At 36.2% G+C, this 144,179-nt stretch overlaps 3 protein-coding genes across 10 annotated transcripts; 2 read left to right on the top strand and 1 right to left on the bottom strand.

Moving 5' to 3' along the window:
• Positions 1–11,613: 11,613 nt before the first annotated feature.
• Positions 11,614–60,709, top strand: OPTN (optineurin). 8 transcript variants are annotated; one of them, XM_074268629.1, is made up of 14 exons: positions 11,614–11,796; positions 23,747–23,917; positions 24,535–24,737; positions 27,726–27,905; positions 31,159–31,232; positions 33,160–33,294; positions 34,269–34,371; positions 35,503–35,618; positions 36,699–36,848; positions 37,233–37,326; positions 38,226–38,384; positions 56,636–56,766; positions 57,522–57,604; positions 59,725–60,709. In XM_074268629.1, the coding sequence occupies exons 2-14, from the start codon at positions 23,752–23,754 to the stop codon at positions 59,853–59,855; spliced, it is 1,725 nt and encodes a 574-aa protein (XP_074124730.1). In that variant the 5' UTR covers positions 11,614–11,796; positions 23,747–23,751; the 3' UTR covers positions 59,856–60,709. The 8 variants fall into 8 exon arrangements, 7 of the variants coding, with proteins under 7 accessions (XP_074124730.1, XP_074124728.1, XP_074124732.1 ...); XM_074268627.1 differs by having other exon boundaries at positions 57,519–57,604; XM_074268633.1 differs by having other exon boundaries at positions 11,615–11,796; positions 23,744–23,917; positions 57,519–57,604.
• Positions 60,710–75,119: 14,410 nt separating this feature from the next.
• MCM10 (minichromosome maintenance 10 replication initiation factor) lies at positions 75,120–121,095 on the top strand. The gene is made up of 20 exons (XM_074268625.1): positions 75,120–75,247; positions 78,375–78,444; positions 80,189–80,530; positions 82,027–82,131; positions 82,306–82,443; positions 83,664–83,838; positions 88,654–88,819; positions 95,151–95,318; positions 96,150–96,266; positions 98,043–98,242; positions 101,639–101,739; positions 102,446–102,556; positions 103,903–104,020; positions 105,087–105,315; positions 112,208–112,349; positions 113,967–114,085; positions 115,371–115,484; positions 117,457–117,602; positions 120,737–120,779; positions 120,894–121,095. Exons 2-20 carry the CDS (start codon positions 78,438–78,440, stop codon positions 120,975–120,977), a joined length of 2,625 nt encoding a protein of 874 aa, XP_074124726.1. The 5' UTR covers positions 75,120–75,247; positions 78,375–78,437; the 3' UTR covers positions 120,978–121,095.
• A 7,095-nt stretch (positions 121,096–128,190) lies between these two features.
• Positions 128,191–140,532, bottom strand: UCMA (upper zone of growth plate and cartilage matrix associated). Its single transcript, XM_074266965.1, is given in 8 exon segments — positions 128,191–128,617; positions 136,387–136,402; positions 136,405–136,440; positions 136,442–136,459; positions 136,461–136,489; positions 138,494–138,589; positions 138,702–138,767; positions 139,124–140,532. Coding segments are annotated over 8 exon segments (417 nt in total). The 5' UTR covers positions 139,182–140,532; the 3' UTR covers positions 128,191–128,519.
• Positions 140,533–144,179: the final 3,647 nt, after the last annotated feature.

Here is a 144,179-nt window from a genome sequence, read left to right as displayed (position 1 = left end):
TTATAGAATGACAGACCTGGAAAGAAAATTAAAGATCAGTTTCTCACCCCCTCATTTCACACATGAGAAAATTGAGAGGCATAACTAAGTGAAGGGAAGAGGAGAAATTCTAGACATAAGGGGAAACCCAAGACTAAGCCCAAACTTAAGCTTTCAACAATTAGTCTCCCTTCACCAAGATGAGAATTTAATGAGTCAAAGAGTGTGAGGAAATGTAGCCTACCTTTTCATCAGTGCAGCTCTCCACCAGGACTGACCCTAGAACAAACTACATTTGTAGGCTGAAAGTAGAGGGTCCCTTGGTGGAACAGGAGTGACAGAATAGTCCTGTCCCCTGGATCAAGAAGCATTTTTGTAGCCAGAAGGCAACATGGGAAGTAGAAGGAGTGAAGAAGAATTAGGGTAAACAGGGGTGCAAAGTCTGAAGGGACTATTACTTCCACTCTCAAGACCTAGTCACACTGTTAAGTCTTTTTCCTTGCACTCCCAAGCTCCTCACTTAGGCTATTTTATTTTATGTCTTGACCTTTCCTTTGTGTGAGACAGAATGGGTCAAAATTAAGAATCTCAATTAATTTTCATGTGCTATTGTTATTTCAGCTGTCTGGTTCTTCATTTTCTTGGCAAAGATATCAAATTTGCTATCTTCTCTAGCTCATTTTACAGTGGAGGAAACTGAGGCAAATAAGACTAAATGACTTGTTCAGGATCACATAGCTAGTAAGTGTCTGAGGTCACATTTGAGCTCAGGAAAATGAGCCTTCTTGATTTCAGGCCTGGAGCTCTATGCACTGCACTATCTAGCTGCCCTCTTCATGCACTCCTGGTCTGTCAAATTCTTTTTGAAATCACACTCTACCCCTAAGTCTCATAACTGCTATTAAGACGTGGGATAGGTCTGGAAAAAATGAAAACATCTTTTATTCTTCTCAAATTTTTAATCCTCACATTTGATCACTTGCCAAATCTCACCAATCTATCCATTCTTTAGCTGAGTTCTCTCCCTCATCCATCCCACTTGCAATTTGCCATAGACACTGCACTTAGGCAATGTCTTCTTTATCTCTCACCTGGGACATAAATAAATAAATATATATATATATATATATATATATATATATATATATATATATATATATATATATATATGTATGTATGCATATATTAATTTCAACCATTTTGCTATTGTTTTAAAGATTTTTGGAGGAAACTTTAACATGAGTATGTGAGTTACATAATAAAAATCAGTCATATTACCTTACACTTGAGTAAACAGTGAAAAAAGAAACCTTGTCATCTGACTTGATACCAGTATATCAGAAGTGTTCCTTTAACACTTCAATTTTCTTTCATATTCATCCTATTCATCAACATAATGCAATAGAATCTCAGTAGAACACTGATGTTAGGAGGACAAGGACTTCTGTAAGACAATGAAAGAGAAGTAATACACATCACTATAATTTGAACTGAAGGACAACTGAATCTACATAATCTGCTGAGTTGCTTTATAATAAAGCTTAATTTTTTTTCTTTTTAATAAATAATCAACAAATGCTTCAATTCACAAAGAACAAGAAAGGATTGCCTAAGAAAATGAACTTCTATTTGTTTTTTAAAGAAATATAATTTCTTTAATTATTTAAATAATTTAATAATTATGTTATTTTAATAATTAAAATAATTAATTAATAATAAATTAATTTAATTAGATTAAAATAGTTTAAAATTTAAATGAATTTCTTTTAAAAAATATACACCCCTAGCTGTGTGACCCTGAGGAAAGTTTTTCAGGGGTTAAGGTGGAGAAATATATATCACCATTACATTGTAAGCTCCTATGGTCCTGGAATATAGCAGATATTTTAAAAAATGTTGGCTGATTTATCTCTACATTAAACTTAACAATATATAAAAGTATTCTATTTGTTCCCTTCAAATGAGATTTTAAAAAATATTTTATTTTTACTTTTAAAATTATACATGTACATTCATTTTTTACATATTTCCATATTAAAAAAAAGAAGAAGAAAAAGGTGAAAATAATACTCATTGGTCCACATTCAGTCCCCAGTTATCTCTTGAATGTGGATGGCATTTTCCATCCAAAGTTTATTGATCACACACAATCTTGTTGCTGTGTACAATGTTTTCTGGGTTTTGCTTGCTTCACTCAGCATCAGTTCATGTAAATTTTTCCAGGCTTTTCTAAAATCACCTCGTTCTCATTTTTATTAAACAGAACAATAATATTCCATTACTTTCATATGCCATAACTTATTCAGCCATTCCCCAATTGATAGGCATGAGAGATTTTTTAAGTGTTTAGCACAATATTTAGAACATATTATGCTGAGTGAAACGAGCAGAACCAGAAGATCATTATACACTTCAACAATGATACTGTACGAGGATGTATGCTGATGGAAGTGGATTTCTTCAACATAGAGAAGAGCTAATCCAATTCCAATTGATTAATGATGGAAAGAACCAGCTACATCCAGAAAAGGAGAAAATGAATGTAAACTGTTATTTTTACCTTCTGAATCCAATTCTTCCTGTGCAACAAAAAATTCGGTTCTACACACATATATTGTATCTAAATTATACTGTAATATATTTAACATATATAAGACTGCTTGCCATCTGGGGGAGGGGTTTGGGGGAGGAAGGGAAAAAATCTGAATAGAAGTAAGTGCAAGGGATAATGTTGTAAAAAATTACCCATGCATATATACTGTCAAAAAATGTTATAATTATAAAATAAAATAAAAATTAAAAAAAAAAAAAAAAAAAAAAAAAAAAAAAAGAACATATAGACACTCTTATTCCCTACTTTCTCACCTTCTACTCACTTCTTGAGCCCCTTACAATCTGACTCAAATGAATAGGTTTTTTCCAAAGTCACCAATAATTTCATTTTTGCCTGATTTTATGTTGTTAGAGAGCATTCTCTTAGTTCCAATTCAATGTCAGGATAAAGTGGAACGCTCACAAGTTGTTGAACAATTAATAAAAAGAGGTTTACTTTGCCCTAACAAAATAAGAATATGCAATGAGGGTACAGTGGCACTTAGTTTCTCTGGACACAGCCCTTGCTATTTTCCATATGGAAACATCTGGCCAGCAAGGTAGAGTAGCAAGATAAAATGATAACTTTCTTGGTCTTCAGAAATCCTCCAAGTCAGAGAAGCCCTAAATGCATGAAGTGTGACATTTTATATACCTAAGTAACCAGAGAGCTGAGATCCTTACCCATTTTGTCTCCTTTTAGAGAAATGAATATCTGGAGTAGGAGGGAAGGAGGAAATATGGGCCTATTCTATATAGGGAAATGCTAATAGATTTTAGCCCTATAATAAATAGCCTTTTGTAGTCCTCATCGTTCTTGATCTCGTTAGCTTCTGACAATAAACCACCCCCTCCTTTAAAATACTTTCTTCTTTCTGGGTTTTTGTTATGCTGCTGCATCATAATTCTGTTTCTACCTCTTGAACCAGTTCCTTTGGGTTTCTTTGAAGATTCATCACTATGACTCTTTCCTCAAACTGGGCTCTCACCTTTCTTCCCTATAAAGTGACCTTAACAATTCCTACAAATTTAACTATACTTTCTACACCCATAGCTCCTATATGTACCTATCCAGTCCCTTTCTCTCTCTTAAGTTTCAGTCTCATATATCCAACTGCCTGCTAGACACCTCCCCCTGGATATTCCAAAGACATTTCAAACTCAGCATGTCTTCCCCCCATTCTCCAATTCATTAATGTTCTCCCTAAACCCACTTGTTCAGAGAACTCCCCTATTTCTATTGAGAATACTACCCCTTGAACTGAGAACACAACATAACATTCTCACTCTTTTTGTTGTTCACTTGAATTTGTTTTCTTATTCATTTTCTTTCCTTTTTGATATGATTTTTCTTGTGTAGCAAGATAATGTATAAATGTTTACATATATTGGATTTTACATATTTTAACATGTGTAACATATTGGATTACCTGCCATCTAGGGGAAAGGGGGAAGGTGGGGAAATTTGGAGCACAAGGCTTGGCAAAGATTGATGCTGAAAAATTATCTGTATATATGTTTTGAAAATAAAAAGAGAGAGATTGATTCTTCTCCCTCTTCAAACCACATTAACTCTTATCATCTCCTCTTACCTTGAATATTATGAAAAGTCTCCTGATTAGTTTCCCAGTATTCTTTCTTTCTCTCTTTACAATTCATCTTCTACATGGTTACCAAAATAAATCAATCAATTGATTAATCAATAAATATTAATCACCAACTATGTACCGGACACAAGTCAAACCATGTCACTCTCCTGCTAAAAAAATCTTTAGTGATTCACCATTACTTTTAGGATAAAATACAAATTCATCAGTTTGGCATTTAAATATCTTCACATGATGGCTTCAACTATCTTTTCAGAATCATTACATATGAATTCTCAAATCTTGGATGCTTTAGGCCAAGCCTTCTTAAACTTTCCTACCTGTAACCCCTTTTTACCTGAGAAATTTTTACATGACTCCCCAGGTATATAGGTATATAAGAAGGCACAAATGAAACATTTACTGATAAAAAATCATAATTTTGTTATCCCCATATTCACTTATAAGATCCCACGGGGGATTGTGAACCACCTTTTAAGGAGCTAGGCTATAGACAACTTGGTCTATTGGTATTTCCTGTATAGGCTACTTGCCACACCTGCATTCCTTTTCCTCATTACTTTTGGAATCCTTGGCTGGCTCCATACTAGGATCAACTCAAGGGCCAATTCCAAGAGGCCTTTCCTGATAACTCCCACTTGTTAGTGCTTTCAATAAAGGCCCTTTCAGCTTCTATTTGAAATTTTTTTTCATCATGAATTCAATCAACAAACATTTCAATATGTAAAGAATAAGAAAGGATTGTATAAGAAACTGAACTTACATTATATTAGTTTTGGGGCAGCTAAATGGCTCAATGGAGAAAGCACCAGCCTTGAATTCAGGAGGACCTGAGTTCAAATCTGATCTCAGACACTTAACACTTCCCAGCTGTGTGACCCTGGGCAAGTCACTTAACCCCAGCCTCAGGAAAAAAAAAAAAAAAAGAAGAAAAAAACCATTATATTAGTTTTTAAAATATATATCACCATTTTAAATTTAATATGTAAAAAAAAAGTGTTCTATTTATCCCTTTCAAAGGAAATATTTTCATAGCACAGTACTTGGAACATATTAGGTTCTTAATATTTGTTTGTTTCACTTCCTCCCCATCCTTCTATATATACTTTCACTTTCACTACTATATCATGAGTTTGCTACCTTTCCTGATGTTGTCATCTGAGATCGCATAGTTAGTTAGAAGTGATAAAAACGAAAATCCCAATATCCAGCCCAGTATTCTAGAACAATCCAGTGTTACCTCTTAATGTTTAACTTTTATGCAATATGTTCAACTGATGGAACAAGATCATTACAGCCATAAATTAGAAGTTTTAAGTAATAAACTTTTTGAGTAAAGATATTGCAATTTCTTTTAAAAATTACATATAATATTGGATTACTTGCCATCTAGAGGAAAGGATGAGGGAAGGGGTTTTACAAGGATTAATCTTGAAAAATTATCCATGCATATGTTTTAAAAATAAAAACTTTAATAAAAAATAAAAATTATATATAAATTAATGCTAATATATAAGCATATATATGTATATAATGTGTGTGTGTGTGTGTGTGTGTGTGTGTGTGTGTGTGTAAGAAGCAAGAGGATATAATGATTAGCAAGCTTACTTCATTTAGGAAGTAAAAATCCTGCTTCTGATCTTGTGATCCTAAAAAATCAATTGATTTCTCAATGTACCCAGGCAATTCTCTAAGACTATAAATTTCAGAGCAAGGGCTGATCTGCATTAAAAGAGGAAGCTTCTTCATAGGTCTAGTGCAAAAAAAAATGCATGTCTCAGCATATCTCCCACTAGAATATAATCATATTTCATTTCATTCTCATCTGCTAGCTACCTACCTAGTTCCCTAGATATCATAGGCATTTAGTAAATATGTGATTAAAATAGAGGTTGAAAAATATACACCAGTCATCAAACATTTATTAAGTATTTATATTGGGCACAATGATAACTGCTGGGGATATAAATATAAAAGTGATACAATCTACTTCAAGGAGATGGCTGAATGAAAAAATAGTGTGTGTAAAAATTAATGAGAAGAGAATATCAAGAAGAAGAGGGTGATCAGTAGTATGAAAGGCTGCAGAGAGGTCAAGAAGGATGAGGATTGAGAAAAAAACATTGCATTTGGTAACTAAGAGATGACTTTGGAGAGAGAAGGTTCATTTAATCAATGAAGTTTGAAGCCAATCTGAGAGTTAAGATGAAAGAAAAAGAAAAGGAAATCAAAGCACTGATGATAGCCTACTCCAAATAGTATGTCTGAGACAGGACCTGAAAGATCAGGTGATATATTGATTAGAGAGTCAACATGAATCAGGAATTTTATACCAATTCACAAGCAACCAATTGCTCCTCATGGAGTCATAGATTTAGACCTAGAAAAAAAACTTCAAAAGACCTCCACACCCTCATTTTATAGATGAGGAAATTGAGGCTTTGAACTTGAGGACTTGTTCGAGGTCTCCAAAAGTAAGTTTGAAAATCTATAATTAAACATCAGTTTCTCTAATTACAAATCTCTCTGTCTCTTACTTTCTGAATTTTTTTATCTTTAATATACTGCATTTCATACAACTATTTTGTTGAGCAACTAAAAGCATTTTACAAAAAAAAAATTCATTTAATCTTAAGATCTTAGACTATATCTGCTCAAAAATTATATAGAGAATTGGCGGTAACCAACTTGGTCATTCAGATTAAAATGCAGATCCAACTCTACTACATAGGAGCCAAGATGGTGAAGTAGAGAAGCTTTCAACCAAACTCTTCCAAAATGCCCTCTAAACAACTCTAAAATAATGCCTCAAGTCAAATGCTGGAACAGCAGAACCAACAAAAGCTTGGGAAGCTCAAGGAAATTTAAAGGTCAGCAGGAAAGGTCTATTATCCAGCGGTAGTCAAGCCTGAACTCCAGCAAGACCTCACAGTACAAACCTGGTGGTGGGGCCAGCAGTGGACCTTGGAGAGGGTTGCATCGGTGGTGGCAGCAGCTTTCAGAGCTCCCAGCTCCCAGATTGGGTTTTGTGGTGGGGGATGTGGAGGGGATACACACACATACAAACTAGCACCAAGGAAATTGCAAGGTATCCTTTGCTGCATTCCCAGTGACAGTCTTAAAACCAAAAGGACCCATAGCACTTGCAGCAGCAGGGGATCATAGGCCCTAAACATGTTCCAGAGGGGAGAAGAGTACTTATGGTAGGTAGCTCATGAAATAATAGGGATTCTGATTCCAATTCCAACTCAAAGGGGGAGCACTAGCAGTTGTGGCTATCAGAGAGTAGGGCACCTGGTGACAGGCCCAGGGCCAGGAGTGCTACTGCTGCTGGCTATGGGGGAAAGGCTCTTTCCTGAGTAAAGACCAGAGTACAAGCCAGGAGAGCAATGACCAAACTTCCCCGTAGATCATACTGCCTTGGAAGCCCCCAAAACCTACAGACCCCCAGGACTAGCTCTGAAAACAACAGTAAGAAAGGCCTGGGCCCCTCCATCTTGGGAAGGGAGTCCACGTGTGACACAATATGAGTCAATAATTGGGTTGGAAAATGAGCAAACCACCAAAACAAAAATAATATGGTCACACTGAAGATCAAGATTAAAAACCCAGAAAACAATGTCAAAACAGCTACAAGCAAAATTTAAAAAAAAAAAAAAAAAAGTGAATTGGATACAAGCTTAACATGAGCTCATGGAAGAGCTCAAAAAAGATTTTAAAAATCAAATAAAAGAAATGAGGAAGGAATGGGGAAAGAAATGAGAGTAATAGGAGAAAATCAGAAGAGACTCAACAACTTGGTAAAAGAGGCATAGAAAATAACTCCTTAAAAAACAGAATTGGCCAAGTAGTAAAAGAGGCACAGAAATAGAGTGAAGAGAAATCCTTAAAAAGTAGAGTTTCAAATATAAAACTCAAGAAAATCATAAAATAATAAATACAAAAGAGAAATTATACAGGATTCAATAAGGTTAAACTGTTTACATTCCTCCATAAGAAAAGAATACCTAGAACTAAGTATTTTGTCAATATCAGGGCAGTTAGAAGTAAAAATAGAGGGCACTGATATGAGTTAAATTTGATGAGACGGTGTATTAAAAAATAAAATTAAGGAGTGAGAAAGAGGAATGTACTGGCAGAAGGGGAAGGAAGAGATAGACAGAAATAAATTATCTCACATAAAAGAGGCATAGAGAGGAAGATAGAGGAGATAAAGAGAAGTGATTGAACTTGACTCTCATTGGAAATAGCTCAAAGAAGGAATAACATACATCCTCAGTTGGGTGTGGAAATATGTCTTAACCTATAGGAAAGTAAGAAAAAAGGGGATAAGAGAAGGCAGAGGGGGTCATAGATGATTGGGAGGGATAGTAGTAAGAGCAAAACCTTTTTGAACAGAGAGGGTAAAATGAGGAAGAGAATAGGATAAATGAGGGAAAATAGGATGGGAGGAAATATATAGTGAATCATAATTTTGAAAAAAAATTACAACTTTCTCTAAAAAAGATCTCATTTTTCAAATATGTAGAGAACTAATGAAAAATATAAACATAAAAGACATTCCACAATTGATAAATGGTCAAAGGATATGACTAGGCCATTTTGAGAAGAAAGGAAAGCTATGAAGAATCATATAAAAATTAAATTACTATTGATTAGAAACATACAAATTAAAACAATTCTGAGGTACTATTCCACACCTATCAGATTGGAAAATATAATTAAAATCTGGTCAAATGTGGGAAAACTGAGACACTAATGCCCTGTTGGTAGAGTTGTGAATTGATTCAACTATTAAAGGAATAATGTCTAAAGGGCTATAGAACTAAGAGCTATATAATCAATACCACTACACTAGGTCCATATTCCGAAGAGATAAACAAAAAGGTAAAGGACCTATATGTTCAAAAATATTTATAACAGTTCTTTTAGTTGTACCAAAAAAAATTGGAAATTGAGGGGATCACCATCAACTGGGGAATAATTGAAGAAATTGTTGTGTATGAACGTGATGGAATATTATTGAATTATGAGAAATGATGAACAGAATGCTGTCAGAAAAACCTGGGGACATGTATATGAAATGATGCCAAGTGAAATGAGCAGAATCAGAACACTGAACCTAGTAATAACCATATTGTACAATGATCAACTGTGAAGAACTTAGCTAATCTTATCAATTTAATGATCCAAAGTATTTAACAGTGAAAAATTCTATCAATTTCCAGAGAAAGACATGATGGAGTCTAAAGACAGACTGAAACACATTTAGAAAAATATATTTTAAATTTTATTTAGTATTTTATTTTTCCCAGTTACATGTAAAAACAATTTTTAACATTCACTTAAAATTTTTTGATTTCTAAATTCTCACCTTCTTTCTTCCCTATCCATTCCCCTCCATTTAAAAGGCAAGCAATTCAATGAATCATACTTAAAAAAAACCCAAAAGAACTTTTTTTGTTATTCTTGTTTTTTTTCAGTCTTTTTCTTTTGCAACATGGCTAATTTGCAAATGTTTTGCATGCATATGCATGCAAACTCTTTTCTAGGAGAGGATAAAGAGAGAAGGGGCCATTTTGAGAAGAAAGGAAAGCTATGAAGAATCATATAAAAATTAAATTACTATTGGTTTCCAAAATTTAAAAAAAACAAATGTTAAATTTTATTTACTTGTGATTGAGAAAAAATGAAATAAATATTAAAGTACGGTATACCAGACTCTAGTCCTGTTATGACAGTTGGGATTGAGGAGTCAAGTCCACAGATATTTATTAAGCCCCCATTATATACTAGGCACTGCGCCAAACTGAGGACAGGAGAGAGGCAAAAAAATGATCCTGTTCTGAAGGAACTCACAGGCTAATAGTGAAGACAAGTTGCAGACAAGTATGTACAAACCAGAGATATGGAGGATAAATTGGAAATGGCCTCAGAGAAAAGGCCCTAAGGTTAAAGTGACCTGCATAAGAATTCTCGAAGAAGGTGAGACCGGTCTGAGACCTGAAGGAAGCCTTAGAGGCCGGGAGATGAGAGGGGAGAGGATTCCAGGCGTGGCTGTGTTCCATTCTCCGTCTGTCTGTCTCTGCATATATTTAACCCATACTATCACCAAGTCAGAGCTGATGTCCTCGCCACCTTACACACGCACCCTTAGGCTCCGTATTTTGAGAATGTTCTCCCCTCTAATGGCTTACCATCCCCAAAAAGCTTCCATGTTCAGCCACGTTTCATTCACCTAATAGCATCTGTAAAACAAAAATTGAGGCAGATGGCAGAGTACACAGCTTGGCGTCCTCCTAACTCTAGGACACCAGGAAACGGCCTTTCATGGGGGAGATTTTGACGTCTTAGCGAGTTTTCCAGAGGACCCCCCCCCCCTTACACACTTGGGGTGGAGCTGTAATTGAAAGTCCAACCAACCAAGGTTCACTTCTGGCGGAGAGGACGCCCTCCCAGACCTTCGCTGCAGCCTCGGGGAGCGTTACACTCCTAACTGCTTCGGCATTTCCCAGGCTTTCCCTGCCACCTCCCACTTTCATTCTTAGGACTTCTTCTGGACTCTGGAATGTTGAATGGTTCTTTAGCCCAGGACCCCAGAGCCAGTATGCCCGAGCTTTTCGCGGCCTCACGGATGGTTTTTCAGTCAGTAACGCTATTGTTGATCACGCCCTGGGACACGACCAGCATGGGGTTTGGGGTTTTGTTACTAACTCTGGTTTTGCTGAGAAGGGGAGATTGAGGATGGGCGTGGGAATTGAGGGGGACCATGCAGTGGGAAAGAGGAAAAAAATAAACATAAAAAACAAAATATCAAAATACTGTGCGCAAAATTCAATAGAGGACTGTTTTAAGCTTCTTGTACACTGTCATTACAGAATGGATTACTAATGATGAGGTCAGAAATTTATTCAAACAGGCTCCCGGACCAGGAGTCACGTATGTACATACGCACGCATGCATGCACGTGGACAAGGTCAGATTTGCAGGGGACTCCTCCTTGGGGAAAGGTGCTCTAGAAGGATCTCTAGTTCTTGCTTCCCTGTGACTTATATACGCTGGAGGAGCTGGATCTTTTTCCAGCATAGAGCGACTCCCTCTGGACCGCAGGGACCCTCACTCAGGCTGGGGGAGACCCGAGGAATCCCGGAGCCGCGTCAGGAAACCGAGAATGAATCGGCTGTCAGGGGAGGAAGGAGGGAAATGACGCACCGAAGAGGGGCGTGACACCCCGGAGCGGGCGGAGAGGGCGGGGCCTCTAGGCTGCACTTCGCGGGCGCCTCGGCTCAGCGCGGCTGCAGGGAAGGCAATGGGAGCCGAAGGGCCAGAGCTCGAGAGGAGGGTGGAAGAAGAGGGGGCGGAGGCGGTAGTGGGAAGAGCCGGGGAAATTCCCCAGGCGGGCGGGGGCGGGCTCCGGCCGGTCAGCTGAGCGGCTCGGGGCGGGGCCAGGAGGTTCACAACAGACGCTACTCCAGAAGCTCCCGGGTCCTCCCCCGCTGCCTGGCCAGCCGCGGGCCCGTGAGCGCTGTTTTTGGCCGGCTCCTAGCCCCGGGCGTCCTGGAATGGAGCCGAGGAATCTGTGACCGGCCTATCTGCCCGACTGATTGCCGCAGCGCCGGTAAGCCGAGAGAGGGGCAGGGCCGCCGGTACCCGCCCAAAAGGAGGACCTGGTTGGGGCTGTGCGCATCTGGGCGCTGCGAGTGCAGAGGGCCGCGGGGGGGAGCCGCGGGGTGGCGGGAGAGCGTGGAACTCTGTCCAAGGTCTAGGGTTCAAATCCCTTGCCCGCCGCTTCCTACGTCGTGATCTTGGCCTTGTCATTTCATGTGCCACGCTCAGGGTCCTCTCCTGTCCTGGGAGGGATGACCTTAGGTGACCTGTACGTTCAGACAGCCTAAAATTTCTGGAAAACGAAAGCCGAGGGGCGGGGCAGGCTCCGATGGAGGCCTCTCCCGGAGCGTGGAGCTCGCGGCCCTGCCCCTGCCCCTGCGCCCGCTCTCGGTGGCCACTCGGTGCCTGGAACCTCTCCGGGCGGGCCAGGAGGTGGGCGGGGACAAGGCCCCGCCCGCGGCCATGCTGGGGGCCGTCGGGCAGCCCTACGAGGCTGGACGCACGCCCTGGGACGCTTTGGCCGAACCCTAGAAACTGCTCCGGGATGGAAGCCCCTGCGAGTAAATACGTGCGCCCGGGAGAGGGAGCTCCCCCGGCAAATGGGATGTGCCTTTTCCGAAAGGGAGAGGGAAAGTAAAGCCCCGACCTGAGGGAAGGGGACGTAGAGGACTGTCCTGGAAGATCGGGAAGGGAGAGGCAGTGGGAGGGGCACTCACTCCGCCCCAAGTGTAGAGCCCGCTTCTGGGGACCTCGCTCCCTGTGGTTGTAAGGTCAAGTGCCTAAAGCCTGCCGCTTTAAAAGTGTCATCAGCATCCGAGTACTAAGCTGCGGAAAGCTAACGTGCTGCTGCGGCTTTGGGTGAACAGAGACCCTGGGGTGGAGTGAGGAGGAAAGCTAAAACTACGGGCCCGTCTGCAAGTCACCGCCGCGTTTGGGTTGTACTAGAAAGTTCTGACGGGGATGGTCAGGACCAGACTGCTGTCATGAGCCTGAATAAACAAAAGAATTAAAAAAAATTTTTTTTTGCGGCTCAGAAAACAATGATGGTATTCAGTTTGTCCTATGAAGATTCTTTGGTGTTTTCCTTGTAGAGGCTACTTTTGGTAAAAATCAAAAGAATTTCCCTTTCAGGCCACAAGTTAAAGAATTTATCACCAATTAAGTGAATCCACTTAAATAGAGAAATGAACGATTCAGGCATTTATAATTGTGCCAGACACTGTGTTGTGTGCTGGGAATACCAAGATCAAAAACTGAAACAAGAGCTGACATTCTGTACCAGAACAATAAGATGCACAGGCATGTGTGTGTGGTACTTTATCAAACAACCACAAAAAAGTGCTCCTCCGGAACCCTTCCTTAGAGAATATAGAAATACCTCGTGTCACTCACTTAGAGACTAGCTTTCTCTCTCTAGAGTGCAGATAGATCACTCCCACATATACATCTGCATATGTATACACATATACACACAAAATTTTCCCAAAATCAAGCTTTTGGAACCCCTGATATATTTTTTGCATATATTTTGAAATATATATATATATATGTATGTATGTATGTATATAAAAATAAGAGTGTGAGGAAGATCTATTGCCTGTCATAGAACTTTGATGAAATTAGAAGCACATGGTGAGATGGAAAGACAGTTTAATTTGGAGTCAGGGAACCCTCATGGGAATCCTGGCTGCTTTCTGATCTTTGGCAAGTTCCTTAACTTCTTTAGACCTGTTTTCTCATTTCTAAAATGAGAGAGTTAGACTAAATAGAATCTGAGGTCCCTTCTAGTTCTAAATCTAGGATCACTGTGGCTGGCAGCTGAGATTTGAAAGAAATGATTCTGAGGCAGAGGTGAAGGATTAGTACACTTCAAGGATGGATGGAGGTCAACTTGTATGAAAGTCTTAAAGCAGGAGATGGAAAGTCCTGAGTTAAGAAGATCAAGAAAGCCAGTTTGGCTGGACCATAGAATTTGTAGAGGGAAAATATGTCTCTATGTACATGTACACACACACACACACACATATATATATATATATATATATATATATATATATATATATATATATATATATATATATATATATATATATATATATATATACATATGTGTGTATATATATATTATATGTGTGTATGTATACACACACATACATACATACATACATACATACATAAACATATACCTGGAAAGTTAGGGGAAGTCCAAAAAATATATTTATTTCTAGCGGTGTTAGTGAATCATTGAAGTTTCTTGAGCAAATAACATTTTTCCCTACTAACTAGAGGAGGGACATTGTGTTCTAGGCTGGGTCTGACACAAGCCAATTTCTTGATAATTTGTTTAGGTTCAATTTTGGAACAAAATGAATACTTGTAGGTGATTCAATAGTTAACACTAGATTTATCGAGCATTGCTTCTTTGTCTAAGTTGCCCTTTGTGGTCAGCCAAGCATTAGAGAGCCCCTTGAGCTCTTCCTGAATGCTTGGTACTCACAAGATCAGGAGTGACTTCATCTCTACTCAGCCAGATATCCAAGATGGTCTCAGTAACTTTTAAGGAAAAATGAATACTGGAGGCAGAGATTAATGTGAAAGTTGAGAAGTAAAGGGAAAAAAGGAGAAACTCAAGGCAGGGAGGAAAATGAGACATTTTCAGTTGTCCAGAGTAAAGTAGAGTAAAGACCACCTGAGTGGAGAAGAGCCTTGATATAAGAGAGCCATGGTGGTAGAATAGACAAGACTTGGCAGCTGATTTATTGGATATGTTCAAGGTACTTGCTAGATGTTGTGAACAAAAGGAAAAACAAGTTTGTTTTTGCCCTCAAGGGCTTTTTATTGGAAATATTATCTCTACAGGCAACTTATTACCAAGTAAATTTTTGTTTGTTAAGGCAGTTGGGGTTAAGTCACTTGCTCTGGATCACACAGCTAGGAAGTGTTGTATCTGAGGTCACATTTGCACTCAGGCCCTCCTGACTTCAGGGCTGGTCCTATCCAGGGGCTGCCCTCTAATTTTTTCTTTTTAAGAGAAAAGCAATAACTTGATTTCTTGGAAGATGTTTGTTTCTATGTCATAGCCTGTACAATCCCTCCCTCCTTTCAAGAAGGTCTTTCTACTAATGGATACTAGCTATCTCTCCCCTTTCCTTCCCTCCCCAAACCCACCCCCCAATTTCAGATTTGTGGCCTTAAGCACCCAGTGGGTTTTTTGAAATTAATAAAGTAATAGTATGAATTTCTTCTTATATCCCAGTGGAAATAAGAATACATTTATTTGATTTTTTAAAAAATTCTGGCAGTGTTTACCATTTAACCAGAAAATATATTAAATATAACAAACATTTATTTTAAATATAAACATAAATAAATATTAAATATAATACATTATTATAATAAATGATCATCGTGATTTCTGTTTACTCCCCCTTAACTGTGGTCCCTAGCTCCTGCTTTCCCCATTCCAACTCATCTTTACCCAAGTGATATTAAAACCCAGGTATGACTGGAAAGCTTCTCTGTCTGCTTAGAGATCTCACTGGCTTGGAATGAATTACAACCTATTTTTTCACAATCAGGATCCAGCTTGCCTTTTTTTTACTTGCTCTGAATTACTTTGGAAGAACTGCATCCCAGTCAAACTGAGTTGCTTGCTTTTACACATGATATTCTATCTTCCACCTCCATCCTTTGTTACTATATGCCCAACATACCCTATCTCACCTCACTGTCTTACAATCTTTGACTCTCTTCAATTCTCAATTCCAGATTTATTATCCTATTCCTTCCAAAAATTTGTTTTTACTTGGTATAGATTTATATTTAGCTGTATCTCACTTTTCCTCCTCTTTAACTTGATTCCTTGAGTAGGACTGTTTCACTGTTTTCTTTGTATATTGTCAGAAACATTGCTGACATAATTGAAGATGCTTAATAAATTCTTTGAAGAATCTCAAAGTAATTGACAAAATGATAATTAAGCTTCTTCATGGATACCAAAGAGATAAGCTGGAACATTGGCTGGAAAACTTGCCCTAGAGCCAGGAAGATATTAGTTAAAATCAACCTCTCAGTTCTATGGATTTTAGTCTGCAGAACTCCCAATTAAAATATAATTGGAAAATGTTTTCAATAATAAATAAAAATACCAGAGAAAATAGATAATGCTAATTTGTGTGACCTCAGACCATATTTCCAGTAGAGTCTGAAGCTATTGGTCCAATCAACTAAACCCTGTCTCGGTCTTGATGCTTCAGTATATGGTTAAGTCATTCATTGTATACACGCACCATAGAGAAAATAAGAAATCAGATCAAAATGGATTAGAGGACTGGCCTTAGAGTCAAGTAGACCTGGTTTCAAGTACTGCCTCAGGCTTGCTATTCGACCTTAGGCAACTAAGTCACTTCAACCTTGAGGCAGCTGACTGTTTAGTTAGAAAGATTTGCATCAGGAGGAGTCGTCCTGTCTGGGGTTCTCAAACTATGGCCCTCGGGCCAGATGCGGCCCGTTGAGGATGTTTATGTGTCCCACTGGGTTATGGCAAATGGCAGAGGGGCAGAGACAAGAGTGTGAGCTTTTGTTTTTACTATAGTCCAGCCCTCCAACTGACTCCCTATTTAAAAAGTTTGAAGACCGACATATTAGAGTTCTCTACTGAGATGAATTCACAGATTTACACCAAAATAATATTAAATTAAAATTAAATGGTCCTTTTCCTAAATGAATTTTTAGTCAGTTTGACCTCCACTTGCCTTGAATATTTTTCTAAGAGTGGTGATAGATTCAGTTAATTGAACAAATGCATTCTGTTCTATTGTATTTTTATTTTGTTAAATATTTCCCAAGTACAGTTTTATCTAATTCCACAGGCACTGAAGGAATGTTGTGGTTCTGTGCACCTCTAGGAGTTTGTCACTTGTGTTTTATAGAAGGAAAATAGGAATAATATGTAGAAATCACAAAAAATTAGATTTCATCTCAAAATGAAGATTCTGCTGATGGATGGAACTATCCAGGAGTAGAAACAGTATCTGCTTTAAGAGGTAAAGAACTCATTATTTCTAGAAATAAACACAGTCTGTATGACACTTTGTCAGGATACTATAGAAGGTAGTTTTGGGATAGGTTGGAAGTTGGACTCTGAATTTCAAAAAAATTTATATTTTAAATTTAAAAATATTTAAATATTTTGCTTCAGTACTTCCAGAAGTTTTAATTAACTCTATATCAATGAAATCTTTGAATTATATACTTAAATAAATTAACTTTTAAGCCATTTTTGCTGAAAAAAGAAAGAAAGAAAGTTGAATTAGTTAACAAAATTAGGCCGCTATCCTATTGTAGTGGACAAAGTATTAGTGGAAATCCATGAACTTGTTTAAATATTTTAATAGATGTATCACATGGTTTTCTTTGTAATCCTTTGTATTTTGTTTTAGGCATTTTAAAAACATTATTCTGAGAAATAAGCTGCATTAGAGGCCCAAGGAGCCCAAGACACCAAAAGCTTGAGTCCCTGGGGTGGTGATTTTTAAGGTTCTTTTCAGTTCTAAATCCTACCAACTGTGGATTAACCCTCCATTAACTATAATATCAGAATTAGGAGCACCAAAGATCAGCACCTGTCTCCTTCCTTCATCCCAGGAAATTCCTTTAACCTCTGTGGTCCTGTTTCCTCTTTGGTAAGATAATAATAGCACTTGCTTCAAAAATATCTAATGAGATAATGTATGTGAAATATTTTGCAAACATTAAAGCACAATAAACATTACTTATCTTAGGAATGCCCATCATAGAACTTTAATGTTAAAATAAACATCTGTCCAGTCCAACCCCTTCGTTTTATTGCAGTTGAGGCCCCAGATTACTTTACACAGCTATAAGAAATTAGCCAGGGTAGATTTAAGACCCAAAATTGGTTCCCCATATTTCTAATTTGCCAATCACTATACTTTTTGTTAGGCTATGTTGTATCCCTAAGTACAAATACTGTGGCTTTTTTTTTTTGAATTAGATTAAATGTGAGCAGCCTGAATAGGCAACAGCATGGACTTTTTTTTTTTTTTTAATAGCTTTTTATTTGTAAGATATATGCATGGGTAATTTTTCAACACTGATCCTTGCAAAACCTGCTGTTTCAATTTTTCCCCTCCTTCCCCCCACCCCCTCCCTTAGATGGCAAGTAGTCAAAATACATGTTAAAAATGTTATATTAAAAAAATTTTTTTAAAATGTTATATTTAACATTTATTGGACTACTTGCCATCTAGGGGAGGGGGTGGGGGAAGGAGGGGAAAAGTTGGAACAGAAGGTTTTGTTACTGTCAATGCTGAAATGCCCATGCCCATGCATATATCTTGTAAATAAAAAGCTATAATAAAAAAGTATTTGTTAAATACAATATATGTGTACATATTTATAGTTATCTTGCTGCACAAGAAAAATCAAATCTAGAAAGAAGATACAAAAACCTGAGAAGGAAAACAAAAATGCAAGCAAATAATTACAGAAAGAGTGGCAATGCTATGTTGTAGTCCATACTTGTTTCCCATAGTTCTCTTTCTGGGTGTAGCTAATTCTCTTCATTACTGAACAATTGGAACTGGTTTGAATCATCTCATTATTGAAGAGAGCCACATCTGTCAGAATTGATCATCGTATAATCCCATTGTTATGGTATATAATGATCTCCTGGTTCTGCTCATTTCACTTAGTATCAGTTCATGTAAGTCTCTCCAACCTTCCTGAAATCATCCTGTTGGTCATTTCTTACAGAACAGTAATATTCCATAACATTTATATACCACAATTTATTAAGCCATTCTCCAATTTATGGGCATCCACTCAGTTTCTAATTTTTTGCCACTACAAAAAAGGCTGCCAAAAACATTTTTGCACATGTTGATCCCTTTCCCATCTTTAATATCTTTTTGGCATATAAGCCCAGTAGAAATACTGCTGGGTCAAAGAGTTTTCACAGTTTGACTTTTTGACTTGTTGAGCATAGTTCCAAATTGCTCTCCGAATGGCTGGGTTCATTCACAATTCCACCAACAATGTATCAGTGTCCCAGTTTTCCCACATCCCCTCCAACATCTTTTCCTGTCACCTTAGCCAATCTGAAAGGTAAACGGCAAAGGCTTTAAAGAGAAATTAATGGAATGGAGAAGGAGGTAATAGAGGGGCATGCAGATTGATGAGAATGGCATAGAGAGAACAACACACACATACATACACACACAGATGAAAGATTATAAAAGTCTTTTAAATTCAGATAGAATTAGGAGGGCAAGGGGAAAGGGTGGGGAGAATGGACAAAAGAGGGATTTTTAGGTGGGAATAGGTTAATAGGGATAGGTAGGGGTAGAAATAAAGCAGAGTAGTCAGGACGGCTAAAAAATGAGGTACATAACAAATATAAAATAAAGATCAGCAGTGCAATTTACTGTGTAAAAAAGAAAGGGTAGTAATCATGATCTCAGAGAAAGTTAAAGCTAAAATAGATTAAACAGAAGAGAAATTGGTATATTACTGTGTGTCAACCATATTTTATCAATGTTTTTAGGTTCTTTAGACAATATGAAGTTGGAATATTGCTATGATAGAAATGATAGAAAAATATGGAAAAACTTGTATTTATAAAAGATGTTATCCACTTTCTAAGAAACAAAGGAAAAACAAGCATTATATGGTCTTACATAGATCTATATGAACATGTGATTAGAGATACCTATATGTAAATTCTTGTATGTCTGTGTGTGTGTTTATATATCTGGACTTAATTGTAATCCTAGGGAGGAGAAAAAAAGGAGAAAAAAGAATAAAGTAAAAAGTGCACAGCAGAGAATAAATAAACCTACTAAGAAGCAAAGAAAAGATGGACAGCTCTGAACGTAATATGTAGGATTTATTATATAGAGTTTCCTCAAATGGAAATTTATTGCTTTACATTTTGACTCCTCTTATGTTCTGTTGTGCACATAGCACATGAAAATTCATTTTTCTTTTTCCTTTTTGTATTCAAGTTTAAGCTTAAAAAAAACTGAAAAACTTAGAAAAAAGTTAACTTAAAAATGTTAAATCTAAAATAAATTTAAATGATTAATATGGAAATGTTTTACATAATTGCACATACATAATAACCAATTGATTACTTTGAGGGGAGGGGAGAGGAAGAGAGGAAGGAAAGGATAGAATTTGGAACTCAAAACTTTTAATAAAAATGTTTTTGAAAATTGGAGAGAAAAAAGAATTTAAGCTTTAACATAGTTTTACCTAGAAGAAATATGTTCAAAGGTATAGGTGGGAAGATTGAACAAATACAGGAATGAGGGGAAGGTGTTTTCCTAAAAAAATTTTCATATTTTTTCCTGGAATACGAGTGGGGATTGAAAACTCTTAAAGGGATAGGAGGATTGATCTTTCACATGTAGAGTTTTAATCAGTAAGCCAACCTTCAAGGGAGAAGAATCTTAGAAAATGCTACCTCTGTTGGTTCCTCCAGTCTCAAAAGATTTCCATTTGTTTTTACTGTATCATCCCAGTACTTTTCCTACGTTTTGGCTTTAGAGGTTGTTTGCCCAGCTTTCATGAATATTAAAACTTTCTCACTAGCCTTTTCCTGAACATCTTGAATCCATTCTAACCTTTTGACATCGAAGGAGGAAGGATATAGAAATAGTTTAGATGCAATGGAAAACGTAAATGGGCAGTTTCTCAGAAAGGAGGTGAGTGGCAAGGGGCAATAGTGTTTACATTTAAATGTTTGCAGTAAAGCAGTAGATTTAAACATCCACATATTACCAAATGCTAAAGTTCTTGATCATTTTCCACTTAATCATTTGTCTGCTTCATTAATAGTCACTCAATCTTACTCCCTCAAATAAACTCAAAATAGTTTATTTTTTAAAGAGAGAAACTTAAAGACTGAGCAAATTGTAGAAAGGCAGGGAATGTTTTGTGGAGTAAATTTCATCTGAGATGGCCCTTAGTTTCAGAAACAACTTTAATGAAAAGAGATGTTTGTTATTTCTAGTCTAATATGCCGAAACTGAGTTACAGACAGTTTAAATTATTTGCTCCACAATTTACTATTTAGACTTGTAGATTTTTGCTTTTTTTGTTTTTATCTCAGGGAATAGGTACCAATAAAGAAAGCCAAGGAAAACTCCAGCATATTCACCCATCCACTTTGATAAATTTATAAAATATATAAACAATCCATCTATAAAACTTTGAAGTTAAGGAAATTCCATTGATACTTCCATATCTGAGAAGTTTCTCTCTATATCTTGAGAAACTTTTTCATTTTTTAAATCTGTTTTTCTATTTTGTAACTTGTTGAAGGCTTAGGCATGCAATACTGTCTTTACAGAAGTAAAATAGAACTTAAACCAAAGAAGTTAAAATATCACAAGTAAATATAAAATGGGGGCACATCAGTTTAGGAATCTGAATGGTAAAATTTGGTTTGGTAATGTTTACTAAGATCCAGATGTGAACAATTATTATTGTGTGCTGTACGGCTATACCAAATCAGTAGTTTTCTCATATTTGCTACTTCTTGTTTCCTAATGCTATTTCTAACTTACTGGTGTGTGTTTGTTTGTTTTCTCTGCCCCACTGTGTATACAGTGTTTGGAACTTCATTTAATTTACTTATTAAAAGGAAGATTAACATTTTTTATTTTTAAGACCATTTAGGATGTAAAGATGGCTTTCCCTCTGATCTCAGAAATGAAAATACCATGGAAAAAGGAAAGTTTTGGAAGAAAAAATAATTGCCTTTTAAAAAATTTTATGTTAAGGAGTAAATATTGAAATTTTTCTGTATTTATGGGAATTTTATAATCTAGTGCTTGAATGTGGGAAGAACTTGTTTTCAGTTTTTTTTTTTTTAATAAATATAAATAAGGCCTTTAATTTCTTAGTGCAAAACTGTTTTTTATTCATGACATGTATTTAGAAAAGTTAAAAGGTGAATAGAGAACTTAATGCTTTGCTAAATACCAACATAAAAATATGCTATTATAATCTAGTCAGTTTCAAAGTAATTCTGCAAAGAAACTGCAAAGGAATCTCCAATTACAAGTAAACATGGTTTTCAACACTCATTTTTCTAAGATTTTGAGTTCCGATTTTTTTTTTTCCTCTCTCTCCCTCTCTTACCTTCCCCCTCCCCAAGACAGCAAGCAAACTAATATAGGGTTATATATGGAGAATCAATTTTTAACATTTCCAAATGACTCATGTTGGGAAAGAAAATCAGAACAAAAGAGAAAAACCACAAAAACAACAATAATAACAAAAACAAGAACTTTTTTTTTCTTAAACGGTAAAGATAGTTATGCTTCAGTCCACATTCAGTCTCCATAGTTCTTTCTCTGGATACAAATGGTATTTTCTATCCCAAGTTTATTGGAATTGTCTTGGATCACTGTATTGCTGAAAAGAGCTAAGTCTATCGTAATTGATCATCTTAGTCTTACTGCTACTGTGTATATCGTGTATTCCTAATTCTGCTCACTTCACTCAGCATCAATCAGTTCATGTAAGTCTTTCCAAGATTTTCTGAAATCACCCTGCTTATCATTTCTTATAGAACAATCTTATTTCATTACATTCACATACCATAACTTATTCATTCATTCCTCAATAGATGGGCATCCTTATAATTTTCTGTAATGTTCGGGCTAGCTTTCTGGAGGTCCTCCAGAAAAGGGCCTTGGTCTCAGCAGGATAGTCACCATGAGGATGGACAAGAATAGAGTCCCGTCTTTATTGTCTTCTTCACAGTCTGTGTGTCATAGTCTGACCTAATCTCAGTCGGACTCAGTCTCCTCCAGCAGTCTGGCAGTCTCAACCAGTCTCAATCTGAGTCTGACTTTGTCTCCAGTTCTCTCAGCCCTTAAAAACCCTATTACAATTACATCATTACAGTATACTGAGTATAAGCCAATCTAGAGTGGTTATATCATATCAAACTAAAGTGATTATATCGTTATATCATACTAGATATATGTGAACTAGAGAACTATTATCTCATCAATTCCACTGAGTTACCACTTTGTTTCATGTATACTTCTAAAGAATTCTGGCCCTCTACAATTTTCAGTTCCTTCAGGTTTTTGGCCACTACAAAAAGTTTCTATAAACTTTTTTGCGCATATTGCCCTCTTTTTTAGCTCTCTTTGGAATACAGACCTTGTAGTGGCACTGGATCAAAAGATATGCATGGTTTGATAGCCCTTTGGGCACTGTTCTACAGAATGGCTGGATCAAGAACCTTATTCACTAATATGTGGTTCATTTTTATGTAAGGTGCCATGCACTACTGAAAAAAAAGTATATTCTTTTCTATCCCATTCAATTTTCTCCAAAGGTCTTATCACACCTAACTTTTCTAAAATGCTATTCACTTCCTTAACTTCTTGTTTATTTTGTGGTTAAATTTATCTAATTTTGATAGAGGGAAGTTAAGATCCCTCATTAGAATAGTTTTGCTGTCTATTTTTTCTTGCAACTCATAACTTCTCCTAGGAATTTGGGTGCTATACCACTTTGCAGATATGTTTGGTATTCATGTTATTTTATTATTTATGGTACCCTTCAGCAAGATGTAGTTTCTTTTCTTATCTCTTTTAATTAGATCTATTTTTGTTTTTGCTTGATCTGAGATTAAGCTACCCTTGCTTTTTTTTTTTTTACTTCAGCTGAAGCATAATAAATTCTGCTCTAGCTTTTTAACTTTACTCTGTATGTATCTCACTTCTTCAAATATATTTCTTATAAACAATATATTGTAGAATTCTGGTTTTAATTCATTTTTCTATCCACTTCTGTTTTATGGGAAAAAGAATCTGGATTTTTTTTCCCCTTGAGGCAATTGGGGTTAAGTGACTTGGCCAGGGTCACACAAAGAATCTGTATTTTTTATTGTGGTTGTCTTGTAAAAGCAGCTACAATGTCCCACCAATCACTGAGTGACTCAGCTGAAAATGAGGATTGCTCTAAGGAAAGTACAGGAAATGGACCACAGAATTTGGCTCATCCAGACCTGGATACATTCACTCCAGAGGAGATGCTGAAACAGATGAAGGAGCTCCTTATTGAGAACCATCAGTTAAAAGGTAAAAATGATAACTGGCCTCCAAATTTATTTTTATTTCTCATGTTTCCCTGTATAGTTTGTGAACTATTATAAAGCCCTAGGAATTGGATATTTTTATAGTCTGCTTTCTCTGTTTCCCTGGAGATAAATGTGTGTTAGCATTTGGCTTTTGACAGGGTTAGACTTCTCTATTGTTTAATATTAGGTCAGAATCAAGAATATTAATATATAGCACATTTACAAAAAAATTTTAAACAAGATATTTAAAGGAGGGTACTTCTAAATAAATTCTTTCTTTTAAAGAAGGAAAACCTTGTATTATCTCTTTTCTAGAAAGGTCTAGGGATCTAATCTAGGATTCCTGAACCAATTCTTTATCTACTATATATATCTCATATTCATATTGGGGTCCCATAATTTAGTGTTCCTGAAGCTTTAAAAACTGAGATGCCTATTCTATCTTTTTACCCAGTCATTAAGATTTTTTTCTTGATATCCATTGAACCTAAGTTGATTTTTTTATATCCAGGTAACAAAGTTATCTATGGAGAAATTTAATTGGGTGCTTTTACTCTTCAAATCACTATATTAGTTTACTTCTTGTCAACTGATACCTGCATTATGAATTGTATACAGAGGCCATGAAGCTAAATAACCAAACTATGAAGGGACGATTTGAAGAGCTCTCAGCCTGGACGGAAAAACAAAAGGAAGAGCGTCAGTGTTTTGAGCTGAAGTTCAAAGAAGTCAAAGAGAGCTTGTTATCTTTGAGTAATGAAAATGAAAATCTGAAAGCAGAAATTGAAAACCTTAAAGTGAAAAAAGAAAGATCTTTTAAGGTAAGCAAAATATATTCATTTCTAAAATTTTATATATTTTTTAAAAAAACTTTTACTGTAACAGAATCTGATCTGTATTCTAATGGTAATTAGAATTTTTGGTAATTCTGGTTGTGCTGGGATTAACTTTTGTATTGTTTATGCAGAAAAGTTTTCTGGAGAAAATTTGTGGTGTAAACAAAATAATGGGGAGCATATTTAATCTCTTTTAGGGAATGTTTTTAAACACTTGTATACAAGTGAGTATCATCTCTCAATAACAAGTAAGGCTTAATGACCAGACGCCTAGACCTCTGGATCTTGTAGCTTCTCTAGGAAGCTAGTCTACTGTTTGAGATCTAGAGTTCTGAGCTGCAGTAAGGCTAAAGTAAATCTCAAATGGGATCTTCACATGACCAAGGAAGGGTGAGATAGTCCAGGTGAGAAAAGGAGCCAGTCAGAGTTTCCTGCAGATCAGCAGTTGGGGTTGAGCCTAGGAGTGCCATTATACATACAAAACAGAAGAACTTGGGAATAGCTGTATCTTGAAAATAGACAAACAAAAAAACTTTTTTCTGTTCCATCTAGGACATGAAAGAATTTTTAAAATTAGGTTTTCTTAAATATGATTATTGTGTGATTATTCTCTTTTCTGAGATTTTTTTCCCCAAAATCTAAAAGATAAATTAATTTTTAAGAAGTCTGCAAGCATTAAAAAAAAGATAACTTTTTCAGTATAACTAGTTTCCTTGTTAATCCTGTATATTTTATTTTATGCATTTTAAAACATTATTCTGAGGAGTCCATAGAATTCACACTGCCAAAGGAGTCCATGACACAAAACAGAATATTTCTCCCAATAGAGATTAAAGTACTAAGTTGGGATAAACTTCAATTAAATGGGGCAAGTGAGTTCATGTTTATATTTATACCTTTACTATAAATTTGATCAGCTACTATTATGGAAGGAGCATCGAATGAATGAGAGAGAATTAAGAAAAGGGAATGTTGAGAGAACAGAAGAAGGGATGGAAGCTTAAGTATTACACGTGATAACAAGGATCATACACTTAGTACTGGAAGGGACTTTAGAAGTCACTTATGGAGGAGAGAAACAAGGCCCAGAGAGGTCACCTGACATGCTCAGAGATCCCACAGGCAGGAAGAGGCAGAGCTGGCATCTTGTGGAAAAGCTGATGGATAAATGGCCTGTCCCCAGACAAAGACCAAGTAAGTCCCTCTGTAGTGTCTCCGAAGCACACCTGATGGTGACTCAGCAGAAAGCGCGTTTAGGCACCTGATAATTTAGCCCTTTGGTTTGTTACTACTCCCTTGGAGTTTGTCAGAAGCTACATCTGTGGAAGGTAAAGAGGAAATGGCACGTTCACCCGGAGAATATGAACGACACAGGAATATATTGTTTTAGAAGATAAATTTTATCTTTCTCTTTTAGCCTTAAGGGAGCTGACAGTTGGCTTTAGCTTGCTGTGAGCCAATCACATTGTAGTCTGAGAGGGAAGATTCCAGAAACAGTTAGTCTGTTTGGGCAGTTGCCCACAAGTTTCAAGGGAGTCCTTGAATTGAGGGATATTGAGATCAGAAGCTAGGGCCTGCATGGCTTCTTCCAAAACAGGAAGCTAACTGAAATGAGCTACAAGGAGGACTCAGTAGTGAGGTGCTAGTTTCCTTGGGAGAGTAACTGCTCATATCATCTTTGTTTCTACTCTGTCATCTTTTTCTTCCTCCAAACCTTGCTTTCCAGCTCCATTTTCTCCATCCTTTGGCCTAAATTTCTCTTTCATAAAGTACTTCCCTTAAGTATTAATTAGTAAGGCAATCCTCTCCATCTTGCTGTTCTTTGCTTCAACCTTTTGACCTCAATTAAAGCTTTCAGGCCCTTAATAGCTTGAGGTTTTGATTGCCCCATGAAGTTTCACTGGATAACATTAAAATTATCAGAAAGCATTTACATCCCTAAATGCATACTCCTTAGCCTAGCTTAGAGAATTAGGCAGTTATATAAAATTGTTCCTACCTTATAATTAGACTTCCATAGTCTTTTAAGGATTTTAAAAAGGATTTGTTTTTAAGAATTTAAATTCCAAGATCAAAATATACATAAGACATAAATATACAAAAGAAATATTAAAACAACACATGATGGATCAGACAACTACAACATTTTGAAACAACATGTATATATCCTTAGTTGTTACTTCGTGCAGGACTTTGGCATGCAAAGATTTGTTTTGGTTAAGTTTAGATAGTTGTTTTTTGTTTTTTTGTTTTTAACTGTCAAATAATCTTACACTTTACCTTAATAGGAATATCAATGATTGAATTTGGGGGTAGGGAGAGAACTGGCATAGTAAACTATGGTCTTTTTAATTGGATGTGATGAGTTAGTGCCTACATATGATGACAGCTTCTGCTTTTCTGGAACTAGATTAGATTATAATTTTTTTGAAGGCAAAATTTATTTTTCATTTTTCATCATATGAACAATAAAAAGATATTTGGTTTAGAATTAAAATTTGAATTGAAAATTGGGAATATTTCCATAAGTTCCGTTTTCCAGCATAACTTCTATCCAATTAATTTCCAAAGTCATAGATTGTAAAGTTAAGAGGAATCTTAGGATTATTTGCTTTACAAATAAGAAAACTGAGGCCCAACTAGGTTAAATGAATTGCCCATGGCTACAAATATAGTAAGTGGCAGAGCTAGGATTTGAACCCAGCTTTCCCTGATTCTAGATATATTGTTCTTTCTTTTATGTCACTCTGGACTGTCAGCCTTTTTTTATTCTGAGCATAAAATGGTTTCCATCTTCCTATATTTGAAAAATAATAAAGTACTATAGTACTTTTTCAAATTGCCAAATGAAAGTCAAGATTTCTAATTAGAGGGATGGTCTGCAAAATGCTTTAATGCTTGAAATGCATCAAATTTGATGTTTTGTTTTTTGTTCTGTTTGCTAATTTGCATAGTGTAACTTGCCATTTTCAGGATATCACTGGAGAGTCCAGAATTCCCAGGACAGTAACAGACCAAGAAATGGAGCAACTTAAAACACAAGTGACTCGTCTACAAGCTGAAAAGGCAGATTTACTTGGCATTGTATCAGAATTACAGCTCAAGTTGAACACAGGATCTTCTGAAGATTCATTTGTTGAAATTAGAATGGCTGTAAGTTATAAAATCCTGCCAGTTACAAATAAATTATCTTGTAACTTTTTCTTTCTGATAATGGGAAGATAAATGATGTCTCTTTCAGGTGGTATAAGATATTTTAAGTACTGCCTGCTTGAAGTGAGGAATTCCTTTAAAAAAAATCTAAAAAACTTGAGATATTGGTTGCTTTTCAAAACAAAAATTAGTTTGTTTTTAAATTATGAGCAAAGAAACATTCTATAATTGAATTAAAATGAATACATTACATTAAAAATTATTCTGATTTGCATTATTGACTACAAAATAGATAATTTTGATTATATTAAGTTAAAATTTTTGTACAAACAAAACTAATGCAGATAAGATTAGAAGGAAAGCAATAAATTGGGGAAACATTTTTACATCCAAAGGTTCTGATAAAGGCCTCATTTCTAAAATGTATAGAGAATTGATTCAAATTTATAAGAATTCAAGCCATTCTCCAATTGATAAATGGTCAAAGAATATGAACAGACAATTTTCAGATGAAGAAATTGAAACTATTTCTAGTCATATGAAAAGGTGCTCCAAATCACTATTGATCAGAGAAATGCAAATTAAGACAGCTCTGAGATACCACTACATACCTCTCAGATTGGTGAAGATGACAGGAAAAGATAATGACGAATGTTGGATGGGATGTGGGAAAACTGGGACACTGATACATTCTTGGTGGAACTGTGAACAGATCCAACAATTCTGGAGAGCAATTTGAAACTGTGCTCAAAAAGTTATCAAACTTTGACCCAGCAGTGTTTCTACTGGGATTATAACCCAAAGAGATCTTAAAGGAAGGAAAGGGACCCACATGTGCAAAAATGTTTGTAACAACCCTTTCTGTAAAGGCAAGAAACTGGAAACTGAATGGATGCCCATCAATTGGAGAATGGCTGAATAAAAACTATAGTATAAATGGAATATTACTGTTTTGTAAGAAACGACCAGCAGAATGATTTCAGAGAGGCCTGGAGAGACTTACATGAACTGAGGCTAAGTGAAATGAATAAAACCAGGAGATCATTATATACTTCAACAACAATACTATATGAGGATCAATTCTGATGTACATGGCTCTCTTCAACAATGAGATGATTCAAACCAGTTCCCATTGTTCAGTGATTAAGAAAGCCATCTACACCCAGAGAGAGGACTTGTAGGAATTGAGTATGGTTCACAACGTAGCATTTTCACTCCTTTTGTTGTTTGCTTGCATCTCATTTTGCTTCTCTCTTTTTTTTCTTGTGCATACGATAATTGTATAAATATGTACACATATATTGGATTTAACATATATTTCTACCATGTTTAATATATATTGGACTACTTGCCATCTAAGGGAGAATATGTAGAAAGGGGAGGAAAATTGGAACAAAGGGTTTTGCAAGGGCTAATGTTGAAAAATTGTGCATGCATAATTTTAATAGCTTTTTATTGACAAAATATATGCATGCGTAATTTTTCAGTATTGGCCCTTGCAAAATCTTCTGTTCCAACTTTTCCCCTCCTTCCTTTCACCCCCTCCCCTAGGTGGCAGGTAGTCCTATACATATTAAATATGTTAAAGTACATGTTAAATACAATATATGTATACATATTTATACAGTTGTCTTGCTATACAAGAAAAATCAGATTTAGAAAGAAGGTAAAAATAACCTGTGAAGAAAAACAAAAATTATGTTTTTATTTTGAAAAATAAAAAGGTTTTAATTAAAAAAAAAAAAAAAAAGAATTATTCTGATTTGATCCTAAGTCTGGGCAGCAGAATGGTATTGGATGTTTATTTAATAGATGATCTTTAGCTAGTCTCATCAAACTGGGATTTATGTGGTGTCCCAAAATTAAATATTAAATATACTATCAGATATTGCATATCTGACACATTTTTCCCTCTAAATTTTTTTGGGGAACAGCAAAATAGGAAGAATAAACTTTGTGTGAGCTTCTGCTTTATATGGCTATGTGAGACTGAATGATGGATCTAAAAGATCCTCAAGAGAATAGATTCATTATCTTAACTATCTTTTCTAAGACAATGTTAATATATTTTATTTTTATTTTTTATAATTGCTTTTTATTTTTCCAAATGAATATAAAGATAGTTTCCAACATTCACCTTTGCAATACCTTGTGTTTGAAAATTTTCCTCCCTTCTTCCCCCCCTTCCTCCACCCTTAGACAGCAAGCAATCCACTATAGGTTGAACATGTTAATGTCTTTTAAAGGAAAAAAGAAAATATTTTTCTAACTCTTTAGAAGTAAAGTATGTGGGTAAATGTAAAAAGAAAAAAAATGAAGGGAAAAAGAAAACCATCTGTGATCCAAAGAACCAGTAATTTTGATTGCAACCCAAAACCCATTATAATGCCTGACAATTTTTTTTCCTTTGGTTAGATTAATTTAAAAGTAAACTAAGCAGGCAGCAAATAAAGTGTAGTAAGTACTCTTTGAAAATGACTTAACGGTAATTAATACATCGAAGCCATCCTAATTCAAATGATTTATAGCCATAAAATTAAAGAGATTTTATAACTCTCCACTTGAAAACAAAGTTAAAACCTTGTCTATTCCCTTTTTACAAGTTACTAAAAGTTCTTAAAAGCTAATGGGTTTTTCTGAAGAGCTCTGTTTGCTGCAAAAATTTGACAAATTCAAAAAACCCATCTACTACATCAGAAGTTCTCAAATGAAATTCCTTCTTTTGAAGCTCTTGATTAGTAAGATACCTTTCTCACAAGTGAATAATTTAGTAATATAGTCACTCATAGCTAAAATAAAAAAAAATTTTTCTTGTTTCACTGAATTGGAAATAAGCTTAATAATCTAAAAGACCTCATGCAATAAAATTAACTTATAGCCATCTTAATCTTTTTTGGAAGATTTTTTTTTCCATTGGGCACATTATAATGTAAATGTATTTTAATATCAGTGTATATTCTTAGTATTCACTGGGCCCTAAAGATCATATAGCTCATAATACATATCTAACTAGAACCATCTTGGCAAATATATATTATATTCTGTTAACATTACCTGGTAAAAAGTCTTTGTCCTCCACTTTGGCTACAGTAATTTCCATCCATCCATCCAATTGAATATCTTTAAAATTCTTGCTTTATTTGTTTAACATTTCTTTTTGATAGCTGTTAATTATTTATCTGTTCAGCATATCTCATTGATATGTTAATTATTAAGACTGTCTACCTTTTTATTTTATTTTTTAATTTCCCAGGAAGGAGATGAGACAGGAGCCCTAAAAGAAATCAAGAATGGTCCTGGGTTAATAACACCTGATCCTATTGACAAGTAAGTAGAATAAAGACTAGTTACTTTAAAATATACCCCCCAAAAAATTATATTGAGAAACCTTTTAATTATCTTGACTTTATCCTCTGGTGGGCTGCAATGTAACTTTTCACAGACTTAAACTACTGATTCTTGAAAAATGTTGTGTTTCAATGTAATAACTATAATAGCAAAAATGAATTAAAACCATAATGGTACTTAGTATTTTCTCAAAGACCAATTAATGTATGTAAAAGAGAGAGGAGTAGGTATTTTATGTTCCTCAGACTAGAAGAAAAAGTATAAAAGGTGAATCAACTCACTTTCAATCAATAAGTCTTTGTAAAAATTGGAGTAGAATCTGTGTCTCCTGATATCTAGACCAATGAATTCTTCAATATCTGAAAAGACTGCCTTTTTAATATAATCTTAAGATTTGCCTCTTCCTATCCTTCACTTATTCTGCTCACATGGTAGGATGACTAAGGACTTTATAATCTTGTGCCTGAATGAGTTGCCTGCATAAGCTTGAGAAGCACCTAAGTTAGTGGAAGGAATGATGGATTCAGAGATAAGACACCTTGAGTTTGAATCCTGGTTATAACATTTAATAGCTGTTGACCATGGGGAAGTCACTTTACCTAAATGTCCTTGTCTATAAAATAGAAATAATAATATTTACCCTTATAAGATTGTTCTGACAGAAGTATTTTTAAACATTGAAATGACACATAAATACAAGTTGGGACTAGATTATATATGGGGGATATGGGAACATTTTGGGCAGCTAGGTGGTGCAGTTGATAAGGGTGCTGGTCCTAGAGTCAGGAAAACTCATCTTTCTGAGTTCAAATTTAGCCTCAGACATTTACCAGCTGTGTGACTCCGGACAAGTCATTTAATCCTGTTTGCTTTAGTTTCTTCATCTGTAAAATGAGCTGGAGAAGGTAAGGCAAACCACTCTAGTATCTTTGCCAAGAAAATGCCAAATGGTATCATTAAAAGTTGTATATGACTAAACACAACTGAAGAGGACAGAAATGTGAGAGTATGAGCTTAGTTAAAAGAGAATAAAATGGAAACATTTTTCTCAAAATGTTTTGAGTAGTGATATAGTAAATTACTAGACATCTTATTATCAAAATGAAGTTAAACTACTGTGCATAATTCTTAATACTACATCCCTCTACTAAATAAAGGGTATCAAAAAAGCTTGGTATTTTATTTTTATGTGCATATTGAATTATTTTAATTTTTTCTGTAAAGGATCAATCCCTAGAGCCTTACTGATCTCAGACAGCTTTTTAAACTGTCACAGCTTCCTAAATTTTTACCTATCCCTTAAAACATATACTGAATTGTTAAACCTACACAGAAACTTTGAATCCTGACTTTAAGTTTATTAGCCAGTTATATAATCCCTAACATTTGCCTCTTCCTATCCTTTACTTATCCTACTCACACGGTAGGATGACTAAGAACTTTATAATCTTGTGCCTGAATGAATTGCCTGCATAAGCTTGAGAAGCACCTAAGTTAGTGAAAGGAGCGATGGATTCAGAGAGGGGACACCTTGAGTTTTATTCATCCTAGAACTTCATGTAGTAGGAGATGACATTAACAAAGAGTTAGACTACAATATGGAACAACCTGAGTGCTACGAGAAAAGAAGACATAGCACAGTCCCTTTGGCTGAGCCCAACTTGGGTATTATAAGAGGGCTGTTTTGTACTCACTTTGTGGTTTCTTTTAAAAGCAGCAGAAGAGCTTGATATGGGATTTAAACTATCACTGAATAAGAGCTGATGAATGCTCAGTAGCAGTATTCTCTTTAAAACAGACCATAATGAAATAATCTTATTTTAAATTATAACACTTTTACTTCCTATTCTAAATGTTAACCTTTTGGTCTTCAATTTTACTAAAAAGAAACACTATCTCTACATAGGAATCAATCTGTGGATGGGGCCAAGAATTATTTGGAATCTGAGGAATTAACTGTTAGTCAGCTTCTACTGTGCCTCAGGGAAGGAAATCAGAAGGTGGAAAATCTTGAAACTGCACTGCAGGCAGCTAAAGCCAGGTATAATATATATCCATTATAGTCAGAACACTTTCAAGACTTCTTAATTTTTATAAAAGAATTTTAATGCATGAAGTACACAAGGCTATTTTTATAGAATAAGAATTGTTTTCCTTGTTTGATGGCATTATTGTGAGATTCCATTGAGCTAATGTATTTTAAAATTATATAAAGTTATACAAATATGTGGTGATGATGATATGCAAGTTTAATCAAAATAATGTTAAATGGAAGAGATTTAAATTAGCTCTTTCTACTTTAATCTGCTAATGACAATCAGGGTTAGACTATGTCAGGGCTTTTTGACATTTTCCCTGTAGTTTGCCTATTAACTGGCATCTTTATAATATAAACAGGGACACTCTGGTGACAAGCTGCTAAATTTTATCAATGTCCCATGCTCAAATAGCATGACACTTTGCTTGACTCCAGTAGAACAGAAGTAGGAACTTGTTAGAAGCTGTGGAAAGGAATATTTATTCTCCATGTAATTAAATTTGTGGTTGTTACATCGTCTTTAACTAGTTGATTGAATCAATGAACATATTAGAACTTTAAATGTCAAATAAAGGACTTTATAAAAAGAAAATAATGTGGTCAGACTTAGGAAAATTCCTTTGGCAACAGCTGTTTGGGAGCAGAATTGGATTAAATAGAGTTAGGAAAACCAATTAGAAGACTATTGTAATAGTCCAGGTAAAAGTTAGAAGGGTTCTGTCCTAGGCCTTGGCAAATTAATTCCTGAATATTGAAGTTGTCTGAGGACAGACAAAGCATATCTCCTGAATTAGTTTAGGACCATCCTTATTCTTCGTATTAGCATGTTATATCTTGAATCTTTGCCAGCCAACTTTGTTCTGAAAAAGCGAGTCCATAGTTAATCTGTTAAGCATACTAATAACTGTTCCAGTTAGCACTTTTGCAATTGTCATTCCTCTTCAGAACTCAATGAAAGTAACATTGGAATTTCTCAGACTCACAGATTTAGAAAAGAAGGCACGAGATCATTCTGAGAATGGCACCCAGACTGAAGAAAACCCTGGAGAAGAAAAAGAAAAGAAACAAAGCATAGAGACTGTGGGTAACAGAATTCAAAGACTGTTTCTCTAACATATTTCATAGATACACTATAAAATGATTATTGACTTATGTTATTGCTTATATCCCTATGCATTGTCATATATTTTGGGAACACAGACTTTCTGTTGATTCTAAATTTTTATCATCACTCTCAAATTCTCTTTTTTTGATTTGAATTTCATTCTGTATAAAATTAAGCCAGGTCTTAATCCTTGTAAATGCAGGAAATCTGGACCCAGAGATATTACTGGTATTAGGCTGATAGTGTAGCTTTCCTCTGAATTTCTAAGGGACAAGGAAAATTATAAAAGCAGATCTTGTGAAAATGGATGTTTTTCTTGAGAATTTATATGCAACAATATATGGATGAGTTGAGAGCGAGGCACAATTGAAAAGCAAAAAATTAGAGATAGTCCAGAAAGTTGTTGAAATTGTCTCCTTGTTGATTGCTATAAGGTATAAGATTTAGGTAAGGTGAATATTGCATGTTTTATAAAGATTTTTAAGTCTGCTCAGAAAATCCCACAAACCAAAACAAGGAAGTTTTGGTAGCTACAAAAGTTTCTGTGGGATATAATAAAATACAATTTTTAAACAAAATCTTCATTTCTGCTTAGCCATCTAAACTTGGAAAAGGACACATAAATGGGGAGCTAAAACCCAAAAGCTTATTATCACAGAAGCTTCGGGTTCTGCTAATTCAACAATTAGTTCATAGTAAAAAGAGACTGACTCCTCTTAGACTTCATCAAAAAACATTACTCCCCTGCATGGAGAAGATCCAGATAAATAAGGATTGATTAAACAGAGTTGTATTCTGAAAACTTAAGGCTGAATCACAGTCATGATTAAATTTGTGATGTAGTCATTTATTCTGACAGAAGTTGAGAAAGTGAAGGAAAGGAGAGCAATTTCCTAAATCTACCTTTAATAAGTTAATTTAAAAGTACATTAACAAATATTTATAAGCTACTGACATTGAAAAAAGTTTTGTGACTATCAATAGTTTTATTTTTAAATATACAAAAAACTGGTAACAGAGTAATCAAGCTAATTAGTTTTGTTTTTCTAAGAAAAAAACTAATCTGGAGTAATCATCTTTGTGTGTTTGAATTTTCTGTTGGATAGGTTGGAAGTGAAGTGGAAACACTTAACCTCCAGGTAACAGCATTGTTTAAAGAACTTCAAGAAGCTCACACTAAGCTCAATGAAGCTGAGCTGATGAAGAAGAGGCTTCAAGAAAAGTAAGAGTAAAGGGCAGAATTGATACATATTTGGAAAATAAAAGGAAACATATGCAGTTAATATATTGCTAATATTAGAAAAGTAAAAGCTGTTCTTAATTTTTTAAGTCAGAAAATCCTAATGTCATTAGTTTCAGGTATATATGTGAAAAGATGTTAATGACTTTTGAGGGGGGTATGTGTGTGTGTGTAAAAGTGCCTCCATGTGAGACATTTTACAGAGTGAGCAATAATACTCGAGTAAAAGAGAAAAGAGGAAGAAGTTGTAACTTTTTAATTGGAAAAAATAGTAGTGGAGAGTAGTGGAGAGAAATTAATGATTTTTAAAATTGCTTTTTTTCAAAAAAAAAAAAAAAAAGGTTGCGTAGAATACTAGCTAGTGTTAAAACTGATTATATTTAAGTATTTTTGTGTTTTATTCTCGGACTAGAGAAGTTTACATGTGTCTTAACAATGCTGTTGGGCTTGTTAAATTAATTTTCCAAACAAACAGTAGTGTTCAAATAATAGCTTCCTAATACTTATATTCTCAGGCTTACAAGTATATATTTAGAGAATCAACATGTTTTTTTCATTTTTTCCTACATTTGCAAATAGCTTTATAGTTGTCTCTTGAAAGAAATTTATTTAGTCATAGTCATAACCTTTTTGAATAATATAGGTACATGACTTAAAAGAACAGGAACATATTATCAAGTATAAATCACTTTAGGAGGAACATCTTCTTACTGATAGCTACTATGGTTTTTAAAAATAGTTTTAAAATAAGATGCCCTATCTCCTGAAAATGACTGAAAGTTTCAAGGGGGTTAGTATTTCATGTAATACTGACTGTAAGCTTTTGGTAATGGCAGAGTGAATTAGTAAATAAACCTTTGATTAGTAAGAAGCTAAATGGGAACTATTACTATTATTTACTAAATAAATCCCTGTACATTACATATATGACATGCTTTACATTTTCTACATAAGCTTAGACTTTTAAATATGTTGAAGTTACACATTTGGGTTCCATTCTGATCTAGATGGCTTAGAAATGAAAGAACTATTCCAATTGAATCTTTGCCCTGCCCTTTTCAGGTGTCAGGCCCTTGAAAGGAAAAATTCTGCAACCCCATCAGAGTTGGATGAAAAACAAGAATTAGTATATATCAACAAAAAGTTAGAACTACAAGTGGAGAGTATGCGCTCAGAAATCAAAATGGAACAAGCTAAAACAGATGATGAAAAGTGAGTTTGACATAGAAAGCCATGGTAAAAATGAATGATAAATAAACTCCTTTGTAATAGAATAGAATTTGGGGAATGATGAGTTTGTACAAGTTCCTCTTTTGATTACTATACTTGAGCAACAGGAAACTTCTGATGCTTAACATTTTTCATTAGGAAAGAACCATAAGGATAAAGTGGAGGAAGAATACCTTAATTTTTTGAGTGGAGAAATTTTTCCTGGTGGGTAGGAAGTTGAGGTAGAAAGGAAGAGAAAAATACTAATGTATATTTATATCATTGTTAAGGGAGGCATTTTACCTTTTTGGGGGGAGGAAAAAAAAAAGCAATAAAATTACTCATTTTTTCCAGTCTTCCAATTAATTTTTTTATTTGTTGAAATAGGTCCAAATTTGCCATTTTACAGACAACACATAACAAGCTTCTTCTTGAACATAGTAATGTACTGAAAACAATTGAAGAACTAAAAAGAAAAGAGGTATTTAAAGGAAAAAGACAATTTATTTACAGAGAGTAAAGAGGAATATGAGTCTTTATGTGTGTTGATTGTGCATGTGAAATAGGTCAATTTATTATAACCTCAGCAAAGACATACAAATTTTGCTTCAAAATTATTTTTAAATTATAACTTTTAGTGATTTCTGTTTCATATGTATATAAATATTGTGTGTGCAAAAATGACACTTCTGATCTACTTTTAATGATATTTTAATATTTCTCACATTTATGATAAATGTGTAGTCCATCCCTATAGACTCCTTGTGATCAGTGTCATGCATAGTGAGAACATTAGCTGGGATTAGTGCTTATGATATCTGTAGAAACTGACCTGCTGTTGATTGGCCAAATTAATATAGTACTTTGAGTAAGCAAATTCCTGTCATAGTATTCTGGTTTAGAATATAACTGCTTTATTTTGAGGAAGATTTTTTTTTTTTTTGGTCAATCTTACCAATTTATAATTTTAGTGATTTTCATTAGCTCACTAGAGTTGTAGTACCTTAACTTGTTAGGCCCCTTTTAACATTAAAATGTATTCCTTTTTTTCCTACTGATTACACAAAGAAATTGCATTGTAAAATTATATGAATCAGTTACATCCTCAGTCAGCTTAAAAGGATCTAACCATTATGGTTTGGTTTGGTTATATTTTCTAGCTTGAGATGAAATGTTAAATCCTACTAGAAGCCAAGAGTCCTAAGTTGGTATTCACTGATATTTCTAAGAAATTGGGAAAGAAAAGTTGGTAGCCTTATTAGTAAGAGGCTGAATAACTAGAAACCAGTAATTTTTTTTCACATATATTTTGTCTCCTATTTTGACTAAAAGGCATTTTATGGTTTCAATATTTTCTCTTCAATTAATTTTTTATAACAGGCAGAGAAAGTTGACAGGTCAGTGATGAAGGAATTAAATGAAAAGCTTGAATTAGCAGAAAGAGCCCTGGCTTCCAAGCAGTTGCAAATGGATGAGATGAAGCAGATTATTGCTAAGCAAGAAGAAGACTTGGAGACCATGGCTGTCCTCCGGGCTCAGGTACAGATATATTTTATACTTGTTTAAATTTAGGCATCACTTAAACAAATATGTATTTCATTGTAAAATAATGTAATTATTAATATATGGTACTTCCATATGTCTGTCGTCATTGTATTTTAAAATCAAATAACTATATTGTCAATCTTTAAAACTTAACCAGACTAATTTCTCTCCTATTATAAGGAGAGGCAAAGAGCATGTACTTCTATGGGGGCATACTATTCCTCCCTTTTTTTTTCCATTCCCCTTAGCACATACTAATATTGGAAAAGTCCCTAACTTTTTCAGTAATAGAATACAGAATACTCTTCTTTATGATTCCTGTTCTCAATATTCCCCAATTCAACTATCCCTTCAAATTCCCATTCTTTGCCATCTCAAAGCATATTTAAGTTGTTCAGGTTTTTTTGTTTGAGGGGTTTTTTTGCTTAGAATTAATCTCTTCCATATCCTAGATGTGTCATATCTAAATTATGTTATCTAATATCAATTATATCTAAATATCTAAAAAGAAAAAGCATATCTAATCAGGAGTATGCAATTATACATTTAACCTGGGGATCCCCAGAAGATCAAGTGTATTACCAGAATTAGACCTTCTTTTTGTAATTTGTTGGAATAGCCTGCTGAAGCTAAAGATCTTCACTAGATCTCTTTGATATCATTAGCAAGAGCATGTTATAGAAAGGCAATTGTACCAAAAGTTTAAGAAGTGTTTTTAGCATGATTTAAATTTCCAAGTCTAGCTTCAGCTTTGGAAATCAGAACATCATAGTTAATTAAAACTCTGTGACAGGTAACAGTTGCCTAAGAGACCACCCCATTGGAATATGAGTAACAAAAAGTTGCAAAGTCTCTTCAAGGACATTTTTCACATTATTGACTTCAGTTTACTGTCGTCTTATGTTTAGGCTAGTAGACTTTTTTATTTTATTATTTTAGAATTTTTAAAAATATTACATTAGGGGGAAAGTTAATAGCTTTCATTATTATCTTTTAATAATTATAAAGCTATTCTATAATAATTCTATCATTCTATATTAAAATAATAATAGAATATAAATATGCTATTATTCTATAATAATTCTATAGGAAACAGATTTTTAAAAAGTAAAGACTATTTGAAAATACAAAGAGATTGGAATTGAAAATCTTAAGTGGAACTTTACATAATTTACTTTTTGTATTTTGTATTTCATGTCCTTTCATATAATTTTTAGAACTTAAAGAGCTTTCTCTTATTGTCATTATTTTAGACATATAGCCTTATTTCTTAGATTTTCTTTTCTTTTTCTCCTCCCTTTTTAAATATTTTTTTTTACTCAGCCAAAATCTCCCATTCTACCCCTTTCCCCAATTGAGAACACAAGAAAAAGATAACCTATTACAAACATATATAGTCAATTGAAACAAATTTTCACAATTGCCATGCATCCTCTTCCCCCAAAAAAAGCTTGCCTCATTCTGTATTGAGTCCTTTACCTTCTATATTATGAGGTGGATTGCATGTTTCATAATTAGTATTCTGGAATTGTTATTGGTCATGATGCTGATAAAAAATAATAAAAAATTATCCCATCACATACTGTAACTTATTCCCCAATTCAACTATCCCTTCAAATTCCCATTCTTTGCCATTTCAAAGCATAATTAAGTTGTTCAGGTTTTTTTGTTTGAGAGTTTTTTTTTTTTTTTTTTTGCTTAGAATTAATCTTTTCCATAGCCTAGCTGTGTCATATCTAAAACTATTATAAAGCAGCAGTTATCAATATCATTTGATATTGGCTAAGAAATGGAATATGAATCAGTGAAAAAAATTAGGTACACAATACATAATAGTCAGTGACTGTAGTAAAAATCTACTATTTGATAAGGTCAAAGATAAGAACTCACTATTTGACAAAAATTACTGGGAAAATTGGAAAATGCTATGGGAGAAACTAGGCATAGATCAACATCTTACACTCTATACCAAGATAAGGTTGAAATGGGTTCATGATTTAAACATAAAGGGTGATGATATAAGCAAATTAGGAGAGCAAGGGATGAAGTCCATTTGTCAGATCTTTGGAGAAGGGAGGAATTTTTGGCCAAAGAAGAGCTGAAGAGCATTATGAAATAGTGAAATGGAAAATTTTGATAACATTAAAATAAAATTTTTTTGCAAAAAAAACAACATCATTAACTAATGTATCCATGATTAGAAGGAAAGCAAAAACTTGGGAAACAATTTTTATAGCTAGTGTTTCTCATAAAGGCCAAATAAGGGACCCAGCCACCCTGCTGTCTTGGAATCAGGAAGATCTGTGTTCATAGCTTGTAACAGACAAGTCATTTAGCTTCTCTGAGATTGTTTTCTTCTGTAAAATGAACACAAATATCTATAGTACTAATAGTACTTCACAGGGTTGTTTTGAAATTGGTAGTTCACAATTGGATTTTTGTCATTCAAAAAAAGATAATGTGTGTAAAATGTTTTGAAATTTTAAAATGTGATACAAATGTATTGTTTTTGTGACTGGCTTTTAAAAAGTCAGCACCAAAGTTGTATTGTTATTCCTCATTGTGTCATGAAAATCATGTTCCGTTCTCAGAAGTTGGACTAAGAGAATGTAAATTCAGGCAAGACCTACTAAATTGGAAGAGCTTCGACTTTGAAAGCAAGACTAAATATGTATCATAGAAGGAATTTAGTAGGGATCCTTTTTATGTCTTTACATAACATTATAAATAATTAATATTATAATATTCGGTAGAATTCACATAAATCCATTTTTTTTCTTTTATTATTTCTTTTTTCTAGGTTTTTTTTTAAAATCCTCCTTTCTGAGCCTGTTAATCTGGATATTGTATAACTATTCACCCATTTTATATAAATTATCATTACTATTAGCAAATAATTGGATAATGAAAAAAAAACATTTATTTTTAACATTTTTTTAAATTTTGAGTTCCAAATTCATTCCCTCTCATCTATCCCCCACTCACTGAAAAGACAAACAATATCACTCACATGTTTAGTTGTGCAAAACTATTTCCATATTAGCCATATTGAAGGAAAAAAAAAAAGCAACAAAAAACAAAGAAAGCCAGAAACTTATACTTCAGTTTAAACTCAGAGTTTATCACTTCTCTCCCTAGAGGTGAACAACAATCTTTGAAATTGTCTTGGAACATGGAATCATAATAGCTATATCTTTCATAGTAGTTCATCATTACAGCATTACTGTTACTGTGCCCAATGATTTTCTGATTCTTCTCATTTCCTTTTATAATAGTTCATACAGATCTTCCTATGTTTTTTCCTGAAACCACATTTCTTACAGTCCAATAAGTACTCCATCACAAACATTATGCTACAACTTGTTTAGCCATCACTGATGATGAACAATTCTATCATCATATAAAAAGAAGTGCTATAAGTATTTTTGTACAAATATTTATTTTTCCTTTGGTCTCTTTAGGGTACACACCTAGTAGTGGTGCTAAATCAAAGGATATGCACAATTTCATGGCAATTTGGGCACAGAGTCAATTTTTGCTTTACATACACAAATTTGAATCCGAGGCTGATGACAGGATCCTATGTCAGCCTGGGCAACGGCTCACTGAAACCCCTTATTTTGGTATTGTGTATTTGTCTCTGTTTATAAGAGAGACACTTCAAACAACATAGTTTTGGATTCTGGCTTCTAATTCATTCTGCTGTCTGTATCTTTTTTATGGGTGAGCTCATCCTATTCACATTTAGTTATGACTCAGAATTACATATTTCTCCCAATTTGCTTTTCTTTTGTTGATCTTTCTCTCTTTTTTCCCTGTCCTTCCACAGAAGTTTGTTTCTGATCATTGATTCTTTTAATCCATCCTTCCTTTTATCATGCCCCACGCCCCAAATAGCTTCTTCTCTTATTTCCCTATTGGATCACATGGATTTTTATACCTTGTGTGTGTGTGTGTGTGTGTGTGTGTGTGTGTGTGTGTGTTACTTCTCCATAAAGGAACAAACAGTTTTAATTTTATTACATCCCTTATAATTCTCTTTCATGTTTACCTTTTTATCATTCTTTTGTTTCTTGTTTTTGCATGTCATTTTCTGTTCAGTTCTGTTTTTTTGTTTTTTTTTTTTTAATCAGAAATGTTTGAAAGTCCTCTATTTAATTAAGTATCCATTTTTTTCCTCTGAAGGATTATTCTCAGTTTAGCTAAGTAAGTTGTTTATAATTTTTCATGTCTTTTGTCTACCAGAATATCATAATCTAAGCCTTCTGCTTTTTTATTGTCTTCTAAATCTTAATGTGATGTTGGTTATGGTTCCATGATATTTTTTCTTTTTCTGTGCTGCTTGCAACAGTTTTTTCCTTCACCTCAGAATTCTGGTACTTGGCTATAATATTCCTGAGAATTTTAGGACCTTTTCCATGTATTGATTGGTAGATTCTTTCCATTTCTAATGTCTCCTATATATATATAAGATATCACGGCACTTTTCCTTGATAATTTCTTGAAATACAATGTCTAGGCTTCTTTTTTGACCTTGGCTTTCAGGTAGTCTGTTATCCAAGTCTATCAATAAGATATTTGTCATTACTTCAGTCAGAAGTACTAGTGCTTGCTTTGAACTAGGATCAGCCTCTACTGTTTTTTGACTGACCGTAAGTGTTCCTCTCTATCCTGGTACTGTGACCCAGAACACTTATGAGCAGTAGTTACCAATCAGTGCCTCAATTTTCTCTGGCAAAATGAGCAGTAGAAAGAAACAGCAAATCATTTTAGTGTCTTTGCCGAGATGACTAAAACAACTAAACAACAGCTTTTGAGCTGTTCTTTAAACATCTGTCATCTGTTGTCCTCCCTGTTCTGCTCCAGTTTTATTTGCTAATGTGTTTATGATCACTTGGAAATGTGCTGAATTGTTTGTTTTTCCCCCAGGTAAAATCCGTATGTAGTTTGGGGGTAGGGGTCAGAAGGAAACAACTCAACTACCATTACTTATCATACCTGCAATAAGAAAAATGTAAAAAAGACCTCATTGGGGTCCTCTCTGCTAATTTTTCTATTAGATATGTTTTTAACATCTGATGTGTCTCTGTTACTCATCCCCTATTCTTTGTTTGCTCTGACACACATTCCCCTTCAGTGTACCTGCTCCCACCTTTTTTTTATTGGATTATATGAACTGCAAATTACCCTTAACAATAGTTTCTTAATTTAACATTTGGGATAAGGAAGGGATTAATGCATGATATCTTTTTTCCCTCCTTTTCTGTTTGTCTCTTCCCTCCCTTATGCTTCACCTTACTTCCAAGGAGATTGAAATCTACTCTATTCTAACCCTCTATTATTTATTCATCTTCCACGTAAGGGTCACCATGGTGGGGCAAGCAACTTGGGATAAGGCTTTGGCTATTTGGGGAGCGGTTTTATTTTGTTTTGTGCTGTTTTCTTAAACTGGGCAGCAGATCAAGTTGTGAAGAAAAATACAGATCAGTTTTTTTCTAACAAAATAATAACTAGTTGGGGAGGGGAATATAATATATACATATATTTGGGACTATTCATGTTAGATATATACATTTTCCTCCTTGGAAACCTAAAAGGGGGACTGCAACCTCAATTTTAGTACATCTTGTTAGTTTTCTTTGAAATTTTCTATTTTATCCAAAAATGCTTTAGAAATGATGTGTTAGTTAGATTAGTTTTAATCATTTCTTCAAATATAATTTCATGGCATTTGTGGTTTATAAAAGATTAAGATGTGTTTGCATTTACACATGAGGTTTGTAAATATCTTAATACATGGTTATTTTTTTTTAATAATGATATTTTTTTATTATAGCTTTTTATTAACAACATATGCATGGATAATTTTTTCAACATTGTCCCTTGCACTCACTTCTGTTCCAGCTTTTCCCTTTCCTCCCTCTACTCCTTCCCCTAGATGGCAAACAGTCTCATACACGTTAAGCATGTTAAAATATATCTTAGATACAATATATGTGTGCAGATCCATACAGTTTTCTTGTTGCGCAAGAAAAATTGGATTCAGAAGATAAAAATAACCTGGAAATAAAAACAAAAATGCAAAAACAAAAAATGTAGTCCACATTCACTTTCCAGTGTTCCTTCTCTGGGTGTAGCTGATTCTGTCCATCATTGATCAATTGGAACTGAATTAGATCTTCTGTATGTTGAAGATATCCACTTCCATTAGAATACATTCTCGTACAGTATTGTTGTTGAAGTGTATAATGATCTCCTGGTTCTGCTCATTTCACTCAGCATCAGTTCATGTAGTCTCTCCAGGCCTCTCTCAAATCATCCTGCTGGTCTTACAGAACAATAATATTCCATTTTATTCAGCCATTCTCCAATTAATGGGCATCCATTTAATTTCCAGTTTCTGGCCACTACAAAAAGGGCTGCTACAAACATTTTGGCACATACAGGTCCCTTTCCCTTCTTTAAGATCTCTTTGGTATATAAGCCCAGTAGTAATACTGCTGGATCAAAGGATATGCACAATTTGATAACTTTTTGAGCATAATTTCCAAAATGCTCTCCAGAATGGCTGGATCCATTCACAACTCCACCAACAATGCATCAGTGTTCCAATTTTCCTGCATCCCCTCCAACATTTGTCATTATCTTTTCCTATCATCTTAGCCAATATGAGAGCTGTGTAGTAGTAACTCAAGAGTTGCCTTAATTTGCATTTCTCTGATCAATAGTGATTTGGAAACACCCTTTCATATGAGAAGATATAGTTTCAATTTCATCATCTGAAAATTGTTCATATTCTTTGACCATTTATCAATTGGAGAATGGCTTGATTTCTTATAAATTTAGTCAGTTCTCTATATATTTTGGAAATGAGACCTTTATCAGAACCTTTAACTATAAAAATGCTTTCCCAGTTTATTGCTTCCCTTCTAATATTGTTTGCATTAATTTTGTTTGTACAAAAGCTTTTTAATTTGATATAGTCAAAATTTTCTATTTTGTGATCAATAATGATCTCTAGTTCTCCTTTGGACACAAATTCTTTCCTCCTCCACAAGTCTGAGAGGTTAACTATCTTATGTTCTTCTAAGTTTTATAATCTCATTCTTTATGCCTAAATCATGAACTCATTTTAATCTTATCTTGGTGTATGGTATTAAGTGTGGGTCCATGCCTAGTTTCTGCCGTACTAATTTCCAGTTTTCCCAGTAGTTTTTGTCAAATAGTGAATTCTTATCCCAAAATTTGGGATCTTTGGTTTTGTCAAATACTAGATTGCCATAATTACAGATTATTTTGTCCTGTGAACTTAACTTATTCCACTGATCAACTAATCTATTTCTTAGCCAATACCAAATGGTTTTGGTGACCGCTGCTTTATAATATAGTTTTAGATCAGGTACAGCTAGGCCACCTTCATTTGATTTTTTTTTTCATTAATTCACTTGAAATTCTTGACCTTTTGTTCTTCCAGATGAATTTTGTTGTTATTTTTTTCTAGGTCATTAAAATAGTTTCTTGGGAATCTGATTGGTATAGCACTAAATAAATAGATTAGTTTATGTGTTGTCATCTTTATTATATTCACTCAGCCTATCCAAGAGCATTTAATATTTTTCCAATTGTTTAAATCTGACTTTATTTGTGTGGAAAGTGTTTTGTAGTTCTGCTCATGTAATTCCTGACTTTCCCATGGCAGATAGATTCTCAAATATTTTATGCTATCGACAGTTATTATGAATGGAATTTCTCTTTGCATCTCTTACTGCTGGATTTTGTTGGTGATGTGTAAAAATGCTGATGATTTATGTGTCTTTATTTTGTATCCTGCAACTTTGATAAAGTTGTGGATTATTTCTAATAGCTTTTTAGTAGATTATCTAGGGTTCTCTAAGTATACCATCATATCTGCGAAGAGTGATAATTTGGTTTCCTCATTATCTACTCTAATTCCTTTAATCTCTTTCTCAACTCTTATTGCCGAAACTAGCATTTCTAATACAATATTAAATAATAATGGTGATAGTGGGCAGCCTTGTATCACTCCTGATCTTATTGGGAATGGTTCCAGTTTATCCCCATTGCATATGATGCTTACTGATGGTTTTAAATAGATGCTCCTGACTATTTTAAGGAAAAATCAATTTATTCCTATACTCTCAAATGTTTTTATTAGTAATGGATGTTGGATTTTATCAAATGATTTTTTTACATCTATTGAGATGATCATATAGTTTTTGTTAATTGGTTTATTGATATAGTCAATTATGCTAATAGTTTTCCTAATATTGAACCAGTCCTGAATTCCTGGTATAAATCCTACTTGGTCATGGTATATTATCCTGGGGATGATTTTCTGTAATCTCTTTGCATTAGCAAAATATTTTATTTAAAATTTTTGCATCAATATTCATTAGGGAGATTGGTCTATAATTTTCTTTCTCTGTTTTCAGCCTACCTGGTTTAGGTATCAGTACCATGTCTGTGTCATAAAAGGGATTTGGTAGGACTCCCTATTTTTTCAAATAGTTTATAAAGCATTGGAGTTAATTGTTCTTTAAATGTTTGGTAGAATTCACAATATACATGGCTTCCTGTTTCCCTCACCCCTTCCTCTATGTTTATATAATCTTCTCACACAGCAAAAATGTGATGAGTAATTCTATCTCTGCCTTCCTCCTTTCTTCCTTAATGTATTCCTATTTTCATCCTTTTTTTTTCCTTTTCTAACTTAATAAAAACATTGCAAAACATCTCCCACATTTACTTATTAATTTCTTTAAGACTTTTGAAGACCTTAGATTTATGAGAAGGGTATATTTCTTCTCTTTCTACACCATCATTTAGTTCAAATCTATTTTCCTTTCTCTGTTTCTCTTGACTCTTATATTTGTAATTCATATTGTGTTCCTGATCTCTTCACCAGGAGTATTCTGAAGTTCTTTATTTCATTAAAGGCCAATTCCTCAACCCCAGTTCTCTATGATTACAAATATTCAGCTTTGTTAGGGTATTTTTGATTTATATATATGTATGTATATGTATATATGTATGTTTTTGTTTTTTTTGCTTTTGGCATCTGGAATATTGTATTTCCTGCTCTTCTCTTCATTATAGTGAAAGCTGCCAAAGGTCCTTCACTATTTATTTTAAGATGTATCTCTCTGTAATTTAATTAATGTTTAATTTAGATGCTTTGCCACTTGTCTTCTTGATACTTCAATTCTTTTTCTGGAAGTTTTTCTTTTTCTTCAAAGTTCTAGATTTTTAGTTCTAACATTCTGGGGAATGTTAATTTTGGGGTTTCTGAGAAGATAACCAATGGATTCTTTCTGTTTTCACTTTGCCTTTTGGTTTTAAAAAGTCTGAGCAGTTTTAGTCCATTATTTCTTGAAGTAGTAGGTTTTTTCTTAAAGATTTTTCAGGTAGTCTGATCCTTCTAGATTTTCTCCTTTACTTATCTTTTGATTTTGTTCCATATGTTGTATTTGAAGTCACTGATTTCCAATTTAGGGGTTTTTTTGGTTGTTGTTGTTTTATTTGTTTTTTTAGCTGAGAAAATTGAGGTTAAGTGACTTGCCCAGGGTCACACAGCTAGGAAGTGTTAAGTGGCTGAGAACAAATTTGAATTCAGGTCCTCCTGACGTCAGGGCCAGTGCTCTATCCTCTGTACCACTTGGCTGCCCTCCAATTTAATTTTAAAGGCAGCTTACTTTAGATTTTAGACAACTTGTAACTAAGCTATTTACAAGTTCGGTCCCTAATTGGTGCTGTTAATGAATCTCCTGAAAAAGTCTCAAGTATATGAATTCACACTATTCAGAGCTATAATTATGTAAAATATAATAACTTTTTCTAACTCAATGGAAATATGCAGTGTAAATTCAAATAATGCAGCCACTTCAGGGGATACATTACTTCCATTACTTAGGATCTAGTTGTATTCTCTTTTCTTGTTCTTTCCTCTAAAATTCTCGTGTGTGTGTGTGTGTGTATTTGGTACTGGAGCATCACTGGCTCCACAGTATTTATCATCAATATTTTCATGCATTCGTTCATTTTACTTGTCTTAATTCCTCAACTGGGATTTTGTTGTTGTTAAACCCAGGCTTTCTTTCTTGTACTTCTGCAAGGAGGCTTTCTTTGATACCATCTGTGTAATTTGAAGTTTAGGTAATGAGTGCCATATTTTTCTTTTTTTTTTTTTTTTTTTTTTTTTTTTTTTTTTTAATTTTTTTTTTATTTTATATATATATATATATATTTTATAATATTATCCCTTGTATTCATTTTTCCAAATTACCCCCCCTCCCTTATTCCCTCCCCCCGACGACAGGCAATACCATACATTTTACATGTGTTACAATATAGTCTAAGTACAATACATGTGTGTGAATATCATTTTCTTGTTGCACAATAAACATTAGAATCCGAAGGTACATGCAACCTGGGCAGACAGATATTAGTGCTAACAATTTACATTCCCCTCCCAGTGTTTCTTCTCTGGGTGTATCTACCTCTGTCCATCATTGATCAACTGGAAGTGAGTTGGATTTTCTTTATGTTGAAGATTTCCACTTCCATCAGAATACATCCTCATACAGTATCGTTGTTGAAGTATACAGTGATCTTCTGGTTCTGCTCATTTCACTCAGCATCAGTTGATTTAAGTCTCTCCAACCCTCTCTGTATTCCTCCTGCTGGTCATTTCTTACTGAGCAATAATATTCCATAACTTTCATATACCACAATTTACCCAACCATTCTCCAACTGATGGACATCCATTCATCTTCCAGTTTCTAGCTACAACAAAAAGAGCTGCCACAAACATTTTGGCACATATATGTCTCTTTCCGCTCTTTAGTATTTCTTTGGGATATAATCCCAGTAGTAGCGCTGCTGGGTCAAAGGGTATGCACAGTTTGATAACTTTTTGGGCATAATTCCAGATTGCTCTCCAGAATGGCTGGATTCTTTCACAACTCCACCAGCAATGTATTAGTGTCCCAATTTCCCCACATCCCCTCCAACATTTGTCATTATTTGTTCCTGTCATCTTAGCCAATCTGACAGGTGTGTAGTGGTATCTCAGAGTGGTCTTAATTTGCATTTCTCTGATCAGTAGTGATTTGGAACACTCTTTCATGTGAGTGGATATAGTTTCAATTTCTTCCTCTGAGAATTGTCTGTTCATATCCTTTGACCATTTATCAATTGGAGAATGGTTTGGTTTCTTATAAATTATGGTCAGTTCTCTATATATTTTGGAAATGAGACCTTTGTCAGAACCTTTGTTTTTAAAAATATTTTCCCAATTTGTTACTTCCCTTCTAATCTTGTTTGCATTAGTATTATTTGTACAGAAACTTTTTAGTTTGATGTAATCAAAATCTTCTATTTTGTGATCAATAATGATCTCTAGTTCTCCTCTGGTCATAAATTCCTTCCTCCTCCACAAGTCTGAGAGGTAGATTATCCTCTGTTCCTCTAATCTATTTATTATCTCCCTCTTTATGCCTAAATCATGGACCCATTTTGATCTTATCTTGGTATATGGTGTTAAGTGTGGATCCATATCTAATTTCTGCCATACTAATTTCCAGTTTTCCCAACAGTTTTTTCCGAATAATGAATTTTTATCCCTAATGTTGGAATCTTTGGGTTTGTCAAAGATTAGATTGCTATAGATGTACCCTTTTTTGTCCTTTGTATCTAATCTGTTCCACTGATCTACCGGTCTATTTCTTAGCCAATACCAAATGGTTTTGGTGACTGCTGCTATATAATATAGCTTTAGATCAGGTACACTTAGACCACCTTCCTCTGAGTTTTTTTTCATTAGTTCCCTTGCAATTCTTGACCTTTTATTCTTCCATATGAATTTTGTTGTTATTTTTTCTAGGTCATTAAAATAGTTTCTTGGGAGTCTGATTGGTATAGCACTAAATAAATAGATTAGTTTGGGGAGTATTGTCATCTTTATTATATTCGCTCGGCCTATCCAAGAGCACTGAATATCTTTCCAATTATTTAAATCTGATTTTATTTTTGTGGCAAGTGTTTTGTAATTTTTCTCATATAATTCCTGACTTTTCTTTGGTAGATGGATTCCCAAATATTTTATACTATCAACATTTGTTTGGAATGGAATTTCTCTTTGTATCTCTTGCTGTTGCATTTTGTTAGTGATATATAAAAATGCCGAGGATTTATGTGGATTTATTTTGTATCCTGCCACTTTGCTGAAATTTTGAATTATTTCTAGTAGCTTTTTAGCAGAGTCTTTGGGGTTCTCTAAGTATACCATCATGTCATCTGCAAAAAGTGATAGTTTAATTTCCTCATTTCCTACTCTAATTCCTTGAATCTCTTTCTCGGCTCTTATTGCCGAGGCTAGCGTTTCTAGTACTATATTGAATAGTAATGGTGATAGTGGGCAACCTTGTTTCACTCCTGATCTTACTGGGAAAGGTTGCAGTTTATTTCTATTGCATATTATGCTTACTGACGGTCTTAAATATATACTCCTGATTATTCTAAGGAATAATCCATTTATTCCTATACTCTCAAGAGTTTTTAGTAGGAATGGATGTTGGATTTTGTCAAATGCTTTTTCTGCATCTATTGAGATGATCATATGGTTCTTATTAATTTGATTATTAATATGGTCAATTATATTAATAGTTTTCCTAATATTAAACCAGCCCTGCATTCCTGGAATAAATCCTACTTGATCATAGTGTATTATCTTGGAGATGATTTTCTGAAGTCTTTTTGCTAATATCTTATTTAAGATTTTAGCATCAATATTCATTAAGGAGATTGGTCTATAATTTTCTTTCTCAGTTTTCGATCTACCAGGTTTAGGTATCAGTACCATGTCTGTGTCATAAAAGGAATTTGGTAGGACTCCTTCATCCCCTATTTTTTCAAATAATTTATATAACATTGGGGCTAATTGTTCTTTAAATGTTTGGTAGAATTCACATGTGAATCCATCTGGCCCTGGGGATTTTTTCCTGGGGAGTTGATTAATAGCTTGTTCTATTTCTTTTTCTGAAATGGGACTATTTAAGCAATTTATCTCCTCCTCTGTTAATCTAGGGAGCCTATATTTTTGGAGGAAGTCATCCATTTCACTTAAGTTATCAAATTTATTGGCATAAAGTTGGGCAAAGTAACTCCTTATTATTTCTCTAATTTCCTCTTCATTGGTGGAAAGATCCCCCTTTTCATTTGTAAGACTATCAATTTGATTTTCCTCTTTCTTTTTTTTGATCAAATTTACCAAAGGTTTATCTATTTTATTGGCTTTTTCATAAAACCAACTCTTGGTTTTATTTATTAATTCAATAGTTTTTTTACTTTCAATTTTATTGATTTCTCCTTTTAATTTTTGTATTTCGAGTTTAATTTTTGGTTGGGGGTTTATAATTTGGTCTTTTTCTAGCCTTTTAAGTTGTAAGCCCAATTCGTTAATCTTCTCTTTCTCAATTTTCTTCAAATAAGCCTCTAAAGATATAAAATTTCCCCTTATTACCGCTTTAGCTGCATCCCAAAGATTTTGATATGATGTCTCATCATTATCATTATCTTGGGTGAAATTGTTAATTGTTTCTATAATTTGCTCTTTCACCCAGTCATTCTTTAAGATGAGATTATTCAGTTTCCAATTACTTTTTGGTCTATTTACCCCTAACTTTTTACTGAATGTAGCTTTTATTGCATTGTGATCTGAGAAGAAGGCATTTATTATTTCTGCCTTCCTACATTTAATTTTGAGATCTTTATGTCCTAGTATATGGTCAATTTTTGTATAGGATCCATGAACTGCTGAGAAGAAAGTATATTCCTTCCTATTGCCATTCAGTTTTCTCCAAAGGTCTATCATACCTAGTTTTTCTAATGTTCTATTTACTTTTTTAATTTCTTTCTTGTTTGTTTTGTGGTTTGATTTGTCTAAATCTGAGAGTGCAAGGTTGAGATCTCCCACTATTATAGTTTTATTGTCTATTTCTTCTTGCAGTTCTCTTAACTTTTCCTTTAGAAAGTTAGATGCTATACCACTTGGTGCATATATGTTTAGTATTGATATGGCTTCATTATTTATGCTACCTTTCAGCAGGATATAGTTTCCTTCCTTATCTTTTTTAACGAGATCTACTTCTGCTTTTGCTTGATCTGAGATAAGGATAGCTACCCCTGCTTTTTTGGCTTTACCTGAAGCATAATAGGCTCTGTTCCAACCTTTTACCTTTACTCTGTATGTATCTCCCTGCTTTAAGTGTGTTTCCTGTAGGCAACATATTGTAGGGTTCTGCTTTTTGATCCAATCTACTATCCGTCTCCGTTTGATGGGATCGTTCATCCCATTTACATTTACAGTTAAAATTACTAATTCTGTATTTCCTGCCATCGTATTATCCCCAGATTATGCTTTTTTCCCTTGACCCCCCTGATCCCCCTCCCCGATATTTAATTTACAGACCCCCCTTGTGACGCGCAACCCTCCCTCTTTTTTTTTTTTTTTTTTTTTTTAGGATCCCTCCCCCCTCCCTCCAAGTCCCTTCACTTATTCCCCTTTTCCTTTTCCCTTTTCCTCTCCCCCCTTTTAATGAGGTGAGAGAAAATTCTCTGAAAAACAAATATGTTAATTATTTACTCTTTGAGCCTCTTCTGATGAGAGTAAGATTCACACAATGATTCTCCCCCTCACTAAGTTCCCTCAGATATGGTGTATTTTCTATGTCTCTTCCTGGGATGTAGTTTCCCTCTTTTTATCACTCCTTCCCCTTTTTCTGAACCGACCTCCTTCCCTTTACTACACCCCCCTTTTTTTCTTTTATATCAGTAAAATCAAATTATCCTTGAGTATTTTTTATATACCCACAACAGAGTTACAGTTCTCAAGGGTTCTGTGTACCTTTTTCTGTTTCTCTTCAGTCTTGTGGATGTAGATCAAATTTTTTGTTTAAGTCTGGTTTTTTTCTTAGAAACATATAGAATTCCTCTGTTTCATTGAATGACCATCTTCTTCCGTGGAAAAAGATGCTAAACTTAGCTGGGTAGTTCATTCTTGGTTGCAGTCCTTGATCTTTTGCCTTACGGAATATCAGGTTCCAGGCCCTTCTATCTTTTAATGTGGAGGCAGCCAGATCTTGGGTGACCCTTATTGTGGCACCTTGGTATTTAAATTGTTTTTTTCTAGCTGCTTGCAGGATTTTCTCCTTTGTGTGGTAATTCTGCAGCTTAGCCACAATATTCCGTGGTGTTCTTTTTTTAGGGTCTATTTCAGAAGGAGTTCGATGAATTCTTTCCACATCTACTTTCCCTTCTGTTTCTATTATCTCTGGACAGTTCTCTTTGATAATTTCCTGTAAAATAGAATCTAGGCTCTTTTTTTGGTCATAGTTTTCTGGAAGTCCAATAATCCGCAGATTATCTCTTCTAGATCTATTTTCCAGGTCTATAGATTTTCCCAGTAAGTATTTGACGTTGTTCTCCAGCTTCTCATTTTTTTTGTTTTGTTTGACTGATTCTTGGGTTCTCTGTGAATCATTCATTTCTATTTGTTCCATCCTGACTTTTAAGGAGTTATTTTCTTCTTTCACAGTTTTTAGTTCTTTTTGTAAATGCCCAATTTCATTTTTAAATGAATTATTTTGCTCTATTGAATTTTTTTCCATTTCCCTAATTTTTTTTTTTTGAGAATTATTTTCTTTTTCCAATTCAGAAATTCTATTTTCTTGAGACTTTTTTATCTTTTCCAATTCAGAAATCCTACTTTCCTGTGTTTTTTTAACCTTTTCTAATTCACTAATTTTGTTTCCCTGCATCTCCTGTGAATTCTTTATTTTTTCCAACTCCAATTTCAGGACGTTGTTATTCTCTATCATAACTTCCCTTTCCTTGCCCCATTTTTCTTCGATCTCCCTCAATTTCTTAAGAGCTTCTTCTAGGAGAGAGTTATGTGATGGGGGGCAGGAATCGTTCCCCTTTAGGTTGTTATCTTCTGAATCTTTGCTGTTAACTTCCTCGGGGTTGGGTACCCGCTCTTTCTCTGTATAGAAGGAATCTATAGTTTTTCTAGCTTTTTTGCTCATACTTAAAAAATGTTTTGGGGTCTGTCCCTGGGGTAGGAAATTATTTACTTCTTTACCAGCTTCCTCCCAGACCGGATGGATGCAGTGGCCCCTGCGCCCGCGCTAAGAGAGAGCTCTGGGAGAGAGTTCCCCACCCCCTCCCTGGAAGCGCCTCAGAGGTGATTAGCACTGCTGTGCTTTGAGGGCATAGAATAGTGAAGACAGCAAGAAGCTCAGCCTATGTGTCCGGGTGGGGAGTGGATGTCTGCAGCAGGTGACGTGAGAAGCCCCTGCGCTCAAACTGGAAGTGTCTGCCAGAAACCGCGGTCCCTAGTTCAAAGGTTCCGCTTCTCTGGGACTTCCTGGAGCTGAGTTCCACTCCCTCCAGCTAAGCTAGGCAGTGTGTGTTGCCTTGGGCCGTATCCACCCACTTGTCAGTCTCTTAACTATTCTCAGGAGGTAGCTGAGGCCACACCCCCTGGTGCCGAGTCTGCCCCAGGGTGGGGGGGGGGGGGGGGGAATCTAATCTGAGTTTTAAAATATTTTGGCTTTCTCTTCTGAACTGCTAAATAATTAGCAGAGAAGAGCTAACAGCCTGTGCCAGATTCCTTTACCTCAGTGGCTTCTCTGATCCCAGAGCCCCTCCCAGCGCAATGGGCGCAGTGTGCCCCTACCCCACCGTCTGTGCTGGTCTTTCTTATTCCTCCCCTGAGAACTGACCTTTCCTGTTGAAACTCCAGATTCTCTTCAGCTGGTAAGTCGTGCTTCCAGTCCTTGTGGTATCTATCAGTCCTGAGCTAATTTTGAGACTTAATTTATCTAATTGGTTGTGAGGGAGTGAGGACGTTCACTGAGTAGTGTGTTTCTTCTCCGCCATCTTGGCTCCGCCCCAATGAGTGCCATATTTTTCAAGGACTTCAAGAACAGCTCTAATCAGCTTACTACCTCCTTTCACTTCATGATCATGAGGACTATTCTTATGAGCCTGTTTCTTCAGATGTCAAGGAACAATGATTAGAGGCAGCACTGAAATTGGAATGTATAGTTGATTACATAAATACCTTTAAAGTTCTAGATGACTGACTGAATCCATATTCACTATCAATTCATTGTCTTCTCCCCACATGGTCAGGATGACCAGCATTCATATTTTATTCAAGATATAACCCTATGCAGTATATGCACTCTACTCTTGGCTGTGTCTGGTATCTGATGCCTTAATCTTGTTCAGAAAATGTGTCTGGCTATTCGGTGCTTAAGCAGTAAGAATCTCTTCTTTTTCTTAGATATTTCAATGAATCATGACAGGGTAAATGTACCTAGCAATTGGTTTTGAATTGAGGGGGCCTTCAAACTTAAGTCCTAGAGCACACCTGGGGCTGCAGTCCCACTCTTCTGACTCTAGTGCTGTGAAGGAAAGCATTAGTGCTGGGATGGGGGTTACTGTGTCAGAAGTAGTCTTTACTTACTATTTTTAGTAGTGATGTAAAAGGACTAGTCCACCCTTCTCTTTTTACAAGGGAAAAAAAGTGAAGCCTAAGGGGATTAATTGGCTTTCCCAATTAACTAGGTATTCATTAGAGGTAAAATTTTAATTTCCTTTGATTCTAGACCTGTGATCTTTCCACAGTGCCACATCATTTCCTATATTGTTTTCTAGAAGTTCAGTCACAGAACAAAGTAATTAGGTTCTAGGAAAATAAGTTTGGTGGCCAGGAGGGCCCCAAATCTGTTTCTGGAGAAGGGCTGGAGTAGCCCCTTTTGCTAGTTGAATGATGGTGTCACAATGCACACTTCTCTATGCCCCTTTTCATACATTCATCTGTTGTCAGAAGAACTAACTTGCTATGTTAATAGAGGCTTTAAGAAGCTTGGTTACCAGGGGGTTATTGGTGGACTTTAGCTATAGAAGCTTATCAAAATGCTCTACTAAGGCCTGGAGGGATTGTGAATTCTATTGGTGAAACAAGGATGATAGCAAGATTAGAGGTGTTAAACCTTTTCAGTTCAATAGCAAAATTAATAATTGACAATTTTATCCCTGTGTTTTGTAGGCAGAAGTCATTATACTAATCTTTCTTAGTTATCCTGCAGGTGGCAGCAAGAGCTTACAGTACACAAAAAAGCAGACAGTTGAACTTTTTTGTTTGTTTGTTAACCAGATGGAGGTTTATTGTTCTGACTTCCATGCTGAGAGAGCAGCAAGAGAAAAGATTCATGAAGAAAAGGAACAACTGGCATTGCAGCTGGCATTTTTGCTGAAAGAAAACAATGTTTTTGAAGATGGGAGCAGGTATGAAAGTGAAAGGCAGACCCTAAAATGTAGACTTAAAATCGATTGCAATACAGACTTGGAGCTTGTTGATTCTTTATTCAGCAGAGCAATCTATTCTGTACTAGGAAACTGCTTATAGATTTTTAAAAGGTCTTTGAGTTTGGAGAGACATAATAATACAGTTCTGTAAGTGCTGGACTTAGACTTGTCTAAGCCTGGGTTTGATTCCTTCCTTAAGCACTTACTTTGTGATGATGTTTAAACCCTTTAGCCTATCCAAGCCTCAGTTTCTGTAAAATAGGGTGACCCAAAGGATAGAATACCAGACTCATTCAGACTCATGTTCTTGAGTTCAAATTTAGCTTCAGATACTGTGTGACCCTGGACAAGTAATTTATACCCCGGTTGTCTCAATTTATTCATCTGTAAAAGGAACTAGAGAAAGAAATGGCAAACCCCTGCAATATCTTTACCAAGAGGGGCAGCTAGGTGGTACAGTGGATAGAGCACCAGCCCTGAAGTCAGGAGGACCTGAATTTAAATATGACCTCAGACATTTCCTAGCTATGTAACCCTGGGCAACTCACTTAACCCCAATTACCTCAGCTGGGGAACTTGAAACCAGGTCTTTCTGACTTTTGACTAGATCAGTGTCCATCATTCTATTTGTTATTTGATTCCTTGATGTTGTTGCAATCTATTTGATTTTGTTAGTTACTTCTATCTTTCAAAATGCTAGCAAATCACTATGTGCTAATCTTTATTCTTAGCAGACAGTCTTTGATGGAACTGCAAAGCCGTCATGGGGCCAGATCAACAAACGAACAAGACCAACAACCCTACCTTGTTCAGAGAGGTAAATTCTTAAACCTATTATTTTGTTTTCATAATGCATAGCATAATATCCATGTGAGTCACATGGATATTATGTGAACCCTAAGCAGTGGCAGATGCTATCAAGGGTTTTCTCAAAGAATGCATTTGTTACCCAGGAAAGCCACATCTCTTATTCTGTCTCACATATAATATTTAAAATTTGGTAAAATGAATTTCAGTGGCATCTCAGAGGATCATCACTAGAATGTTGTCTACCAGATAATGAATAATGATGTTATTTTTATCCTTTAAATCATAGCAACTCATGAAGACAGTCCCCTAATGCATGCAGGTGTTACAGTCTTAGTTAATAGAAGGAATACCCTAATTAATTAAATTACAGTTAATTTGAAGTAGCAACTCTAAAAATCATTAGTTTTCTGAGTTTGGGGTTAAACTTAGGGAAGAAAGAAGTATCATCCCTCTTTTTGTAGATTCTGCTAAACATTTGCTGAAAGTCTATCATAATAATGTTCAGTGCACTAGAGAAGTAGAAAGACAAATCTCCCCTTGTTCTCATGGAATATGTATTTTACTGAGATAAGTAGAAGAGAAAAGTAATCCAGAAAATAACTAAATGATAGCTGAAAGGTCATTTAAAGATGATCACTAAGAGTCCAAAAGTCCCACTTTAAAATTGTGTATTAGCTTTTAAACTTTTTCCTTGGCAAAGCTAGACTAGTTTCAAGTCATCACTTTAATACCTCCATTTCAAATATGATGCTATAAGAGAATATTAACTGTCTTTTATTTTGTTGATAAGTTTTCATTCAACTAAGATTTAATGAACACTACCTATTAGAATACAGCGATTTCTTGGGACAGAACTAGAATAAATCATGCTGAATGCTTCGAATCCTTTTGCCTTCACTAAGCAATTTTACTTATATAAAATTAAAATGAATTTCGAAGACAACTTTAAAGGGGAAAATCAATCACAAATACACAAATATACATAATGAAGTATATTTATAGAAGGTGGTAAGGGAAGAGAAGAAAGTATGCACACACATGCATGCACCTCTGTGATTGTCTAATGTATTAGTCCTTTTAAAAATCATGCAATTAATAACAAAGATAACTGTACAAAAAAGGAATAAAACAAAAACATTGTTGCCTAGTATTTTAATGAGTCAAACATGTTATAGAAAGAATTATTATTCAAATACAAATTGAGCTAAATGGTCTCTGAGATCCCTTGCAACTCTAAAGTTCTATAAAATTGACAAAAGGATGAATTTGCTGTATGTCCCTCCAACCTCATCCAAAGTAAAAATCCCTTTGACTCTGCTTTTCTTTGGGAGTGAGGAAGAAGAAGGAATGGTAAAGGTCAGATGTGTGGGGTTTTCAGCGTGGAAACTGCAAATATAGAGACATCTAGTTACCTGGTGATAGTGGGGTTTGCCTAGGGAGCTGAAAGGTTAAACTTGCTCATGGCTTTCCAGCTTACATGTGCTCAGCATGTAAATCTAAGCCTCCCCAGAACTAAGCCAACTCCTTGCCACATATAAAATATAAAATGTCTACATCAGTGTAAGTCAGTTTGTATGTTGTTCCAATTCTACTGACCTCACTTCACACCATTCATATATTTCTCTATTTCCTGGTATTCATTTCTTTTAAGGTACTATATTTTCCCACAGAAATGTCATAATTTATTTATTAATCTTCCAGTCATTACACATCTAAATTATTTCCTAGTTATTTTAACTATTTCCTAAGTTATTCCTAATTATTTTCTAGTCAGAACTCAAATTCCAGTTGAAATACAGAAGGCAAGGTATTATAGCTGCTTTGTAAAATAGTCTTTTTCCAGTAGAAACTTTTGAGCTGAGGCCAGGTGACTCTCAGGCATACGAGATAATTTATGTACTAGATATGATTTTTCCTGTAATGTGTGTAACTAGTGTAACAACTTCAGCTATAAGTCAGTGAATTGATGGAACCTTTTTAAAAAGCACCCACCAAAAATTGCTATTAGAAATTTGGTTACATGTGCTAGTGAGTAATAAACTCTAAACTTAAGCTTATCAAATGGTATGTTTTTTAAAAAGCCCTACTTACAACAAATAATTCATAAGATGGATGCTTTGTTCACAGGAGCTGATGATAGAAGCTGGCGGCAGCAGCAACAGCAAAGGAATATTCCAATCCATTCATGCCCCAAGTGTGGAGAAATTCTGCCAGACATAGATACATTGCAGATTCATGTTATGGACTGCATTATATAAATGTTGATGTTCCATCTCAAAACAAAACAAAAAAAATCCCCACCCTTTCTGGTAAATGTTGACTTCATCTTCTTAAGAATGGTACCTTTGTGTGTTTTTCCTCAAATATTTTGGCCCATTACATTTGTTTTAGAAGAAAGAAAAGCTCCTCTGTGTTAAATGAGTCACTGATTGTCCATAAGGGATTCCATTAAAATGAGCTTCATTTTTTTCTGTTCAGTTTATGCCAGCTTTGCACTCTGATATCTGGATAAATTAATGTAATCAAAATATAAACTTCATTGATCAATTTAAAGCACTGTAATGAGCAGAAAATATGAAGCAATTATAGGTTTAATCAAGAAACAGACTTCCCTGTTTGAAGTGTTTCTAACAAACTGATCAGTTCGTTTTATTCATTATCCATTAAAAATGAATCCTTTTGGATTTTTTATTTTTTTTTTTTTGCATTATAATTTACTGTAGCTAGAGAAAGCATACTAGATTTTTTTTGGTATGCTTTTTATTTGGGCACCATGCGCTTTAACTTGAGATAGGGAAAATAAAAATTGTGGGCATATGTGAAGTAGATAAGTGTTAAGTTTATTTGATTTTATGAAACAGTTTGTGGTGTAAAAATGTTAACTTTGTTTTTTAGTTATTAAGCACAAATAGGTTTGTACAGTACATGCTTATTCAGTTGTTGACGAGAACAGATGTTAATTCATTTTCTTAAATGATCAAGTTACATCTTAAGAGTCATAAAAACAAAATGATTGCAAAATAAAACTGCTTATATTGTAGGTTTTTCTTATATGTACATTGACTAATTTCTTAATATGCATTTTCTGTATTAAATTATATACATATAACTAGCTATCTGTATTTGTTTGCTTAATTCTCTGTATATGACAGTCTCATTTTCGGAGGCCCTTTCTCATGCTTAGATTGCCAGTAGCTACATTCTGGGATGAATGTTTAGCTGTCCTTAAGTGAATCCATTTCTAACTGGCCAGTACATTTTGAGTCAGAGATGAAAATAAAATAAGCCTAAGCCTGCCACCTCACAGACTAAAAATAAGTTAAGGCAAAAATAACGTGTTCTATCTCTTTTATATTATCTTTGGGGTTCATTTTTATGGTGTATAGTAGGAAAACTGTATACTTCGGTACAAGCTGGCCATGTCAGTTTTATAAGCCTGGTTGAATCAAGGAGCAAGTAGTAGGCCCAGATTTTGGAGATTGAATGCCTTGTTTGAAGAATATCAAGAGGCCAGGGTCACTGGACTGAAAAGTAAGCAGAGGGGAGTAAAATGTAGAACACTTGGAAAATAGGAAAGTGCCAGGTTGTGAAGTGTTTTAAATCCCATACAAAAGAATTTCTATTTGTTTTTAGATGACAGGGAACTACTGAAACTTTTAAGGAGGGGAACGATATGCTTAGACTTTTCCTCTAAGAATACTATTTTGGTTTTTCTTTTATTTTCAAAATACAAGCAAAGAGTTTTCAACATTCATCCTTGTAAAATTTTGTGTTCCAAAATTTTCTCCCTCCCTAGACAGCAAATAATCCAGTATATGTTAAACATGTGCAATTCTTCCATTCACATTTCCACAAAGTATACTATTTGGGCAACTGTGTGGAATATGAATAGAAGAATAAAGATATGATAGGGAAACCAATTTAGAGACTTTGTCCAAGTGAAAGCTAAGAACTTGAACCTTAGTTCAACATGGCACCTATGTTAAGTAAAGAAATGGGGACAGATGCAAGGGATGATATAGAGTAGAATCAATTAAGAGTTAAGAACTGATGGAATAGGTGAGGTAAGGAAGAATGAAGAGTCAAGAGTTACTACAAGGCAGTAGATTTGGGAAAGAAGAGAACCCAGGACAGAACTCTCAGGTATTCCAAGTAGAAGGATTTATGCTGAAGAAAGTGAGGGAGCCAACAAAATAGATCAATCAGGTGGAGAAAGAGGAAAGAGCAGTGTCAAAAAAAACCTACAGAGAGGTTATTCAAAAGTATCAAATAGTACAGATAAGTTAAATGGCAGAAAAACAATGCCAATAGCATCAGATTTGGCAATTTTTTGTTTGTTCTAAGAAGCAATCAAGGTTAAGTGGCTTGCTTTTGTCTTAAGACCAGATTTGAACTTGGGTCCTGCTGAGGCCATGATAGGTGCTAACATTGGAAAGGTCAAGGCAGAAGTCATATTGTTAGGGGTTTATACATAAATGAGAAGTGACAGTGATAGGTTTGGCTGTGAAGAGAAAAATCATTTGTAAGAGTAGCATAATTAAACAAACAATGATTTTGTTGCTATTGTTTATGAATGAAGATCTGGAGATGTTTTTAGGCAGTAGGCAATATGCCAGTGAATAAGGAGAGGCTGAAAATTTTGGGAGGAGTATTCCCAGAAAAGGCAGGAGAGAATAAAGGCAGCTTGCTCAAAGACCATCACAAAAAAGGGAGACATTTAAATCATGTAGAATTGGAAAGAAGAAAACTCACAATGGACAGCTCCAATTTTCTCAGTTAAATATTTGGCAAAACTGTTGTCTTAGGGAAAGGGAATGGCTTAGGTGGCTTTAGGAAAGAAAAGATTTGCAATAGATACAAAAAGGAATAGAATAGAATCAGCTAAGGATTAATAAAAAGGACTGGTGTATAGGAGTGATGGCCCAGATAAGAATAATGACTAGTGAACCCAGTTAGGACAGTTTGATACTTCTTTCATTTGCATATAGGGGGAAAAGTAGAATAACTCAGGATTAGAATTTGAAATTGAACAGGATAGTACATAAGAGTAAAGAGATTTAAGGGTAGATGACAATATGAAGTTTGACTGGTTACCTTTAGGATCATGAAGAAAGAAAAGGCTAGCACCAGAGTTTAAAAAAAAAAAGCATATAACAAAAAGCACAGGGGAAGAAATTGTAGAATCCTTTTTTTTTTTGAGGTAATAGACTAAGAGACAACTTTTAAGTACCATCCAACTTTAATGATTTTGTGATTTTCCCCTGTAGCTGGGAGTTTGTTCACACCGAAAAGAACATCTGGTGTGCCCTGACTATTGCTACATGTGCGATTCTTCTATACACATTGGCTACTGTTCACCTTCTTTGGTTCTGCTATTCAGCTCAACTAAAGATATATACCAAAAATAATTAATATTCTGTGCCCAACACTTTGTACTCACAGATCTTTTTTTTTTTTTTTTTTCCTGCCCTTCTATTAAAGGGCTGGTTTATGTTGGTAGATGATCCTCTTATTTCTCATTTTCTATTTGAGGCATCTCAACCTAGACAAAAGACTTAAATATTGTCTGCTAGGATTTTCCCCTAATCTATATAAATCAAGGCCACCTAGAAGGTCATATTTATAAGCAAAAAATAATATTAGACTTAACTTTGATTCAAGGTTCTAGTTGGAATAGTTTAGGCTTAGATGCCTTCCTACTCTCTACTTCATAGAATCCCATACTTCCTTTAAGACTCAGCTTAATTACATGAAGCCATTCTTAATTCAATCTTTCCCAGTACTCGTACCATTCTTGCCAAACTACCTCATGTTTATTTTTTATTTTTCTGATTGTTTTCTCTTCCTGATAGAATATGAGAAGTCCCTTGAGAGCAAGCTATTCTATTTTTGTCTATATGTTACTTTTTAGTCATGGCACATGGTTGTGTTCAACCAAACAAGTTTGGAAAGTGTTGAATGTTCATCCTTCACATTCAATGAAGTTACTGATCTGGCCTTCAAAAGAGGGGAGGAATTATAGTCCCTGAACCATTGCAACCTGAACACTATTCCATGGCCATGCTAACCATCCCCAAAGCTACCTAGTTCTGTCCCATCTATCCCCACTTGCCACTAAGCTTATTGTAATGAGTCTCCCTTTGGCAGTGAGAACTCATTCAAAGATACTCTTCTTGTTGCCTCAGCTCTGAGCCTGTAGCTCAATAATTCACTGAGATTCTAGAATTACTCAGGATTAAAGCAAATGAATTCTCAATCAAGTATGACCAGAGGAGAGGCTTTTGCCATATGCATGAGACTTCTTTTCCTCCCCATTGGTGGGCCTCTTCCCCTGTAGAAAAGCAGGTAATCAGAATTCCAGCATAAAACACACCAGTAATAGGGTTTTCATAGGATCTCCAAAAGGCTTCCCCTTAGCTACTCTGCCCAGATGCAGAGGGCTCGTCTTTCCATGGCCTAATGATCTTCCTATGGTCCTAATCCCAGACCCAATAACCTCACTAAGCTGATCAAGAATGCCACAGCAGACGCACAATCCATAGTGAACTAGATACTGTCACTGTTTAGGCAAGCAGTTTCTGGCTAAGCCCAAGATTGCTCTCAGATGACGAATCTTTTATAGAGCCTCTCGAAGACTGTTGTTCCTATTCCAGCAAGGTACATTGTTTGAAAGGGGGATATCCCCATCAATAAGAAGAACTTCACTTTAAACAGCTGATATATTAAAGTTGCTGCCCACTCCAAGGTATACTCAGTCAGCATTTAATTATCATGTGCCAGGCACCATTCTAACTGCTGAGGCTATAAGGAAAGGTAAAATATGGCCCTTACTCTCAAGAAACTCACATCCTAATGTGAAAGACAACATCCAAACAATTATAAGAAATTTCAGGAATAAGGCATGCATCAGGTGGAATTTGAACTGAGTCTTAAAAAGCTAAGGAAAACAGGAGGTAGCAATAAAGAAAGCACTGCAGGTGTAGGAGACTGCCTCTGAAAGGCACCAAGTTAGGAGATAGAGCATTGTGTGCAAGAAATAGCAAGGCCAGGGTTGCTGGATCTTAAAGTTCCGTGAAGGAGATCTAAATTACTGCCTCACAGAGGGTTAGAAAGACCTGGGTATGTTCCTATTGTCCCTGTAATAATGGATGGGGAAATAAAGATAGCAATGTTTCATGGTCTAAGAAAGCTAGTGCTATCCTATAGTGGATATTATTCTTATACCATAAGCTGAGCAACAACACCTGTTGTTCCTGCAATTGCTCACCAAGTCTATATAGAACTTCTATTGAATCCTCTAGAGATAAGTGCAAAGTTGTGACTAGTCTTCATAGAAGTCTGGTATGTTGTTTTAGGCTCCCATAACCTTTTCAATCAATCAGTATACATTCCACCACATCATACTACCTCGATGAACTGACAAGTATAAACAAAATGTTAGGAGAAGACAGGACAAATCGTGATGATCATGGATTCAGAGCTAAAAACAATATCAGAAATCAACCTGACCAACCTATTCATTTTACAAAACTAAAGTTTTGTATCCAAATTCTGGATAGATCTCACAGAGGTGATGATATATGAGCTATATCTTAATGAAAACAGGACTTATATTTAGAAGGCAGGAATAGACAGACATTCAATGTATGAGCAAAGGTACAAAGGTGAAAAAAAATCTTGGGAAAGTATTCAAGAAATAGCACAGAACCAGTCTTGCTTGAGTGGTCACTACAAATGAAGAGTGTGATTTAAAAGCTATGACAAACTGCCTAGTTTTACAGATGAGAAAATTGAGGCCCAAAAAGATTAAGGGACTTGTCCAGTGTAACAAAGGTTAAAAAAAAAAAAAAAAAAGGTAACATACTGACTTCAAACCCATCTACTTTTGACTCTAAATTCAGTACTCTTTCAGAATCCAGTGCCCTTCCAGGACTAAGTAAGTCTAGACTGGTGACATGAAACTGGAAGCTTTTAAAATCATCAACTGGTGAGGTGGAGAACAATTTTTGTTCTCTTCCCCCTTTTCTCCCTTGAGTTTTCTTGATACAATCTATACAGGAACTGGATCACACACACACACACACTTTCTGGAAATGGTTAGGCTGATACTTGTTTGTATCACAGATACAAATAGGCAGATAATGCTTGGTCTATTTCCTTTCCATTTTTAAAACGTGGCTAATAAATTAATTGTCTGTGATCTATGAAATTTGTTATAAACAATCATTTTTCAATTGTGTCAATTCTTTGTGATCCCATTTCAGGTTTTCTTGGTAAAGAAACTGAAGTGGTTTGCCATTTCCTCCTCCAACTCATTTTACAGATGAGAAAACTGAGGTAAAAAATGACTTGCCAGGGTCACAAAGTGTCTAAGGTCAAAGTTTAATTCAGGTCCTCTTGATTCCAGAACCAGAACCAGTCTACCTACTATACCACCTAGCTGTCCTGCTCTATGAATAAATTGAGACGAAATCTAAAACAAGGGGTAAACAAGCTAAGGGTGAGGGGCTGAACCATGAATTTATGGGGGGGTATCCCCAAAAGTTTTATGTTTAAATTACTAAAGCTTATACTGGGACTTTTGGAACACATTTATATACTTGAATTTGAGTCATATTTCATTCATTGAGAATCTGGCCAGCACTGCTCTGAAAAGTCAGGCAAGACAGGGAATATGAGATGGGGAGGGGAGTGTTTTGAGCATTTGTAGGTTGACTGCCTCAATGGCATACTGTTTTAAGAAGGCTGGAGCTAGTAAAGCTTTGTTCTGACAGGGCAACTTAACTGGGGACACCTCCCTCGACAGATTGTGCACTCTTTTTCTATAGACTTAAAGAAGGAGCACAGGAGCTAGTGTAAAACTTATATGAAATCATTTACCTCAGCTCTAAAAGGACACATTATTTATGTATAAAATGTCATATGATAAATGATTGGCGGAAGGGAAAAAATTTCGGATCTATCACTAAGGGAAAAGTTCATAAAAGAGGATCACAGAAGCTAGAAAGGACAATTTTGCACATTGAAAGGTTTTGTACCAACAAAATCAGTACAACTAAAATTAGAAGAGAAAGAAAGAATGACTGGGAGAAAAATCTTTGCATATATTTTATCTGATGAAGATTTCATTTCCAAGAAATAAAAATGATTCAAATTTATAAAAATAAAATCCATTTTCTAATAAAGTAAAAAGCCAAACTTTTAAAAGTGCTCCAAATCACTGATAATTTTTTAAAAATACAAATTAAACTCAAAGTCTTAATATTGGTAAAGCTAATAAAGTGGGGAAATGACAAATTCTGGAGGGGCAAAAGGAAAAACAGGCACATTAGTGTATTGAATAGTGGATTGGGAATTAGATTAGACATTCTGGAAAGCAATTTAGAACTAGGCTCCAAAAGTCATTAAATTGTAATCCTTTAATTCAAAAATGTCTCTTCTAAACCTATACTCCCACGAGAACAGAGAGAGAAGTACTGTAATCTACCATCTCTTTTATTTTGTAGTGGCAGAAAAAAAAAAAAAAACCAAAACCTGAAAACATTGTTTCCAGAATAGCTGATCAATGCAATGACCAACCATAATTCCAGAAAACCAATAAGGAAACATTTCTTACTTCTTTTAAAAAAAAAAAAAAAAAAAAAAAGATGATGGATTCAAGATGTAGAATAAAATACACATTTTTAGACACGGATAATCTGGATATTTCTTTTCCTCAATGAAGTATATTTGTGTTAAATGAAATTGAAATACAGAGAAACTACTTCTTAAATGAATTAAAAAAAAACATTTATTAAACACCTAATATATGCTAGTCACTATGCTAAGTGCTGGGGATACAGAGGAAAAACAAAATTTCCCTTCCCTCAAGGAGTGAAGATGACATAAAAGAAATATAAATATAAGCTAGTATGTAGATAGTACAAAACCTTAGGATGATACTAACAGCATGGGGTCAGGAGATAGAAGAAGAAAGACTATTTCAGGGAATTTAGCTGAGAAGAAAAGGAGGGATATAGGACAATAGTTGACAAATAAGATCTAGTGAAGGTTACTCAAGGATGGGGGAGAGCTGGAAATCTTATCTGGGAAGGAACCAGTACATCAGAAAAGATTGATGATTAGAAAGAAAGTGAAAATAAGGTTGGGACTAATAACTAAAAAAGACAGGAGGGGAAGGGTTCATAAAAAAGGGGGGGGCAAGGCAGCAAAGTAGAGGGAGCAACCTAGCTAAACTTTTTTTTTTTTAATTATAGCTTTTTATTTGCCAGATATATGCATTGGTAATTTTACAGCATTGACAATTGGAATCTTTTGTTCCAATTTTTCCCCTCCTTCCCCCCACCTCCCTCCCCCTGATGGCAGGTTGACCAATACATGTTCAATATGTTAAAGTATAAATTAAATACAATATATGTATACATGTCCAAACAGTTATTTTGCTGTACAAAAAGAGTCGGATTTTTAAATACTATACAATTAGCCTGTGAAGGAAATAAAAAATGCTGGCAGACAAAAATAGGGGTATTGGGAATTCTATGTAGTGGTTCATAGTCATTTCCCAGAGTTCTTTTGCTGGGTGTAGCTGGTTCAATTCCTTACTGCTCTATTGGAACTGATTTGGTTCATCTCATTGTTGAAGATGGCCACATCCATCAGAATACATCCTCATATAGTATCGTTGTTGAGCTATATAATGATCTCCTGGTCCTGCTCATTTCACTCAGCATCAGTTCATGTAAGTCTCTCCAGGCCTTTCTGAAATTATCCTGTTGGTCATTTCTTACAGAATAATAATATTCCATAACATTCACATACCACAATTTATTCATCCATTCTCCAACTGATGAGCATCCACTCAATTTTTAGTTTCTGGCCACTAGAAAGAGGGCTGCCACAAACATTCTTGCACGTACACATCACTTTCCCTTCTTTAAAATCGCTTTGGGATATAAGCCCAGTAGTAACACTGCTGGATCAAAGGGTATGCACAGTTTGATAACTTTTTGACCTAGTTAAACTCTTCCAACATTCCCCTCCAAACAACTTTAAAATAACTCCTCAAATAAAATTTTAGAACAACAAATCCACAAAAGGTCAAAGAAAGACATTTTTTCTAAAACAATTTAGGAGATCAGCAGGAGAGGTCTGTACTGAAGAAGGGGGGTGGGCCTAAAAGCATGGGCTAGTGGCAGCGGACTTTGGAGGCAGCTAATAACAGCAGCATTAACAACTTTAAGAGCTCTCAGTTCATAGACACTAAGGGGGTCAGAAAATTGATCAGAGAGAGATTACTGGGGACTCTTGGATGGCACTGGAGGCAGATGGCATTGGTTGGCAACTCTATTATCCAAAGAGTTCTGTATTATAGTTCCAAGTCAGAAAGGAGCTTTTGTGATAAATGCAAAGTAGCAAAGGCTCTGGTCCCAGGTCCAAAGTCCTGAAAAACAGCAGCACTTCTGCCTGCAAGGGGAGCAGGGGTCTTCCTAGGTAAAGACCAGAACAAGATTGGGAGAGCAGAGACCACACCTCTCCCCAGATAACTTCACCTTGCAAGCATTGAAAACTTGCAGATCCCAGGACTAACTGAAAATAGCAGCATAAAAAGCCTGAAGCTTGGGACAAGGTTTCCCCACTCTCAGATGAACAGAACTCAACTTTAAACATAAAGTTCAAAGTCAAGACAGGCTGGAAAAATAAGCATACAATTTAACAAAAAACCTTGATCACAAAAAGCAACTAAGGTGGCAGGCAAGACTAAAATAAACTCAGAAAAAGACTAACAATATGAAAAGAGCAAGAAGTTAAATCTCAAAGAAAAATGCTAATTATTCCCAAGTTCAACAAGAATTCCTGGAAGATTTAAAGAGTGTGTTAAGAGTGGTAGAAGAAAAATTAGGGAAAGAAATGAGTGATGCCAGAAAATTAGGAAGAAAATTAATATCTTGTTAAAAGAGACACAAAAATATTCTGAAGAAAATAACATCTTAAAAACCAGAACTGGCTTAATGGTTAAAAACACACACACACACACACACACACAAATACCCTGAAGAAAAGAACACTTTAAAAAGCACAATTGGTGAAAAGAAAAATAACATTTTCTTTTTTTTTTTTTCTTTTTCTTAAAATTTTTCTCAACTTTCTGATGTTTAAGGTTTTTTCATTTGTTCCTCCATTCCTAGATTTTAGTTGCATATCCAATTCATTGATCTATTTTTTTCTTCTCTCTCTCTCTCTCTCTCTCTCTCTCTCTCTCTCTCTCTCTCTCTCTCTCTTTTTTTTTTTTTTTTTTTTTTTTAGGCTGGGGTTTAGTGACTTGCCCAGAGTCACGCAGCTAGGAAGTGTTAAGTGTCTGAGACCAGATTTGACCTCGGGTCCTCCTGAATTCAGGGCTGGTGCTCTATCCACTGCTCCACCTAGCTACCCTTCTTCTCTTTTAATGATGTTAAAATTTAGAGACATAAACTTTCCCCTAAAACTGTTTCAGCCATATCCCATAAATTTGGTATTATGCCTCATTATTTTTTAAACCTTCTATAGCATTTTATTTTTCCAAATACACATAAAGATAGTTAAGAAAATAATTTCTTAAAGATCAGAGTTGGGCAAGTCTAAGCAAATTTTTTCACAAGACTTCAAGAAATAATAAAACTAACCTGGAAAATAGATCAAGGAGAGATCATTTAAAAATTATTAGACTATCAGGGGAAAAAAGTGTAGAAATGTTTCAAGAAATGATCAAGAAAATTGTCCAAAATCAGAAGGTAAAATGAAAATGGAAAGAATTCACTGATAACCTCTTGAAAGAGATCACAAAATGAAAACTCCTAGGAGTATTATAGCCAAGTTCCAGAGCAAACAGGTCAAGGAAAAAATATTACAAGCAGTCAGAAAGAAACAATTCAAATATTGTGAAGCCATAGTTAGGATCACACAAGATTTAGTAGCTTCCACATTAAAAGAATGAAGGGATTGGAACATGATATTCTGGAAGGGAAGAAAGCAAGGATTACAATCAAGAATAAACCAACAAAAAGGAGTATAAACCTTTGGGAGGGGAATGAATATTTAATGAAATAGATGACTTTCAAGCATTCCTGATGAAAAGATCAATGCTGAATAAAAAATCTAATACCCAAACATAAAACTCAAGAGAAGCATGAAAAAGTAACCATGAAAGAAAATAATGGATTCAATAAAGGCAAACTTCATTCCTTTATGGGAAGATGATACATATAACTCATAAGAACTTTATCATTATTAGGGCAGTCTGAAACCATCTACATAGAAGGCATGAGTGTAAAGAAATTACATTGGGATCATCTAAAACAACTGAAGGAGAGAGAAAGAGGGATGTACTGGGAGAAGGGGTAAGACAGAGGCAAAATGGGGAAAATCATTTCACATGAAAGAAGCACACAAGGAAGAATTTTTACAATGGAGGGGGAAATGAGAAAGAAGGCAATATTTGAACCTCACTCTCTGGAACTGGTTCAAAGAGAAAAGATTAAAGCATTGCAAAATAAAACAACTCTGAAGTGACCATATCATACCTGTCAAATGTGAAAAACTGCTAGAGGGATTGAGAGAAAATAGGTACTCTAATGAACTTTTAGTGAACTGGTCCAACTATTCAGGAGAACAATTTGGAACTACACCCAAAGGGTTACAAAAGTATATATATACTTTGACCCAGCAATATCATTGCTATATTTGCATTGCAAAGAGATCAAAAGAAAAAGACCTACAAATACAAAAGTATTTATGTCAGCTTTTTTTTTTTTTTTTGTGGTAGCAAAGAACTGTATTATATTAAAATATAAAGAAGAATAAGATATGAAAAGGAAAGAGGAAAGCCTAGGTGAATGGCCTTAATTTTTGGTGAAGTATGAATCGAGAAACTCACCTAAGAAGGTAGGTGAAAGGAGTCTCACAGGTCTGGAATAGCTGCTGTGGCCAATGGAACAGATAATCATTTAGAACAGAATACTAGGATTAACTGCTTGTAGTGAGGGTTCCAGTTAAGATTTGATTAAATATTTACCAGATGCTTATCATGTTGCAGACACTGCTGAACATGGAGGTACCAGTACAAGCAGAAAAGATAGTTTCTAACTTCAGGGGAAAGACATAACAAGGAGCTAAAAGTGAGGAGAGTTGTAGAGGTGAGGAGGGAAAGCACTTGGAAAGAATTCAGCTGGGTTAGAAGTGAGAATGGATGGCACAGGCATTTCCTCCAAAGAAGGAACTCATCCATTAGAAGAGAAGATACTAGTGGGTATTTACAGTGGACCCAGTCTGTACCATTTTGCTGTTTCCTCCAGGCCCATTCAAAAGCACCTAAAAGCAAAGGAGCCAAATAGTGGAGTTATGATATGGTACTGGAGTTCAGTGATAGCACAGGAAAGCAAGGGATTCAAGCATAGAAGATAGTGTTAGAGCTGAACTAGTTCAACAGAGTAAAGAAAGTATAGTCAGAAACAAAGGTAATGTCTTGGGATGGTACTCAAAGATGGAGAGACTGGGAGATCATGATGAAGAGGATAACATTAAGGAGAAATGGGAAATTAAGGACAATGATCAGATTAAGGAAATTCACGGTTCTTGGATATGAAATCAATCTCTGTGGGTGATGATGACCAGTTTGAAGGTATTAAGAAGTAAGGAGGCAAAGGAGGAGTAGGTCATGGGAAGTAAGGGAATTGGAAGAATTGGTAATTTAGGGGCATTTAAGAACATCAAGACGAATATTGATCCTTTAGGAATCAGGGGACACTTACTATCACTTAAAGTCTCTAGTATTGTTTCCTCATCTTGGAATAGATGATTTTTATAAGGTCCCTTGCAACTCAATCCATATAGGATTTTATGGAACTGCCCCCTCCCCTAATTTCTCTTGAGCTGTTTTCCAATCTCCAATCTTCTACTTGTCATCTTCCCTGAATATCCCTCTGGCTCTTGTAGCTAACTATTTAAAACAGAAATCATCATCTTCCCAAAATTGCCCTTGCTTCTAACTTCCCAATCTATGCTGATGGCACCAATTTTATTTCAGTCACACACAAAAGCTTATGACCTTTGACTTCTTTCTCTTTTCCATCCTCTGTCCCTACATTACCATACCCTCATTTATGCTCTTTTCTCCATGAAGCTTTATCATCCAAACAACTGAAAGTTTTCAAAATTTTCATAAACCCCTTTGTTTAGATCTGCCTTTTTTGTATCTGCAATCTCCCTGTAATTATTTATTAAGCAGAAACCATTTTTTTCAACTTTTGTCTCCACTGTACAGTGCCTTCCAGATATGTAAGCACTTAATAAAATGTTTAATTTATGAACTGAATCAATAAGCATTACAATGTGCTAAGTATTGGAGATAAAGAATTCTACCCTTGGGGAGCTCACATTTTATCAGGGGAAATAGATGCGCAAACTATGATAGTACAAACTATGTATTTTAATGCAAGATAATTCGATGGGGGGCACTTGCAGGGGACATCAGGAGACTTCCTTCATGAGGCAACATGTGTTGTGCATTAAAGCAAAGTAAAGGTTCTAAAAAGCATAGGTAAGAAGAGAATATTCCAAGCTTCTAGGGCAGCCTGTGCAAACATGAAGACAAGAGGTGGAATGCTCTGTGAGGAGAGCAACAAACAACAGACAGCAGCATGGACTCCTCGAAGGTGAGTATTATATAATATATAAGTATTGGAAAAGTAGGTTGGGAGACTGCAGAATGAAAAACTAACAGAATCAGAAAAAGGAGCGGATACACCTTCAGTGTGTGGGGCTAGCTAGCTAACTACACACTTGGGAGGGTTCCTGTAGTTGTGTTATGGTATACAGTAGATGCGTCATAGGGTCTGAAACTCGGAAGAGAGATCTAGATTGGAGACACGTGTACGTATGTTCATGCATATTTGTATGGATATGGCATTTCTAGTCACGTGTTTGGTCACAATATGAAGTGGTTATAGCACTGGCCATCGGACTTGGGAGGCAGAAAAACCTTTATTCCAAACCTATTACCTTTGCGATTTTGGACAAATCACTTAATCACTCTCAGTTTTCTCTTCTATAATATAAGAGTTGTGAATGAGATGAGGTGAGATCTTTCAAGACAGTTGTGAAAATCGAGTAAGGCTTCATCTACTTCAGAGTTCGAGTAGGCCTGAAGGACTCTGAAGGGCATTGCCTTCCCCTCCTACGACATCTCCCTATTTCATCCAAATATGGGCAACTATGTACTTATTGGTCAAGTTCAATTTCATGGGTAGATCTCGCGTTTAGAATGTAAGACTCTCAGCCAATGAGGATGAGGGTCAGTGGTGGGAGGGGGCGTTTTGCGTTAGGGATTAAAGGTGCTGTCCTGCCCACAGGAGGCGCTTCCTCTCTTCGATAGTCTACTCGAAGAGTGGGACGCCCTTCTCGCGAGAATGTACAATAAACTTTGCTTTTCTCTAGAGCTCTCTCCAGCTTTTTTATTAAATGGTGACCCTTCACCATTTCCGTACCACACAGTTGGATTTAGTGATTTAGTGATAAAGCATGGACTTTATATTATATAAATTATATGTATATATATATATACATGTGTGCGTATATATATATATAAAATTTGACTCTAATATCTGTGTGATTAAGTCGTGAAACCGTTTGCCTCAATTTCCTCACCTGTAAAATGGGGATAATAGCAGCTACCACCCATAAGATATTTACAAAACACTTGGGAGATTCCGTGAAAGTGGTAACAACGGCTAAGAAACAAAGTATGGAGAGAGAACCAGAGGGCCTAAGACCTGGGGGGGAGCGACGGCGTGCGGAGGAAGCGGCGGAATCACGGGGCCCAGAGGGTTCAGACTCTGCGTCCAGCTGGTTGTTACCTCGAGCCCTCATGGCTTTGAGCTTTTTTATTTTTTTGGTGTGCCGGACCCAGCCCTGTGGCGAGTCTGTGTTCCCCTTCCCACAGCCAGGTTTGTAAATACTTAAAAGACGTAGAATTACAAAGGAAACCAAATCAAAATGTTTAAAAAAAAAAAAAAATTCAGGGACTCCCGATCAAGCTCCTCTGGCCTACCGCTAGTCTCCCCGGGCGCCTAGGTCTCCACCCCCGACCCCATAATCACATTTGTAGCTTTAAAATATAGCTGCAAAGTCGCGGCCCGGGGCCCAGAAGGAGAAACTGAGACAAGACGCAGACGAGGGGTGACGCATTTACTGGGTCTGGTGGAAGTGGGAAATGAAGTGAGAGTCGGGGGAAAATACAGGAAGAGACAAATTCCACCAGTCTGAGAAAGAAAGACAACAGAGAATGAAAGGATGACTACCCTACAGTCACCGGAACCGAAGGTAGGGACACGCCCGGAAGTCCCGCCCTTCACCGGAAGACCTCTCACAGCTCCCTCTCCCCATCTGCAGGGGTAGAGGTTAAAAAAAAAAAAAAAAAAAAAAAAAGAAATTATAGCTTACGCTCCTTCGTTTACGTCACCACGTACGCCGGCAACTCAACCAATCAGTTCAGCCTACAGAATGACTGTAAGCCCACTAGTGTCCAGACGTCAGAAGTAGGGGTGGGCCAAATTAAAATTTTGGCGCGGAACGCAGAGAGAACTTTAGTTGAGAAATTAGCGGCGCGGAGGTGACTACGGTAAGTGATTGGGAAAAGGTTTCCGAGCGTCCGGTGCTGGAGGAATCAGTTGGTTTGGGACATTCAGGAGGACGGCCGTCCTAGAGCAGAGCGGCTTGGGGATCCAGGGTGGTGTCCTTATTAACTTCTCCTAGGCGCCGGTTTCTGGTAAAAGCAGGAATTCTGGCGGAGCTAGGATTTGAACCCACGTTTTTTGACTCCAAATCCACGCCCTGTGGGTACTGAATCCGGGACTTGTCTGATACTGTGTCTAAAACCAGTTCTAGAAGCTAACTTTTTCTGCTGAATGCATAAATGAGCTGGAACTTCAGCCAGCGCCGGAGCGCGATGTTTTAGCACAGATAGTGAATAAAATGAAGCCGGGTTCTTGCGCACTCGGCCTATGCCATCCTCCTCCAGATTTGACATGATTTAACCTTAAAATACCAAGAAGATTACAGCTACTGGGTAATATACTTTTAGGGGTAGATATAAAATGCTAAAATTAATTCAATCAGCAATAGTAACTACTTGCTGGGAAGAAGTCTGTCTAGAACAGATCATGGTTAAAATAAAAGCTCAGGCAGAGAAGAAAGTACACGTAATAATGGCATTGTTTTATCACCAATTTTGACTTTTCCTCAAATTCCTTTCCTCCCTCTAACTTAACTCCTTTCCGGCCTCCAAGCTCATCTTTCAGCTGAGACTATTGTCTTCCAAGTTACCCATGATATGTTTATTGCATCCAGGCTTGCAAGCTATTGGTTACTTGGAAGCCTGACTTCTCACTTCTCCATCCATATCCACTCTGTTGCCAAGGTTTGTCAATTTTACCTTCAGTGTGCCTCCTTCTACCATCTGACATTGTCACCGATCCTGTGCAAGTCCTCATCTTTCCACGTTTGGTCATTTCCGATTGGTCTCATCGTCTTAATCACCCCCGTTCCTACCTCCCTACTCAGTAAATTCCTGTGAGAACACCCACAGGATGGAAAGAAAATTCATTGTTTGACGTTTAAAGACAGATTTTCCTTCCACCCCCAATTTTTCTGGTCTTTCACTTTCTCTCCAATGACCCTGGGACCTGGTGTCCCTGGCTTTCTTGCTGTTCTCATGCTTGGATTTCAAGCATTTTCACTTACGAACCCTCCATCATCCCTAGCTCCAGACTTCCCTTCCTTCTTTCAAGACTCAGCTAGAGAAAGGTCAGGTCTGGATAAGTAAATCTGAGAATGATCGGCATAGAGATGATGGTTCAGGATAAAGCATTGTGCGACAACCCACAATTAATAGGAGTGACATGGGTGAATATTCCAAAAAAGAGACTAAGAATTAGATAAAAGGAGGAAAACAAAGACAACTAAAAACCTAAAGAGGATAGAGAAAAAGAAAGCAATGTTAGGGGCAAAGCTTACAGAGGTCAAGAAGAATGAGGACTGAGAAAAAGCCATTTGATTTGGCAGTAAAAAGATCATGAGTAACTTGGAAGACAAACTGTACAGAATTAAGGGAATAAGAGGAAAGGAAGTAGCACTAATTGTGGATTGTCTTCTCAAGTTCAGCCATCCACAAAAGGCTGGAGAGGTCTGGGAAGAGTCACTGGGGAGAGATGGGATGGTTTATGCAAACATACTGGTGGAGGTAATTTTTCTCTAGAAAGAAAATAAATGACTGAAATACATAGTACATTAAGGGGAATAATGGGGAACTTTTTCCTTTTAGAGTCCCTCCCTGTGACCTAGATATCTTAATTGGTGATTGAGCACATATTTTTTTTTTTTTAAATTCATTTTTCCAAATTATCCCCTCCCTCCCTCCACTCCCTCCCCACGATGGCAGGCAATCCCATACATTTTACATGTGTTACAATATAACCTAGATACAATATATGTGTGTAAATACCATTTTCTTGTTGCACATTAATTATTAGCTTCCGAAGGTATAAGTAACCTGGGTACATAGACAGTAGTGCTAACAATTTACATTCACTTCCCAGTGTTCCTTCTCTGGGTATAGTTATTTCTGTCCATCATTGATCAACTGGAAGTGAGTTGGATCTTCTTTATGTTGAAGATTTCCACTTCCATCAGAATACATCCTCATACAGTATTGTTGAAGTGTATAGTGATCTTCTGGTTCTGCTCATTTCACTCAGCATCAGTTGATGTAAGTCTCTCCAAGCCTCTCTATATTCCTCCTGCTGGTCATTTCTTACAGAGCAATAATATTCCATAACCTTCATATACCATAATTTACCCAACCATTCTCCAATTGATGGACATCCATTCAACTTCCAGTTTCTAGCTACAACAAAAAGAGCTGCCACAAACATTTTGGCACATACAGGTCCCTTTCCGCTCTTTAGTATTTCTTTGGGATATAATCCCAATAACAGCAATGCTGGGTCAAAGGGTATGCACAGTTTGACAACTTTTTGGGCATAATTCCAAATTGCTCTCCAGAATGGCTGGATTCTTTCACAACTCCACCAACAATGTAGATTGAGCACATATTAACCTAACTAGCTCTCTGTATCTATTTGGACCCAGATTCCTGACCCTAGTTACCCTTTGAGTACAATTTTGTCCTTTGCTTCCACATCCTTTCCCTTATTCCTATCCTCTTTTTCTTTGGATGCATTCATCTTAAACCACAATACCATTGAATCTGGAACATGTCAGTATCCCTGTGATTTACCCATATGAAAGTTCCCTTACCAGACTACCACTGACCTCCCTCTGTTGTCTTATACTAAAATGTTACCTCCTTGAGGGCAATGACAATTACCTGTTAGATGGCCAATGAATGATTTTTAAAATTTTTGCCCTTTCAGATTAGGCCAGAAAAGTTGCTTAGAGTTAAATACTTCTTTTGTTAGTTTTGAATGAATGAAAGTGTCCTTGCTCAGAGGACATAAATAGAAGCTTGAAGAACAAACCTGGAGCTTTAAGGAGTTTACTTATATTCAAATGTTGGAAGACCAAACATTTTGGGGAACTTGAAAGGAAAAGGAGAGGAATACACATGATTTGGGAGTAGTTCTGTGACTCCTTTCTCATCCAGATAATTTCTTAGCCTACAATCCCAGAAATAGAATACCAGTTCTTGCTACCATCAAACCTATCTGTTACTTACATTTTTGTCATAGGATTTTTCTCAAGGTCATATTTGATTCCTCCTTTGAAGTTCCCATATCAGCTGTGCTCTCAACATGGATGGTAAGTCCAATCAATGTTCCTTTGTTTCAATCTTTTACTAAAAAAATGATCTCCTAAAATCTGTTGAGTTTCTGATGTTAGATATTTGAAATATTGTCTTAATCTTTTCAATATATAACTTTAGTAGTCTGCAGATCACTTTTTTAAAAATCAGGTATATCCCCATCTAACGGTGGTTTATCTTCTTATAGGTATATTTGATGTTGGATTAGTGTGCCATTTTAATTCTATTTTTGACATATCTTTTTTTTTTTTTTTTTTAACTGACAATTTTCAGGAAAGTAATGTGAAGTAGAAAAAAAAAAAGAGCAAATATTTTTTAAAATTTTTGATGTATTTAGAACAGGGGTGCAGAACCTTTTTTGCTGCCAAGGGTCATTTGGATATTCTTAGTATCATTTGCAGGCCATACAAAATTATCAACTTAAAAACTCAGCAGTGGGAATTTGTTCTACCTAGCTTTCAGCCCATCATTGCCTGAAGTTGCCTTGAAAGGTCTAGACCCAATGATTTTGTGGGCCTTTTATGGCCAGTTTTCCAACTGACTTAGAAGAACTTAACCTGAGTAAAATTAACAATGAAATGATTAATTTGAAAGATTTGGTAACAAGAAAAATGCCAACAAAATTTTTTGGTGATTAGAATCAATCTTAGAGTTTGTGTGCTGGCAAAAAGTGTCCCCCCCGAACCCCTTAAATGCTTCTCAGTCAAGAAGCATTTATTAGGTACCTTCTATGTACTAGGAGCAGCTAGATAGCACTACCAGGTCTAAAGTCAGGAAGATTCATCTTTCTGAGTTCAAATCTGGCCGTAGACACTTCCTACTGTGGGACCCTAGGCAAGTCACTTAACTCGGTTTGTCTTGGTTTCTTCATCTTTAAAATGAATTGGAGATGCAAACAGGAAACATTGTAGTGTCTTTACCAAGAAAAGCCCTAATGGACTTATGAACAGTTGGATACAACAACCACAAACTATGTATTAGGGACTGGGTACACAAATACAAAGTCAAGTCAGTTCCTGCTTATGGGCAGCTAGTAGCAAGCCAGAGGCTAAAATGTTCCTGAAGTATTCTTTATTACTCTGAGTTCAAAGCTGATCAGAGGTATTAACAGACTAAGCAACAGTCTCTTCCATTGCAAAATGAGTATGATAATAACATATATCCCAGAGTTATTATGAGGACCAAATGAGGTAATATTTATAAAGCACTTATCAGTGCCTGTCACATGATAAATGGCTATATGAGTGCTTAATTCTTTCCCATAAGATGCTTACCTTCTATCACACTACAAAAAAAGCATCTCCTATTTATATTTTTATATGTTTAATACATTCTACCTATTTTTTAAAATTACTATTGAGTTTTCATAGTAGTCTTTTACAGGATTCTAAACTTAGTGATCTCTGTTAAATGCTTTTATCCTTAGTTTGTAGCTATAGGAAATAGTGAAAGGGAGATAAGTAATAACATCCACTATGTGTTAGTCACTGTGCTAAGTGCTTTACAAATATCATCTCATTTTATCCTTACAATATCCTTTACAAATATCATCTCATTTTATCCTTACAATATCCTTGAGAGGTAGGTGCTGAGAGAGAAAAATGTCTAAATGTAGGTAAAATTGTAAGGATCTTCTTTTCAAAAAACATTCTCAAGACTGACACGAACATTTTGATTGCTTTGCCATTCTCCTGAACTTCTCCTCAGATTTGCCCCTGATTTATTTCCTTTCTTTTCCAGAGGAAGAATGTGGTCTGGATCTTCTTACTGAGCTGCTGGAGGAAAATGAAGCAGCTTTAGAATATGAGTCAGGGCAGAATGGCTTCTTGAAAGAGGAAGCCAGAGAGCCTGATGAATTTGATGAACTCTTTGATGCTGATAGTGACGGTTCATCTTATAAAGAAGAGATTGATGAGCTACTGGAGGCAGAATCTGGAGACCAAAAGGAAAATGTGGCCACTCTCTTTGGAGATGTCAATGATCTGACAGATGAAGAGAATGAAGAAGCCCAGGACACCACACAGTCACTACAATTAAGTCCCCCAGCTCCTGGCCAAGAGAAAATTCACCAGGAGTTACAAGGTACCCAGAACGAATTTTTAACATTCACTGTTATGCAATCAATGAATTATTAAGTTAAAGATAAATTTAAATGAAGGCCATCAAGTTTGATATTTTTCATCAAACCGACCTTTTACGTGGTTGTAGCTGAATTTATAGATCAGTCATGTGGACTAAAAGATAGTATTACAGTATACAAATACATACTAATAATCATCGTCTGCAAAAAATCTAGAATGGATTGAATATTCATAGCACTTTTCATTTTTTAGCATTTATTTTCCCCTATGCCAGTACTCTTCTCACTGTCCCTATTTTTGTCAAATATATCAATATTTCTCTTGTCACACCAAGTCCACAACCTTGGAGCCATCCTCAGCTCTTCATATCACCTCACCTCTCCATTCGGTAAATTGCTGGGACTTGTTGATTCTGTCTCTATGACATCTTTTCCATCTTCTATTTCTGTCTTCCCACCCTTCTCCTCCAACAGCTACCACTTTAGTTTAGGTCCTCAGCCACTTCTCAGTTAAATTTAATGCAATAGTCTTGTAATTAGTTTCCTGTCTCAAATTATTCTCCTCTCCAAACCATCTTCCATTGCTGCCAAAGTGACTACTAAAGTGGTCTGTTCTTGTTTCTCCCTTCCTCAATACACTTCACTGGTTCTCTTTTGCCTTACTACAGTTAAAAAGAAGCTCATCTATTTAGATATCAAAACTTTTCACAAGTTGGTTTCATTCTACACTTCCAATCTTATAATACATTTCCATTATCAAACTCTCCAATACAGCTAAATCATCCTCCTTATCAGCCCTCATACATTACACTCAATCTCCATTGACTCACTTTTATATACATTATTTTACAACTAAAAATACAAAATAATATAAGTGATATATATATATATATATGTGTGTGTGTATGTGTGTGTATCGTTTTGTTTTTTTCAATTACATATAAAGGCAATTTTCAACATCATTTCTTAAAATCTTATTTATTGATTTAATATTTTCCCTGATTACATTTAAAACAATTTTTTAATTTGTTTTTTAAAAAACTTTTGAGTTCCAGATTCTCTCTCTCATCCCCACCCTATCCCATTAAAACACCATATGAAGTTACGCAAAACATTTTTATAAAAGTCATTCAACATTCACTGTTATAAGATTTTGAGTTCCAGATTTGTCTTCCTACCTTTCTCCCCCCCTTACCAAGATAGCAAAAAATGTGATATAGGCTATGAATATAGATAATGTTAATGTTTTTTAAGTCACTACGTGGCCTGCAAGGATCCTTATGTATATGGCTTAGTAGCCTTCAATTTCTGTTTGAATTTGATATCACATCTCCACAGGGCTTTGAATGGCCAATATTCACTCTGGATTTTAGTCAACTAATTCTATGTTGAAATTCTCAAGTTTTTGTAGAATTTTTGATGGGGTTTCTAGAATTATTTCATCATATTTTACCTTGTTTTCCAGCCTGGTTCTGAAACTAGTCTTTTTTTCCCCTAGATGAACTGAAGAAATTGCAAGAGCAGATGAAGACATTACAAGATCGACTGAAAATGACTACAATTGGGAAATCTACAAGCCCACAGCCTTCACAGAAATCCTCTGGTAATAAGACCAGTATTTTTTAGAGTCTGAATATCCATATTGGCAGACACATGGCAGAACAGACTGAGATCTTTATTATATATGGTTAATAAGATGGTATTTTTGGAGTTTTGAAAGCTAGACTTTGATGACTTTTCTAATGCTTTATAATACCCTTTACTTTTGATCAATTAGGTAAGATTTCACACCTCCCTCTTAAGGAGCAGAAAGTTCAGAAGATTCAGGAGTCATCTTTCTTTTCTGCCCAGCTTGACATCCCTGCTTTGCCAAAACCCAAGCAAGTATCCCAGAAGCCAAAGGTTTTCCCTGCAGGTATAGTTCTCTGGACTATGTGGATTTTTTTCCTCTGGCCTCTTGATTGCTTTATTGTTCATAACACAAACTTTGGTACTCACCTATATCCTTTCTTTTAGCATTCTCTTCTTATTTTATGTAATTAGGTTTCTTGTTTCTTCAGTTATATATAGTAGTGTCTCTAAATAGAAGGGACCATGTGCTAAATTTATTTTCCTTAGAAACCAATTCTTCTGACTAAGCTGTATATATTATTAGGGTTGGTCTTTAGTACATTTGTGAATATTTAAACTGAATTTATAAAACCAAAGCACAAATTATTAGAGTAGTCAAGAATCTCAAATGAAGTCAAAATAAATCCAAGTTGATCTTGGAGTAGCAGCAAGTAGAAAGAAAACTAGACCCAAGGTGCAAATTCTGAGTTCTTTTTTTACTACTAGCTGAGGCATTTTGATCTCTCTGAGCCTCAGTAGAAGGTAGTGGAGAGAGTATTGTGCTTAGTGACGTCACCTGGGTTTGAAATTTGCCCACTGTACCTATTAGCGTGGACAAGTTACCTAGCATTTCTAAGCTTTGGTTTCCTGTGCTATCCACCTTAGAATTATTGAGAATGTGGCACTCTTTAAAACTTAAAGCTCTAAGCAAATGTGAATTCTTACTGTTATAAAATCAGTCTTTACAGTGGTGCAGTGCATAGCCCTGAAGTCAGGAGGATCTGAATTCAAATGTGGCCTCAGATACTTAATACTTCCTGGCAGTGTGACCCTGGGCAAGTCACTTAACCCCAACTGCCTCAGCAAAAAACAAAAAAACTCCACTCTTTACGGAAGAATATAAATTTGCATACAGGTCAAAACCCATTAAGGAAAGTAGATCCATCTGAAATTTATATTTAATTCAAGCAACATTTAATACAACTAAGTCTCATATCTAGAAAATTTGGCCAACTCTTTTGATACCATTTGTAGATTCTAGTGAATCTCTATTATTTCTGAAGAAAGGTTGCATCTCCTCTGGCATTTTATCCACTACTTGGCTCTCAGAAACACTGTAGCAAATGTAATTTCAATAAGATTTTAGAGATGAGATTGGGAACAACTTTGTAGATCTTTTCTGTTTTGAGATTTGTTAATTATTTGGACAAAATTTGATCTTTTATATTTTTGGATAGAGTTTATCAGTATGATTTTTAAATTTTAATTAAAATTAAATTAAATTTTTTATTGTTAATTCTGTAGAGCACAAGAGTCCTCTCTCAGGATCATTACCAAATTCATATTCCCAGCCCCTTAGATCTACTGCTGGAAATAAGCCCAGTGGAGGGACTGGAATCTCGACGTCAGGGACATCTGGACCTTCAAGTGGAACTACTCAGATTGTGTCAGTGGAAAAATTTACTGGACTTAGGTTAAGGTCAGTAATTCTGTAATGGTTTCTCTTATTTTTAGTTCTTATTGATACCACTAGATGTCTCTTTCTGCTTTATAGGATGCTGGCTCTTAGTTTAAAATAGGGAATTTTTAAAAACAAATATTCACAAAACTTTTTAAAGTCATGAAAAAATTGTATATATTTGTAGCTTTAGGTTTGACTTAATTCAGTTATATTTAGAATTATAACCAAAAGAGAATGTTTCTTATGTAAGTTTTTTTATATATAATTGTAGCTCTAGGTTTAACTTAATTCAGTTCTGTTTAGAATTATAATCAAAAGAGAATGTTTCTTATATAAGTTATGATCAAAAATTGTCTACAAAGCCACTTAAATGATTTTCCTTATGTACAAATTTAACCACATCACTCCCCTGTTCATTAAACTCCAATGGCTCACATCACTCCCCTGTTCATCAAACTCCAATGGCTCTCTTTGTTGCCTCAAAGATAAGAGAAAAACTCTTGTTTGGCTTTTAAAGCTCTTCATAAATTGGTTCTTAACTTTGTGTTATGGACACAATTGTGTTATTTGTTGTTTTTTTAAAGTTCATAATCGAAGGAAATGATAAATTCCAGTGTGAAAATAAGGGAGTGAATTTCTTCCCCATCCAAGTTCACGAACTTTTTGAAACCTTTCCATGGACGCCAGGATAAGATGTGCTGAATTATACATTATTCTCATTCTTGCACTCTCCAGTCTAGCCAAAGTAGCCTCCTGACTGTCCTTTACACATAACATCCCACCTGTGTACTATTCATTCTCCCTGCATAGGACATTCTCCTTCATGTCCCTAAGGAGTCAGTTCAAGCATTACCTTTTACCCAGCTTTTCCTGATTACTCTATTTGCTGATGTCCTCCCTACATAAACTACCTTGTATTCTGTATATATTTATACATTCACATGTTTTTCTCCGCAGGAGAGTGTAAGCTCCTTGACAGCAGGGACTATGGTTTTTGGTTTTTTTCCTCATACCTTGAACTAGTAGTAGATGCTAAATAAATTCTTTATCAATTGATAGGTAAGTAATAATGTTAGAGATTATAGCTATGTATGGAAAATGGCCTAAGTAAGCAAATATGAAATTTATAACACTTTTCATCTTATTATAATTTCTATAGTTTTGTTTTTTTAAAGCTTAACACATGTTTCATAGATATAACTATTGAATTCTCACATTGCTTTGAGGTAATTAGTATTATTTCCACATTGTCTGATGAGAAATCCAATTCCATCAATGATTCATAATTTCTTCTATTGGAGACCAGAGAAGCTGGATAAGTCACAGTGAGATTAAAGTGTTTTCAGTTCTATAGAAACAACCTCTCCCTACTTCATGCTCCCCCAACCCCAAATATCTAACTCTTTCTCCTCTGAATTTCAGCCAAATGTTAGCCAACATCTAAATTTATTGATCACAGCAAAGAAAGCAAATGATTTCAAATATGGATCATTTGGGGGTGAATATTAAACAAATTATAGTACCTAAATGAGACTGAAATTAGTTTTCCACTATGGACAGGCCCCACAGATATGTTGTCATAAAAATTAAGAAAATAAAATAATCTTCCCACTCACAGATTTGTTTTTACTTTTAACTTTCAAAACCATATTTTCTCCATAGTTGGGTCCATTTTATTCAAAACACCTTGGATATTATGCACTGGGAAGTGACCTAGATTGTGAGGGATGTGAAGACCATGTCAAGGGAGGAAGGGACGGGGTTGTTTGGACTGAAAAATAAAAACTTAAAGAAGCCTTGATAGCTGGGCTGTCTTTTTGTGCTCTCTCTTACCTCTTCTCTTTCACTAAAGATCTTTATTTAGGGATTAGATGGGGAGGCTGTCTGTGGAGAACATCCCTTTTTGACATATATTGGAGTAAATGACATATAAAGGCATTTTGTGATCCTATAAAAGAAAAAAAGTCTTTTTTTTCCCCCCTTGTCCATATGTTAGGTTATCATTCAATCAACAAACATTTATTTAGCATTTATTCAATATAAAGGCACTATGTGATACTGTGGAGATAAAAAAAAGAAAAAAATTAAATGTTCTCAATTTTAAATGACATATGGTCAAAAATGGGATGGAAGCTGATTTTTCTATTAGTTTCTCAGTTTGCTAATTTAAATACTATTGGTAGTTCTCTTTTGAAGGCTAATAGTGTCTTATTTTTGCATACTAATTAAAAAAAAAAATTGAACAAATGCTTCTTATAAGGAAAAATAAGACCCATGATATTCACTCACACTTATTGAAATTTAAATACAGTATTCACTGATAGGCACTGATAATTGTAGCAAAAGCAGAAAAGGTTGTTTCAAATTAATAAATGATTAGGATTGATATATGTGATAATAATCACAATTGTGTTTCCTTGCTTCCTATAATAGCTCCTGTTCTATAACCATTCATTCACATTAAAAAAACAAAAAGCTTTTGTTTTAATTATCTTTTTTTCTCCTATCACCTTTCTTTCCAAATATCCCTTTCTCCTCCCCTCTTTAGTGAGCTATCTTTTGTAATAAAGAATTTTTTTTAGAAGAGAGGGAAGAAGGAAGGAAGGAGCGGTTCAGCAAAACTAATCAATCAACCTTACTACCCTACTTTACAGTGTAACTCTTAGCACTTACCATCTGGCTCCTTCATGCTAGAGGTTGAGTCTCTTCCTCCAAGTATGAACAATGTTAATTTTTTTCCTCTTCAGCATCACTCTAGTGCCAAGGTTCTTAAACCTGGAATTCATGAACTTTTTTTTTTTCTTACTGTTTTGATAATTCCTTCAATACAATTGATCTTCTATGTAATCGTGTTTTATACATTTAAAAACATTGTTCTGAGATTGGCAGACTTCTATGACACAAAAAATGTTAGAGCCCTTGCTCCAATGTATATACCTCAAGAATATGTGATTTCATCTATGTGAATATTATTTCTTTGATATCTATATGCCTTGGTGGTTGGGCTTTATGAATCTCTGTGACTAGAAAATAGCATTTATTTGCTAATATAAGCTTTTCAGAAATTAGATAAGCTAATCCTTTGATGACCTGCAATTCATTGTCTAGATTGTTTTGTTGGGCCTGCCCAATTTTGTGCTTTGCAGACATAACTTTAAGAAACCTAGGCTTCTTCTGTACTAGCATTTGAGGAGTATTTTCTAGTAAGATATTTCACATTTTTTCTATTTTTTTTTCTTTTGGGGGAGGGGGCGGGAGGGTTGCTTTATTATATCTTGGTATCTCATAAAGTCATTAGCTTCCATTTGCTCAATTCTATTTTTTAAAGAATTATTTTCCTTGATGAACTTTTGAACCTCCATTCCCAGTTGGCCAATTTTGCTTTTTTAAGGCATTCTTCTCCTCATTAGCTTTTTGTATTTCCTTCTGCGTCTCTCTCAGTTCTTTCTCTAATTTTTTCTCTATTTCACTTACTTAATTTTCAAAGTCCCTTTTGAGCTCTTCCATGGCCTGAGCCCAATTGGTTTTTTTTGTTTGTTTTTGTTTTTTTTTTTTGAAGCTGGGGTTAAGTGACTTGCCCAGGGTCACACAGCTAGGAAGTGTTAAGTGTCTGAGTTCAGATTTGAACTCGGGTCCTCCTGAATTCAGGGCTGGTGCTCTATCCACTGCGCCACCTAGCTGCCTCCCCAATTGTTTCTTGGAGACTTTGCATTAGAAACTGTGACTTTGTTATCATCTTTGAGTATGTATTTTGATCCTCCTTGTCACCATAATAACTTTTAATAGTCAGAAACTTTTTTTTGTTTTTTGCTTATTTTCCTTATTCTAAAATGAAATTATTTAAATAATTTCCTCTTCTGTTAACCTGGGTAATCTACACTTTTGTGTATATCCCTCCATTTCACTTATATTATCAAATTAATTGGCATATAGTTGGGCAAAGTGACTCCTAATAATTGCCCTAATTTCCTCTTCATTGGTGGAAAGTTCTCCCTTTTCATTTTTGAGACTTAATAATTTGATTTTCTTCTCTGCTCATTTTCCTAGCCTATTGCTCTTTTAAGTCTCTGAAGTAGGGCTCTGTTTCCAGGGTGGAGGGTGTACTGTCCCAAGCTTCAGGGGTTTTGTGCTGCTGTTTTCAGAAATCCTTCTAGGGGTCTGACCATAAACCTTCTTTTCTGCCCTGGAGCTGTTAGGTATGTCCCTGCCCCACTTTAGCTGTGCTGGCTGTGTGCTGGCCAGACAGAACCCAGGCTGCACTGGGTCCTATCCCATTGCTACAGAGCCTCTCCACTGACCTTCTGAGTCCTCCCTGGTGTCAAAGGGCTGAAAGATCTGGAAACCTCCAGCACTGGGGCTGGTTCAGAGGTCTTGATGGTGGAGTCCGGGCCAGAGCTGGAGCTGGGATATGCAGGGCTCTAGTTCCCAGACCTGTGCTACTGACCTTCTAGGTCCTCTGGTGTCTCTGGAATGAGAGGTTGGGAATCCACTTGGGGCTGATTCTGAGGTTGGGCCAGGCTGGAGCCTTGCTCCAGGACTCCCACTCTGGCATCACAGACCATTTCTGCTGAGTTTCTAAGTTGTCTTCTCCTGGAAAATGTTCTACTCCATCTTTTGGGTGTCCTGATACTCTAAAATTTGTTTAGAGTCTTTATTTAAAGGAATTTGGAGCAGTTTAGGGGGAGGTTGGAAAGTTCCTGCCTTTACTCCGCCATCTTGGCTCCATTTACGAGGAGTATTTTCACAAAAGACCGTTTGATATATGCCACATATTTGGTTTATACTCAATAAGAGCTAAATGAATCAGGTTGTTTGTTATAATTTGCAACACAGGCGGCCTCGAGTATCCTCCACAGAAATGGATAGGAAAATGGCTGGCCGGAAAATGATCAGACTGTCCCAACTCAAGAACAGGTTGGCAAGTGAGAAATTGGAAGAAATAGACTGGGTGACATTTGGGGTCATCATGAAGAAAGTCACTCCTCAGAGTTCAAACAACGTAAGTTCTTTTCTGTTAGCTTGGTAGTCCCATATCCAGGAACACTGACATCAAGCTGAGATCTGGAGTGCTTATGGCCTTAGCTGCATCTTTCCACAGCTCATTTTAAATAAGTACAAGTAAACCTTGAACAGTAGATCTCACTGACTAAGCAATGTCTGTAAATAAGTATGTGAGTGGATGTCTATGAGTCAGACCTATAGCATCCTATTATAACCAATCAGCATTTAATTCCCTTGGATCAATGAAAAAATATTCTTAAAACACTTAGCACAGTTCCTGGCTTAGTAAATGCTTAGTAAATACTTATTCCTTTCCTCTTCCATTAGTTACTTATAGGATATAGATTTAGAGCAAAGAGGGACTAGGAGAAGTCCATCTTACTGACAAGAAAACTGAGGCTCAGATAGGATAAACAGCCTAATTGAACATGGGTCATCCAGACTCACTTCTTTTACTTATTCTTGGTATTTTATTCCACTCTCAGTTCCTTTTTAACTATGTGATGGATAGATAAAGCTAGTTTTGGTGATGCCATAAACAATAATTTTAACACTGAAGTATTTAATAGCTTTGGGAAAATGAAATTATTTTAAAAACTAAGAAAAAATTATTCTACCCTAAAAGTACTATATAGGAAAAATATATTGTATTCAAGAAGATACCATGAATTTTATCAATCTCAGTTGTTGAAGTGATGCACTAGAGAAAGATGATATAGTAGAGAAAGCATTGACTTTAGTCATGGAAACTTGAGCTTTAGCCCCAATTTTGCTGCTGACTGTGGCCATAAGCCGAAGTCTTGTTTGTCTTTGGATTTCTGTTCCCCTCCTTAGCTATTCAACCAGCTAATTTCTTAGATTCTTGAACTTTAATGCTTGTTCCTCAATTGTAACTTTTATTCATTTTGTTTCCAGCTAATATTTAGTCTTGTCTGAGCTGTATGTTTCTATATGAAAGCATTAGTTTTTAAGGCGAAAGATTGCTGAGATCTATTTTAGCTCTGACTCTTGGCTTCTCTGTACTTTAACTTTAACAGAGACATGTTGTGAGGGTAATAGAAATAAATGTGAAATATATTGTGAGCTCTTCTGAAGCAATTGTACAAGTCCATGGAATAATAAGCAGCAAGATTTATTATGGGTGCCATAATTCATTGTGACTTGGTCACTATCACCAGTTTATTCTGGCCTTCTGGCCATCAGCAAATGGTCTTATTCCTAAAAATAATCTGACTTACAATTTAGGTTCATTGAGAAGTAGTATGTAGAAATACTTCAGGAACAAAGTAAATACTGGATATGATCTTTAAAATATTTTAAATTATGGCTCTTCAGGTACTTGACAAATTTTATGACCAAACTAAGCCAGTTTTTATTTAATTGCTTTCTGAACCCAGAGGAATGATACTTTTATTCTTTGACAGCATTGCAATGATCCATTCATTTCTTTAGCAGATATTATTAATCTGTGATAAATACGATATTTATTGTGTAAGCCAATCTAATAACATCTTTCTATTTTAAGATAAGTTAATAAGATGATTCTGTAGTGTCTACTTTTCATTTTAGTAGTGCTTACATCAGCTAGAGAAATAGTGCTAATCTAAGAATAAAATACAAGCTTGAAATTAGAAACCTGGGGTTCTTTGCCTCTAGCTTGCTGTATATAATTAATCAAATTATTTCACTTTCCATATAATTTTTTATACTTTTAAAGTGGGAAAAGTTATATCAAAACCTTTGGACAGCAAATTTTTATTTTGCATAAGTAAGATTTATTTCCTGATTTTGAAAACTTTAATTAACAGATGAGTTTAGTATAGTTTCATATTATCATGCAAATCATCTATAAGTTTGCGGCTTGAGAATTAAAGAACAGAAGATGGCACAGTAGAAAGAAACAGTGCAGCATCCTCTTATCCTCCACCCCTATACTTTTCCAAACAGACCTAGAAAATTTACCAGGCCAAATTCTGATGGGAAAATCCAAGAAAAAGCCACAGTGACTCTTGCTGCACAAGAAGGAAAAAATACTGAGAAAGAAAACAAATTGCAAGCAACAGAGTGACTCTTTAACAGGGAGATAGAATGATGGACTTTTAGACACTGGGGATCAGGTCTGTCCAGAAAGGATCAGGTCTAGCACACAAAGCATGCCCAGATTGGGCTGTACATCAGAATAGAAAGAAGTCCCAGACTCTTGACATCCGGGCACTATGGTGGGGAGAGATGCCAAATGACTGTTTATTACCCCCAGTTCTGGATTACAGATACAGGATGGACTGAAAAAGGGCAAAGAGAGGTCATAGCCCTAGGATATGTATCCTAGGGAAATTCAGAGATAAGCAGCAGTGTCATGCCTCAGATTCAAGAGGCAGAGTAAGATCTCCATTCCACTAGACCAGCTTGGAAAGGAATAACCAGTGAAGGAATCAAAAGGAATCCTTTAACTTTATCATTGAATCAGCAGAGCTTTCCTGTTGAACTAATAATTATGGAGTCCATCAGCATTTTACTCTTTCTCATCCCCAAACTCAGATGAATTTGCCTTGTTGCGGCAGGGGACATGGACAGCATGATCAGACTTTGCCCCAGATTGGACCACTTGGAAACCCCAAAAGCTTTATCCTAGTTTGAACCGTAATTGAGGTCTTGAAATAGCGCAATACTCCCAAAAAAGTAACAATAGGAGCAGTTGAAACCAAGACCTTCCTTCCAGAAGTGAGCAGAGCCCCACCCTAACATTTAGACTGAAAATAAGAAATAGATTGGAGACTTCTGGCCAAGATGGCAGGGTGGAGGCAGACAGCTGCTTGAGCTCCGTGTTTTCTCTCAGGACTTACTTCATGACAAGCCTTCAGAGTTAATGCTTGACTGGAAAAGAAACCCACAAATAATCACCAACAGACGACATCCTTGAAATTCGCCAGAGAAGGTCTGTGTTTGCTCGGGGGAGGATCGAACAGACTGGGCGCAGACTGAGGGCAGGCAGCCAGAGCGAGACAGGCAGCTCACATAGCTCAGACTGGAGGGGGGAGGGGTACGATCTCTGCCATTCCTGTGAAAAGACTTTTACCCCAGTGTGGATGTTCTGTCTTGGCAGCAAGCCAGGAGCAGCAGAGAAGGTATAAACACCAGAGGTGAAAAATAAAACCCCAGAAAGCTAGCATCTCTCGGACAGCCCACCCCCACCCGGAGTGACTCAGCGGTTCTCAGAGCGCAGATGCAACCCAGCTGTAACTATCCTGTTAGTGCCTCACTGCTGTCTCCCTCAGTTTATAGAGAAAGCTCAGTAACAACATCCAGCCCCATCCCCCCCAAAACAGACCAATTGTTTCTCTTGTCAATTTGTTTTCTTCCATTCCCCTCTGACAAAATAAACAAAAAATTCAAAAGGGCTCTAACCATTCTGTGTGGAGAGAGAGCAGACTTCAAACACTGAGGAGACTAAAAACAGACTGTCCCCAGAGGAATCCCCTAAGAGGGATATGAGCTGCTCCTCAATACAAAAGAATCTCATAGAGGAAATCAAAAAGGCTCTCGCAAGAGAGCTGGAAGAGAAATGGGAAAAGGAAAGGGAAGCTTGGCAAGAGAGCCTGGAGACATTATCCCACACATTTAAAAACAGAATGGATAAAGAAAACAAGTCATTGAGAAATAAAATTAGTGAATTAGAAAAGGTAAACAACTCCAAGGAAAACAGGATTAGTAAGCTAGAAAAAGAAACCAGCTCTCTAAAAAATAAAATGGATGAAATGGAAAAAAATTCCATAGAAGATAAAAACTCAATTGGACAATTACAAAAAGATATTAAAAAAAATGTGTGAAGAAAATACATCATTGAAAATTAGACTCAAACAAGTAGAAATGAATGACTCAAGGAGAAACCAAGAAGTAGTCAAGCAAAATCAGAAAAACGAAACAATTGAAAAGAATGTCAAGTACCTTATTAGAAAGACAACAGACTTAGAAAACAGATCCAGGAGAGACAATTTGAGAATGATCAGACTCCCTGAAAAATGTGAGGAAAAAAAGAGCCTGGACACTATTTTCGAGGAAATTATCAAAGAGAACTGCCCAGACGTTTTGGAAACAGAGGGTAAAATAGACATTGAAAAAATTCATCGATCACCTACTGAAAGGGACCCTAAAATCAAAACGCCAAGAAATATAGTGTCCACATTCAAGAACCATCAGACAAAGGAAAAAATGTTGGCAGCTGCCAGAAAAAAGCAATTCAGATATGGAGGAGCCACAATAAGGATAACCCAGGATCTAGCAGCGTCCACATTAAAAGAACAAAGGGACTGGAATATGATATTCCGAAAGGCTAAAGAACTTGGTATGCAGCCAAGAATAACTTACCCAGCAAAAATGAGCATCGTTTTCCAGGGAAGAAGATGGACATTTAACAAAATAAGTAAATTCCATCTATTCTTGATGAAGAAATAGACTGGAAGAATGAGCAAACAAGAAAAGAATCTCACCTGAAAAATTATTATGTGACAGGGATGCTCAAGACAAAAATATAGAATTTATAGCATTTATAAGCGAAGCTCCAAATTAAAGTATGTCTTGGGCACAAAGAATTCTTGCAAAAGAAAAGTAGTTTTAAAGGGGAGTTTGAAGATTGATTTTTATCAATTAGATGAGAGCACTTGAGGGAAAAAAAATGGAAAAGATATAAGAATTATAGAGAAAAAACTGGAAAGAGAATTAATAGCTTGGCTCAACAGATTGAAAATCTTGAAAATTAGAATTAGGATGGACCAGATAGTAACCAGTAATTCCATGATCCAGCAAGAGACAACAAAATAAAGTCAAATTGGTGGAATGGTGGTAGGGAGAACAAAATAAATACAGGTTTTTAATAGCAAAAACAACGGACTTAGAGAAAAGTTCAAGGAGAGTGTGTATATTAGACTTATATGACTTATTAGACTACTTGAACACCAACCAAACCAAGAGCCTAAGCATCATATTTCAAGGAATCTTAAAAGAAAACCATCCAGATACCCTAAAATCTAGAGACAACGTAGAAATAGAATCTAGTTACTTTCTGAAAGAAACCTCAAAATGAAAATTCCCAAGAATATAATAGCCAAATTCCAGAGCTTCTGGGTCAAAGAATAATACTGTGAGAAGCCAGAAAGAAAGAATTCAGGTAGAAAAGCCGTAGATAGGATGGCACACAATTTAAGAGATACTTCTCTAAAGGATCAGTGAGCTTAGACTGTGATATTCCAAAAGGCAAAAGATAGAGCCTTCCAACCAAGAATAATAGCCAGAAAACCAAAATGATGCTACAGAAAAGGAAATGGGCCTTTCATGAAAGAGAAGACTTCCAAGTATTCGTGATGAACAAACCAGAGTTCTATAGAAAGTCTTAAGTTTACATACAAAAATCTAAGAGAAATAAAAAGTAACAACAATTACAGAGGATTCAACAAAGATAAACTGCTTACATTTTAATGTGGAGAAATGATACATTGCCCCCTCTACAACTTAACTTCATCAAGACTCAAGAGGAAATCTCTTTAGACAAAGCCTGAGAATCCTTTGCCCTCATGGCTTGATGATCTTAAAAGACTAGGAAGAAAAGAGGAATGACTGTGGGTTGAAAGCCAGCAAAGAAAAGAAAGATTAGGGGAAATCATCTCATCATTAGAATGTGCAAGTAGATATCTTTTACAGACAAGTTAGGGCAGAGGATAAACTGCTGACTCTTGAACCTTACTTTCATCTGAATTGGTCAAAGGAAGGAAGAATACACACACACACAATTTGGGTATAAAAATACATCTCAACAAGGAAATAGGGAAAGGTAAGAACGGGAGGGTAGATTAAGAAAGGTATTGGCCTTAAGTTGAACAAACTTTTGAGGTGACAAAAATGAGAATGACAAAGTCTTTCTAAATTGGGGAATAGCTGAAAAAGTTGTGTTAATTCTCCGAAGGAATATAAGAAATGATGAAGGGATTTCAGAAAAGCCTAGGAAGACTTATATGAACTCATGTAGAGTAAAGTAAACAGAACCAGGAGAACAGTTTCTATAAAGACAATAGTAGATTGAAAACAAACAAGTTATATATAGTGCATGTTTGTATGTATGTGTATATACATACATACAAGACATAGACATATATATAAGTATATAAAAAAGGTTTTGGAGATTAGGACTATTACAATAGCACATTTGTAAAAAGGGGTTTTATTTTCATTCTCAGTAGAGACAATAGAAGGAGAGAAGGCAGGTTTTTGCTGGATGAAAAATATGAATACTGTTTTCTAGCAAAAGAGTATTAAAGAACAAAAACATTTTTTTACAGGGAAAAACCTTTAGCATCTGGAAACTGAATGATCTGCGTGACTTAAACCAAAATGTCTCATTGTTCTTATTTGGAGAAGTCCACAAAGAACACTGGAAGACTGAACAAGGCACTGTCATAGGACTGCTTAATGCAAACCCCATGAAGCCAAAGGAAGGTTCAGATGAAGTAAGAAAGATTTCTTTATCTAAAGATCTATTCAAGTTAGCCAAATTTTGTCAATAGCATTTATTTTGGATTAGCACTAAATAACATAGTAACTTCTTTATACTGAAAACATTTAATTTGATTCACCCCCATGTTGAAGGTTGAACATTTTTGGATTATGTGGGACTCAGATACTGTAAATATAGAGAAGTCAGCAAAATGGTCTACATGTTGGAATTGATCTTATAAACTCTAAAAAATAAACAGAATTAAACTTCCAACTCAAAGAGGGGAAGACTTCCCCCACATATGTACTTCATTTAGTATCAGTAGTTAAATTATCAAATGGAAATTTGACTTCTCAAAGCTTTGTCTAGTTTTTCAAAGAAAATATGGTTTATGAAGTAAATTTTGTTCCTGGAAAAGCCATGAAGTTTAAGGAACTAATGCTATAAACCCAATGTCTAGGCATAATATGAATAATAATTGCACCAGCTTCTTCTTCTTGACCCAATACTGAAAAAAACATAACTATTGGAATGAAAAGTTTCATTCCTCATTATTTTGTTCCCTGGCTTTCAGCAGTTAATAATTGACAATAATTAACCATTTCTTACTATTCCCTATAACATTTTACTATCTAGTTATAAGGTAGCTTGAATATGAAAAGACTTTTTTTTTTTAGTAAATTGGGAAAACAGTTCATATTTTATGTAGTACTGACTGTAAACTGTAAACTTGGAGAGGCTTTCTAAAATACTTAATCCTTTCTTTCCCCAGTCTTGCTGATTAAATTCTTTTACTTTTATAATATTTGTTTTTACTTCCTAACTAGGTGTCTCATCTCTACAGGTATGTTTGTCTATTGATCATGCCCAGAAGATCCTAATTATGGGTGAAGCACTTGACTTGGGAACTTGCAAAGCAAAGAAAAAGAATGGAGAGCCTTGTACACAGATTGTCAATCTGGTTGGTTTATTGTTTAACAGTGTTAGGATGTGTTCTAGGAAGGAAAATGTGAATGCCTCAGAGATAATGGCTTGTATCTGTTTTGGGATTATCTTTCTTATTTTAAATAGGAAAAGTCCAAATGAGAGAACTGAGTTTTGTCTGTCACAAATGGTTTTTGGTACCAGTGTAAAAAGTGATACCTCATTACAGAATTTTGTGTTTAAGGAATACCCTTGTACATAAAAATTCACTGGATTCAACCATTATAGTAACAGGTCACAGGAATAGTAGAAGAGCTGCTAATAACCTAAAAACCTTAAATTTTAGGCAGTACTTTTAGTCTGGCCCTTCCCATTGGATAGTCCTAAAACATAAGGAGCATAGATTTCAGGATTTTTTAAGCCCTCCCCATTATTTTTTAATCCATTCTTTGAATGATGAATATTATATACAACTAGATGACTAAAAGGCAGATAGTTGTCTGAAGAACATCAAGGATCTGATATATTTCCCCAATGCCTTTAGTTCTAAAATAATCAAGAGACTAGTGTCTTCAGTATTCATCCAAGAAAATAATGCTTTCTTTCACTTTGGTTCTCTCACCAATAGGATAACCGTCATTTAAAAGCATGAATGACTTTAAAAAGTTCACTGAACACTGATTTCTCTAGATTATGTAGGAAACTATTCTTCTTTGAAAGGAATGTAGAGTTCTTGTCATTGTGTTAATAGTGTGTGGAGTCAGAACTGAATTAATTGAACTAGCTAAAGAAACAAAGGTTTAAGCTTCTGATCATATTCATTATTAAGCATTGTGTGCCAATTGCATAGCTAATGGGAACCAAGCCTTCAGTTTGGACCTCAAATATAGGGGAAGGTGGGTTTTCATTAAAAAGACCAATTAATTAAAAAAAAACAACAAGGTAGCAAGTCAGCAAACAAAATTAGGCTATATAATTCCTAACATGCCTAACTAGAACAAATGATGTAGAGGCATTACAGGTTGGGGGGGAGGGGAGAACAAACAGGTGCAGTTCCCTGAAATCAGAAAAAGTGGTATCTTATTCTCTATCAAGTATCTATATTTGATCAAAGGGACAAAGAAACAGTAACTTGTTTTCAGATAAAACAGGGGTTGCTTGAGACTATACTTGTAAGAAAACTCCTTGTATTGTTCTTCAGATCTGATTGAGTTTCTGCTGATTTCCATCTTTGTCACTGTCAGCATGTCCTAGGTAGGAGGTTTAGGCTCCAACAATTCTGGAAGTTTTCTCACCAAAGTAGACCAGGCCTGAAATTAAATAGAAAGGGAACTGAGCTAGTTGCAGAACTGAGCCACAAGATGGGAGTGGAGGTGGTTCACTCAGTTCCCTCCATCATGGAGTGTCTGTGTCTGTGGACAGCAACAAGAGACTTTGGGGAAAGCACCAGGCATGAAGCCAGGATCTGGCCGTCCCACTAACTGGCTACATGAGAGGACCTCCGGCCAATTGTTTGGCCTCTGATCCTCTGCTGCTTCCCTGGGCTCTGCCCTGTCTACAGCGTGGTGCCCTGTTCTTTCCCAGTAATTCTCCCAAAGCAGGTGGCCCAGTCCGTATATGTCAGAGAAGGCTTTGAGCCCAGACTTTGCTGGCTTCTCTGCATTACTCCACAGTGCCTCTCTGTTCTGACAGTGCTGAGGAAAGTGCTTTGTAAACTGTAAAACTCTATATAGAATTAAAGTGGTATTATTATTTATTTGTTATCTCACTGTCCATAGTGTTCCTTCATATTATTTTTTATTTCTTCTTGCAGAATGATTGTGAGTATTGTCAGTATCATATACAATCTCAGTATAAGAAACTCAGTGCCAAGCGAGCAGATTTGCAGTCTTCCTTCTCTGGAGGTCAAGTGCCGAAGAAATATGCCCGCAAGGGCTCCAGCCTGAAAGAGAGACTATGTCGGGATGGCTTTTACTATGGAGGAGTCTCTTCTGAGTCCTATGCAGCCTCAGTGTAAGATACCCCAAGTTCTCTGCTAACTTGTCATTGTGTTGACAGTGTGTGGAGTCAGAACTGCATTAATTGAAATAACTAAAGACAAAGGTTTAAGCTTCCGAGCATATTCATTTATTAAGCATTGTGTGCCAGTTGTAGCCTTCTTTAGTTTGCTAGATTGCCCTCCATGATGAATGGGTACTTTGTCTTAGATACTCCATATTTCAGTTGTGCTTGGGATCATTTTGATAAGTCCTCAGGTATTAGAGACACCTATAAGTCGGCAGGTTGTGGGACATATGAATCTGTTGTACAGTGTGCCAGTATAGTACTTTACTGGAAGACCTGAGGTATATTGTGCATCAGTTTTGTGCTAGGCCTTGGGAGTATAAGGGAAAAAAAAAAACAACCCTTATTATTTGGAGTTTACAGACTGGTGGTGGGATGCAACAGTTGGGTCTATTAGAGAGGCCCTCATGTAGGTAATGGTATCTGAGCTTTAGGAAGCTACAAGGTAACAGGATGAAGCAAAGTGGAACAAGCTTGTGCATAGCTAAAAAGAAGGTAGAAGATAAATTGTCCCTCAAAGGGAACAGCTCCTAAAACCAAGAGCGTGTGAAGAGGAGTAAAATCTCACATGAAGGCTGCATTGTGGAGGACTTTATGCTAAGCCCAGAGATTTTATGTTTTGTCCTAGACACAAAATGGAACAAGTCCCTGGAGATTCTGCCTAGAGGTACAGCGTGGTCCCATTTTTGTTTAGGGACACCATTTTGTCAATTATGTGGAGGAAAGATGAGATCCTCTCTCTTTCATAGGATTAAAGGGTTAGCTATAGCATTTTAAAAATGTCATTGGAATGTTATTAAAATGCATGTCCTAGAAGGGAACATGGACAAGTAGAACAGTTTTGAAAGTAATAGTGAATTTGTTATACATGTTTTACTCTTTTTAAAGTAGACTCAAAATTTATGGTTTTTTATGCATGTGAAAATGTCCACTTTTTTAGTATTAAGCATCAAAAACCATAAACATTTTTTAAAAAGAAAAAACAGGAAAGATGAGACACTGCAAGCAAGCAGCAAATGAAATGGGAGGCTATGGCAGCAGCTTAGGTGAGAGCCAATGAGAGCTATGGAGACAATCATTCTTGGCCTAGATGCTTTAACTTTTGAGAGGCTCTTCTCAATAGTTTTTCTTTTTCTTTAGGCTATGGACCATTGTTTCTGCAATTTTCTGAGCACTCTTCTTAGAATCAGACTCTTCTGTCTGACTGGGTATAAAAGATTTGGTGGCAGAGAATCTAGATTCAAATTCTAGCTTTGTCACTGGCCTTCCTTGAGCAAATCCCTTAGCTAGTCTGGCCTCAGTTTCTCATTGGTGACCCCTAGTTAGGAATTGCCTAATTCCATGGCAAATTTTCTGAGGCAAATATCATTACTAGCAGAGATTTGTAGAGATGCCCCACACTTTTGTCAGACTGATCAGTTATTCCAAAAGAGAGGGACAGGATCTAGCCTCAGCCTAAGTGTGAGTAAAAGTCTCTAGGAGGAAGCAAGAAAGAGAAAGTGGGAGATAGGATTTGGTAGTAGAAAAGGTTTGGGGAGATGGTATCATATGGTACATAGAACAACAAAGGACCACAAGGAAACCAGGCCAGTGGGCCAGAGTCCATTGTATGCATCTTGAATACACATAGTTATTTGCTTATTGTCTACTCCTTGAGAATATAAGCTATTTGAAAGGTCTGTGTTTTTGCCTTTTTTGATATTCCTAGTGCTTAGCATAGTGCCTGGCACATAGTAAGTATTTAATAAATGATTGTGGGGGTGATGGTATTTTTGTAATGTTTTGGAGCTCACTGGTAGAATCACTTGATGACTCACTACTCTAAATTGTGCTATTTTGTTGCCCAAGTTAAATTAAGTCACCAGAAATTAAAGAAGAAAATCCTTAGTTTTTTAAATGCAGTGGATCTTGGAGAATTGTGAATATAAAGACTTTTGAGTGTACAGGATGTCTATTACTGTACATCTAGGGATTGGCATTTTTTACTAGAAGCAACACAGCCTTTATTCACTACTTCCAATTGGCTTTGTGAGCTTGCAATAGTTTTTGTTTGTTTTTGTTTAGTTTTTTAAAATTCTTGGTCAGATCTTCAGATGTTATTTTTCAGTTCATTTCTGTTGGGGTTCAAAGGGAACCCCAAAATGTTGGGGTTACAGACTGGCATCACAAAATGTCTCAAAAGAATTTGCAGACTTGGACCCATCTCCAAGTCAAGGGGCAAAGTTTATTATAATTATAATGCCAATTAAAACAGGCTAAGTTCCAAAAGAAGTTAGTAAGAAAGAGGAGCAAGAAGATAAATTTATAGGGAAAAGTTAGAAAAACCAGATGCTTCATGTCACTGAGCTGTTAATATTATGGCTTAAAGATGGAACTGAGGAGTGGGCTGGTTCTGACTTTGTATATAGGCACGGTATCCATAGTTCTCTGGGCAGAACTCACGTGGGGGTGAGAGAACCTTCCAGAGGTGAGTTTTTAGGCCTGAAACATCACTAGGTCAATTGGCGGATACCCAATTTTGTTATGATCTTGTGTCAACTTTAAGCACCTCATTAGTCTAAGAAATGCTGTTATCACTGACCAACAGGCTGTTACCTGACAGCCAGCAATATTTGTGACCTTAGCATCCTGGGCATATAGATAACTGGGGCAAGATAGCCTAAGGGAAGAAATACATCATTTCCAACTGCATCATTCCCAAGTCTAGGTGGTTTTAGGATTATTGCTACATCCTTTCCTAAGGGTTGTACCATATCATCTCTAAATGTGGTGGCCCATGTCTAGGGCCCCCCAAAGGACATCTAGTACAACTGTCTCATTTGACAGATGAGGAAACTGGGCCTCTAGTGAAGATAGTGAAGCCCAGGGTTTTCAGTCTTTTTCTTTTCTTTTTTTGAGACATAAGGGGTTAAGTGATTTGATCTGGTTCACACAGCTAGTAAGGTCTGATTCTGGATTTGAATTCAGGCCAATATTTCAGTCTTAAAGGAATTCAAGATCCTGAGATTTTGTGGGACAATTTTGTGCAGTGGGGAAACACATGTTGTTTTTGGAGGTAGAGTTTGAATCTTGTTCCTACCATCTTACGTTGTGACTTTGTCCAAGTCCCCCAATCTCTCTGTTAGAGAAGGGGTCTGGACTAGATGGCTCTCTATTGCATTTGGTTTCCACATCCTATATCCTGGTGACCCTAAGATTTTTATGTTAGCTTTAATGAAAGTAAGATAGCTGTCTTAAGTGAAGGTGTAGGAAATAGGGGAAGAATTAAAGCTTTTTACCAAATGATTCAGAAGATCCTCGACCACGTTCACTGACTTCCTTTTGGACTGCTTTTGTCATTAACAGTGCATCTACTTCTGCTCCTAAGAAGACTATTCAGACCACTCTGAGCAACTTGGTTTTAAGAGGCACAGATGCAATTGTCCAAGAAACACGACAAAAACTAGGTACTTTCCCATTTATAAAAGGACTTTCTTTTCTAGTCTGAATTCATTTAGTAAGTGGAATTCGTGATAGTTACCATGTCCTCATTGAAGTTCTGGAAGGCCACATACTAGCTATATAAACAGTATGGTCTAATCTCATGTTCAGAGTTACTAAATTTCTTTGGGTCTCTATCTTTACAGTGGTATCTATAATGCTGGACATATGGCAACTACCATATATTAATATAATCAATTATCTCTCTATAGGTGCTAGCAAAAAGTCAGCAGTACCTGGCATAGGAGTTGGGGCTTAGTAAATATAAGTTAATATAAATATAAATAGTAAATGAATGGACTCATGCAGAGTCCATTAAAATTTTGCCTATCCAATCCTAATTGAAAGTAGACTGCCCTCAGTGGATAGAGCATCAGCCTTGAATTCAGGAGGACCTGAGTTCAAATCTGACCTCAGACACTTACACGTCCTAGCTGTGTGACCCTGGGCAAGTCACTTAACCCCAGCCTCAGAAAAAAAAAGAAAATAGACTGCCCTTCTGCTCAGATGATTGGACTTGAGAGTCTTTCTCTTAATGTTCCTCATTCCTTATTCAGGCCTGAATTATGTGTGCCAAGTAAAAAGGAAAAGTAATGAACTTTCAAATCAACTTCAGGTTCTGAACTTTATCGGGATTTTTTTTTTTTTTTTTTTTTTTTTTGTATCCTTCAGGTCTTCCACAGAAGAATCTGTCATGTTCTGAGGAATTTAAACAGTTAATGGATTTACCTACAGTTGGAGCAAGAAACCTAAAAAAACATTTGGCCAAATCCAAAACACCAGGTACTTTAATCAACAATATTATTAAATTTATTAAATATTTACTATGTGCCAGACTAGAGATTTAAGTACAGAGAATGAAATGATACATACTCACAATGAGCTTACATTTTAATAGGGAAGATAAGCATGTGTAAAAATATAGAATACATAAAGTTAATAAGTTCAAATACATACAAATACAAAGTAGGTAAATTACTTACAAAATAATGAAGTATAAGGCAGTTCACAAAGAAGGGCACTAGAGCTTCATATAAAAGGATGGTGCCTCAATTGCATCTTAAAGAGAAAGGGACTCTTAAGCAGTGGTAAGGAAGAAGTATATTCCAAACATGGGGATGAATGATGCAAAGGCACCAAGATATAAGATGGAGTGTTGAGTGAATAGAATGGAGAGGTCAGTTTTCCAGGATCTGTTTATGAGGTGAAGAGTAATTAATATCCACAGAAGCTGGAAAATAGGATAGGGCAAAGTTATAAAGGGCTTGAGAGGTAGAGAAACTCTGTTCCTCTCTTCTAGGAAAGCCAGTTGAATAAGGGAATCACATGATCAGATTTGCACTTAAGAAAAATTATCAGTAGTATACAGTCCACACTATGGTGGCTCCTTAAGGCAAAGGGACCAATAAGGAAGCTGCTACAATAATCTGGGTGAAAAATTATGAGGGCTTAATGTAACAGCTATGTGAGGAGAGGAGTCAGATGCAAGAGATACTTCGAGAAATAGCATGAGTGGATATGTGGCACGGGAGAGATTGATACTAAGATTGGAGATCTGAGACAACATTGGAAAACTGTTGGTGCCCTGAATAGAAATGAGGAAATCTGGAAGAGAGGAAGGTTTAGGGGAGAAAGTTATGACTTCAGTTTTAGACATAATGAGTTTAATGTGAATAGAGTACTAAGTTTGGAGTCAAGAAGAGCTGAGTTCAAATGTTGCTTCAGACACTTAACAGCTATGTGACTTTGGGCATCCTTAATTGTGGGATAGGAGTGATAATAGCACTTCTTTCTCAGGGTTGTTGTAAAGCCAAATAAGGCAATATTTATAGAGCAGTTAGCTCTAGAAAAATACTTGGTTCATAATATATAAATGCTGCTAACTATTTACTATCATCATCACTATTATTTTTTAGCATATTTCTAGGACATTGCATTTGAAATGTCCAATAGGTAATGTTTTAGGGCTAAGGCTGGGGCATGAGATGGAGCTAGATATAAATCTGGTAAAAATGTAGGTAGAGAAAGGTATTAGAGGGGAGAGATGTTTTAAGGGACATCAATTTTTCTCCTTTAGTATGTTCTAAGATGAACATTTGGAAAGAACTTATTGAGGATTTATATTTTAGGAGTTCTGGGAAACCCTTGTCCTCCTATTCAATCCATCCCTGCATCAGCTTTACTGAAACAACAGAAACAACAAATGTTGGAAATGAGGAAAAAGAGAACAGAGGAAATCCAGAAGCGGTAATAAGAATAATTACTGTTTTACATTCACTTAACATATCTCATTAATTTTTAGGTTGGCTCAATGAGGTTTAGCTGTTTGAGATCGAATTGTCAATGTGTTGCTTTTTAGACTTAAGTTATTAAAGTCTGAATGACCATTCCTATGCCCTGAAGTGAAACAACATAGGATACATTAGTTGTTAATTCAACAACTTCATTTTGTAGATGAAAAAAATTGAGGGAAGAGAAAATCATTGTTGAAGTTATTATTCTTCTCTCCTAAAGACCTCTTATTTCTCCATATATATTTTCTCTTCCTGATAGAGAGAGCAGAGGGAGTTGTAATACAAGAAAAGTTATGGGATTTACCCAGCATGCCCATAATAGGGTTGAAATCCATTTTTCTTGATTCCCAAGTTTAATGCACAGGCTACTAATCTGTAAAGGCAGCTGGTGCTTTTTTTTTTTTTTTTTAAACCTCAATTATCTTAGCATTTAATAACCTACCAGTTGATCCTCTCCTTTCCAGCCCACGGAGCATACTCCTTAACCAAAAAAAAAAGAAGGATCGAAAAGTTCTGCCTTCCTAATGACATCTATTAAGGCCATATCTTGAATTAGTTGTAAAATGTAATGTTACCTCTGTTGTGTTATATTTTTATTTGTTTTGCAAAGTAATTCCCAATTTTAGTTCCAGTGCACTAGGGAATGTTGCTAGACACAGATATATGGCACTTCTGTTCTAGAGAACACTAACTGGTACCGTTCTAGCACCAAATCTATGAAATTATGATCTTTTAAAATAAAATTCAAATTGTGTGAAATATGTGCATCTTAATTCTATGAAAAAAAAATTATCTCAGTTGGAGTAAGAATTTAACCACTTTGGAATAAAAGATGAAGTTAGTGGTAACTTCTGTGTGCTTATTTGAAGTTAGCCCACAGAGGAAAATGCTTTGACATCAGCTTATTTTTATCTGACATAAGTATTACTTCAATTCTTCCCACTCTTCATTATTAGGATATATTCTGTTTTTACACAGCCTTGTGCATGCTTATTTTGTTCTTGCATGTTTCATTAAAGGTTTCTTGAAAGTACAGCTGGAGTCAAAAGACCAGCTTCATTTTCATCTTCAGAGAATTCCACTTTGCAGTCTCCGAGGCCAGGGGCAGAATTCCCGAAGGTGAAAAGATTCCTCAGTCCACAGACCCCCAAGCTTGGACGAGGATTTTCAGAAGGAGATGATATTCTCTTCTTTGATGACTCTCCCCCACCGGGACCAAAGTTGAGTGCTTTAGCAGAAACGAAGAAGGTAATGTCTGCCTAGCCCCATAGAACTTGAGCTTATATTGTAAGAACCTTAACACTGCACCATGACTGAATAACTAGGTATTGTTAGTGATTAGACCTGAAGAAGCTTGGAAGAAGAGTCAACATTTTTCCTGCACCTCATGGTCACAAAGCATATTCCTCCTCATTATCTCATAATGAATGTTTCTATAAGAACTAATGCCAATTCCATGATCTTTGTTTATGGATCCAGTGACAGAAACTTTGAGATTAGATGGCTTGCCTACTAAGAATGTTAAACTGAAGGAAGGGTTTGCCGCTTTTGAGTGTATTGCTTAATTTGATTAACATTTTAAGAGATTTAAATTTCATCCTATATTATAATCAAGTTCTATATGAATAGAAAGAAGTCAGTTTTTAAGATACTTTGCAGTCATTCTTACTTGTTATTTTGTAATCAGTTTGGAGGATTAATGAATGACGCACAGAGAGTAAAAGGCCGAAGAGTCATAGGACTGCAGAATGAGAGGGATACTTGAGACCTTCTAATACAATCCCCCTATTTTTCAAAAATTGTTGATCCATTTTATTTTGACATAAAAAACAATCCTAACAAACTTAAGCAACAAAACTCTCCTAAACACCACCCCCCACACACACAAGAAAGAGGTGTATTTTAACATTCATAGTGTGGAAAGATGAAAGCAAGTGAGGGTAGGTAGTGGGAAATGACACAGAAGGATTGCATAGTCCTGTAAAGATAGTCCCAGAGCAACTAAAGTTCAGAAATGAACTGAGGTTGGTGAGGAAAGCTAAGGATAACAAAAATGGGAGGGATTTTTTTTTTGTTGTTGTTGTTTTATTGGAGGAAAGATCAAACAGGAGTCACAAGGCTGCATTTCATGATGGATGGTGTAATTTAATAGGTGGCATTGGGAAGGCAGAACTTTTCAATCCCTTTTATTTTCTCTGTGAATGAGTATGATCTGTGGGCTAAAAAGAAGACAAAATCAGTTAGTAGGCTGTTAAACGCTAAGATAATTAAGGAGGTTTAAAAAAAAGAAGCTGCCTACTCAACTAGCTGGCCCAAATGAATTTTGAAAGACAGCCCACAGCCTGACACAATTGATTTGAATGGGGTTTTTTTCTTCCTTTTTTAAAGACAATATTTTGTCCCAGAGATTATTTTTACTTAATCTACACAAAGGCAGCTGTATTTTCATAGGATCCCTTTCCATCAAATTCAGCACTTCCCCCCTCCCATTTGTCAATTCTTTCCCTAATTTTGGAATTTTACTTAACTTGCTGATTCAGTTTCCTTCTGGTAGTTATCTAATTCTTCCCCCTTTTATTCTCTTTTTAAAATCATTTCCTTTTCACTTATGTGCATAAATCCAAATCTGCCTTTCTTTTCTTCCCCCCCCCCCAAGTTCTTTTGTGTGAAAGTGTTTTTCTGGTTTTTAATACCTTTTTCTTAAAAAGTTTTCTTTATCTTATTTTCTTCAGTAATCTTTCTATTCATTCTAATTTTTTATTATTTGATTCGTGGTCTTGATACCTATTTATCCCTTCTTTAATCTCTGTGTTTGTCATGGAATTAAAGCTTCTAAAATACCAAGCCTAAGTTATTCTTTTAACCAATTTCTATGTTAATGTTATTGTAGATCTTGTTCCTTCTTCCCTTTTCCTGTTATGCCTCACTCTCCAAAAAAACACAAAAGAGGAATTATACATCAGAGGTAGAATAATTATGACTGCCTCTAAAAACACAAAAGCATCAATTCCTGCAGAAAGTAGTGAGAATAGAGTCATTGCCCTATGGTAAAAATGTCCCTCTGTCTCAGATTGCTCACTCTAATTCTACCCTCAGCCTTCCCCAAGATAATTTTCTTTGCACCCATGCATGCCCTTGCAATTTTATGAATGCCATTTGCCTCCAGTAACTCTGATTTCCCTTCTTCTAAGACTTCTATGCTGTTGTTCATAAAGGAACAGCAGTCACAGAGGTTGTAAGTAGTCTTGTGTATCCAGTTGAGACTCCTGATACCATCCCATCTCTTATAACAAAATATATCTCTCTCCCTCTCTTCCCCCACTAATATGGTAGTATCCTTCAGAGGAATTCTTTCCCATTGCTAAATCAATATCTCTTTTGTTTCAACTTATTTCAATTCTTCCCTTTTCTCCTATAGTACCTGTTATTGCTGAGAGATTGCAGGAGTTATTTTTCTTCTTTTGTTTACCTTGTACCTATTTAGAGAACATCAACATTCTCTATCTTCTACCTCCCTATTCCCTTTTATGTACCTTCCCATTCTTCAGTTTTTCTCACAAAATATATTGATTTATCTGTTGGGCAGGTGGACAGATTTAATTCATCATGTTTCAATCCTGTTCTTCCAATGTCACTTATCCTTTTCCTTAAATTCTGCTTTAACCTTTTTTTCCTTATGTACTTTGAGAAAGAACTATCTCGTCCCTCCATGTTTTTGATTTAGATTTTATATATTTATTTTCCTCAATAGTATTTTATTTTTTCAAATGTATGTATAGAGTTTCAACATTCAGTATTGCAAGATTTCAAATTTTTTCTCCCTCCCTCTTTTACTTTCACCCTCCCCCAAACAGCAAGAAATCTGATATAGGTTAAGCCTGTATAATCCTCTTAAACATATTTCCATATTTGTTTAAAGTATTTACAAGTCAAATAACCTGTAAATAATCTGTTCGTATCACTATTTGTTTCTTCTTTTTGTAAGAATGTTTCTGACACATCTTTTTCATGAATTCTTTGGCTTAGATTTGTAGACAGTAGTGTCTTTTTAGGCTTTTTCTTAACTCTTTTGCTTTTCCAAGTATATTAATCTATTCTATTTTCTGTTTTCTAGTTTATGCATTAGAATTTTTTTATTGTTTTTTTTTTTCTGGTTATACATGTACATCAATTTTTTAATACACTTTTTTTTTTTTTTTTTTTAATGAAGGGTAATTGTAAGATAAAAAACAAAAAAGAAGAAAAAGAAAAAACGTGAACATGACGTGTTGATTTACATTCATTCTCCATAGTTCTCTCTTTGGATGCAGATGGCATTTTCTATCCAAAGTTTATTGTATCACTGAACCAGAGAGAAAGAACCAAGTCTTTCATTGATGATCAATTCTGTGTACACTGTATTCCTGGTTCTACTTGATTTGCTCAGTATTAGTTCATGTAAATATTTCCAGGCCTTTCTAAAATCAGCTTGTTCATAATTTTTTATAGAAAAATACTGTTTTATTACTTTCATATATCATAACTTATTCAGCCATTCCTCAGTTGTTGGACATCTACTTATTTTCCAATTCTTTACCACCACAAAAAGAGCATGCATTAGAATTTGTTATTAGACTTTCCATTTCTTTGTATTTGAAGATCTTCCTCTTGGTCATTTCCTGAATTTGTTTCTTGTCATTGAAATAATTACATATAACCTCTCTGTATCTTGGAGTTTGAAGTGTAAAGTCTTTTTCTGGAGTTGTTCTATGGGTTGTTTCATTTGGTGTTTTGTATTGTTTACTCAGAAGTTCTGGACAGTTTTCTTATCTTTCTTGTTCTATAACATTAAAGTTTTTGATTTGACATGTCCCTTAAGACTGTTAGTGAAAAATTTCCAACTATATATCTTTAGCTTTGTAATATTTAACATTTTAGCAGTGATTTAAAGATATATAGCACACTTACTTTTACACATGATACAGATGATGGAGGAATTGCTAATATGTCAGATTATAAAGTTAGAATCCAAAAATATCTTGCTTTGTGGGCTAAAAGAATGGTCCAAAATTACTGACATGAAAATGAATAGGAACTAATATAAAGTTTCAAAATTGTTCAGATCACCTTCATAAGATCTAGGAATCCAGTGGACTATAAATTCATAAATTGATAGTGTGATATAGCAGCCAGAAATCCTAATCATAGACATTACCATAGGTTGTGGTCCTGCCATGATTTGTGTTTGCACTGCTTCTGTTGGGATATCAATGGCAGGTAGATATCCCAGGCTTTAGCGGATTACTTTATTAATTCTGGTGTTGAGAGGAGAGATACCATTTGTATCTGGTATGCTTTACAGGTACCCCCACACACATATTTGCATACACAGGTACACCAAATATTCCTCATTGGGCTTTTTTTTTTTTTTTTTTTTTAATGGTGTTACAATTGCTGTCCCACACCCAGGTCTTCAGTTCAACCTAATAAGAGCTGATGCATATCACATTTAATCTCTAATCCAGCAGTTGTCCAAAACAGGACAGCCCAACAAATTGGGAATTAATTAATTAAGATCCATGGCTCAATGCCCTAAACAGAAATTTGGATGAGGCACTATTTATTGCATACTTATTGTTATTGAATCCTTCTCCTTCCTATCCTTTTCATAGTTACAAATTTGATTTTCCTAAAGCACATATGTCCATCTAAAATTTCAAGTTATTTCTTTCCTCTAGCTCAGAAAGGAAGCTCTTGTTTTCCATTTAAACCCCTTTGCAGAATAGCTCTAACCTGTCTTCTCTGTCTGGTATATTTATCTTCATGCATTCTGTTTTCTAGCCATATTGCCCTACTTTGTTTCCTCATACCAATCTCATCTCCCCTTTCTCAGTTAAAAATTTTTTTGTTTAGAATTTTTCACTTAAAAATTTTTTTACCGATGTCTTTTATTTTTGCATCACTTACATTCGCCAATATATCACTCCTCCATGCCTTTTGTACAAGGTTATTTCTCTCCCTCCTCTCCACCCTCATCTTGGAATGTTCTCTTTTAAAACCTCTTAACTCCCTTTAAGGCTTAGCTCGAATACAACTTCACACAAGATGCCTTTCCTGATCTCCATTGTTAGTGCTCCCTCGTTCCACTCCCATGAATTTATTTTGTAGTATCTATTTATCTGTTTATGTGTACCCCCAGTGCAATGAAGGAAACAGGGCAGTAGAATAGAAGCTCTTTGAGATCAAGGACTGTTTTCTTTTGCTTTTGTATCCCCCAGTGTTTGGGAGTGTGCTTTACATATGGCAGGTGTTTAACTACATATTTGTTGACTTGACTTGTAAGCCCTATCGTAGAACGCACATCTGGCTATACATTTTCAATGTTGTTGAGTGAAAATCACACCTGACTGGTTATCAGGATCCTTGACTTCAGCCTCAGTTCCTTTATCTATAAAATGAAGGTATTGCAAATAGATGTTCTCTTAAGAGCCCTCCTAGTTCTGATATTTTATAATTCTAAGTAACCAGTGCATTTCACTGTATCAGGGCAGAATGTTAGCCAAATTCTAAGATTAAAATTAGTAGGGATAAATGTGCAATTGCATACTTCAGTTTTAAGCAAATTAATTTCAAAAGTAAAAGATTTGGGGAAACGAGTAAACTATAGGTCATCTGAAAGATATGGGGACTTTAAGAGTTTGCAAGTTCAATGTGAGTGTCATCCAGGAAAGCCAGTACCAGCTGAAATGACAGTAGCATAGTGTCTGAGGCTAAGAGAGTTGTACTACAACTGGGAAGTAGTGGGTTCTTCCATACTAAAGATCTTTAAAAAAAAAAAAAAAAAAAAAAAAAGACTGGATACTTGTCATCATGTTGTATTAAAATGATTCTTGTCCAGTTACAAGTTGGGCCAGATGGGATCTTTTCTACTTCTGAAATTTGGAATTCATTAGGTATTCTGCATGGATAATCTGAGGCAAGGGAAAGTTGGATGGAATTGGAGGAGTGGATATTGACTAATTCTCTCATCAGTTTCACCTATTGAATAAATAGTGGTTAGTCCTTGAACTTAGGTCAAAAACTGTTTTGTTTATTTAGGGAAACCTATATTGGGCAAAACAGTTTATCAAGTCAGAAAAACAATTAGGGAGAAGTGAGTTGTGAAGGGGAAACATTTTTCCTGTTTTAAGTCTCAAATGGACTGAGGGGGTATAAATGGGCAAGAATTGGAAAGGACTAATAAAGCTCTTAACTAACCAGAATCTTCTTTCATTGTTTGTGGAGTGGTTTGTTTTTTTCCCCCTCTGCTTTTAGGAGAAAGATATAAATCACAAGAAAACAAATTCAAATTAGGAACTTAACTAATACTTAGCAAAACTAATATAAGTAAATAAGAATTCTAGTGTTGGGAGGAGAGGGTTAGTACATATTTAGCCCAATGTCCTGTATCTCCCAGAGAAGGAGAAATTCTCAACCTGGAATCTGTGGGTTGTTTTCTTTATTTTTGATATCTATATTTCAGTATAATTGTTTCCTTTGTAAACCTGTTTGTTTTATTTTGTGTGTTTAAAAACATTCCACAGGCTTCATTAGACCAACCAAAAGGGATCTAATGAAGCCTATGAAATATTTACTGAGGCTGGGGTTAAGTGACTTGGCCAGGGTCACACAGCTAGGAAGTGTTAAGTGTCTGAGGCTAGATTTGAACTCAGGTCCTCCTGAATTCAAGGCTGGTGCTCTATCCACTGCGCCACCTAGCTGCCCCTGAAATGTTTTTAAATGGACAACCAAAGGGAGTCCGTGACAGAAAGGAAATTAAGAATCCTCATTCTAAGGTTGTGTCTGTGGTTTCCTGTGACATTTAAAATAATGACCCTGAATGCTGCAAAATAGATCTTCAGTTATCAAAGAACCATTCTTTTTGCTTTGAATGTATTTAGAAATGTGGAAAAAAGAATATTTTAGAATGATTTTTCAAATGAAATTTGAAACAAAAAGGTCTCTTAAACAGAATAGATTGATCAAGAAATTGTTATTATCTACTCCCAGAAGTCACCAACATTTACTCCTTCCTAAAATGACAGTATAGAGAAGTGTAATCTGCTTGTTGGTGGAATTTTTTTGGTTTGCTTTGGTTTTTTACTCCCTCTCCTTTTTCTAGTTAACAGCTATTGCCAAATTGAGAGCCAAAGGTCAGGTCCTTACTAAAGCAGATCCAAACTGTATTAAACGGAAGCAGTGTGACCTTCAGAGTGTCTTGGAGATATCAGAGCGTGTGGAGAAAAGCACCTCATCATCACCAGGTAGAGTAAATAGAAACTACATAGGGGGGAAGAAAAATGGGCCAAAGGAAATAAATGCTTTTCTAAAGAAGGATGGTTCTGAAAATTTTCCTCATTTGATCCATTAGCAGCCACCCCTGCTCTCTTGTGTAACAAAACTAGTCCAAAGTTTTAATACATTTTTATGTATTAAATTAAAAAAATTAAATTAAGGCAATGTTCCCTTAATTTTTTTTTTTTCTGTAAGAAAACCTGAACTGGATTTGTCCTATTATTATACTGATGTATTTTTCTGCCTAAGTTTGTATAAACTAGCCATGATATGTATTATGTGTTTTCAATATTAATATAAATCTCAGAGATAGATGTTCCCTGTGACTCCAGTTTTCTGCCAAAATTCTAATCTGAGCCATTTGCAAAATTCTAATCTGAGTTTAACAGGAACCTTGTAGAAAGAAGCATCCGCTTTTAGGACAATTATTTGAGGCAAAAGAGATTTCTCCAGTGTCATAGAATTAGTCCTGGAAAAGCCATCAGAAGCCATCTAATCCAACTCCATTATTTTACACTAGAGACAAAGATTAAGAGAAGCTGCCTCAGTGACTTGCCTGAGGTCATGGGCAGAAGTGACAGAGTAAGGGAAGGAGTAATATTTGAACACAGCTCCCTCTGATTTGCAACTTAACTGTGCTCTTTCCACAGGGACCACACCCTCCTATTGCTTACCAATAACATTCTATCTCCCATCTTGGTAGTTTCACTTAGACTTTTTTCCTTGCTTAGACAACACTCCCTTCTCGCCTCCACCTGTCAGAGTCCCCAGAATTTTTTTCTGAGCCTAAGCTCTTTCTTCTACATTAAGTCTTTCCTGATTCCCCCTAGCTTTTAGTACCTCCCTTCCAAAAATATCTTGTATTTATTTTATACATTTTTTAATCTACTTGATAATACTCAAGGAAAGTATTATCCTTAATACTTAAGGCTAGAGGCTATTATTTTTGTCTTTGTTATCTTCAATGCCTATTACCTGCTGGCTTTTATTACATTGCTTGTTTATGGTTTTTAAATTGTAACTGGTATTTTTTATTATATTAATGTTTCAGAAGCTTAAGACTAGTGGTCTTATTAACTTATTAATTTGTCTTTCTATAGTCCTTAAGGCATTTTCTTCACTCAGACAACTTTGTAAGGTCAGGTGTAAAAAGAATTATTATGGATGGAGAAACGAAAATTTAGGGAAGTGGTTTTGAGGAAGTAATGTCAGGATCAGACCCATGTTCTGAGTGGTTCTGATTGCTACAGTTCTATCTGTTTTCTCGCTCAGATTTGCCCTTAATAACAAAATGTTTTGGTGTAATTACATAATGGTTTATATAATGTGCCAAGGTTTACAGAATGCTTCCCTCACAACTGCCCTGGGAGGTAAAGAGTGTATTATTTTCCCATTTTACAAATGAGAAGACCCATGCTTTGAAAGCAGTTAGTGACCCCTGCAGGAAGTGCATTAGGCAGTGGATGGAGCTTTTAGAGAAGTGAGGCAGGTATGGCAGGATGAGGAAGAAACAGATACAAGGAAACTGACCCCCAATGTCCCTGCAACCCTGAACACTTACAGAGATGCTTTTCTCCCTGCTCTAGCCGAGGATGACCCAGAACCTGCCCAAAAGAGACGTCGAGAGCAGTTGGCCTACCTGGAGTCTGAGGAGTTCCAGAAAATTCTCAGAGCTAGATCCAAGCACACTGAGGTGCTGAAGGAGGTAACAGCCCGACACCAAATATTAACTCGTCAGGGCCCCGGGACTACGGCATGCCTTTGCTCGTCTTCGCTAGTGGGAATTGATGGGATATTGGCTTTTATAATATTTAATTTACTCCTGGTTTCCTGATACCACCTAGTACCTAGTGTGGAATTTAATTGGCTACTATAAGAAACATTAATTACTAAGGCAACCCATTAAACAGAACAATGACCATCAGTCCAGTGTAATCTCTTTCTTCAATGACAGTGGCAAGCTCATGAAGAGAAGGGGCTGAGAAAAACAGCCTTTAGGCTTCAATTAGCACATACTCAACTATTGTCATTCTCCATGTGAGATAATTTTCTAACAGTCAACAAGTTCCTTGGATTTTATATTGGATGACAGGATACAAAGCGATCTTGACAGGCTAGATCACTGAGCTAAATCTAATATAATGAAACAGGATTTTTCTATCCTACAAGGTGATAAGAGACGTGGTTATGATTTAGCAGCCAAAAGGCTTATTAATATGGTTTTGGGATACATTAAGAAAGAGAGGAATAAAGAGGAGATGGCCCTCTTACCATATTCTGCCCTGGTCAGACCATCTATGGAATACTCTCCCAATGTCACAGTTAAGATAACTGATAAGCAAAGGAGAGCAACCAGTGTGGTGAGGAATCTCAAATGATAGGATCAGTTTAAGAAACTGGGAATATTTAATCTGGAGAAAGAAGATGCAGGAGAGATTTAACAGCTGTTTTCTGCTCCGGAGGCAGTATGCTATCCATGGAGGCCCAACAAACTCTTGAGCACTAAATTCCCTACAAATAAGACCTGTTGTATACTTCCCATCTCCTTTTATAGATTATCCTGATGGAAGAGTTCTTCAGTGGGACCCCCTTTTACCCATGAATTGACATTTCTACCCTGTTTCCCCACTGCTTCAAATCATTTGCCATTTCACTCCTGTATTTCTCTCCTGAAATATTTTATTGTTTATTGACTGGATTAGGATATACCACCCATTCCCTTTCATTCTCTTTCCATCTATGCTTCCTCCCTTTTTGAAGTTTATTCCTTCTCCCCACCAAAAAAAAAAAAATTTTTTTCCTTTGAATAATATGAATACAATGTTGTGAGATTTAGGTAAGCCATGTTGTTTCATCTATGAGGGCATTTTTCAATAGGATTATTCAATGTCGTCTTGATGTTCAGAACGTTTTCAGGGGACCTATAGTACATCCTCAGTTGTTCTTATGTTTGTCAGATGTTTGACTCCCTTTCAACTCTACTCTTCCAGGCTGAGGCAGACCTACAGGAACGCTATTTTGAACCGCTGGTGAAAAAAGAACAAATGGAAGAAAAAATGAAAAGTATTAGGGAAGTGAAATGCCGAGTAGTAACGTGCAAAACGGTGAGTGAAGAAAGTTTCTTGGGGACACGGTTTAGTGACTAATGTTAGACTGTCCCTGAAATGTGGAGTCTCAACAGAATTCTTTTAGGTATGTCTAGTTTCATTGATCTTGAAAGTAAAATACCAAAAGACTAAGAATTCTGTTTTACAGTCACCCTAAGTTTTTTTTTTTTTTTAATGACTTACAATAAAGGTAATTTTAAAAAATTTACAAATTTGAAAGAAATAAAATTCATCATTTCATTTCACCTTAGATGAACTCTCCTGCTGTTATGCAATGGTGGAGCATTCCAGGACAATTTGGCATTTTTTAAGTCCAAACTTAATCCATTTAATATTAGTGGTTCCCAAAGACTTTCAAGGGGGAAAATTTGTCACTCTGCTCCCAATACTTTCTAATACCTTTTATCCTAACTGTATTGCTCTGTAGTTGTACTCTCTATGGTTAAAATTTAGTAACTTGCTAAGTGTTTACAGGATAAGAACAAATTTTCAAAACTATAAATAACTACGTGAAATATGCTCTAGATCACTAAAGTAAGAAAAGTACAAATTTAAATGACTGAAGTTTCACCTCAATGTTGACACAAATGCAAAAGACTGAAACAGTCATTATTCTAGGACAGTGTGAGACAGCCCCAATGATGCATTGTTACTAGAACTGTGAAGTAGTCAAACCATTCTGCAAAGCACAAGAAAGTAATGAAACTACCTATACCCTTTGATTCCATGATTACTTTGTAATTACCGCAAGGCAGTCAGGGAAAAATAAAAGTCCATCTATTTATAGCAAAGAATTGGACACATGATAGATGCCCATTTATTATGGGTTATCAGCTGAAAAATCAAACTTATCTATTAATGTAATGAAATAATATACAATAGGGTGTGGCAAATATGAGGAGATTGGAAATACAAGGAAGTTTATATAAATTGATGCAGTTCAAAATGAGCAAAGCCAAGAGAACAGTGGATCCAGTGTTTATATAACAATGTAAATGAAAAGATCACTAAGAGGAAATTCCAGTAATTGAAAAACCATTAGTGATCTTCGAGAACAGGTAATGAAATACTCCAGTAAGACACAGATAGAAATCTAGGAGGAAAGAATATAAAAATTCAGCAGCTTTCCTTAGGCAGTGTAATGGTTTTCCATCTGTGATATGTGAGTGCTTCATCTCTTTTGTCCTTAGAAAACCCTTGTGAGGATGCCAGGGTCACACAGCTAATAAGAATCTAAAGCAGCATTTGAATTCAGATCTTCCTGGCTCCAGGCCTGGTGCTTATCTGCTACACCAGCAGCCTTCCCTTGTTTTTTGTAATAGTTGTCACTAACTCTTTCATACTTAGCATTTCTGTTTGTCTTCATGGAAAAGAAGAAATGGGCCCATTCTTCCAGGGATTAATTGTAGAGGAAAGCTCAGGATAGTTGCAGCTACCAGGCATAAATGTAATGTTTTCTGGGGATTTTAGTGAACTGAAAGTTCATTAGTCAAATTAGTCAAATCTCATCCAACTTGAATCTGAATTGAAAGTCTCTTAAATAAACCACTGTTTCCTAGGATAGAGCAAATTGTTAATAAGCTATAATTTATATCAAGCCTGAATTTGCCTCTCTATAGCTAAAATCTGGGACCAAGCACAATAAATTTCAGAATTCTTTTGTATAACAGTTGTGAAAATAAAATGCATTAATATATATAAAATTATTTGCAAATCTTAAAGCATTCTCTAGATGCAGATGTGTAATTTTATATGCTGCTACTATGTTATATGTATTTTGCATATATATATATATACATATATATATATACTTATATGTACATATATGACATTTTATTTTTACATTTATTTATACATACTTTACTATATATGCTAGGGTATTACCATACTCTGTGTTTGTCTGTGTGCATAGTTGTTATTGTTGTTTTAAAGCCTTTGGTTTAAACACTGCCGTGTTGATTTTGTGTAGTGCAAATATACCCACTTCAAGCTCTTGGACACTTGTGTCAATGAGAACCATGATTACCACTGGCATGATGGTGTGAAGCGGTTTTTCAAGTGCCCCTGTGGAAACAGAAGCATATCTCTTGACAGGCTACCTCAGAAGCACTGCAGGTAGGGAGGTTGCCTGGGTCCTTACTTTTATATCTTAACACCATATTACATAGATATGGTCAGAGCTGTTATTTGAGGAATAGCTTTTGTCTCCATTTATTTATTTTATGGTGATTTTCTTGGGGGATAATGTCCATTTTTAAACTGGAACTTCTGCTAATGCTTGGGACTTAAACTATAAGAGGGGGAGGCAGTGATACAGGAAAAGGTTGATGGTGTAAAGAATATTTTACTCTTTTTTCCTGACAGTGAAAATTTTGGAATAAGTTTACAGGTTTGTAATTTGCTGAATAAAATGATTAAGATAAAGGTCCTTTATTATTATCTGACCTTCACTCCCCCCCAAAATGATTTCTGAAAACTATGTACATTCTTTAGTGTGTTTTTTAGTGTAATATCAGCTAATAAAAATTTCTCTCTACTGAGAAAAAGCAGTGTCTGAAGCACTAGAGGCAAGAGTACTTGGACACTGGTCATTTTAAAAAGAGAATGGAAGATGCATGCCTTTTGAACATAGGTTTAGAGTTGGAAGTGGACCTCAGAATATATCTAGTCCAACACACACATTTTACAGATGTGCAAATTAAGGTTCAGGATGTTTAATTGACTGACTCAGGGTCCTGCTGGTGATGAGTGTGGGGGGAGGGACTTAAACCTCTTAACTCTTAAAATTCTTAACTTAAAACTCTGACTCCAGAGGCAACTTTTCATTCCAGCCTTCGGGTTTGTTTGCTTGTAGATTTTTGACTCAGAGGATGCTTTGGCCTTAGCTGGGTCTCAAAGAAGTAGATTCTGGCAGTGAAATCCATTTTTTCCCCTATAAAGATAAGAAATGATGCTTGTTATCCTGCCTGCTTCAAAGATTAGAAATAGAGAGAACTCTGAAGCTGGGAAGGAAATTAGAATCTGGCTTTTCCTGTCCTTTGTGACTCTGATAGTTTCTTGTCAAGTCAACAAATATTTATTAAATGCTTATTGTATTCCAAGCACTGTGCTAAGTGCTGGAGATGCTAAGAAAAGCCAAAGACATCCCCTCCCCTCCAAAAGCCCACCTTCTAATGGGGGAGACAAAGTGCAACCAACTAGGTATGACAAGATTAATTTGAGTCTCAGAGAAGGAACTAGCATTAAGAACATTTTAGTAAGACACAAATGATAAGGTCTGGTAAAAAAATCAACATTTCATTTTTCTTTTTCCTATTATACCATAACCTTCATCTGTAACAATGTCATGACCTCTCTGCTGGAGAGAGTTCATGGAGCAGTGTACTCAGGAATCTGCCTGGTACTGATTGGGTTAGAGAGCAGAGAAATGTAATTGATCCTCACCCCCTACAAACAGTTTTTTGAGTTGAAAGAAAGTAGAGAAAAAAGACATTTCATTATCTAGACCTAAAAGGAAGATTTGTTCTTTCTCTTTCTCCCTCATTAAAGTTAGCATCCTGTCCAGGGACATAGTCCCATTATGTCAGAATGATCATCCTAAAACTGAGCTTCAGCCCAGTATCATGCCACCAAAAAATTAAATACTTATTTATTGGGGGTTGGCAAGAACCTAATTATGATTTGAAAATCTGCTTGTAGAGTATGTGACTTCTACAAAGTTGAGATCTATTCCACAGATCATTAGAAAGCTCTTTTTATTTGGATTTATAGCGTGATTTTCAACTTGGATTTTTATTATAATTGGCTCTAAGGGCAGACAAGTTAGAACTGATAAACCCTTCTTTTAGAAAGATGCAAGCAGAATTTAATATCAAATAAATAGTTAGTGAGTATCCAGGAAAGGGAGATGCTCACAAAATACTATCATGGCTTCATGCAGAAAGGTCATTTCAGACTGATCTTATTTCTTTGCATTTTTGAAAAGGGTATTAAGCATAGATCAGAAGAATATATTGTATATGGTTTTACCTAGACTTTAGCCAGCTATTATAGCATGATGGTGGGATATGAGCTGGATCAGTGGTGTCAAACTCAAAATTAAAATGGGGCCCACTAAATTTATGTAAGGGTCCCTGCAGGCCACATATTGACTCAGAAATTCACTTATTAATTTTATCTGTGTTCTACTATATATTTATTCTGTGAAATCTGATTCTGGCTAGACTTGAAAGTAATGTAGATGATAAGGTATGGGCCACATGCTCTGGGCTAAATGATAGTACAGTTAGGTATATTTGGAATTGGCTGAATGGCTAAACTCAGTGGTCAGCCAAACCTTTGGTTCTATGTCCGTGTGGAAGGAAATTACCAATAGAGTGTCTCAGGGTATGTACTTGGCTTTGTGCTAGATAAAGACACAGGTGGCATATTTATCAAATTTGCCAGTGGCAAGAAGTTGGGAAAGTTAGCTAACATACCAGATAATAGAGTCAGGATCCAGGAAGATCCTGACAGGCTAGAACAGTAAGCTGAGGAGAATATGACAAAATTTAGTAGGAATAAGTATTTAAAATCTTACTTCAGTAGATTACTTTCACAAATATAAGATAGTGGAGATATGGTTAGAAAGCAGGTTATCTGAATTAATATTAGTGTGAAAACAGCTAAGAAAGCAAATGTGATATTGGACTTTGGAGAAGGATAAGGTGACCATTCTGCTCTCTCTCCAATCACACCATATCTGGAAAAGTATGTTCAGATCTGGGTGCTACATTGTAGGAAAGACATTGATAAGCTGAAGTGTCTAAAAGAGATCAGTCTGTGATGAAGGGCCACAAGTCCATGTTTTGTAAAAATAGCTGAAGTAACTGTAGATATTTAGGTAAAAATAGAAAATTGTCAATGAAACATAATAACTGTCTTCACATAGTATTTGAAAAGCTGTCTTCTAGAGTTGGTTGACCCCTACGTTCAGAACTAATAACAGTGATAGAAGGTAAGGGAAAACTTCTTACAGTCAGAGCACTTCAAATGTGGAAAGGTCTGCCTTGGAAAGTAGTTGGTTGGTTACCCCTTGAAATTTCTGATCATTTGTCAGATATGTTGCAGTGTGAATTCTTTTTAGGTGCAGATTGATTTCATCTACCCAATTCCCTCCTTAACCCCTAAATTCTGTTATTGTTAACATTTTAAGGTGGAGGCATGTATCATACTTAATTCAGATTTTTTTTTTTTTTTTTGTATTTCAGTAATTGTGGCCTCTTCAAATGGGAAAGGGATGGAATGCTAAAAGTAAGTAGCATATGCAAGTTCCTTTCAAGGTCATAAATTATTTTACCTTATTTTATAAAATAATATAAGAAATGCAGGTCAGTTTCTGATTAAGAACTTTTTTCATTTTTCCAGGAGAAAACTGGGCCAAAAATTGGTGGAGAGACTTTGTTACCCAGAGGAGAAGAACATGCCAGATTTTTGAATAGCCTTAAATAGCCTTGTCTTCAGTTGTTAACATAACTACTTGTCTCGCTTTCTGAGTCTCCAGAAAAACAATCTATTGATTCAATATTGACCATAAAAGATTCTTCTTTAAAAAAAAAAAAAAAAACAACCAGTAAGCCAAAAAGAAACACCCACCTTCTTGTTTTCACCGGATTGGTCCAAGTACAGATATTGACATCTAAAATAATAGATGAAGACAGAGGTATTTCCTGTTTTTTTCCCAGGGACTGATACCTAAATATTGGATTCAGAGAAGAGACACACAAAGAGCACAAGCCATTTAAGCCAAGCTGTTTTCTTTCATACAGTATCAAGATAAGAAGGTCCCCTAGTACATATCAAACACCCAGTGGCGAAATAGATCCATTCCTCTCTGTCCCAGATATTTTTTCTCTTACACTTAGAGTGGAAAACAGGTGGTTGGTTTCACTTCCTTTCATCTGTTTTGTTTTATGACCTTGATCAAGTCTTTGAACTGCTTTTATTTCTCATTTTTTTGCACAATAGCCCAGAATATCATCCTCTTCCCTCTAAGTGACTCTCGATGAATGAATGAATGAAAAAGCTTTGTAAATACTTCCAGTATGCAAAATGCTGCAGAAAGGGATTGTTTTTGTTTTTCTCCAAAAAGAAAAAGGTCAATGAAATTTAAGAACCTCCGTCTCTATCCAGTACAAACTGTGAAGAAATATGGCTACTGAAAGCAAATAACTTATTGCCTGAAAAAACTTTTATATGGGATTAAAACAAGAGGGAGCAACTCCATTTAAGGAGGGGGACCTTGAGTTCTGGAGAACAAATTCAAGTTCCCCAAATCACTGTAATTTGTATAATATTAGATGAGTACCTTGTTTTTTATAAAGTTATATATATCAACAACTTCATTCTTTGTAGTTTCACATTTTCAAGTAGGTGTTTTTATTATTACTAATGAAGAATACAACATTATCTTAGCTCACTGAGCCAGAAAACACTTGGAAATACTGAAGCATTTGTAATGGTTCATTTCAAGTGAATGTCTTATTCCGACCAGTAGATTAAAGCAGTTGAGTCCTTGAAAGCATTTTAAAGTTCTTCCTTAGAACCTGAACATGAACAGGCTTTTTGAAGATTCTGTTGGCCCTTAGGAACACTCTTGTTACACAGCAAACCTATTTTTCCTTTGATCAAAATGAGAGACCAGATGGATGGGGAAAAGCTCTGTATTGTTACCTGGCTGGTAGAAAGAAAGGCTTGTAATGCTTGTTGAGCGAGGGTGGTAGAAATGATTTTGGGATCCAGTGTTTACTTTGTACAGAAGTAATAAGAAACTTACCTCTCGCTACAAGAATGAACCACACAGCTCCTTTGTGTTCTCTGCAAAACTGTATTCTCTACATGTTTCCTATACTACCATAATAAATGTATCCTTTCCCTAACCTTGGTCATTGGTAACTTGGATTTCCACAGTATTTAGGTCTTCAGTTCAGATACTCATCTTGGCTTTGTTAAACATTCTGGCTTGACTGTTAAAGTAGAATCATAGAATTATAGATTCAGAGCAGGAATGGATGCTTGAGGATCTAATCTAAACAATTTCAATTTGTGAAAGAAGTGAGCCCAGAGAAACTATGTGTGACTTTGTGAACTTACTTGGCTTTTGCCCATCAGAGAATATGGTGGACTTGAGCAAGAAAGAGATGGTGATGGGGAGAAAAATGGTGCAGAAGCATGAGACTTGTGGCGCTGAAGTTAGCCTTTTCTTCACAGTTTTACCAGGGGGACTTCCTTGTCTAAGAGAAACTAAAGTGACTTAGGCCCAAAGAAGTAAATTGTCAAAGCTGGGATTCGGGCCTGGATCCTCTGATTCTTTGTAGGTAATCAATTGAAGAGAGAACACTAATGGTAAAGAATGAGAGAGATTTGAATGTTGTACTCATTGTGTAAATCCTTTGGGTGGCTTGAAGGGTATGTTTTAAGTAATATTTAAACTTTTAATAAATGTTTCTGGCATTGAATTAATCACATTTTACATTTGGGAGGTAAATCAAAAACCTTGTTTTTTAGCCTGAATTTTTCCCTTCTCTGTAAACCCTAGAAAAGTCATTGCTCTGGGTCTTTTGTTTTCTCATTTGCAAAATGAGGGGAAGCCCTTCCAATTCTAACATTCTGTGCTTCTAAGAGAAGAATGGGGGAAGACACAGTTTGCTATCAGCTTATATTAAATTTAAAAAAAAAAAAGACATTAGATCTTTAGATGACCACAAACAAAAGCCAACAGTGAGACATGACTATATTCACAGTAGTTCAGTCTCCAGATTAAGCAGCACCCTGTACCATGTATTCTGTGTCCCACAGTCAACATGAGGGGAAGCTGGAGACCACATCATGAGTTTGGAACAAACAGCAGAGACTCAGTTGGAAGAAAAGACTTCAGAGATAATCACAATTGTACTCAAAGACATGAACAGCTATGACATGAGAAGGGAATTTTGCTTATTTGTGTCTCCAAAGGGCAGAACTAGAGACAATAAATGAAAATTTCAGACGGCAGATTCAATTTGGTTCCATGAAATGAATTTTATTTTGTTTTGTTTTGAAGAGGGAGCTCCCCATTCCTAGGATTAGAGTTGGTGCTGGAATGCCAACTTGATATCCTCTAAGGTACCATGATTCCACCTTCCTCAAAGAGCAGTATTTATTGAATCAAGATTTGTCTTCCATGAGTGTAGAAGAATTTATGAACTAAATAAAAGGGGAAAAAAAATATTCCAGAGCAAGGTTGATCTGTCACCTAGTAGGATTATTTGAAGAGCTGGAGGAAAGCTCTGCCACCTAAAAACATCTACATTAACTAATGTTTGGGATTTTAATGTACTTTCTCTGTTGTGCTTGACTTACCTACAAAAATAACAATTCATGGGAAGAGCTGCTATCCTCAAATGTTATTCACATTAAAGCTTTGTGAACTTACTTGGCTTTTGCCCATCAGAGAATATGGTGGACTTGAGCAAGAAGGAGATGGTGATGGGGAGAAAAATGGTGCAGAAGCATGAGACTTGTGGCGCTGAAGTTACCCTTTTCTTCACAGTTTTACCAGGGGGACTTCCTTGTCTAAAAGTACAAATCCTCTGTTTTACTAATTTTTAGCTTAAATGTGACAATACCCACATCCTAGGCGGTGTTCGAGTGTGGTTTATCCTGCCAAGGATATTACTGCAATTGAAATATACCACTGAAATCTAATACAGAATTTGAAAACTTATGTAGTATAATAGATCCCTTGTTAAGAATTCAGGGTGGGAGGGAGGCAATAGAATTCATGGTTGAGCCTAGTAAACATTTCCTGCTAGGATTATTTATCCAGAGTCAGACTGCCAAGTCTGGCCACTGAAAAGAAAAACTTCCTTTGGTCACCAAAACAACTCTTGTTTTTTAAAATTCTGTATGGCTGTCACTTAATAGAAATGTGTGCGTAGAAAGGCATATATAAAAGGTGATGGATATTGATTTCTCTGTTAGCATGATGTGGAAAGAGCTCTGGATTTGGAATCAGGAAACTTGCATTTGTTTCCCAGCCTTGCTTCTTGCTGACTAACTTTGGATAAGTCACTTCTTTAGTCTCTTTGGATAGAGTAAAACTATATGTGGACCTGGACAATTTAATAAAATTAAAAACATTTGGCATGCCGATTCCCCTATTAGAATGTAGCCAAGGATTGTTTTTGCCTTTCTCTGTATCTTCAGCACTTAACCCAGTACCTAACACACAGTAAACACTTAAGAAATGCTTGTTGCTTGCTTGCATGGTTTGGAATTTTAACCCTAGCCGATTGCTTGTTGACCCATTCATACTACTTTGAGGGTAATTGATCTGCTGTGAGGAGGCAGAAGAAGAGAAATGAGGGAAAGACACCTGAACAGAAATAGAGATGGAGGAGCAAATTTGGTTTGCTGGTGAGCAATCCACCTAGCTCACTCCAAAGAACCCTTTGGCCCAGAGATAATAATGATTGCTGGAGAAATCAAATGGTTTGAGATGACATCAACCAGAATTAGTGGCAAAGCAGCAAGAAGTGGATCCAGCCCTCCCAACAGAAGAGTGAATTCTTAGACTGAAACATTTTGGAAAGAAGTCAACATCCAGTATTTCTTGCTACTCTAGTGCTATTTGGCTGCTGCCATTTCCATGTGGTCCATTCCCATAGACTAGCCTAGAGCTTGGAGGTGCTTCCATTTTTCCACAGATATCATTCTTCAGGTTGGTAAACAGACCATTCCAAGGATACAAGCCCTTCACGATGAGATATACTAAGACCATCATTCTGTGACCCAAGAGCCTCCTGAGAAAGAGTTTTTTTATTCTGAGGGAAGCAATGGATGCAATATTTGGAGTGAGCCCTTGGGCACAGTGACCCAGTGGGTGATTGGAGAATGAGAGCTTCAACCATGTCTCCCGCTTCTGTAACCAGTCAGTCCTTGGCAACCTATCCAACATTAAGTGACACCAAGATTTCATGAGCTACAACACACATAAACATTAAGTGGTATTCTTCAAAATTCTTTTTAGTTATGTCACTGATAAAAGCAACAAGGTCAGAAGAAAACTAGTGACTTCTCCAATGCATAACTAAGAGCCTTATCTAGGTTTTACACCTTTACTCAGAACCTAAAATTTAGAGGCTCTGGTGGTTTGGGTTTCTCTCTAGCATCTTTACTAAACTAAGCTTCTTAAGGATCGGAACATTAATTATTTAATAATAATTTAATAGTTCACTTCATCTGTCATGCCCTGTACATAGTAGGTACCTATTACACTTTTGGTGTAATAGGCCTGTGTTATAATAGGCCTCTGGTCGGACTAGACTTCCACCTCCCCTTTAGTTTCAAGTATGAGTCCAGAGCCAACTCCTTTGGTGGGTCCGGTGATAGAGAACTTTTTTTTCAGTCTTTACATGTTAGAGTAAATGAATCAGCCATGATTTTTATCTTGATGTAGGGCCAGGGATTATAAACTTCGCTGGAGCAAGAGTATGTTAGCCTTAGGCAGGAAGCCCCTCTGCCAGCTTGTCAAGATGCTCCTTAACCCAATGTCACATGGCAGGGAAGAGAGAAGGATATAAAATATGTGCACAACTTCTGCAACTGGCCTTAAGTCCAGAGAAGGGCCTGGGTGCCCTATCTATACCAATCTTTTAACAGCATTCTAGTGAGTAAAAGAAGTCTAGAGACCTCTCAGTCTAGAGGTCATTGTCATAGACTGCCACGACTTAATCCTTCTTTTGATAGGATTTGCATTTTAAAACCACAAAACCATTTGCTTGTACAAACATAATCATTTCAGTCTCATCAGGTAAATAAAAACACTTGTGAATGTGAATGTGAAGGCATCAGCAAAGTGCCTGACTTCCATGTTTTTCTGTTGTCATCACATTTTAATTAAAGAGTTAAAAAAAAGTCACATACTATTATGCTACAATAATAGCTCAACTTTTTCATTGAAAAGTTGAAACAATTCCATGAAGCATGGAATTGGAGTAAATATATTTTCCTCCACAGCCTTCCAATCTAAATGGGCCTGAAGGCATGTGAATTGCTGAGGAGGATTTATTGAATCCTTCCTTAGGACTTTACAATGATAATCAGTCACTTTGGGGCCAGCTTGGGGCATTTGGCTGGCAGAGATGTAGAATATACTCTGAAAAGACTATGAACAGTTCTTTTGAAAGCTTCAATTTCATTTTGAATAATCACTATAGTAGTATAATCTGTTGCCTGAACATACAAGAGTGACATAAAAACATTTCCCCCAAAAAATACCCAAAAAACAAACCATTGAATTACGACATGAAAGAATTGAAACTAACTTTTTAAAAAATCAAGTAGATTTATGTATGGATACTGATACAATGAGTATAATCTAAATCTTTTCATGGGGAGGGGGGTAGAGTGATAGAAAAGAGACAGGATTGAAACCTCTCAGAATTTGAGGCAGTAAAGAAACTCCATCAGCACTTGGATAATTGAGGTAACTATACTGCCAATTGGTCCCCCATCTATCATTAACATGTCCTTGGTGGACAGCTAACTTTGGGGAAGATTTGCTAACCTCCCAGATGTTGTAAAAGTACTATTTAATCCTGTTGGAAACATCTTTAACTAGAATCTCATGGACAGCTAGATTAAATAGTACTTTTACAACAAATACTACCATAACCAAAAAATTATCTAACAAAAATACTCTGAATCATTTATCTAAAGCACTATTTGAGACAGTCAACTGTCATAAAGAGTATCACAAAAAACCTGGGACAATCCTTCAATGTTTGTTGTAATGTAGTCTAACAATAATGTTCCCCAAAACAATATTTTAAATTGGAAATTGGAACTGCTTCAACTGAGAAGTGAATGAGGTGAAATGTAAACCCTTAGGCTGTTCAGATAATGGCATTCACTGCTTGAGTGTAGTCCCAGAATAATAGCACTTTTCCAAGATCACAGGAAAACTGTCATGTCTATTCCCCAATCATTCCTTTATTAATTGGAACATGTTTCCACGCACACTTTTAATTCAAAATTCTCTTTTTTAACCTTTTGGATCAGATAGTCACACCCAAGGTACAATCTAGTTTCATGGTACCTGACGACTTGTGCCCATCTGAGTCCTGGCAAGGGAAGACGAATAAGTGTTCCATGAAATGGTTTTCTTCAACACTTTTATCTTCTGAAAGTTGAGATTATAGCACTTCTGCTTTTAGTGGGGAGAGACTTCTAGCATATAACATAGCATGCTTTATAGTTCCAGTACAAAAAAATGCATCCAAATTATAGGAACACTCAAAAATTCTCCTTGGGGAGGTGAATAAGAGCTGAATTCAAGATCTGAATATAAGTCTTCTGACCAGAACTAGAACTCTTTCCATCATGCACTGTCAGTCTAGACTTAGAGACGGTGAGAGCTGTGCTGCTTATAAGGGGTTAGCATGGTCAGCAGCTAAGTTTTTCTCTGAAAAAGTCTTTTGTAGGCTAATGTGGAGATATATTTTGCATGATTTCATATGCATAATGGATATCATATTTCTTGTCTTTCTCAAAGGATGGAGGAAGGAGGGAGAAAATTCAGAACTGGAAATGAAAATGAGGAAAAATGTGTAGCCAATAGAGTATTCTTCAAATAAATTACAAAGCAATCTGCAAGCAAACATATATTTTATTTATTGACTTAGTTTGGGCTATTTCTTTGATCAGTCATCTAGCTTTGAAGAGTAAAGCAGACAGAAACGACTATAAGTTGGGGTCTGCTATATTAGATTACTTTGGCTTTTGAACTCTCCAGGGCACTGAAAAAAGTCAGCATCTGAAAATAAAGAAGTAAAAGCTCTGGCTCTCTGAGCCAGTCAACCAGAGGAGCTTTACAAGGCCACAGGAGGCCGTGGACAGCATCATCAGATTCTTTAGGCTCCTAACTACCAGTATCTCTCAACCAGTGTATTGTGAGCCCACATTTATAAATGTTCTTTCGAACTTCTCAACAGGCCTGCTCCCAACCTGCGGTTAGATGCGATGACGGTTATAGAGGTAGGGGGGGTAAAGGCCATCATAGTGCCACTGACGCCATTGTTCGATCTGCTCCCGGCTCCGCTCTTCTTGTTCTGAAGGGAAGAGGAGAAGACATTCTGTCATGAGTCAGGGGCTCTTTCTGAAGCCATTCATTCTTCCTTTGGCTAGGGAGGATTTTAGATGAGACAAGAGTGTAAAGCACTTAGCATAGTGCCGGGAACAAGGAAAGTGCCACAAAAAGTGTTAGCTAATGTTAATAAGCGTTAGTGAGTGTTAGACACGAGCACACTAGAAAATGAGCACCACAAATAACTCCAGTGAGAATGTTCTCACTATTTGAGACAACTCATTTCAATTTTGAATACATCCAGCTAAATAGCAATTTCCCCCATTTACAGGTCTAAATCTGCTGTTCTGAAAATTCTACCATTTATTCCTAGAACAGTTTTTGGAAATCAAAAGAAAAAAAAAAAATCTTTTTTCTATATGAGTCTTTCAGCTAGCTATTTAAAAACTGCCACCATGTTTTCCTCTAAATCTTCTATCCACACAGTTCTCTTTAGTCAATGAAGGAGTACAGTAGATAGAGCTGTGAGTCAGGAAAACGAGAATTAAAAACCAACTCCAGATTCCTACCGGTTGTATGGCCTGAGCAAACCCTTTAACTTCTGTCTGCCTCAGGTTCTTATTCTATAAAATAGGGATAAGTAGAAGCTACCTCTTAGGGTCATGATGAGCATCAAGTGAAGTCATGTTTGAAAAGTACTTTGCAAGCCTTAAAACATTATATAAATGCTATTTCTACTGATTTCTTTTTTTTAAATTTGTATATTTTTAATAATAGCTTTTTATTTTAAAAATACATGCAAAAATAGTTTTCAACATTCACCCTGGGAAAATCTCATGTTCCAAACTTTTCTCCTTCCCATTTCCAGGTGTTCCTGACTCAAGGGTTGGTGCTCTATCTATTACACCATGTAGTTGCTCTGCTACTTCCATTTCTAAGGGCTAGCCATTCTTTATTTTAATTTTAATTTTTTAATTAATATTATCCAAATCAACATTCACTTTTGCAAAACCTTTTGCTCCAAATTTTTCTCCTTTTTCCTCCCTCCTCCTTTCCAATCTGATATATATCCTTTCATTTTTGTAAATACCATTTTCCTTTACTAATGGCAACAAATTGTCATTCCTAGCTAGAAAATATATCTGCTTTTTTTTTTTTTTTTTTTTTTTTTTTTTTTCCCTGAGGCTTGGGTTAAGTGACTTGCCCAGGGTTACACAGCTAGGAAGTGTTAAGTGTCTGAGACCAAATTTGAACTCAGGTCCTCTTGAATTCAAGGCTGGTGCTCTATCCACTGCGCCACCTAGCTGCCCCCTAGAAAATATATCTGTACCTATATATAGTTGTAGTTGCCTGTTTTAACCCATCTAATATATATAATATCCCAGTATATGAAATACTGAATAAAAGCTTCTGAATGAATGCTAATCTAATTATGATGTCTATATTCCTGTAGCATATTTTCAAGTCTGGAAACTAACTCAAGTTAGTTGAGTTAAATCAGAAATTCAGACCATTAACAAAATTTGACCTCTATTTTCATATAAACCCTAGGCATGGGAAACTATCAAAAACCATGAGTATCAAGCCCTTTATTTCTGTAGAGATAGGCCCAAATTCCATTGTGGGGGTCAGTCGCACTCTGTGAGCTTCCTTTTCTTTTCTCCCTCCTTAACCTCCTCTACTAATTACAATGTTCAAAGGCTCTGAAGCATTGGCCCACTCCAGACAAAAACCTCCTCACCAATCACCAACCAATGAAACGTTTCCCAAAAAAATGAAGATGCCTAAAGGTCAGAGATGGGATTTTCTTGTACAAAGAGGGAAAGTTGGTCAACAAAATTTGGTAGGTATTATTACTTCCTAGGCCGTCTTGGAGATCCTTAGGGCACCTCCAGCCTTCTGTCCCCCTCCTCAACCATCCTAAAGCCCCCCTCAGTAATCCATGAAGGATGTCCTTCAATAAATCTCATTGATTGTGTAAGTTTTATACATGGCTCCAAGACTTCCATACATGCATGTTCTCTGGTTCATGGATTCCCCAGGTATGAGGAACATACACAACAAAATCATCCAAAGCTGTCTGTATTTTTGGTCCTTCCCACTGACATCTCCAATGACTTTCCGCCATGTCTTAAGTCATCTCTCCCTTGATGTGCACCCTAAAGCCCATTTAGTTTATTGGTCCACTGTTGAGAACATGTTTTTCCCTGGATTTGTCCTGGAATCTGTTGGGCTCTTGAGTACTATATCCTCAGTCATGACATAATTTGTTTGTTATGAAAGAAAAAAAACATCACTTTTTCTTGTTGATATTTTGTTGTTGAGTTGTTTTTCAGTCCTATCCAATTCTCTGTGACTTCATTTGAAGTCTTCTTGGGGAAGATACCGGAATGTTCTGCCATTTCCTGTTCCAACTCATTTTATATGGGAAGAAACTGGGGCAGAGTTAGGTGACTCGGCCAAAGTCATACAGCTAGTATCTGAGACCTTAATTATAGATTATGAGACTATTATTTTTTTAAACAGGAGAGTAAGTCATAAGTGAAGGAGGTGAAACTCCAGAATATTTCTATTTTCTAGTTAATATTTTGGTCTAAGTTTTCTAAATGTATTTCTCAGAGAGATTTGTATTTTTAATGAATAAAGTCAATTTCCTTATCATATGTCTTGGCTGATTGCCTCTCAGCGGAGTAGTAATCACACACTTGGGGCTGCCCTCTCACCTCTGGAGAACATGGCTAAAGACTTTCTAGGTTCTTTGATTATTTATTATTATATTCTTTTTACACAAGTTTTCTTGGTAAGAGCACACTTCAGAGCAGTCCAGAACAAACAGGTAAAGAGACCAGTGGCCTCAAGAGTGCATGACTGGCTGCTTGCCCTCAAGAACATTTCACTGCCTCTTAGTAATAAACTGCAATTACTCCCAGCCTGCCCCAAAACAAATAGATTAAAATGGAAGCAATAAGAAACAGAAGAAAAGTGTCTATATAAAAGATCTCTTTTCAGTGATAGCCTTTATTTTAAATTTATTTTTAATTTATGGAATAGAAGAAGCATTTCCATAACATAACATAACACATATTTCTTTTTAAAAAGATGATTGTACATGAAACTGCAAATTTATTATGTGCAACTCACTGTTCCTTTTAAATATATAATAAAATTTCTTTTTTTCCCTCTTTTTCTTCCCTCTCTTCCCCATTCTAGAGATGGCTACCATTAGACACAAATAGATAGATAAGTAAGATTACTCTATGCACACTACTATGTATGATTTCTTTCTCTGAATGCAGATAGCATCTTTCTTCATTTATCCTTTATAAAAGTTAATTTGGCTATTTAAAATATTTCTTATTCACTCAAAGTCATTCAAAATGACTTATTCACTCAAAGACTTTCTTAAAACAATATCATTATTATTATAATATACATATTGTATATATGTCTATATATAATGTTCTCTTGGTTCTGTTTATTTGACTCTTCATTATTGCACTCTTTATATAGGCAAGTCTTTCCATGTAAAAGCCTTTTAAAGGTTGTTTTTTTTCTTCCTTCCTTACCCGACTAGGGATGGAAAAAAAACTCCATGACATTCCTTTCACTTCTACTCTCGCCCAATCTCACCATTGCCAGACTCCTAAAAAAATAAAAATAAAAAGACTCCTACTAAAGAGCCTTTGGACTGGCTCCATTCAATAGTCTCAGGGCAGAAGTGATAAGATCCTTCAAGCAGTCATTAGCCAGGGTAGGTACATTAAGGAGTCTTGGGTGTTTCCTTCCCTAACTTCTGACAGGCAACAAAATAATCAAGGTCCCTAAACAATCTCCTAGAGAGATAACTCCAGGGGAAGTTAAAAAAGGAAGAAAAGGTCAACCTATGTAGATGCTAAATAAAGTCAGGAAGATGTGAGTTCAAATTTCCTACAAACACTGAGTGACCCTGGTCAAATTACTCAAATGCTATATTCATTTTCTATTAGAACATGGGCTCTCAAAGAGATTGTAAAAAAAATAGAAAAGTGTCCACAAATACAAAAATGTTTATAGCAGCTCTCTTTGTGGTGGCAAAGAATTGGAAATCAAGGGGATGCCCTTCAGTTGGGCTGAATGGCTGAAGAAATTGTGAAAATAAATGTAATGGAATATTATTGTTCTATAAGAAATGATGAGCCGCCAGATTTCAGAAAAACCTCGAAAGACTTGCGATGTAAGGGAAGTAAGCAGAACATTGTACACAGTAGCAGCAAGATTGTGTGATGACAACTATGATAGACTTAGTTTTTCTCAGCAATGTGGTAATCCAAGACAATTCCAATAGGTTTTCGATGGAAAATAATGCATTTTTTTCCTCTGCATCCAGAGAAAGAACTTTGGAATCTGAATGCAGACTGAAGCATACAATTTTTAATTTTGTTGTTTCTTTAAAAAATTTCTTGTGTGTTTTTTTTTTCCTTTTGCTCTGATTCTTCTTTCACAACATGACTAATGTGAAAATATGTTTAATATGATTATACATATATAACCTGTAACAGATTGCCATCTTGGAGAGAGGTAAAGGAAAGGAGGGAGAAAAAAATGAAAATCAAAACCTTATCAAAATAAATGTCAAAAACTAATTTTTTTTAAAAGAACATGAGCTCTTTGAGAACAGGGTTGCGTCTTTGCTTTACTTTATGTATTTTGTACTTGGCAGACAGTAAACACTTAGTGTTTATTGACTGGCTGATTTTTGAAGAAGGAGAATTACCAAAAAGCCATGCTTTCATCCTATTAATCTCCATTAGCACTTGAATCCCCTCTGTGGAAGCAAAGTCCAACAAGAAAGCTCCTATGAAGAACTCATTCAGATTTTTACTGTAGCCCAGGCCTTTATAACCACCTCATTACTTTGAGGATATAAATCAATATGATAATTTTCTAAGAATTCAAATTCTTGGCTGTGGAAAAGACCCAGTGAAGCTTGAACAAGATGATCCTTGTCTCTCACATCCCCTGTATTTTTTTTTTTTTTTTTTTGGTTTTGGTTTTTTAAAAACAGGAAATAAAACATATGGATTCCCTGCCTTTTAACAAGGTCATATGGCCCTTTCTCTGGACATGGGAATTGTCATAATTTCACTATATTTGAAGAATTTTATACAAGTTACTTTCCTGAGATTTAACAAAACAAATCTAGTAAGATACAATCTAGAATAAAATACAAAATCATCACTGTATCACCCATCTACAACCCAGATAAGCTCATCACTCACTGACGGGCAGATAGGAAACCCAGCCTGCCAAGAAGTGAAGCCATCATTATGATGCTATCAAGAGCCCCAGGTGAGCTCAAGGCATCTGGGTTTTGAGGAACCTGAAGTTTTGGCAGGAGAAAGTATCTGAAAAATAAGGAGCAAGATCTGGAAGCCTTTCTATCCAGCTCAGAGACATCTAGAGAAACTAAATGGAACCCTAGAACTATTGAGAAATTTGCAGCTATGTGCAGACCTGAAACCTCAAGGTTTCCTTTCAGAACGTGTGCATTTTGGAGTTAGTTTATTCAAAGACTTGTAGGTAACCTGATTGCCAGCTTATATGCAGCCCAGTGGTACAGTGGATCCAACACTGGGCTTGGAATGAGGAAGACATCTTCCTGAGTTCAATCTGGTCTTAGACACTGACCAGCTATGTGATTCTGGGCAAGTCACTTAACCCTATTTGCCTGAGCTCCTCACCTGTAAAATGAGCTAGAGAAGGAAATGGCAAACTGCTTCAGCATCTTTGTCAAGAAAATCCCAAATGGGGTCATGAAGAGTTTGTCCAATGTGAAATCATTACTAAACTCATTCAAACAGACATTGGAGCTCTCCAAAGAAAGGATGCTGACAATGGGAAGATTTAGTTGCATTTAATCTTTACCAGGAATTTATGCCAGTCTAAATAAGGCAATCCACTCTTGGCCAGGAAAGTAATATAGTGGCTCAGTGAGCACACTGTGAGGGAGAGGAACCGAGTTCTGCCTCTGTCACTTACTGCTGTGTGAACTATGGCAAATCATTTAGCCCCCTCAAACCCAGTTTCTTCATCTTTAGAATGAAGGGGTTGACTTCTAAGGATACTTTTGAGCTTAAATCTATGACCCTATGAAAAATCACATAGTCTGCTTTGTAATGGTGTTACAATTGCAATAAAGCTTTGCCCCTTGACTACGAGATGGGCATGTCAGCAGATTCTTTTGAGACACTTCATGACACTGGTCTGGGACCCCAAACTTTTGGGGTCTCCCCTTCCCAGCCTCAACATTCTGATCTCTAATTAATTACTAAATCCAACCGATTCTACCTCTAGAATATTTCTTGTATCAGTTTCCCTCATTCCAATTCCTATTTCTGTTATCCCAGGACAGGCCCTCATTACCTCCCTTCTAGTCTATGACAATGGCCTAACAAATCTTCCTGCTTCCCATCCATCCTTCACACTGTGAGGAATTTTCTGTTTGGCCATTCTTAGCAATATTTTAAGTTAACATTGTTACCTTCTAACAATTTACAATAAGGCAGAAAATACTTTGCCTTTTTCCAGGTTTTGCCAAACCAGGAGATCTCAAATAATTTGTAAAACAGCACAGTGACAATTACATAGAAGGGGCTTAATAAATGCCTCTTCTCTTTTCCCTCAGAAAAAAAAGTAGTTCCCCAATGTTTAAGTTTAACCAGATTAAAGGAGTGGCTTTCTGTTTGTTAATAGGGCAGGACCCTCTTAAGCCAAAACTTCCTGAAATAAATAGGGGAAATCCCTTTCTTCCTTGGAAAACATCAGAGATACCTTCACTCATCTTTACATCTGGCAGAGTTTAAAATACAAAAAATGAGATAGAAGCTTGTGACTTGGAGCCTATAAGGATATGTAGAGCTTTAAGACTGTGGTCATTGTTTTGGTCTTGTGGGACAGGAGAATAGACCTCTCCATTTTCCTCTCTTCTGAAGAGTGATTGAAAACATTATGGCTCTTTTTATGAGTCTCATTGGTTAAAAGCTTATTCTTCAAGTATGCACAAGACCAAAGGCCTTTTTTTTTTTCTCTCTTAATCTCTTTCTCTTTCTCTTTCTCTCTTAATCTTGCTACCAGGAGTTGGAAAATACAAGTGATCTGGTGTCCAGAGAGACTCAATGGGCTCAGAAAAAGTATTCATTATCATCCTTTCAAAAATCATCGCATGGTATTTTTATGATTTTATTAGAATTTAAATTTCATCATATAGGGTATCATTTTTCATGTCTTTATTTTGAACCAGAAATTTCTCTTTAATAGTCTACACACAATAGTCTCCATTAAACAACTCAGAAGCAAAAATTATATATGTTTGATGGAATTCAACACACTATTCTAGCAGTTACCAATGTCAAAGATCACTAAGTTAAAATACCTCTGGACCTTAAGAGATCTGGGATAGTACAGCTCTGTTTTTTTTTACATTTTTATTTGCCTTTTTGTGACCTATCCCTATTTTCCTCCTGAAAATCAATCTTTTATATTAATTTGAACCAGATTTTTACCAGTATACAAATGCTAAGGAAGAGGTGGAGAAAAAAATAATGTGGTTTCCACTTCTCTCTCCCCTCCTTCCTTTCTCTCTCCCCCCTCTTTCTCTCCCCACTCTCTCTCCCCCTCCTCTCCCTCTTCCTCTCTCCCTTCTTTCTCTCTCTCCCCCTCCTCTCCTCTCTCTCTCTCTCTCTCTCTCTCTCTCTCTCTCTCTCTCTCTCTCTCTCTCTCTCTCATCATACACACACACACTCAGAAGATCCTTACCATCATTCTGTTCTTTCCCACAAAGTTCTCAAATTCATTCCTTTGCTCCTCATTAATACTCCCGCCGATGCTCATTCTGCTCGAAGCTGTTGCCGATTTTCCACTGTGGAAGAGAATTTTACAATTTACAAGGAGGAAGAAGATGCCAAATTTCTCAGAGAAACCCCAATCATTAAGTCCAAGATTTCTTCTCATCACAGATATAGACTAGAATGAAGGAAAGGAAGTGGAGAAAGGCCATAAGTAACCTTCAAATCTGTCTGGTGAATCCAGTATTTACTGCTAGGAATAGCTACAAGATTTTGGGATTACTATGCTCTCCATGAGGTATATTTTTAAATCAATTACTTTAATACGTAAACATATTTTTTTAAAAATTTAAAAAGATAAAAAAAGAAAAAAAATTTAAAAAACAAACAAACATTTTCAATGGCAGAAATTCTATTCCCCCTAGCATAGAGAATGAACTGCTTTGTGATCATTCAAGTCACATGTATTAACAGTGAAGAGTTGAAATCTCTAGTAAACAGTGAATATGTGACTTTGGTCAAAATGCTTAATGCCTCTGGGGCTCAGTTTCCTCATTCTAAAATGAAAGTTTTATCTCTTTTATCTGTAAAAATTCAAAGAAGATTAATCATAAAAAGAAAAAAGGATTTCTTTTGATTTAAGTAATTTTTGATAAATAATTATCCTTACTTTTTTTTTTTTTTTTTTTTTTTTTTAAAGTCTGGACGTTTGTAGCAAGAATAATTAAGCAACAGCGCAGGTTGTTAGTTAAATCTAGCCTTGATTTCAAATTCATTTCCATTTCCACTATGCCATGCAGCCTCCAAACGACCTAACTTGTTTGATGAAATTAAAGAGAAGTAATCTGAGAAGAAGCTTGGGAGTAGAGAGGGATACAGCATTTGGGGGCTTTTGGGAAAGCTTGAACATTATTTCAATTAGTCAACCAATCGACAAGGATTTATTAAGTGTTTACTCTGTGAACTAATCTCTGAGGAAACAAAAGCCAAAATTCCCTGCCCCTGAGTTCACATTCTAATAGGGAAAAGTGTAAATAAATAGCTACATGTCAGACATATAGTTATTGTTCACTGGGGGTTTCAGCTCTTCAGTAGCAGGACTATCAACCTGCCTAGAAATACCGGACAAGATGCTTTGTCTCAACACAGCCTCCTTTTTCAGCTGCCACACTCTGCTGTTACTCAGATTGAGAACTAAAACTTCCAGCTCTTTGTCAGATGAACTGATGAACTTGCTTATAATGACTTGGACAAAATAACACAATATTAGTAATAATAGAATATATACAAAATGCTTTGAAAAAGTACTTAACACATTATTATAATTTTGTTCCCAACCGTTGAGAGAGAAACAAAAAGAGACAGACAGACAGACAGACAGACAGAGAAAAGGAGGGAGACAGAGAAAGAGAGAGAAGAGGGAAAGGGGGGAGAGTCAGAGACAGAAAGAGAGACAGAGAGAGAGAAAGAGAGAGAAGAGGGAAAGGGGGGAGGGAGAGTCAGAGACAGAAAGAGAGACAGAGAGAGAGATAAACAGAGACGGGGGAAGGGGGGAGAGAATAAGAAACAGAAATAGAGAGACAAAGAGAAACAGAGGGAAAAACAGAGAAATACAAAGAGACAGACAGACAGACAGACACCAGTGCTATATTATGGTTTTTTTTCAGATTGGAAATACCTTCCACCAATTCAGATAACTTAGTAAATAAGTCTGAGGAAACTGTGTGAGCCTTAGAGATTAAGCCCTTTGCTCATTATTGCACAGCTAGTAAAGGTCTGAGTCTTCCTGATGTCAAATCTAGTACTTTCTCTACTTTATGTCACTGTATCTTCCATCAAAATATTCCATCTATAGATATGGACTGAAAACATAAAATACATACATTTACATACCAGTGTATGTGAAGATATACAAATACATATTGCATAAATAAATATGATAAATAAACATATTTTCTCTAATTTCAGATGAATTAAAGTCCTTTTTCTTATCCTTTCCCCTGAATCAGTCCTTCAGGCTCCTAGCAGGAGAGAGAGAAGGAAAGTTGGCACAAACACTGATCACCCCTCTCACTCACTGTTCAGCTCATCCCAGGATTTGGTGGATCTCTTGCCCCGCTTCTTGAAGAAATTAGCAGCTTCTGGGTCCTGGAGGAAGATCTTCTTCTTCAAACCTGGAAGCAGAAACATTGCCTGGTCCCAAGCGGTCCAGGCCCTGGGATGCTCTGGGGGCAGGTTGCAGGAGAGGTGCCTCTCCCTCTTAGCTGAGCCAGCAGTCCTACTTACTTTCTTTGTCCCCTTCTCCGGCTGCTTGTTTGGGGCCCACAGCGGCACCTTCCCCGGCCTCAAGAACTAGGTGGAAATAACAGAGACAGCGTTGAGGGCTCCGAAGCAGCCCAGCATCCTAGGCGTGAAGCCCTAACCCGCAGTCCTGCACAATTCTGGTTTCCTGATCACTAGTTTAGAGAATTCGTTCCCTCACACCCAAGGGACAGACAGACCCCGTCCCGGGAAGCCACAAAGCTCAGTGCACACACACACACACACACACACACACACACACACACACACACACACAATCCCCTCTGCACTGTCTAGAAAAGTACTTCTCCTCCCGTGGCATCAGGGCAGAAAGTGTAGTGTTCTAGTCAGTCTTTGCTATGAAAAGAAATCCTTTAAAAAGGGGTTTCCCTGTGGCTCATACTCACTAGCAAAAAGCACAAAAGCCATGAAGCAGGAGAGGAAAAGGATTCGCTTCCAAATCATCTTCCTCAGCCCAAGGATTTCTTCTTGACACAGTGGAGAAGAGGGAGCAAGTTTTGTGGATGCAGATTCAGCTTCTTCCTATGTCAGACCAGCTAGGAGGAAGGGGGATGGAGGCTGGCAGAGGGATGGCACTGGTGAGTAAAGGGGAGGGCTGTGAATTGACTGTGGCTTTAATTGGCTGCCTCTGACTGGGGTATTGGAGATGTTTCAGGCAACTTGAAAACTGCCAAAGCTGAACTTAGCGTAAGGGGTACCTGGGCATCTGGAGTGGCAAAGCCCACGCCACACCTGCCAGTCACGAGGTCCCAGCCAAGTGATGTGCCGCTGAGAATGCCCAGGCTGGCAGTCAGCTTCCAGGGGCAGAACTGAGGATTCAAAAAGTAGAATTCTGCCTTCAGGAATGCTCCTGCCAGACTCCAAGGAGCAGAGCAAACATTGGTACTTAACAATGCTTTGCCATTCACTTATTTGTCAGACTTGCTCTGGCGGGGATTGCACTAGATGACTTTTGAGGTAATTCTGTAAATATGTTCCCAGCATTGCTCCTAAGGTAAAAGTGAGAAAGTCCCTGCCCTCCGAGGAAGGTAAGGGGAGCCCTGAGTGGAGCAGATTGATGGGTACATCCTCTCAGGTGGCAGTGGAAGTACTGATGCCATTGTTTCTGAGCAGGATAGAAGTGAGCCAGGCTGGGACACAAAGCGCAGCTGGGGCTGTCTGGGTATAGTGAGTCATGTCAGGCTTCTACTGGTTTATTATCTGTCCTATATTTTCAAAACTGTCACCCCAAAGACATCATGGGTAACGCCTTGACTCATGGGTGGATTGGATTTAAGTGAGTCATGACCCTCACTCTCTCTTCCAGAGGCAAGATGACTGGCGGCGGTCTGAGTGCCTTCTGGGTCTGACCAAGCTCCGAGCATTCTATTAGACCCCTCCATGGCCACTCCTCCTCCCATTCTGCCAGGAGAAGGCTTCACACGACATCCCCCTAATTCACAGCCTCTTGGCTGCCCACCTGGCTGCCCCTCTGCTGAGATGTTTAATGAACATTGCCATGCTATGGCTTCTTGGAACCACAGGTGAGAGTGGAGTGCCAGGTAGACACCGGAGATGGATGAGCAACCTTGGAAGATTTCAATAAAAATTCTGTTAATAGGTGACCTACAGGGATCCTTATCTACAGATCAGGGACTCACCTTCTCAATTGAAATGCGAGTGACTCAAATAGGAATTTGCCTCTTCCTTGGCCCATTCCACTGTAGCCTACTGTCTCAGTCTGTCTGACCATAAGAAACTTGACCAGCACCAGGACTTTCTCAACAACTGGTTTTAGGTGCTTTATCAAGATCCTCTTGAGACATTCTTGCCACTTTCATGCATGAAATTACTAATAGTAATTATAAATAGTATATAAATATATATAGTATATAACATATATAATATAGCATATAAATAAATAAATATAGTAAATAGTAAAGATGCAATTAATCCTCATTAAGCTAGGGGAGGCCGCTAGGCTGTGAAGTGGAGAGAGCCCTGAAGCTCAAGTTAGGAAGACAAATTCAAATCCAGTCTCAGTCATTTATTAGCTGTCTGTCCTGGAGCATCAGAGCTGTGCTAGTTCCCCTTGAATACCCCGCACACATTCACTCATTGGGAGAACTTGGGTTGTAGCATGGATGTTAAAAACCTGGAAGGGTTAAGGCTTGGGGGGCACGGTCACTGTTCATGGGATTATAGATTTAGAACTAGAAAGAACCTTAAAAGTCTTCTAGACCAATCCCTGATTTTACAGATGACAAAATGAGACTTTAAGGAGACTGGATGACCTGCCCAAGATTAAACAGATAGAGTTAGAGGCAGGATGTGAACCCAGGCAGCCATATTTCCTATCAGCCAGTGCTAAAAGAGGCAGGGAAATCCATACCAACGATGAAAGCTATCAGGGTTTGCTATGTTTATTTATTTATTTTTTTATTTCTGCAGAAATAATGATAGGAGTGATCTTGTAACTCTTATTCCAACTTCTCAAGTAATATGACAGAAGACCTAGTCCTTGCCCTGGACCACCTACTAAAATTATAACCCACCATGGAAAATCCTGAAGGGCAGAAGATGGCATAGATGAGTAGGGAGATGCTGGGGACTTTACCTCTGACAGCAGATGTTGGGTTCTTATGCCCTGGGGTATGACTCTGCTACACCCATATTAATGACAGAATCATAGATTTAGACCTGGAAAGGATATCCTTATTGGACAGATCTGTACAGTTCTTCATTGTTTGTGAAACATTTTTATACCCAAAATCTTAGTAGAGCCTCAGTTACTCAGGTAGGTTTTGCTTTATCCCATTTTACACAGGAAGAAACCGAGGTTGAGAGAAGTGTTATCTAATTTGCCCCAAATCATACAAATGATTGGCAAAGCCATGACTTAGAAACTAAGCGTCCTGGTTCCCTTGGTAATCTTTGACAGATTTAGAAACCCAAACTGTACCAAAAAAAAAAAAAAAAAAAAAGGAGAATTTGGAAGGCAGTGAAACTATTCCAGCTGGAGGAAAGTGGGTTCCATTTCCAACTCTTGCTTCTGGGCCAGGCAAGCTCTGACACAAGCTGGACCTCTTTTTGCTTATTTATTTTTAACTAGACCTGTGATTTTATCCAAATGGGGACTCCAGGTGAGAACATGTATCAACAACACAGATGGGGAATTTTCCCACATTTTATTGTCTTGGAGAATTGCCTGGAGACATTGAGAAATTCTGTAAATATGTTCCAAGTATTGCTCCAAAGTGCTGGGGATCCTAATGTAAAAGTGAGAAAGTCCCTGCACTCCCAGGAAGGTAAGGGGAGCCCTAAGTGGAGTGGATTGATGGGTACATCCTCTCAGGTAGCAGTGGCAGTACTGAGTTAAAGACATATCCCAAATCCAGGATTCTTCCTTCACTGCTCTTTATCCATGATAATCCTGCTTCCTTGCCTTAGGCTCGGGGAAATACTATATTTCATTTCATCATTTCATTCTTGCATCTCATGGCCTCCAAGAGTCGCCTAGGGCATGGAGTGTTTGAACACCTTGTCTGAGATCACCATGAAAACCCCAAATGGGGTCATGAAGAGCAGGACATGACCAAAAAATGATTGAAAATGAAACACATGACTTTAGACAAATCTCTTACATTTTCTGGATCTCAAAATCCTCCCTTAGATTGGATTGGATTGGACTGAGTAGCCTCCATGATCCCTTTCAGTTCCAATCTTTTGTTCTTAAAATCCTTTGAAAATGAGCAGGGTCAAAGCCTGAAAAAGGAGACAAGCAGGTCCTGGATTGAGGTTCAGTCTCAGCTTTCCCACTTGCTACCTTTGTAGCCTTTGGGTAAGCTGCTTTTCATCTCTGTTCCTCATTTTGCTCATCTGTAAAATGACATAAATGTACTAAATTAAGGGTTCTTAACTTTTTTGGAGTCAGAGACCACTTTGGCAATCCAGTGAGTCTTGTGGACTCCTCAGAATAATGTTTGTGACTTACATTCAAAAATAAAGGGAAATGCTAAATTTCAGTTAAAAGTTAGTAAAAATAAAAATACAATCCCCCTCTCCCCCCATCTAGATTGGACACCAGACTAAGGAAACCTGGATTAAATGATCTCTAAAATCCCTTTTGGCTCTAAATCCTATAATTCTGGTTTCATGATTCTAATCTCATGACACTACTCTTTAGATGGAGTGTGAGAGCTTTTGACAAGAGCTTTTAATTGGCTTCAAAAAGAAATCTTGCCAAAGTTTCCTTCCCCACAAATGTCCCCTCATGGGACATTTTGTGGCTCTTGATCCTCAAGTTTGGCCTTTTGGTGCCCCCAAAAGGCGCCAGATTGGAAATCCTGTGAAAGTGTGTCCATGTAATTAAGAGATCATTTGAAATTCAAAGCATCTGGGGAGGTGCTTCAGAAAATCTTCAAATAGGCACAGTTTGCCTTGGCTTGGGGCTCCTTCCTCAGTTTTCTTCTCCTTTCTCCTTTGAATGTCTTGCTGACCCGGCTGGCTAGGACTCCCCATTTATACTTCTTCACTCAGAACATCCATGGTCTGGAATTTTGCCTAATTGTCAGCCTCGGTCCATTTTTACCCCACAGCTTCAACTGGATGACAGTGAGTCACAGAGACAATCTAATGTACAAAGCGGGAAGAACACTGGAAGGAGCTGGGTATGGTTCACCTAGATAATCTCAAAAGTTTTTCTGAGCTCTGACATTCTGCTCTCATGCTGTCCTACTAGTTAACATATATGCCTCTTAAAAAAACAATTTAAGATTTTTCTGTATTTTACTCAGGGCTTGTTGAGGACACTGGTTGGTTATTGTCCCTCATTCTTGAAGAGAACCAAAATGACATCTCTATGTTGGGGTCAAAGTACAGTATGTCCCACCATAGCTGATCTGAACGAGTTCAAGTCCAACGAACATCTGGAGGTGGGATGTCTTTAAATGTGTGGGTCTCATGTTCATTTGGAGCTACTGCACTTCTGTTTTGCACATAGAACACAAGTCCTTCTTTGAACTCTCTTTTGCCTCTCTCTGTATCCTATAAAAAGGTTTCCATCCTAATGGCAGGTGGGTACTGCAAGGGAAAGAGTACTCCCTCTGGAATATGGAAGACCTGAGTTCAGATCTGATCTCAGCACTTAGAAGCTCCATAATACTGGGCAAATCACTTTACATCTGTTTATTTCCATTTCCTCATCTGCAAAATGCACCTACAGCTTTGTATTGTAATGAGGATAAAATGAGATAGTATTTAGAAGTCCTTAGCACAGTATCTAGCACACAGTAAGTGCTACATGAATGTCAGCCGTGATAATGAGGATGATGATGGTAGTGATGAGGATGTCACAGACCTGTTTTGCCCTCCTCTATTTGATCTTAAGTTTATTAATGTCTTTCTTAAACTGGTGCCCAGAATGGAAGAAGATGCCCCAGATGAGGTCTATTGGTATTGAAT

This window comes from Sminthopsis crassicaudata, chromosome 5 (assembly GCF_048593235.1).
Source record: "Sminthopsis crassicaudata isolate SCR6 chromosome 5, ASM4859323v1, whole genome shotgun sequence".
Classification (NCBI taxonomy): domain Eukaryota; kingdom Metazoa; phylum Chordata; class Mammalia; order Dasyuromorphia; family Dasyuridae; genus Sminthopsis; species Sminthopsis crassicaudata.
Note: the sequence above shows the minus strand (reverse complement) of the source record. Positions and strands in the feature narration are given on the sequence as shown.

Bases quoted from the DNA above. Each gene is read 5' to 3' on its own strand.
- OPTN (XM_074268627.1), top strand. From the start codon at position 23,752: ATGTCCCACCAATCACTGAGTGACTCAGCTGAAAATGAGGATTGCTCT. The intron at 24,738-27,725 runs GTAAGCAAAATA...TGCCATTTTCAG, and splicing joins AAAAAGAAAGATCTTTTAAG to GATATCACTGGAGAGTCCAG. The intron at 33,295-34,268 runs GTATAATATATA...GGAATTTCTCAG, and splicing joins CTGCAGGCAGCTAAAGCCAG to ACTCACAGATTTAGAAAAGA.
- MCM10 (XM_074268625.1), top strand. The intron at 83,839-88,653 runs GTCAGTAATTCT...TTTGCAACACAG, and splicing joins TTTACTGGACTTAGGTTAAG to GCGGCCTCGAGTATCCTCCA. The intron at 114,086-115,370 runs GTAACAGCCCGA...CTACTCTTCCAG, and splicing joins ACACTGAGGTGCTGAAGGAG to GCTGAGGCAGACCTACAGGA.